The 104410-nt window shown below is 42.7% G+C and overlaps 3 protein-coding genes across 13 annotated transcripts; 2 read left to right on the top strand and 1 right to left on the bottom strand.

Moving 5' to 3' along the window:
• Nucleotides 1-24409: 24409 nt before the first annotated feature.
• Nucleotides 24410-33701, top strand: myclb (MYCL proto-oncogene, bHLH transcription factor b). 2 transcript variants are annotated; one of them, XM_061815033.1, is made up of 3 exons: nucleotides 24410-24657; nucleotides 25763-26440; nucleotides 30674-33701. In XM_061815033.1, exons 2-3 carry the CDS (start codon nucleotides 25837-25839, stop codon nucleotides 31456-31458), a joined length of 1389 nt encoding a protein of 462 aa, XP_061671017.1. In that variant the 5' UTR covers nucleotides 24410-24657; nucleotides 25763-25836; the 3' UTR covers nucleotides 31459-33701. The 2 variants fall into 2 exon arrangements, with proteins under 2 accessions (XP_061671017.1, XP_061671026.1); XM_061815042.1 differs by lacking the exon at nucleotides 24410-24657 and adding an exon at nucleotides 24809-24913.
• Nucleotides 33702-34504: 803 nt separating this feature from the next.
• Nucleotides 34505-79018, top strand: trit1 (tRNA isopentenyltransferase 1). 3 transcript variants are annotated; one of them, XM_061814903.1, is made up of 14 exons: nucleotides 34505-34717; nucleotides 45568-45711; nucleotides 47733-47828; nucleotides 48035-48186; nucleotides 48769-48911; nucleotides 48995-49106; nucleotides 52421-52533; nucleotides 52610-52687; nucleotides 59098-59207; nucleotides 59694-59811; nucleotides 59960-60149; nucleotides 60212-60257; nucleotides 71533-71584; nucleotides 78938-79018. In XM_061814903.1, exons 1-11 carry the CDS (start codon nucleotides 34559-34561, stop codon nucleotides 60139-60141), a joined length of 1407 nt encoding a protein of 468 aa, XP_061670887.1. In that variant the 5' UTR covers nucleotides 34505-34558; the 3' UTR covers nucleotides 60142-60149; nucleotides 60212-60257; nucleotides 71533-71584; nucleotides 78938-79018. The 3 variants fall into 3 exon arrangements, with proteins under 3 accessions (XP_061670887.1, XP_061670896.1, XP_061670905.1); XM_061814912.1 differs by lacking the exon at nucleotides 78938-79018 and having other exon boundaries at nucleotides 71533-71771; XM_061814921.1 differs by lacking the exons at nucleotides 71533-71584; nucleotides 78938-79018 and adding an exon at nucleotides 60408-62192.
• On the bottom strand, nucleotides 72518-87560 carry fam49al (family with sequence similarity 49 member A, like). Of its 8 annotated transcripts, none has more exons than XM_061814965.1 (12): nucleotides 87474-87537; nucleotides 82734-82813; nucleotides 81426-81505; nucleotides 79128-79249; nucleotides 78934-79039; nucleotides 76926-77062; nucleotides 76653-76730; nucleotides 75917-76033; nucleotides 75587-75666; nucleotides 75299-75425; nucleotides 74288-74358; nucleotides 72518-73666 (listed from the first exon to the last, which is right to left on the bottom strand). In XM_061814965.1, exons 3-12 carry the CDS (start codon nucleotides 81496-81498, stop codon nucleotides 73603-73605), a joined length of 975 nt encoding a protein of 324 aa, XP_061670949.1. In that variant the 5' UTR covers nucleotides 81499-81505; nucleotides 82734-82813; nucleotides 87474-87537; the 3' UTR covers nucleotides 72518-73602. The 8 variants fall into 8 exon arrangements, with proteins under 8 accessions (XP_061670949.1, XP_061670945.1, XP_061670956.1 ...); XM_061814961.1 differs by lacking the exon at nucleotides 87474-87537 and adding an exon at nucleotides 86171-86332; XM_061814972.1 differs by lacking the exon at nucleotides 82734-82813 and having other exon boundaries at nucleotides 87474-87560.
• Nucleotides 87561-104410: the final 16850 nt, after the last annotated feature.

Below are 104410 nucleotides of genomic sequence, written 5' to 3'. Positions count from 1 at the left end.
TCATTCACTTGTCAATGCCATTTTACAGTGTGTCGACATTAGGGTAGCAGACTTTTGTAAGACAGCGTGGTTTGGTGAAATACACAACATGCAATTCTGATTACACAGTCAAAAAAAGGCCCACTTAATATCTAAGACTAATCAAATATGTTGCTTCCATGTCCACATTATATCAAGAGCACATCATTACAATCAAAATTCTTACGTGAAGCTCCTCTTTGGCTCTGAGTTCTTGCATGTCACCACAAGGCCCTAAATAAGTGATTGTGGGCAAGCATGTTCAAGTTATTGTTCTCCTGAAATAAAATCGAAATCGAGCCTTGCAGCACGACTTGTGCAATCATGTACATGCTAAGATATTGCCACAGTATTTGTCAACACACACTCTCTTGCTCAATTTTCACCACCATCAGCGAGAAATAAACGACCAAGTGCAACACCTAAAAAAAATTTAATCCCGAGAGACGCTGTCTCTGCGTCATTATCCCTAAAATTAAAAAGAATAGACTACAGCATATCATAGCAATGTACTTGAAACTATATTTCCACATAATCTTCTTCTTTTCCTTTCGACTTGTGCCGTCAGGGGTCGCCACAGCGTGTCATCTTTTTCCATCTGAGCCTATCTCATGCATCCTCCTCTCGAACACCCAATGTCCTCATGTCCTCCCTCACAACATCCATCAACCTTTTCTTTGGTCTTCCTCTCGCTCTTTAGCCTGGCAGCTCCATTCTCAGCACCGTTCTACCAAAAAACTCACTCTCTCGCCTCTGAACATGTCCAAACCATCGGAGTCTGCTCTCTCTAACCTTGTCTCCAAAACATCCAACTTTGGCTGCTCCTAATGAGTTCATTTCTCATCCTACCTGCTCACTCCAAGCGAGAACCTCAGCATCTTCATTTCTGCTACCTCCAATGCGTGCCTCCATCTTTTTAATTGTTCCTCCGCCTGCTCCTCACAATATCATCTGCGAACTTCATGGTCCAAGAGGATTCCAGTCTAACCTCATCTGTCAGCCTGTCCATTACTACCGCAAACAGGAAGGGCTCAGAGCAGATCCCTGATGCAGTCCAACCTCCACCTTAAATTCTTCTGTCACACCTACGGCACATCTCCCCGCTGTTTTGCTGCCCTCATACATGTCCTGTACTATTCTAACATATTTCTCTGCCACACCAGACTTGCGCATGCAGTAGTACCACAGTTCCTCTCTTGGTACTCTGTCATAGGCTTTCGCTAGGTCTATAAAGACAAAATGTAGCTCCTTCTGATCTTCGCTGTACTTTTCCACAAGCATCTTCAAAGCAAATAATGCATCTGTGGTACTCTTTCTATGCTTGAAACCACACTGTTGCTCGCAGATACTTCCTTCCTTCCGCATAATAGTGTCATCTATTCATAGAGATACATCATCTTGATTATTGCGCCGTTGCACAATTTGGAGTAACCAACTATAAGATAGATAGATAGATAGATAGATAGATAGATAGATAGATAGATAGATAGATAGATAGATAGATAGATAGATAGATAGATAGATAGATAGATAGATAGATAGATAGATAGATAGATAGATAGATAGATAGATAGATAGATAGATAGATAGATAGATAGATAGATAGATAGATAGATAGATAGATAGATAGATAGATAGATAATAAATCGCACCGTCAAAAGTTATTCTTATGCAAAGACCAATGGATATGAGTTGTAACGGAGCAGTTTGATCAGTTTGAATTATGATGCTTTGAAAAGTCCAAAAGCATTTGTGCTTCTTTTGACTCCAGCAGAATACCCGCTCAAATTCCCTGATAAGATTCTCTCTCTTTGTATTAATTTTGCAAAAATAATAATCCTACCTGTACTTTTATTCCATACAAGGAAGTGCACTCATGCAGTCAGTTAAAATGCAAATATCGAATGTTTATTTTTTTCCGAAAGGGAACCAGTGAGTCATAAAAATCAAACGTCACTGTATTTTAGTGCACTACTGTGTAACGAAGACAATAGACGCCCACGTTATTTCCCACCTTACTTGACCCATTCAGTTGTAAAGGCACAAGCTGGGTTTAATATTTAAATTGTGCATAATGCCCTGGCTTTGACTTTGAGGAAAGGAAACTGCGGGACACAATTCAGCACCAGTCACCCATGACGGCGGAGAACTTCTTTGGACTCCTCGTGACCGAGGCTGTGTTGTTATATGTGTCGGTGGAATGTAATGTCCACATGTATTTGTTGCCAAACACAGTCCGGGGGCATGCGCGGGGGAAGGGGTCGGGGGCCGTCCCGTAGGCTGTGTGCGTCATGTCCACCAGCTTACATATCGATAGGTGGGATGGAAACTCACAAGGGACGTGACACATACCCGACGAGTCAACGGAGGGGGCGGGGGGGGTGGAATTTGAAGGGGGATAAGAGGGACTACTAGCTTGTCACGTGTCCATATATTTTCCTAGAAAACTATAAATAATCAATTTTCAAAACACCTCACATAATCTAAAAAAAATAAATCCACAGACATAGGACCATTAATCAATTTTGACTTAGAAAAACCCAAACTGGATTCGAGCCCGGTAAGGAAATTGCGTAACCTGAACATTGTTTTGGCAGCCTTTCTAGAAACGTCTGCACACAAGGACACTTTGCTTTGGATTAATAGCTCATCTTGTTGGGACTCAACAAAGGCCGCTCCCTCGAAAAATACACGCACAAAAAAACAACTTTCTGCATGCTTGCATTCTTCATCATGTTTGACTGTACTCATCCATTGCAACATCAAGCACATCATACATGCATACGTATGGGTTAGCCGTTGCTAGGATTTTGCAATGTCACATTTTGAATCAAACTTGGCCATTGTTAAGAAGAAGATGAACCATATTTTGTGTACCCTGAATGATGAAAATAATTCAAGACTCAGAGCTCAACAAGATTGTCATCAAGGTAGGAAAAGCAGTACTCGGTCTTGGCCTCCTCACGAGATGGGAGCTCAGTGAGCAGTAGCTAACAGCAAGGGTAGAAAAAGGGACAAAGTAATTCTTGATCCTCGGTGAAGTATTTTGACAAAAATCTTCCCGTAGACATCATTAAGCCACCAGGTAATTGTTTTAAAATCCACAATATGGATCCTTTGTGCACAAACATAAGCCAGACTCTCTTGTAAAAATACAAGTTGACACTGCAACCGTGTCCAGTCTCTGTCATGACCACCTTCCGCCCCTCTGCAAACAACTCAACACCGCAACGCACACAAACAAATCCCGGGGAAACTGACGTGACCGCTTCAAAGTCCGTATTTTCAGACAGCCTGGTTGACATGGAACTCCACGCTGACCTCTTTGCGACCACACCGGGAACGTTATGTTTACCGAACGAGAAAGGGTACTTCAGTTCAACGGCTGCTTAAGAATCAAAATGCTGCTTTTTGGCTCGTTTATGCTCCTTAGTTAAGCATAATTTGAATTGTGCAAGCGCATCAAAAAAAAAAAGTTCAGACAAGTTGGGATGAACCTCAGGGCAAGATTTTCCTGATCACTGCAGGCGTACAAAATGTTCTCTACAATAAGAAAGGGGATCGGTCATACATGTCTCGAGCAGAATAAACACACCCTATTGGGAACGTATCTTAATATGTGTTTTTACTGTCAACACTGGCTTGCTGTGTGTGTGTCTCCGGATCGCGTCTTGATGGGGCGATGCGGAGATCAGCCCCGGGAGCCTGACTCCTATGCCGCTCTGCGGGAAAAGATCCCGAACAGGAGAGTGGTGAGAAAGAAAGTGTCGTGCAGAGAGCAACTCTACAAACTGTGCTGCTTTGGATTTGCATGCAAGCATGTTAAATTTGAACAATTTAAACAGGGAAGTAAATATTACATTGATTTTGTAAAACAAATCAAGCCCTATATCATCCATCTATCCGTCTTTGCCGCTTATCCTCACAAGGGTCGAGAGAGTGCTGGAGCCTATCCCAGCTGTCAACGGGCTGAACTGATTGCCAGCCAATCGCAGGGCACATGGAGAAAACTAGCCACGCTCACAATCACACCTAGGGGCAATTTAGAGTGTCCAATTAATGTTGCATGTTTTTGGGATGTGGGAGGAAATGCCCGGAGAAAACCCCCACAGGCACAGGGAGAACATGCAAACTCCACACAGGCGGGTCTGGGATTGAACCCCGGGTCCTCAGAACTGTGAGGCCAACACTTTCCAGCTGATCCGCTGTGCCGCCGCACAAGATCACCGATTTGGTTTTTATAACGCGTAAACACTAACGTGTTTGAACTATAATAACGCTTAAAGTCACACTCATTATCCTTGTTCTTTTTTTTTTTATGGAGGCAAAAGTGCTCTGCACCGAGGTCACGCAGTGCGCTCAGGTAATGATTCAACCAAAGCTCATTTCAGGTACTTCGTGACCTTTTTATGTGCAAAAATGTTGGCTGCGGTCTTGCGTTGGATAGCTTGCTCGGTTGCATTGAAGTCTCTTTGATGTGACAAAGGCAACACGTAGACAAGCGCAGCTGGGCCTGCTCTAATCGACCGTGCGTATGGTTCTGCTCTCAGAAGACACTCGGGGTTTATTTACCTTCAGAATGGAAAGAATGACGCGCACGGGACTATGACCGCGTCCACGGTGCCTGTCAATATTTAAAGACAGCGGTGCGTCCGAGACTGGATGGGACAGTCACAATGAACTTGAAGTTGACGGGTTCAATGCCGTTTGACGTGCATTCAATATTTTTGCATCACTATCACATAACACAAAATCTATGCCAACGCAAATACAACGAAACAAAAACGAATTTTTTCATAACTCTGGTTATTTTCCATTCACATGCAGTATTTATTTTTAGTCGCAAACCATTATATGAAATTATCAGCTCTTTTTCTGTCTGGAGATTTCCTCCCTGGTTAATTGCTTTCTATTTCTTCATACCTCGTTATCAATTGACTTGAATAATATAGGTCTCACTTTTTATGAGTAGTGAAGTAATGTTTAGTGTGTCATTAGGTCTTTTATTCAAATTTCAGCTCAAGCCTCACATTCGAAAAACATGCTAGCGTATAGATCTCAATTTGAGTGTGAGTCTGTGCTCTACGGGGTTTAATTCTGGAGTTTGACTTGTATTCTAAGGTTGCGCTGATGCAATTATTCTTGCAAGAAAAGAGAAAATATTGTTATATTATCCATAAGTGTGAATGTGTGACTGTTTGTTTATTTTTTGTCGTCATTTCCCCTGTGATTGACCGGCGACTAGGTGTCAGGTGGGATACCATCCGTGACCCCAATTTGGAAAAGATGGACAAGATGGATGACTGCGTTTGTATCAGTGTGGTATAAACAAGTCTGAAAATAAATTAAATAATTAGAATATTTATTCCAGACTACCTAAAAATGAAATAAAGCGATGATTCCAGAATTACTCAATAAAGCAGCTTTTCATTCTCATTTCTCATTTCAGGTGTTGAACTTTACCAAAAGCAGTTGTGGCAATCCACAATTTATATTTTTTACAATACAATTTTTCCCAATCAGGTGAAAAATCATTATGTAAGAAGGGACTATGAAAAATGTTGCTTAATAGCGTCTCACCCCCCAAAATGCTACCCTTCAATTCATTTTCTTAGCCGGTTGTCCTCACAAGGGTCACGGCAGTGGTGGAGCCTACGGCATCGCACTCACAATCAGTTCAGTTTTTGTTTGATTACTGTATTTGTAAATTGCAGTAATCTCTTCTGTTCTTTTTCAAAATATACTCAGTATATTACTTTATGTAGTGTGTCAGTATCAGTAGAGGGAAACCACGTTTGGGATGTGGTGCTTTTTTTTGTTAATCTGCTGCCATCTATTGGAATGTATGTCACATTACACAATGGGACATGGGACACTGTCTACAAAAGAGAAACATGCATTTTGCTTATACTTTATTAAACTTACAACTTTATTAAAAAAAACATCAAACTTGTTTTTTTATTTTATTGTTTTGTTAATATAATACAAAGCTAACATTTTACATGTCATATGACTTCAATTTACAGTTCTATAGCTATCATTACTTTTACTCTTTGACATCAGTAATCTTTTTTTGCGGTGATAGCACGAAAAAAATGATTTTATTTTTGAAAAACATAAAGGCTTTCTTTATAAAATGTCATGTGCGCGCGCGCGCACGGCTTGGCCAGCAGGGGGCACTTTACCTCTTCAAATCGGTTATCAATTAAAAACTGCTTCTTCAACGCTCCTTCTTGTATAGAAACCCTTTTTTGTCATCCAGTATTTTTACTATTATGTATAACTACTGTTGGACCAAAACAAGAATCCTCATGTTGACATCCCCTGGCAGTCACGGCGGACCTTGACTAGCGTGGGTACGTCACATTCTCCCAGTCAGCACACAGGCAACGGCTTGTACCGAGAAGGAGGCCTTGAGTGAGGTTTTGTTGATGTTGGGATCCTCGTACATGCCAAGGTTGTGAGACTCTGGTATTTTCACACTTGCGTTGAAGCGCTGTAAAACTGTAAACCTACGTGGGTTCACGTTATGTAAACACGTTTTTGCAGTGGATGTTATGAGATTGTGCAGATGAATGTCGTGGCCGATGAGTGCGTGTCATCTATACGATGGATTACAGATGAAAAGTTAAAATGGACAAACCCAATCGTATTATGGAAAATTACATTTTTAATGGCTTGTAGACTGATAATTGGGTGTCTGGAGTGCTCGGCAATCCATCCAGTTAGAAATTAAGCAACCAGGTCAATCAGCTATTATGTGCTTATTTCTGAAAGTTTGTCTGTGAGGTAAAAATGACGCACTAGTGCCCCACTAATTTCCAGCAAGGAGTGAAGACCAGTCAGTCTATAGTTGCGGTATTCGTGCTCGATGATCTGGACATGTGCCACATACATCCAGTATAGCCTCTGAAGTGCTACCTCCACAAGAAAATCATTTTTAATGTATTTAGTCTCCACGGCACGGCACATGGTGACCACGGCAACTGGTTTGTCCATCTTCACAGTCACTCGTGTTGGCGTTCGGGACGAGATGGAATAATGCATGTGACATGCAGGTAATGCTCCTTTAATGAGGCTCATTAGCTGTGTCCAGTGGCCCCCCTCCCTCCCACCCCCAAACCTTTGCTCTCCATCAGCATGTGCACCATGATTACTTCAGGGACCAAAAAACGGAACAGTTTGTCTTTGTCATCATAAACCTTGGCACGCCATGGGGTGGGAAGTATTGAAAGATGTCGGTGCTACCTGTCTGATGGACGGAGTGATTGATCACAAGGGGTGCGGGGGCTTCGCTGGGAGGAGAGTCCAAGGGGGGATCGGATCGGAATGAGGCTGGGAGGGGCAGAGGACGGATCAATCACCGTGCTTTGCCACACTGGGTGCGGCGTCCCTGGTGGATACTTCATCATCAGGCTCGTGCACAACACAGTCACACATGGTGCAACATGTACATGCATGTAGAAACTCACGTGTGTGTGTGTGTGTGTGTGCAGTCGTAAAGCAACCAGAAACGTGGACATAAAAAATGTCAACACGGTCATTTTTTTCCTCATGTGGGATTTCAGCATGAAGGAAATATCCCCAGATTCATGATACTTGAATGCAGTTAAATCTCAAGTCTTGTCGTCATTGTCAGTCACTGTGTCAAGTGAGTATTTAAGCACATGCATCTTAGTCTCATTTTGTACAAAATGTCATACACTGTAATTAGTAGAAAAATTCAAATTTACCAATTTACAGACTTGAAAAAATATATCCTGTGTTATTGTATGAAAAACTCACCTCAATGTTTTTATCTTGGTATCAAGGAAATGTCCTGTATTCAAGTCAGATGAGTTTTTTGTTTTTCAAGACACAAGTAGTGCTTTGTCAACAACTTGTGGTATCTACAGGTGATCACAAACCTTTTTATTGGGAGGTGTCAATCATTTGTGGATCTTTTCTATTTGTGGGAGGGCAGGGTCTCTCTCCCCAGCGAATAGCAGGATTACTGTATTTATGTGGAATACATGTATGTATGTATGTATGTATGTGGCAAAGGCATCAACGTTCTGCACATTAGCATTGCTCATCTGTCTTGGATACCTGCTCCTGATTGGGTCTCATGGGCTAAAAGTCAAAGTACGAGTCCCGGAATTCACCCAAAACAGATGCTTTAACCCAAATTGGCCAACTTCCTGTTTGTTTTCAGGCCTTGAGACTTTCTTCTGCATCCTGTCATAATCAATCCCCCAATATGTGCACCCAGTTTTGCATCCATCGAGGAAACTGATGTTGAGGGGTGGTAATCTTCTTCAAGCTTTTCAGGGCCCACTACTGTTTTGGAATTCCATAAATAGTTTATAGTTTCTTAATTCCCAAGAGATGCTGTCGGCAAATTTAGGAAGCATCCAAAGGCCGCAAAGAGAAAAGGAGGAGCGAGGGGGTGTTCCTGCTCGCTTACAGCATCATCTGTCGATTAGTGGTGAATGACCGTTTTTTTTTTTTTTTTTCTGAAGAGAATTCTGCCGCCTTAAAGTCGACTGTCCCTACAGGCCCAACACATGGAAGCCCCCCCTACCTCAAACCCCCCCTACACTAAAATCCCCTGAGGCCTAGAGATGACAGGCTTTCCCCTCGAGTCTGATCACTTCCCTGCCAACGATCGTGTCTGCTGGTGATATTGTCAATCAATACTTTGTGTTAAAGCTGCTTTTATTGCTTTGAAACTGATACCCCCCCCCCCCAAAAAAAAAAAAAAAAAAGCCCAAACATGCTGACACCCCTTATTGCTTTTAAGATTGGACTGTTTCAGTACTGGCAGTGTTGACCTCCTCCTTCCTCCTCACTATTCAGATGTAACAGGATGCCCCTCATTGATATGCACTTCTTGGTACATTTGTGCATAGTTGCCACGGCATGAGAGCCGACATACACAAAACATGCATACAGTCGTATGCCGGGGCTGGGGGTTTCACTTCTAGAAAAGGCTCAGTGTGCAGTCCTGCGGTTCGAGCCTTTAGGCCTGGAGTAAGCACAAACGGCTACCTTGAAGTTTAGTAATTAACCCTATGGATTGTCACTGGAGGATCTCATTGGACTCCTTATTCGCCACTTTTTCTGACGCTGAACGACAGTTTAGCAAGTTGCCTTTTCTTCTTTTAACTATTTTTGCTCGTCAGCATAGCAGCCAGTGAACAAAAAAAAAATGGGGATAAAAAGAGCAAGTCATCTAAATACTGCATGTACAGTATATCCCCTTTTCACAGAGAACACACAAAGTGCTTCACATAGAATACAGACAGACAGATATAAAATACAAAATACGGCCAATATTTTACAATTATTCAAAAAGAAAAAACAAATAAATCCAACAGATAGAATCATAAATAAATAAGTCCACACAAATAAATTATTAGAAAATAATAACAGAGGAAGACAATAAAACTACTGTGTGTAAAATGCACTTTATTGTGAAACATCCTTTAGTACGAAATGGTAAACTAATTTACATCCCAATTTTATACATCAATCCCTTGTAGCGTTCAATGATTGTTAATCATTTGAATGGCAGGTCGTGTTAATGAGTCATAAAATAAATAGTGTGTTAAAGTCTCCCACAGAACCCCGGGTGCGAACACAGAGTCCAGCCTTACGATTTAATAAGCGTTCTACGAGCAAATGTCAAAATTCAAAAACTGAGCACACACAAAAATCTTTACAGAACAGTACTTATAACAAGATAAGGGGGGAAAAACACTAATAAATAAGATAAGTCAGAGGTCTAATCACGACAAAACATTCATACAGTACACAGTCAAGGCTTTTTTTTCCAAGTTATTTAATTCTTCACTACTTTCCGAAACATTAAAAACAGTGCGTGACATTGCTTGGATGAATAGTTTTGCCATCATAATCAGGGGGTTATACATACAGTAATTATCTATTTTAAATCTTGTGCAACTATTCCATAATTAATGTCATTGTATTCCATCCTATCCTTTTCAGATAGCCATTCTGGATATTCAAAAATGTTTTAATCTTTGTCTTAAGTTTTAGGTGACATGGCTCGGCTACTGCAGGTGTTGTATGTGGAGGGGAGTAGTACATGATAACGGTGCCATTTTAAAAGACGAAAATGTAAAGAACGTGTAGCATGTGATGCTATAAAGGTGTGTGTACTGTATCATGTATTAGTTTTGTTTTACTGCCCAATGCAAGATATCACCTCGTGGGGTCTCAGTGATCCTTAGAAAGGTGAGGAATCAGCCCAGGACTACGTGACAGGACTTGGTCAATGACCTGAAAAGAGCTGGGACCACCCTTTCCAAGGTAACAGGTGGTAAAACGTCCTGGTTTGAAATCATGCATGGCACGGAAGGTTCCCCTGCTTAAACCAGCACGTGTCAAGGTCCATCTTGAGTTTGCCAATGACCATTTGGGTGATAAAGAGGAGTCATGGGAGAACGTTTTGTGGTCAGATGAGACCAAAATTGAACTTTTTAGTCATAATTCCACTAACCGTGTTTGGAGGAGGACAAATGATGAGTTCCATCCCAAGAACACCATCCCTACTGTGAAGCATGGGCGTGGTAGCATCATGTTTTGGGGTGTTTTTCTCCACATGGGACAGGACGACTGCACTGTATTAAGGAGAGGATGACTGCGGTCATGTATTGTGAGGTTTTGGGGAACAACCTCTTTCCCTCAGTCAGAGCATTGAAAATGGGTCGTGCCCGGGTCTTTCAACATGACAATGACCCGAAGCACACAGCCGGGAAAACTAAGGAGTGGCTCCGTAAGAACCATATCAAGGTTCTGGCGTGGCCCAGCCAGTCTCCAGATCTACACCCAATGGAAAATCTTTGGACGGAGCTGAAACTCCGTGTTTCTCAGCAACAGCCCAGAAACCTCTGTCTGATCTAGAGAAGATCTGTGTGGAGGAGTGGCCCAAAATCCCTCCTGCAGTGTGTGCAAATCCGGTGAACAACTACAGGAAACGTTTGACCTCTGTAAGTGCAAACAAAGGTTACTTTACATTGGTTTTCTCAGGTGATCAAATACTTATTTGCAGCTGTATCACACAAATAGATCATTAAAAAAAATCATACATTCTGATTTATGGATTGTTCTTTTTAGATTATCTCTCTCACAGTGAACATGCACCTACGATGAAAATTTCAGACCCCTCCATGATTTCTCAGTGGGAGAACCTGCAATATATATAGCAATATAGCAGGGGGTTCAAATACTTATTTTCTTCACTGTACGTGATAGCAATGCCATTTTAAAAGACGAAAACGCAAAGCAATATGAAGAACGTGTTACATGCGATGCTATAAAGATGTGAGTACTGTACCGTGTATTAGTTTTGTTTTACTGGAAGGAAGGATTCCCAGAATGGCTTGAATTCCTTCCCACGGCGGCCTTCAGCTTGCAGCGTCACAAGGACATTTGGTGAAGACACACCAACAAATCAGCGCATTTGGTAAAGAGTTGCCGTTGTTTGCGTCCAGCATTGTGTCTTCTTCAGCTGGGAGGTGTGACAGAAACCATTTGTGGGCTGTTTGCGTGGCGGAGGGGTGACCCTCGAAACAACCCACATGAATAGATCAACGCAACATGAAAAAGACTTCGCACACGTCTGCCGATTTTATCAGCTGTGACTAATTGCAGGAGGAACCATAAACCGGAGTGCTTCTCTCCAGCCTTCATCCGGCACACACATGGCAACCATTTCTTCTTCTTCCTGTCGCCCCACCCCCCAGCAAATCACACTTCAGACACCTTCATGGTCTCACAGACTCATACAATCATCCACGTAACGCAACATCAGATACGTTCGTGGAAGGCAGAATGGGTGTTAGAGTTCTTCAAATTCCGACTGCCTGCAAAGCCATGAAGGTATCGGAATGTGAATGGATTTGAGGCGGTGGGAAAATTGAGCAAGCGAGCTTGTATTTTGAGGCTTAAGCGTCTCCGAGTTGACAACTGGAAAAAAAATCACCCAGTAACCATCACCTTAGCCATGACTACAAAAATAATCAAAAGTCGTTAAACTCTTGAACCAACCAAACCGAAAATGTTCATAAACCGAGTTGATGTTTGCCACTGAAATTAAGTGAAATGCAATCGATCCGTTCCAGCTCCAGAATGATCTTATATTTACCTTATTTTGAGCTGTGTGTTGTCAAAAATAAATATAATGCAACATATAATTCGGTCAAAACAATTTAGGATGGTGAAATAAAGTGGGATGATCATCACCTGAGGTTCAGTTGCATAAAAAAAAAGGCAGTTTTTCCAATTAGTTAGCGGCTCTTTACAAAAGACGTTGCCAACAACTCCCCTCGTATGCATATTTTGGTGTTTTCAATTACTTGTGGAGTTGCTGTGTGAATGGGGCTTGACATGATGTAGAAGTGTAATGAGCTGTATGAGGCGCCGTGCTTCAAAACACTACAACCTACTGATCTAATTTGTCTCAACCGATTTGTCGCGAGTCACCGTCGAGTGGGAAATCACACCCACGGCGCGCGGCGCTTTCCCGCAGACAATTAGTCCTAATTAGGGAATTGCAGCGAGGCGAGGCGGTCTCTCCAGGTTACTTTCATCTCCTCTCCGTTGGGCCCGCTACTCACTCTTGTTCGCGGCTCCTGACAAATGCCCGTGACAACCGCGCTCGCAGTCTTATCTGCAGTCGCTGCGTTCATTTGAATTACAAACGACTCAAAGCCGCCGCCGCCCAAATGAGGCCGAGCGAAGTCGAGTCGACGCTTGTCGGATGTGCCTAATTGGCGGAGCCGCGGCGAATCATTTATCAGATCCGCTTGCTGCCGCTCGTCGAGGTGGGCCGTGGTATTATTTAAGCGCGCCCGGTTGCGAGAGTGATTGAGATTAGGGTGATAATGTGATACGTGTATCCCTTCCCTCCCAAGCTTGACACCTCTCAAAGTCATCTTCAGTCCGTCCCCTCGTAGATGCCCCCACCTATTTGTCTTCACCATCCAGCCAAGATTTTGGAACGCTCCCTCAGATGTGTGTGTGTGTGTGTCTGTCTGTATCTGTATCCGTGACTGTGTGTGTGTGTGCATGTGCATCAAATCTGCGTCTTTTGCCTCCCCAAGCAACCCACCGGTCTTTCTTTTTAAACCAAAGCCACACTGAGACCAAAAGGAGTCAAAACGTCCTTCAAACGACCTACGGTGGTGTGTTGAGATATGAATTTAATTCTGTGACAAAGTTCGTAAATCAAAACATTTGTATCTGAAATCGTAAAAATCGTACAAAAGACATAGATTGTTAAGAATTATCGTAATTTCCGGCCTACAAGCAGCGACTTTTCTCACACACTTTCAACCCTGCGGTTCATGCGGTGATGCTGCGCTAGCGTTAGTGCCGCGCTAGCATTAGTTAGTTTAATGCTACGTTAGTTTAAACCCTGTGGTTTATGTGGTTTATGCGGTGATGCAGCGCTACCGTTAACGTGGCGCTAGCATTAGTTAGTTTAACACTACGTTAGTTTAACGTAGGGGTCACCAACGTGGTCCTCGCGGACGAATGGTAGCCCGCGAGGACCATATAAGGCGCCCACGATGTATGTTCTAAAAATACCATAGGCCACAAATTGTTACTATTATTTGTCCTTTAAATTCTGAATCTATGTTGCTTACATGAATTAAAATTTTAAAATACCTGTAATGTCATTTCCTACAATAAATTAAAACAAAAATATTTTATGTACGTGTAATGAACCGAGTCTGAAATTTGTAGCCCTTCATATGATTAGTGCTCACGAAGTAGCCCTCAGCCTGAAAAAGGTTGCTGAAAACTGGTTTAAGGTTAGCCAGTGCTACGCTAGCGTTAAACTCTTTCTGTATACAGAGGCTTATAACCAGGTGTGCTCTGTAGGCCGGGAATTACGGTACACAAATTTTGCCACATTTTACGACAAGCGTCCCCGATCGCCACCCCCAACGTGTGTCGTTCTATTCTAATTTAAAACCAGTTATCAGCTCGGAGGGTAGCGGCAAACATTAGCAGTCAACTTATATAAATAAGTGTTGTCAATGTATTAGATTTGATTTGCCTGAACGCCAGAGGCCATAGCAATTGGATTTCTCTCAGCGCCTCAAAGCTTCGTTTGACTCTTAGCAAATTAGCATGCTTAACTAGCAGTGGGAAAAAGTCATTGATTTTTGGCTCATGAGTTTGGGATGGGGGTGGAGGTGTATCTTAAAGTCTTGCCTTCCACTGAACGGTGAAAGTAGTCAACAGAAATGTGAAGTACAAAACCAAGTAGTTATAAGTTTCACATCATTTTAGCATATTTTCACCGTGGCGTCTCCAGAGTTCTGTAAGAGTAAATATGCGATGCCAGCTTTTTGTGCGTGTCACCTTTGCCGGAATGATCTTTATAAACGACAGCCGCATGATTCTCTATCACCTCGTCAAGGTTACATCATTACTGTGTTCAAAAGGCAAGTGAGGACAGTCGACTTTAAGGCGGCAGAATTCTCGAGGTAAAGCGGTGATTATGCATCAAATATTTCATTTCATAACGTGATTCGCTTCTGGTTATACTCTGGTACATCGTGTGCCGAGAGAGACCGGCTGAGGAGTACATTTGGAGCGATCACGTGGCGTCAGGAGACGAAGGTCTGAATATGGATGCGACAAAATAGGTGGGGGGGGATAAAAAAAAAAAAAAAAGCAGACAAAACAGAATTACTGGCTCTTTTTAGATTTGCGGCTTGAAGGCTGGTGAAATCAAGTGATTTGCGCGCCGGTTTTGCTCACCACTAAAACTCCTCTCAGTGGCGGGTCAGCGTGTTCTGGTTGACAAAAGGAACCGTGCCAAAAGAGAGAAAAGAGACAATTAGGTGGAGAATAGGAAACAACTTACTCTCATCTGTTTCATAAAACCCTGCCAGCAATATTTTTAGCTGCACCCTTGATATTAACTTGCATTATTATCTTTATAGGTGTAATTTGTATTCGTATACACTATTTTTATCTGAATATTACCATCCATTTATCCGTTTTCTTTGCCACTTATCCTCACAAGGATGGGAGTGCTGGAGCCTATCCCAGCTGTCAACGGGCAGGAGGCGGGGTACACCCTGAACTGGTTGCCGGCCAATCGCAGGGCATATAGAGACAAACAGTTACACTTACAGTCACACCAAGGGGCAATTTAGAGTGTCCAGTTAATGTTGCATGTTTTTGGGATGTGGGAGGAAACCGGAGTGCCCGGAGAAAACCCCCACAGGCACGGGGATAACATGCACAATCCACACAGGCGGGTCCGGGATTGAACCCGGGACCTCAGAACTATGAAGCCAACACTTTACCAGCTGATCCACCGTGCCGCCTCTGAATATTACCATTTTCCATTATTTTTTCAAATGAATACGTTTTATTTATTGATTGATTTCAGTTCATTTCACAATCAATTCAAGTATAAAGCTAAAAAAAATGAACTACTGTACGGGTATATTAAATGTAAAATAAAGTAAAACTACTCCACCCAATGGATATAGGAATAGATGAACGGCAGTACAGGATGTACATCATTCAGATTCAATTATATGTATTACTAATATCAGATTGAGGAGCCCTTTCTTGTGTCATTGGTAAGTTTTACCTGCTTGTCACCCAAAAAAAAGATGCCCAAAAAAGAGCAAAAAACACCTGCGAGTTGGAGTCCCTATGAAATAAAAGTAAATGCATCATTTAAATTTGACACCACAAAGAAGAGCACATTAGAATGATTATTAAATAAATCAAATAAACCTTCGAAATTGTGAAAAATGAAGCCATTTCCTCCACTTTCAAACGCGTGTTCGCCGAATGGGCTGAAATCACGTCTAGTTCAACAGGCGACTGCCAATCAATTACTACTACAATCTGGAAAAATGCTTACACATAACTACATGAAGTCACAAAAAAAAGCATCCGCGGAATAAATCCCACTGGGTGTTCGCTGGGGTTTTCCCACGCCGCAACAACGAGGCGCTCTAAAGCAGCCACGACAGCCTGAGGCCACAGTCTACAAGTGAGATTTTTATTTTTTTGGGTCTTGGCTCTTCCTCTATTTTGTTTTTCTATGTTGCAGGCGCACTCACCGCCGACAAAAACCTCGACCGTAAAGCCCTGAACACATTGAAAACAATCAGCCCAGCTGCTTGGAACACACAAAAACACTGATAATATCCTAGGCGATGGTTGTGTTACGTAAGACACGGCAAAGCGGCTCGCGCGAGGAGTCGAGCAACTATTGACGTATTCTTGTTTACTCACATTTGCATATAACAGTCGCGTGGCGAGCGTGTGTGCCCACTGCTCGCCTCTCTTGTTGACAGAGACTTTGACGATGCGGCGCGCTCATCGGACGCACTTAACAGTCGCACCTGCACAAACGGTTCCTTCCAAACATCATTGGTGAGAAATCACTCTTAACACACCCCACGGCACACGATAAGCACGCGAGATATTCTTGTAGAGACATCAGGCAGTCACGCCTTTGTATTATTACTTACTTATTATTACTTATTACTATGTAATATTACGAATGAGGCCCCGATTATCATTAGTATGTGCGTGCCCTGCTTAACTTGGTTTGAGTTGAAATTTCCGCTCACAGGTATGGGTGAAAGTTGCATCGATGTACAGTATGAACAAGATATGTACATGTATGTAAAGTGGACACACCCCCGTTTAAATGACAGGTTTGGGGGGTAAAAAAACGAGACCGGCATATATCATTTCAAAAATTTTTATACTACAGATGTGAACTCGAGCCTGTATAACTCAGTTGAAAAAAAGAAACATGTTTTTAGAGAAAGAAAGTAAGAATAAAGACATAATAGGTAAGGTGGTTGGAAAAGTGTGCACACCCTTTTATAATTGACCCCTCCGTACAGGGCACTTAACCACGCCCCCTGAAGTGACGTCACGCCACGTGCGCTGACGTAAGACAAATGGTAAAATTGGCAAATACAATACAATACATTCTGAACTGAGACAGACTCCATGCTTCTGATTTCATTCAAATCAACGATATATTATAGATTCTAAATACAATACATTCTTAACTGAGAGAGACGCCATGCTTCTGATTTTATTCAATCATTCACCGTAGCAATGTTATTCTAGCGGAGAACGTCTCATTCATTTATACGAGACGTGTATTAAAAATCTAATTTAGGGCATATCTTCGTGCAAACACAGTCTGGTTAAGCTTCGGTCGCGAGCCAGCAAGAAATCCATACGTTTGCGCAGTCCGATCATCGCTAAATATCGCTCAACAAAGAATAAGTGTGTCACTCGTTCACACGTAGCAATGTTATGCTAGCGGAGAACGTCGCATTCATTTATACGAGACGTGTATTAAAAATCAAATTTAGGGCATATCTTTGTGCAAACACAGTCTGGTTAAGCTTCGGTCGCAAGCCAGCAAGAAATCAATACGTTTGTGCAGTCCGATCATCGCTAAATATCGCTCAACACAGATCAAGTGTGTCAATCATTCACACGTAGCTATGTTATGCTAGCGAAGAACTGCTAATTCATTTATACGAGACATGTATTGAAAATCAAATATAGGCCATACCTTCATGCAAACATATGTGTTCCGGTTGATATTAGATGGATTTAGTTGATGATGCGGTCTTCCACAAAGTTTGATCCATCCAAGGCATTTTTCGTATTGGGTCTTCGGTTTTGGAAAGGGTACGAATCGAACTCCACCAACTAGCCTTTCAGGATACCTGTCGTCACTATTACAAAGTCCGTGACTACACCTCTTAACCATATTTTTTGTTAAATAACCCAAATACGGGATAAAACGCTAACTAACCCTATACTGGACCATGCAATGTTGTCAGAGAAAATGGCGGGAGCAAAAACGGGCTTTGGTCTATGCAGATCTATGGCCTCTGATTGGTCAGTGACGCGGATTGCGCAATATCCACTGAGGGGTCAATTATATATTATATTATATTATATATTTTATAATTATATTTTAAATATTTATAGTTCTAGTTTCCCCTCACAGGGCCATTATGACTGTGAAACCATAAAAATCTTTAATCGCCTGGAACTTACACGCAAAATTTCTGAAATGGTTTTGGAATGAGAATACAATGCCAATGTGTTTTTCAACCATTGTTCATGTTTGGTTACACACAAATGCTAATAACATCTAAACGTAATCATTTATGATATATGATTAAAATATTTAGAACAGATTGTCACAAAAATCATGGAAGTTGATTTGCCACCACGGACCAGATCTGGGCCCCGGGCCTTGAGTTTCACACCTGGGATTTAAAGCAACCAAATAAAGTTCAGATGTTCAAGTAGGCCTTTTCCAGACATTTTGCATCCATGATGCACAATCCATAGCCCGCAGACTTGTGTAGAGCTTTTGTACCCACTGTATGCACAGTGGCATGCACCGTAGTAGATATGTGTATTGTACTTCTTCATCAACTTTTTATTTTAGGTAATGGTGAATATGTAATTCTTTTTTTTTTTTTTTTGCACTGCATTTAGTCCTCCCTTTGCCTGAAGTTAGCTGGGATAGGCTCCGGCGCTCCCGCGACCTTTGTGAGGATGAGCGACTTGGAAAATGGAACGGAATGCGTGTTTGAAATCAAAACCTCAATCAATCAATGAATTGAATCAGCTCCTAAACTCATCCGAAATGGGACGACGTGTTCAAAAATCCAATCACACCCCATACCTCATGACAGTCGCTTCGGCGGATCGTTCAGAGATAGCCGACAATCACGCCATTGTTGACTTTGATCACAAGAAGATACGCTCAATTTAGGCCCGGTCATCAGGGTGTTCCCTGCTTAAGAGAAAGGGCCAAAAATATGAGAAAGACATAGTTTAAGAATGCTCAATAAAGCCGCCCTGCCAAGTTTGAGTTATGTAATAGCATAGTTTCCTTCAAGTCTGCTCCTGTGAACCTTTATCGTTTCACCTCCCCAATCCATCGCTATGCTACATTCCCTCCTCACATCAATGGAGCCTTTCGTTCACCTCTCCACTTGTCTCCGCGTTCTTCTGAACTTCTCGTGGTTGATTACGCAGCGTGAATCTTGATCGACTCTCTCATCCACATAATTATACCGTTTGCCCTCCTTCTCCCAGCACTCTTTTTTTTTTTTGCTTTCTCCGGTCTTGTTGACACCGTCTTAATCCGGGATTGATTTCTATCCACAATGCAAAAAAAGTCAGATGGATGGGGAGAAGAAGTGAGCAACAGAGGTCAGTCACCCCGCGGCGACATCATTGGCGACGACGAGATTGGCCGGGCTGTCTCGCATGATTCTGCAAGATGGAAAGTTGACATCGATATTCTGCCAAGACCTGAACAAGCTGACGCATAGACGCGGGATCACCGTCTTGTAAACTTTTTTTTTTTTCTCCCGCAATCAGTATTCCGGCGGTAGCCTCCCGTCAATTTTCCGTGCCGCTGATTATAATCAATATTGCCTTTAATTACACGCGGCTGTTGTTCTTGTATTCATGCAAATCATTCATTTTGATTTTCTCCTGGTAATCGAAAACGTCCCCATCACAAATTACTGACAGGTCCATTGTGCAACAGTAATTGCATCGGGAACATTCAAATCTTCATTAGAGTTAGGCTTTCGAGTGACTTTAAAAATGGGTGAAATTGAGGCTCAAGTCTTTCCGACAAGAAAAAAAAAGTCAAAAGGACAATCATTGATTGCCTTTTCACTTTATCATCAAGCACTTAGCATATTTCCACATAAGGCGCAAGAGTATGAACTTACTCATTTTTTACAATTCGTCATTTGTTTGATTTTCTGCTTTAATCAGCGAGCAAAAATTTGAAGGTACAAGCTCCGTATGGTGGCAGTGAACTCAACTTAACTCCCAAACAAGCAACAGTTTGGCAGCAATTCTCCAAAAAGAGAGCCTGACGCTTTTTATTGCCACAGCCTGAAGTTTACCGTCAAACAAACGCAACACAAAGAAAAGTAGACGTGTATCTCAAACAACCTTAGAAATCTATTTAGCTTAATCCAAACAAATATTGCAACATGCAGATTTCACATTTTTATAAATCTTCAAGCAATGGATATTTGAAAAGAAACATTTGAAGCACACATTAATCTTTGCAAAGAATGACTAATATGATGGCTGTCACGGACCAACGGGGCACGGGCGGACCCAAATGCAGGACTCCAAGATGAGGACATGACGTTCAGTGGGTTTTATTATAAACGAAAGTTGTGCACGACAACACAGTCCAAGAAGGCAGGATCCAAAACGCATGAAACAATGTCGGATAACTACGACTCAACTAAAGAGCATAACCAAAAGCGTGACCGGACTATAATGGCGGAGTGGCAGAGTAACCCTGTGTGCGGGAAGGCATACTCAACGAAATGGCAAAAAAATAGTGACAAAACTATCTATATGACTGTAAGACTGCCTTTAGGAAGGCCCGAGCCAAAATTTAATCCCAGATCCTAATGACTCTAAGGCATACAGACTAAACATTATAACGAAGAACAATTTAGCTTTGTTTTTTGTTTTATCGGTGCTGCTTTACTGTACCACTCTATCCAGTATCAATAATTTTTGTCCTGGATGGCTAGAAAATGAAGAGAAATAATCTTGAACTCAATTGGAGGGGTTAGAGGTGATGTCACTATGGATGCGTAGGCGAAAACACAGTCTGGCGAAGATGGATGTAACGAGCATCTGGACTGAAACAGAATCCCTTCTACTGATGAGTGAGTGTATTTGTGGGTATGTGTGTGTGTGTGTTGTGTGTGTGTGTGTGTGTGAGAGAGAGGTCACCGGCATCCAGCGGGTAGCAGCTGTCCCTTTTCCTGCGCGGTCTCCCAGACTACATGTAATGAACCTGTAGTAGGCCAGACATGCTGATGGCTGCCTCCCAGACTAGGTGTCCATTGATCAGCCAAGAAGGTCAGAGTCGGGTGGAGGAGGTCACCTGACATTAAGAAGGACCCTGGAGGAGGAGGAGGAAAGGAGGGAAAGGATTGGACAACCTCTCTCATTTTTTTCCTAGCCATCAGTCTTCTCTCAAGTGCATTGTTGTTGTTTTTTTTTTTTTTTTTTTTTTAGTGCCATAAACATTTGGCCGCAGGGGTTGATTTAATCGCCTGCAAAGGGGACCGACCGGGTGTCGATTTGAACGAGGCATCTGTTCGAAAGGAGGCTTTTATCCATGGAAATGTTGGTATACGCCAGTATCAATATGGTGTGGTGTCAAAAGTGCAGTTCCATTAGGGTTTGAATTCATTATTTAAGCGTTAAGATGTGAGTTGGACAGCTTTGTTTGCAGTTGTTGCTGTTTTCTTTCTCGCATCTTTTCTTAAAATATGTGATCTCTTTCTGGGGAGCGTGGTGAACTTGTGGTTAGCATGTCTGCCTGACGGCTTTGAGGTTGTGAAGTTCGAATGTCAGCTCAGAGTTTCTCGGATTTTCCAGGGGTGCTCTGGCTTCCTCCAAGATCCCAAAAGAATGCATCTCAGACACCGATTGGGTTGGTTTTGTTTCATGGATGAAGCCAAGTGCCATGGAGAGAGGTTAGAAGTTTGTGTTTCTTGCTTTATGGCGCGTATTCGAGTGGCGGCCATTAACTGAGGATATTCAGTAGTTCAATGAGAATGAATGAGTGTGGTAAGGAAGTGAAGAAACGGGTCCGAGCGAGGTGGAACAGTTGGCTGAAGGTGTCTGGTGTTCTATGTTTTTGCTTTTTCTATGGTTTTGCTTGCACACAAAGCAGCTTGGAATGTTGAAAGCCCGGACAGGCCTGGCGTGGTGATACAACATGAAAATGCTGTTAACACAAAAGCCAACGTAGTCTAGCAACAAGGTGTTAGATAGTTGAGCTGCAAGTGGTAAAATAGTCAAAAAGGAAGTAAATAGATACAATCTTGCCTGCCTGTTTCATCAAAACAGATATTTTTAGATGACCTTTTCAGAAAATACTGCTGTTTAGATTGCCGCCATTTACTCTTGATGACTATTTCAAGGGGGAGACGATTAAATGCTTCACAAGAGATAAAAGGGAGGAACAGAAGAGAGGCCGAGGGAGGGAAAGTGCCGCCGACTTGGAAATCGAAAGCTGGTGGAGTCTTTCTCCAGTCAGTTAGTTCGACATCTCCCCTGGGAGACTGAAGATCTAACCCCCGAAAGTCTTTGGGTTTCATGTCAGGTCGAGATCTTTTTGATTTTGGATGACGGCGGGTGGGGGGGTTAAAAGCTCTGGGTGGATGGAAATAGGCGAGAAGAGGAACAGAGAACCAATGACAAGATCTGGGGGGGGGGGGGGGGGTTAAACGGGAAGACCGACGGGGGACGGGATTTCCCTGCCGTCTGCCTCTTGATGAAGTCCAACGGAGAAGTTATAAATGGGATGTTTCGGCGCGCGCCAACGTTCCGTGACTCACTTTGAGGGTTCGTATGGCAAGAAAAACAAGTGTCAGCAGTTGTTAAGTACAGCTGTTGAGAACACACACACGCACACAAACAGACGCATAACTCGGCAGTAGCACAGCAGTCAAGGATCCGTGTTACTACTTATGTGCAGATTGTAAGTAGTATTGCCAACTACGCTACATATGGAAGTTGTTTAGCTATTTATTGAATCTCCTTGATATCCATTTTAGGGCCCATGTACTAGTACACTCTTTATCCTCAATAATAAAACCAATTCAGCGCACTAGTAGAAGACCGTCTTACAAGTCCATTTTTTGCACTAATATTGCCACTTTAATCGACTAGTGCATGGCCCTTAGAAGTGAATGTCAAGAATATTGAATACTGTACATGGTAAAATTCCATTCCGTTTACTGCAGTACAAGTATGCAATTTCACACTCCTAATGCGTCACTACGCACAGCTACTAGGACTTTTCTAACACATCTATGACATATCTGCACACACATCGGTGTGATGAGTAAGGCAAAACCACAGTACTTGATGTGTATTTGGAAAAAAAAATTAAGCAATTGTTTTGCGGGCTGCTGCAAATTAGAAAAAAAAGGTTTCATCATAAAATGTCATTTGATAACGTGTCACACGACAGTGTTTTTGAAAATTAGGGTTTTGGTTTACCCATTCAAGTCAGTGAATTAGCAGACTTTTTGCAATAAATTGTGTTGTTCAACCATCCACTATCAGCAAGTATGATATGGTGTCTAAGGTCACGCCATCACGCTCACATAATTGTTTTTGTGTCCATAATGCACAACACAACATGCCAAACAAATATGTGTTTAGAAAGAAATATTTTGAACATCAATTAATGATCTGGGTAACTTGACGAGCAATTCGGATTACACCACACTTAGTGTGAAAAGGGACATTTTGAAATCATTTGTTTTCTTGTCAAATTGGTGATAGGCCCTGTTCAGTGGTCCTTTTAAACTGTTATGAAAATTGAAGTTGTAAAGGGTGCTTTTTGTTTTACCCTCAGATTGGTTTTGAGATTGAGAAAGAACTTCTGCAAAATTCTGTGGCTTTCATTCAAAAATGTCACCCGATGACAGTCATTTTTTTTTTTTAAATGTCCACATAACTTAATATAGTACAAACCAAGCGGCACGTTGTTTGGTGCATTGGTCTCACATTTCTGCTGACTGGGGTTGAAATCCCGCCCCCCCCCCGTGTGGAGTTTGCATCTTCTCCCCGTGCCTGGGTGGGTTTTCTCCGGGCACTCCGGTTTCCTCACACATTCCAAAAACATGGAACATTAATTGGACACTCTAAATTGCCCCTAGGTGTGATTGTGAGTGCGACTGTTTGTCTCTATGTGTCCTGCGATTGGCTGGCAAACCAGTTCAGCGTGTACCTTGCCTCCTGCTCGTTGACAGCTGGGATAAGCGACCCTCGTGGGAATAAGCGGCAAAAGATAATGGATGGATGGATGGATGGACAGATATTACAAACCAAGCAGCACGGTGGAGCAATTGGTTGGAGTGTTGGCCTCACAGTTCTGAGGACCGGGGTTCAAATCCTGGCCCCCGCCTGTGTGCAGTTTGCATGTTCTCCCGTGCTTGTGTGGGTTTTCTCCGGGCTCTCCGGTTTAGCTCCCACATCCCCAAAACATGAATTAATTGGAAACTCGAATGGGTATTTGTTCCTATGTGATTGTCTGGCAACAAATTCAGGGTGTACCCTGCCTTCTGCTTAATGATAGCTGGTATAGGCGGCGGCACTCCTACAACCCTTGTGAGGATAAGCGGCTCAGAGGTCGGATGGATGGATGGATGGAGTACAAACCAATCTGCACATTCAAAGTGTTGTTTCGTGGGTGTACTGTCGCTTTAAACAGTGGGCGCGGCCTGGCTACTACGACCCGCCCCCTCATGCATAATAGCCAAGCGTCCTTTCCCTTCCTTGGAAATTGCACAGCGCGCTAGTCTGCCAAAGAAAGTGATCGGCGCCGCATCCAGCGCGACTACTGCGGCGAGTTTCCGCACAGGATCTGGTCGCGGAGTGTTTAAAACCCCGGCGGAAGAGGAGAAGAAGCAGCAGCGAGCCGTGTGCGTGCGCCGTGCGACCCTCAGTACTGACGTTATCTGCTTTCCGGAGGATCTATGAAGGAGCACGCAGCTTTTTCAAGGTGCACACCAGGTAAAAAAAAAAAAAAAAAAAAAAAATCAACAAAATTCCAAAGTCGTTCCCACGCTTCTACACGATCGAGCTTTCTGTCCCCCAGCTGCTCACCGGCCCCCGTTTAATTAATTGATAAGAGGAGCGGGCCAGGTCTTGCGGTTCCACGGCTAATTGATCCAACCGCCGTCTAATTTAATCACCTTTCGGACGAACAACCGCTCGCCCTCCGCCCCTCTCCGCTCGCATCTTTGCCACCGCATGCTGCTGTAAAACAGTTGGGTAACGAAACTCTATTGCGAAACTTGAAAGTTCTCGACTAAGGGGAAATACACATTTTTAACTTATCAGTGTTTGGCTAGAGAACGTGCCCCCCTCCCCTCGAGCCTTAATTGCATGGCTTTCTAAATAAATGTTTTTTTTTTTTATGCTCGATAATGGTTTTGATTAGATTTGATGTGGTCAAGGATGACAGAGTCGCCGGTTCACGTTTACCACGAGGGTTCACAAAAGAGCAGACCTTCTTACTCGAGCCAACGTTTCACAATTAAACGTCCCTTTGAATTTTCATGAAATGTTTCTTTTGTTCCTTTGCGCTTTTAGCTTTTCTGACGTCACAACCGCCAATCAACAAGCCCAGACTCGGAGCCACATATCACAGGGGTCCAGCGCTTGATCATAAACACAAGATTCAGTTTTTGTTTATCGAAATATCGATTAGTTTTTAGATTCTCTCGACATTGAGTTATTTTTTCAAATCAATGTTTTACTGATTGACTATTATTTAATTGGTTTTATTGACCAAACAATCGCTGGGGATAAACATTAGGTAATCTTACATGGGAATTAGTTAGACTGCTTCGGGTTCAACTAAAATCTTAATTATGGGTTATTCATACTAAGGCTCCAAATTAATTTCAACTAAACTCCTTATTTCTATACATTTATTATGAGAGGCTGATAAGAGGTTTTGCACAAATCCTGTTCAAAAAATGTATCAAACCGATTTTCGATTATCTGCTCATCGATTGGTTGTCGATTTAGTCATGTAACTGGGCTTGGGTTCCGTCCACAAGATTGGGTTTCAGTCCTGATGCAAAGTGTGCAACTCTGTGTGTCTTTGTAGACTGAGGGAACACAGAGTGAATCCCCGTTCCGGGCATCAGTTCCTCTGCGGTGGCCCGTTATGACAGCTGGGACATGGACCACCTGGACCACTACCAGCACTACTTCTACGATGACCACCACGACCCGGATGAGGACTTCTTCAAGTCCACGGCTCCCAGCGAAGACATCTGGAAAAAGTTTGAGCTCGTACCCACCCCGCCCATGTCCCCTATCCGGGTAGTGGAGGACTTGGGCAGGTTCGGGCTGGTGTGTCCCACACTTGGGGACAAGCTGGAGTGGGTGTCACAGTTTTTGGGGCAGGAGGACGAACAGCAGCAACAGCAACAACAACAGGACCTCCCTTGCAAAGTGTCCCCAACCACTGACTCAATAGGGAACCTGAGCTCCATCATTATCCAGGACTGCATGTGGAGCGGGTTTTCGGCCGGACGGCAGCTCGAGAGGGTGGTGGGGGAGCGCTGCCCCCCCTGCCAGGCTAAGGGACCCCCCGCCGCCACCACCAAAGTGGTCACTGGAACGTCACCGGGGAGGGCGCAAGGTGCACCCGGCGACGCGCTGCCTCTCGGCTGTTTGGTGGCGGATTGCGTGGACCCGGCCGCCGTGCTCACCTTCCCCTCGGGCGGAGCCTGCAAGAAGCAAATCTCCTCTGGGTCAGAGTCCCGCACCAACTCATCAGGTCAGTGTGTACAGCAGCACTCTTTGATAGTATTATCGAATTTCAAGTTACAAGTTGTTGCTTGGTTGATTTTTCTGCTGTTGGTGGGGGGGGTGGCCTTTCACTCAGTTATTTTATGATTCAGTCAAAACAAAACTGCAAAATATAACTCTCAAGGCACATGGAAGGCACTAATGCTTGAACTAACGTGATGACTGCAGTGCCTTCTCACGAGGCCACGCCCCTTAAAGGTTTACAACGCCCTTTGGTTTGAATACTTTTTTTTAAAAGCATTCATTCATGTTGCTTTGTTTTTATGGACAGTACTTCTTTTATATTTAAAACATTTTGGCGGTGCCAGAATCGATTCATGGTGTTTTGATTGATTTGAAGAATCGGTTAAGTTGAAGTACCATTGTAGTATAGAAAGTGTGGAAAATATACATGCGTAATAGGATTCTGTCACTATTTTGAATTGTTTTTCTATGAAAAGTACTAGTGGCATCACTTCTCCCGATCAGTGAGTCGTCATTAGTAAAATATGGTACGAGTTTGTTACGACATTAAGTACACCTTCTCAGTTTCTATTGAAATGGAAGCTTTGTACTTATTTCTTGTGTACTGAACATCAGTGATGAGACTAAGCCGGTACTCCGCTGCGGCTGGAACCAAGAATGCTGCATGTGTGGCACATGACTGCATTGCGTTACCTTGGCGCATGCAACACATGCTCTCAGGGCTGACACGCCCAGTTGAGCATCTGCCGCCTGGACCAGCGCCAGCGCACCAGCTGCTACACCCCCCGCCCCCCTCCACACCTTCCCCGCCACCCTCCAATGTTCCTTCGGTCTGACTTACAACTGCATCCTCTCTCCGCAGTGCTGTCTTGTGTTTGACATGAACTAGATAAGTCGTCGTCGGAGATGTATGCAACTGGGAGGGAAGGCCAGAAAGGGTCTTATTAAAGCTCACGTTAAGGAGACATACATTTATTTTCAGTTTCAAACAATTCCCATGTGTGTTACTAAAGTGTCGGTGACTTGCTTTTGTCAAAATACCCCAAGGATCAAGAATTCTTGCATATTTTCACCGTGTTGTGCGAGCCTCCTGAGTTTAAGCCTGTTTTGAGTGGGTGGTCCTGTCTTGAAAATGAGGCAGTCCACGGTACCCGACTCATTACGAAACCAATCTGGAGTGCAGCTGTCATTGCCATGACAACTGGGGGTAATGCAAGGGGCTTTAGGATGTGTGAGCAATGGTGTTTGGGCTTAAAAATTCCCCAATGATGATACCCTAAGACTGTGGCAAAGCACTACATGAAGCTCTTCAACTTGCTTCAACATAGTTCCTTGGAATCACAATGGCCCAAAGCAATACCTTTGAGTTTTTAAACGCATAACCAAGACAGCACCCCCCGCTCAAAAAAAAAAGTGAATCCACAAGTAGCAAGTGGAATGTGAGGGAATGCTGTAATACTGTATATTATACATTGTTAGCCTTGCTACCCTGAGAACACCCGATCTCATCAGATCTCGGAAGCTAAGCGGGTTTGGGCCCGGTTTATACTTGGATGGGAGACTGCCTGGGAATTCCCCCGGCGAAAATGCAGAGGGGTTGCGTCAGGAAGGCCATCCAGCGTAAAACTGTGCCAAACAAAAATGTGTTCATCTGAGATTACGCGCTGTGGCGACCTCTAACGGAACAAGCTGTAAGGAAAAGAAGTTATATTTTTAGCCCAATATCACATTTTGTTAGTAATCCAGGCAATTATACTATGTGACTAAGGATGAAGATTGAAATAATGAATGTCAATTTAGTTTTCTCCCTCATTGTTAATTCTGGCCCTATTTATAAAATAATAATAAATAATCACCCACCGTCCGCCGTGTGTTGACAATTTTACTGAACAGTTTATCAAGAACAAAATGGAGCTCTGCCTACGTTTCTGCGTTTCTGACATTGCGGTTTGACAGTGGCTCGAAAGGGGCTTGTGATCTTAGCCCGGCATCGCCCCCAAGTCACTGGGAAATGAAAAAATTGTGTGGGAGCGGGATTGTGTAAATCAGTTAGATGAATGCTACGAATGTTGCTCACAGACTCATTTGGAAGGCAGATAAGAGTTGGATTGTTGTTAAATTGCACATTTGGGTTGGGCTAATTTCTGGACTTTTTGTCAGCAAGCAATTTAAAAAGTCAACTTTCCATTCAATGCCCCCCACCCCTTTTTTATTTATTTTATTTATTTATTTATTTTTTTTTTTAATAAATGTTCCCAGGCGCAGACCTACTTTTCCGTTTCCAATCTCTGAACCCATACAACCGGGTTCGGCATGTAGGCGAGCATGTGATGTTGAAATTAGACTGTGGATAATGTCGCGCGGAATGTCACAAAGGAGACTTGTTGCCGCATTCCTCCATTCAACATGCCGCGGCGCCAATTGTGTCAGTGGGGTGGCATCAGTCTCAGCGCCGGCGGGGATAGGAATAGGTCGGCAGGGACGTGGGGAGGGGGGCGATGGAGAGCAGTAATCGGTGAAAATAAAATCTTATATTCCACGTTAGTGTTTTTAGAGTCTTTCTTTCTCCCCTGAGAACTCATGTCCTTTTTTTTGGGGGGGGGGGGGTGTTCTTCCTCAAAAGATTACTGCATCCCAAGCAGTAAAATCCACCGAGGTGCAATTACTTTAAAAGCGCGTTTCAATTTACAAGAGCGGAGAAAATCCCTCCAGATTTTCCTCTTTTACCGGGATTGCCGTCTGTGTAAGCCTTTTTGCGCCGCGTTTAGAACCCCCGTCTCCTGTTCCAGTAAATAAAACAATGGCGCGGGATCTTGTTCGCCATGGAATATTATTGCTGATTTCCACCCGAGCGCCTTTTTAACTTTGTCCAAATGAATGACGATGGGGAATTTCCACTCAGGGACTTGGCCTCAAAGAGTTTGGAGTGAAGATGAGCACTTAAACTCCATTTCTTTAATCCACAATAGTAGGCAAAGAAAAACAATTTTGTTTTTAAAGGGACCGAAGGCTCTCAATGTTCTGAACTTTTGTTTCCTTGCCAGAGTCTTATTGAGCACAACAACCCTGCTGCATGGATGATTTGTACATTAGTGCTATTTTAAAAGGGTATATTCCTATCATTTAATTGGTCTGTAAACATGACAAATAATGACTTTTTCTTTTATTTATATATATATATATATATATATATATATATATATTTTTTTTTTTTTTTGCATTTATGACAGTGACATGTAGTGACAAACAAATGTTTTTATGCTCTTCCACTAGGTGGCAGAATGTTCTAGTAACCTGTGTGCCCACCTTTTGCCATTAAAAAAAATCATAAAACTGAATAATGGTAGCTTTTTGCGCAACTAAACGGGACAAGATTTTATACGAAATGCATTTATAATGAAACCGAGACATAGTTATTACTATATATTGTTTATACTTGTTTTGGCTTGATGTGTTGTGTTGTCTTGCAAAATCCACGGACAATGACTTGCGTGACTACACTTGTAATGGGAATCATTTGTATGTTAAGTCATCTTTCCCCATTGAAATGAATGGAAATGCTATTATTCTGTTCCATCCTCCACCCAAAAAGTTGTCAAATATTTTAACAAGGAATTTAGTGCTTTAGTATTGTACTTTAAAATAGAGAGTAATAAATAGAATGTAAAGTTAGTGTTTCATGGTTTAATGCTTCGATTAAACTCATTGTGCTTCTCTTTCTGGGGGGATAATAGAGTAGTAGTACTGTGACTCAGTAACTGGTGAATTATAAGTTGCGTATCGCAGAGGATAAAGAACTATTGTGATTGTCCGTCTGTTTTGCGCCACTGTTTTTGGTCCAATATTTGCCAAAACTGTGTTAAGGCAACTTTCCATGCAAAGTGTTAGCCTGTTATTGTCCTTTTCCGTTTTTCTCGTCATTGCCATTTTTCTTCAATAATTGTGAATTAGGATAACATCATTTTGTCAGATCACAAATATGTGAAACATACAGAGGTCCAAAACTTGTTTCACAAGAGGCCACTTTGACAAAAACAAGAGAACAAACCACCAAAAAAAATGCTTTCAAACACGGTCTTTGTTATATGAAGTGCTTGTAGTTGAGAGAGGAGGTCTGCCGTCTGTCTCCCTTTATCAGTACATCAAAGAAGTTGTGATCACGGCCTGCATGATCGCATTCGTTCGCTACAAGCGAACTTCAAAGTACGATTTGCCAAACTGTTGCCTGTCCTTCCAGATGATGAGGATGACCAAGACGAGGACGAAGAAGAGATCGACGTGGTGACGGTGGAGCACAAGCAACATCGCAAATCCCGCCGCCTGGTCAACTACCGCAAACCTGCGACCATAACTGTGCGAGCGGACCCCCTGGACCCCTGCATGAAGCGGTTCCACATCTCCATCCATCAGCAGCAGCACAACTACGCAGCCCCGTCGCCCGACACGCTTCTGCCGTCAAAGGAACCGGCGCCGTCCCGCAAGAGAGTCCGCCAGGAGACCTCTGCCGTGGCGCTCCACCAGCTGGGTCAACACTCTCAGTACCACCAACCCCGCCTTGGCTACACCCCCTCCAACATCGACAGCAGACGGTCTCACGCCACCGCGGCCGGGGCCCGTTCTGAGTCACCTGACCTGGGCGACTCGTCCCCCACCTCCCCCGCTTCACCGTCGTCACCCCCCAGCTCCTCCTCGTCGTCGTCCTCGCCGCCCCGCTCCCGCTCCCCGCCGCACCTCTCCAGCCCCCAGTCCTCTGATTGCGAGGACACAGACCGGCGCAAGGCCCACAACTTCCTGGAGCGCAAGCGGCGCAACGACTTGCGCTCGCGCTTCTTGTCGCTGCGGGACGAGATCCCCGGCTTGGCCAACTGCGCCAAGACGCCGAAGGTGGCCATCTTGACGCGGGCCACCGAGTACCTGCGGCAGCTGCACGCCGGCGACCGGCAGAAGGCTCACGAGAAGAAGCAGCTGAAGGCCAAGCAGGCCCAGCTGCTGCAAAGGCTGGCGCAGCTCAAGCAATCTTGAACGCTGGCAGAACTGAAAACTATGAAGGAGAACGGACGCTTGTTTAGAAGCGTTGGAGCTGTGTGGGTGGATTATTATTATTTTTTTTTTTTTTCCCCATTTAACTTTTTTTTTTGTGTTGTTATGTTTTGATTGTGATTTGCACATTTAGCTTCTGAATGCTAGACAAAGGTTTAGTTAGCCAGTGAGGACAGCAAATGTAGGGCTGGGTCCTTGGTTATCTCATTACACTGCTCACGAAAAAGTTAGGGATATCAGGCGTTTGGGTGAAATTTTAGGATGCGCTTTAACATTTAGAGGTGAATTTGAACTTTTCTAAACCTTTTGCAGGCCTGTGTCCAACTCCTTTAATTTATTCAGTAATTGTTCTCTTACAAGGAGCCGATTTGGCTCCGTGAATCAACCAGTACATTTCCAAGAATGTCCATGTGATCCTTTCTGTGACTCCTCCAGTCTCTTGCACTCTCTTTTGCAACCAACAATAAAATAGCTGAACGGCATCCATAAACTAATACATTTCCTGGTGTGTTTAAAATTCCTAAAGGCACCTAAATTGAGCAAGAGTACCAATATTAGGCTTCAGACTGATTCTCAAGAGGGAAGTGGAGACTCGAGGAGTCACAGAAAGGCGGAATGGTCCATCTTTTGACATTTTCATGGAATAAACAACGATTGTGAAAGTGCCATTCAGCCCCGTGTTATTAAAGATGAGCTGTGCAAAAAAAAAAAAAAGTGCTGAAACGTCGAATGAAGAGCAAACTAGCTTTTTATGTGCCTCCTGAAATTTCAACCAAAAACCTAACATTGCTTTTATCCCATGCGAATGAATCAGACATTGAAGTGGTGCATGGGTTGCGGGGGCTCCGTGTGATTACTGTTCTGGACAGAGGGATGGACCCCTCAAACATTTCTGCGCTACTTTGTGCCATTCTCCATAGCCCTCAAACACTTTTTTTTGTTTGTTTTTCATCACTCCCGAAAAATGCCTCTCAGGCTGTAACCATTTGCAGCTCAAGTGCAACTTATTTCAACTGTTTTGTAGCATTAAGAATTTGCTTGATTTTTATTTTGAACCCCCAAACTAGAATCTGTACAAATGTAGAAGTATTGTGCCATGGAAAAAAAGCCAAATGGTGAATGTTGGCTTCAGTATAGCAACCCAAAAAAATCCCCAGCGAATATTGGCTTCAATTTCATTTTTCATTGTCAACTATTTTGGGAAATGAGCCCTTTGTAAATCATCATTATCTTTCTGTCTTATTTTATTTGTAAATGTGTATTATCATCAACCACGGACGCCTCTAGAAGGTTTTCAGTGTTTCCAGGCGATCCCGTTATGTGTACATAGTACCCAATTTCCGCGCAGTCCCTTCAGAACCAAAACCAGAGTTTTGTACATTACTCGCACCTTGGCCCCAATCAATTTGTCTTAAAGCTTACTAATGTTTTTTTTTTTTTTCCAGAGATGACTCAAATGCTATTTTTGTTAATAAAACTAAATAAAACACTTGAGTTGGACTCGGATCGCATGGGACACTTTGTCACACAACAATGCCTCTTTGTTTGTGTTTTCTGTGTCATGGACAAAAAAAAAAAAAGAAAAAACTCATTTAAAGTTTGATACTATATTTTCCTACAGAGCTGTGTTCAGTGTGAACTTTTTTTTTTTTTTTTTTTTTTTTTTGTGGCTGACAGGGGCCTTTCTGGTGGTTGTGCGCATAATGCAGATTCGTCGTATTTGTGTGATTAAAATCCCCCGGACCTGGCGAGCACTGTCTTGGTGGGGAAGGGAAGCCTTTTTATGATTGTATTGTTGCTTTTTTTTTTTGCATGCTCTGTACTCCCCCCAGTCCGGAAGCGACCCATCTTAGAATATCTCAGAGCAGCATGTCCTGTCTTTGCCAGCACTCAGGAATAATAGCTTTGGCGCTTATATCCGCTGTATGTTGCAACCTCAGGAGCCCGCCCCCAGAATCATTGATTCACCATTTTTTTTTTCCCACATCCTTCTGCTCATCAATTTAATATGGACCCCCCCCTCCCCAAGTTACCCTCTGTTTTTGTTTCTCCAAAAGTCTCATCATTTATTTAAATGTTCAATTTGTATCTGTTGCCAGATGTGGTCGTTGCTAATACATTTGCAGTTGATTTTGGAGCCTTGTTTCAGCACTTTTATTTCTGTACCTCATAAGCCTATATGTATAAAGACTTTCAGAAAATCAATAAATTTAATTGACATCATATTCAGACCTGCTTGGCTTATTACCCTCCCACACATCTATATACATATGTAGAACAATGGTGTGAATGAACACGTCCGTCTTATGATCATTTTTGTATTCCATTTATTGAGCTTATAAAGTGGGGGTGGGCAAATGTGATTTTTAAAACTGGATTTGGTCATTTTATGATGAGGGGGACAAAATGTATAATTTTTTTAATACATATTTTTCAATTGCCTTTAATCAGAAATTCAACATTTTATCAGCAGAATAAAAAATAATCCTGTAGTTGTAGATTTTATTCATATTTTTAATTAAGAATACCTGGTACTCAATTCTTCAGATGCATTTTCTCATGCAATATAATAGTACAACAATTTTTTTAATCAAGTTCCCTTATTTACACTTATTTTCTATTTTATTACTCATAATAAATTCCCATTTGACATTCATTTATCTCTTGGAGCAACAAATACAAAAAAAATCGAAGAAATTTTGATTAGACAAATTTACAGCAAAACTGCTACACGAATACAGCAAATATTACAGTACTCTTTTTGATTTAGAATCATTTTCCTCAGCCCTGCCACCATAATGACAGTGCCAATTGCAACAAAGGCATCTTGTAGATAATAAATATAATAAATATGGAATAGAGAAAAAAACGTGACATTTTTATTGTATTGTGACCGTGTATTTAGGAATTTATGAAAAAAAAAGTCAAACAGCATTAAGGCGTCTGCATTCTGCCTCCAAGTGGAAACGCTCTCGGCGTTACCGCGGCAACGGCTGCCTGTTGCGAGGCAACGTAGCCCCGCCTTCTAGGAACGCAGCCCCGCGCATGCGCTGTCGGGGTCGCCTGGCTCGAGAGAGGCATCATGGCGACGTCCACGCGCAGCATGAAGTGTACCTTGGGGAAAGTGATGTCGCCGTCTTTGGTGGTCATTTTAGGAGCTACCGGCACCGGCAAATCAAAGTTGGCCATTGAGATCGGAAAACGACTCCGGGGAGAGATAATCAGCGCCGATTCCATGCAGGTAGGAAGCGTGGCAACGGGCCGAAGGGCGCCATATGATTAGTGACAAGCTGTACTTAAGTTGGGCTATTGAAAAGACAACGAGGCATTAAAAATGACATGTACCCAACCAAACAATTGTTGCTCAGACTGTTGGTTGAATTCCTCCTCCAGTCAATGGTAAAACCTTGAATTGTGCTGCGTAATGGAAGGCAAAATCCGCTCCAACGTCAACGCTTGTCCTGACTACGCTTAAAAACTAATGGGACTTTGAAAATGAATACAGCATTGAGTAGACACTTTTATGGACCTTTTTGACAATGTTAATTAATCATTCTTAACAATATCATAACTATAGTTGGCCATTTTCTGGTTTTTGACCTAAAATATGACGAATCTACGTGAGGTGCCATTTTGATTCCAGGTAGGCGTAGCAGTGGCTTGTTGACACCACCAAAAATATGAACAAAAGGTAAAAGATTGAGCGACTTTAAGGTAGAAGGATCGAAAGCAGAAAAATTACACATGATGAAAAATGTTTGAAATATGAGCACGTTATGACAAGTTTTCAATGTACATAACGTTGAAAGGAAATTTGCCCCCACCAATGTGGCTGCTACACAAGCACGCCGCTTAGGTTGGCTGGTACAGTATCATGGCGTATCTCGTCACATTTTTTTTTTTTTTATGAACAAATGTGCAGTGGCAGCGCAACTGAAGTGATCCAGGTTTTTCAGGATGCAAACTCTCACAATTTTTTTTAAATTAGTTTTTACTTTTTTATTTTGTATCTGTTTTTTTTTTGGGTCACTTAACCATAGTACCATTACATCAATTGGTATGTTCCCATTTATCAGGGCTCTGGGATCATTTTGTAACATTGTTGTGTTTTAATATGTTCCCTTCCATTTACATAATTAATGTAGAAATATGTCACCAAATGTCAAGTGCGATTGAGAGCGGAGCAATGCTTTTTAATTGAGACAGTAATGTTACCATGGTAACGTGAGCATCACAGCGATGGCCTGTGAAAATGAAGGGCACATTCCTCTTAACTGTCAACTCTTTGTCTTTACTTGCTGTAATTTGCAACTCAAACCAGCAGCTCCTGACATTTGGATGGCACCAGCACGTTGACATTTGTGGCAAGTTGAGCCTTAAAAGCTAAAAACACAGCCAAGGGCAGATGGTGGATGGGCACAGTTGGAAAAAGGGAAGCTGAGAATATAACTGTTTTGTTTAATATTTAATCACCAGTCAATTGTCAGACGTTATTTGTGACTGACTGGCTAGGGTGTACTCTGCCTTTAGCCTAAAGTTAGCTGGACAAAGCTCCAGCTCTCCCGCGACCCTTGTGAGTATAAGCAGCTATGGAAAATGCATGGATATTTCCTTAATTCGGGGGGAAATTATACTTTATATTTGATATCTGGGCGGCACGGTGGTTCTGCTGGTAAAGCATCGGCCTCGCAGTTCTGAGGACCTGGCTGCGATCCCGGTCCCGCCTGTGTGGAGCTTCACGTTTTCCTCGTGCCTGTGTGGGTTTCCTCCCACATCCCCAAAACATGCAACATTAATTAGACACTCTAAAATGCCCGTAGGCGTGATTGTGAGTGCGGCTGTTTGTGTCTATGTGGCCTCCGATTGGCTAGCAACCAGTTCAGGGTGTACCCCGCCTCCTGCCCGTTGACTGCCGGGATAGGCTCCAGCCACTCCCTGTGACCCTCATAAGGATAAGTGGCAAAGAAAATGGATGGATGGAATCATTCACACTTCTTCTTTGTCACAATTGGCTTCTTCATTGACAATCGCGCCACGGTTCTTGGGTTCAATAACTCCAGACAGTATATTGCTTGTGCAGCTTCAAAACTATACGTCGTGTGATAGTTTTTTCCGTTTCAGTGCATTGATGTGCAGTTCTCAATTAGTCTGTGTGAAACCAGAAGTCGCTGACGTTTATTTCCTTGTGACGGGTCACTTTAGTCACTTTTTGCCTAATTGTTTGGCCTGCGGTGGGCCGTACTATCTGACCAGTTCAATTGTTTTTCTTTAAGGCAAAGGTGTAGTGCTATCGTGGAAACATTTGGTAGTCTCCCCTAAAACCGCTGCCAATGGCATTGAACGGATTTCAGAGAGGGAAATGTTGTTTCTGTTCTGACATGAAAAAAAGTATCGTGGATGAGCAATACACCTCATGTTTCTGACTTCGCAGAGTCGTCTTTTTCAAGCCATGGTGGCAACAAATGTAGATGTACTTTATAGAAAAAGCACCTGTGTGGACGACCAGAATGGGATCACCAATGTAGGTGCGTGTCTTTGTGTTTGTGTGTGCTGTCTCTATAGATAAGAAGCATCTGCGGCGAGCTCTCCAGCTGTTATCTCCGTTCTCTTTGGTCTGTCCTTTCAGTTTTGTTGTCAAGATGGGTTGTCATGGCAACCGAATCGCGGCCACACACGCAAAAACACGACTGGTTGCACTCTCGTCTGGTTCACGCACGACTCCCATAATTGCCATTAGCCTCATAATCGTGGATATATTTTTAACCCTGCATGACTGCTGTTTTTGTGGTGTCCTTGACAGTGGGATTCACCTGCTATTGAGTTAACTGGGTTACGCTAATAACATCTCTGCCCAGAATATCTCGGAAGACCAGTGGCTCTTGGAGGGGAGAAAAAACAGTGGCCTAGTTAGCGCGCCTCGCTCCACAATCCCCGGCCTTGTTGCCACCCTCCGGTCAGACCGTGCGGCGGCCCGCGAGAAGGCGCAAAAACGCCATGTGGACGTGGCGGGAGAGAGTGAGACTGTTTATGTGCGAACGAGGACTGTGTGCAGGTCCGAGCTGGCCCGTGTTGTCTTTGGGATAGGAAACAGTCTGGGCTTGTTTGGGAGAAAGCGACATTGTGCTGAGCTGGTGCATATTCAGCGTCGCGCTATGCCGACCCGGCGGCTGATAGTGAATGGTAGCTGGGAAGTGCCCATTGTCCCGGATAGAATCGGTTCCCACAGTCCCTAACACTCCTTTTGTGTTCCAATCACCCCCTTCCCCATGCCCCCTCTGCCCACACTTCATTGGAGATGCAGGGAGATATTATTCCCTCATTAAATGAACATGCTATCCATGGCACACACACGCACACAATGTTTGGCTGTACTGTCAACAAACCCCGTCGTTCCCAAAGTGGGGTTCCACAACTCGTACGGTGTCCTTCAGAAGCTTCCAGAAAAATGGAACCTTTATGTTGGGTTTGGTAGGCACGATGGGAAATTGTCATTTTCACAGGCGCACATCAGCTGGTACAGAGGAAGTCGTAGCGGGCCTAAATTAGCTGGTAATTCATCAAACCACACGCAGTCCTCGGATGGAACTAGGTTAACAGTGTGGTACACGAACCGCGCCACTAAATGAGGCCCATTTTTTTTTTTTTGTGTGTGTGTAGTCCACACGAAGACTCGTTCTTGAATGAGGCTGTTTGTTGTTCTGCTCATAAAAAGAGCATCTTTGTTCCTGAGTCAGCGTGGATTCCCAGAAGAAGACCGTAAGAACAAATGGAAAATAAAAATAAAGCGGTATCTTGACTTACGGGTTTAATTCGCTTCATGTCAAATCTCTGCGTGGAAACAAATTGGTACGATGCCGGCAAGTCTGGAGGAAACGGGGAAAAGTCCGTCAAACACAGAATGTCCAAAGTTTATGCTTATTTCATGCTTAAAAAGGCAGATAAACTGCAGTGTCTACCGGAATATCAAGTTTACAATTACAGACAAGGCAAAGACATGCAGTTGCAGTATTTGGTATGTGTGATTTGTTGCCACTTTTGGAGGATGGTACAGTATATCATCATCATATACCTCATGCTTTTTTTTTTTATAGCGCTCGTCTTCATTAGGGGTGCTGCTGAGCTAGAAGCTTTTCCAGTTGACTTTTGTGCGAGAGGCGGAGTACACTCTGGACTGGTTGCTAGTCAATCATTGGGATCAAAGAATCTATGAATAAAAACAATGATGTCAATGGGTCAAACGTGCACAAAGCACCTGGTGGGATTACTCAAGTTTTCACACGCCTACTTAGGGGAAAAAAAAGATGAATTTTCATTCATGACATGCAGTCGTGTGTGATGTGTTAACTAACTACATATTGTTATTTGAAAATCAATGGATTTTCTTGGTAGGGCGCAGTGTGTGTGCGTGTGTGTGTGCGTGTGTGTGTGTGTGTGTGTGTGTGTGTGGCCAGGGTGGCGTCCTTCAGCGGGCACGGGGGGTCAATTGAACAGGTCATGCGTGTGTCTGAGGGCCTATAGGGGGGAGTCATTTCTGGTGGCGCTGATCATTCACTTTATGCATGCTTGGGCGTCAGAGCTGCTGCGTTGCTTTCTATTTGAGCTTAGCGACAAAAGAGGTCTATTTGTCACTGTGGGAATGTGTGAGAAACATGCTGCAGCACAGCCGCCACATGTCATCAGTTTGCTTGCGGAGCGTTAAATTACCACACGGAATGGCCGGCCATGTTGTTTGTTACTGGCCGGAGGTGCTGGCACGCCCACTGACTACTTTTTGGCACATTCAACTCTATGTCCCCAATTCACCCATCCATCCATTTTCTGAGCCACTTATTCTCACGAGTCACGGGAGTGCTGGAGCCTATCCCAGCTGTCTTTGGACAGGAGTACGCCCTGAACTGGTTGCCAGCCTATCAAAGGACACATGGAGACAGACAACAGTCGCACTCGCAATCACACCTAAGGGCAATTTAGATTGTCTAATTAATGCATGTTTTGGGGATATGGGAGGAAACTGGAGTGCCTGGAGAAAAGCCACGCAGGCACGGGGAGAACATGCAAACTCCGCACAGGCAGGGCTGGGATTTGAACCCGAGTCCTCAAAACTGTGATGCCAACGCATTGCGCTGTCCCCTATTCACTATCAGACAAAAGTGAGTCCACCCCTCACATTTTTGAAAATGCCTGATTATATTATGGGAAAACACTAAATAAATAAGAGTTGCTGCAGTGTGTATGAGTCAGAGTGTAGCTTGTATAACTATGTAACTTTTTAATGTCCCCTCAAAATAACTCAAGACTCAGCCATTGTCTCAACAGCTGGCAACAAAAGTGAGTAGATCCCTAAGTGAAAATGGATCAATTGGGTCTAGTTAACCAGTTTCCTCCGTGTGTCATGTGACTTGTTGGTGCCACAAGGTCTTAGCTGTGTTCCCCTTTAGTGTTACCGCTCTGAAACTCCAGCTGATCACTGGGAGTTCAATATGGCACCTTATGGCAAAGAACTCTCCTCGGAACTGATAGAAAGAATTCTTGCCGCACATAAAGATGGACAAGGCTGTAAAATTGGAAACAACCAGAAACTGAGCTGCAGCACGGATTATACTGAGCAGTGATCCATAGTGTGGCATTTTTTGCGGGTAAAGGGTGACTGATGAGACAGACTTTGACTGTGGCATGAAATGGAACGATAGCTAATTAGTTTGCAAACAGAAGGTTTTCCTGTTGGCGGACACAAATAGTGGAGCAACTGGTTGTTTTGAGTGTTTGTATAACGTCGAGGTTATCCTTGCATGCACACCAGCTGCTTATTGACGTATTAAACACATCCTCCAGATCACACTCACTTCTCCCCTCCCTCCACAGTCTACTGTGGACTGTGACCTGTCTGGGATCGTGACGTATATTTTATATCGAAATTGAGACACCCACATCGCATTATTTGATGAATTATTGAAAACACTGGTCTGGTTAATGTCGTTTTCGGTCCCCCACGCTCCCACCCTTTCATTGAGCGGCGGTGGGGGCATGAGGGTGCGGCGGATGCTACTGTATAGTGAGGGAGAAGTGGATGCAGGGCAAGATGGATGGAGGTGGGGGGGGTGGCGGAAGGACAACGGCATGAATGATTTATCAGTCTGGCATTACTGGGCCATTCCCCACAGGGAGTAAGCGAGCGGAGATGGCGGATTAAATTGTTGAAGGGTGGTGCTTTGAGGGAAAAGATGAGAGTGGGGGGGGGGAATAATCATGTACTGTTTGTAGATACAAACGTTACAACCAGAGTGGTCACTGTCTTTTCGTCAAAATGGTCAAATTTAATTAGTTTTCCCCATCACCTCTCAAATTATCTTCACATTCTGAGGTGTGGGTGGAAATAGAAGGAAAACAGCAAAACTCAAAACATTTTTGGGACTTAAAACATCTTTGAACGTCAACACTTTTGAAGCAAGTTTTGGTGTCATTATAAAGCTCTTTCGTAGTCATACATGTATTACAATGGAAGACCCTTGATCGATTATAAATAATGATTGGTCCGCTAATGTAACCAACTGAGCGCTCGACTGCTTTTCATAATTTCGTTTCTCGGGAACATCTGAAAAGGACAAATGTGTTATGTATTAATATTTACTGTAATTATGACTACTAGTGTGCCGTCCAACATTTGTACACATTTGGAATACATTACCATTGTAGGAACTGAATTACATTTTAAACCAACTCCTTGTGCATACCCAGTTTGATGTAGTCAAAGCGGGAGTTGCAGAAAAACACAAAAAGTTGTTCGTCTTTAGTGTTGGTAAATAAATGGGTTCCTTGCAAGTTTTTTGATGATGAAAGCATGAGAAAAAATGTGGCAAAAATGTCTGTCTGCTGACATTTGCACGTCCCCCCTCAGGAGTAAAAAATGCTCTTATTGTAAAGGACAGGAAGCAAGATGGTATCTTTGGGATCATCATTAGCTCACGTTATGAACTCAACCACAGTGCCGCGGAGACCTGCTGGTTTTATCTCTCCTTCCATCCTCTTGTGTTTTTTCATGAATCCCATTTTCAGATCTCAATGAAAGCCCCCCCCCCCCACCCCCACCCCCCTTTCCCTTCTCTGCCTTTTCCCTACACTCTCCTCCATGTGCCAAAGGAACAGCTGTCTCGCGCAGCCCTTACGGCTGGCCGATGCCGGACCACCGCAGGGCCTCCTGAAGTCCAGACACAGAGCTAATTTTCTTATCGCATCCAGCCTTCCGCGTGCATTTAGTGTCCAAGGAGGTCAGCTAATTCTTCATTTAACTGGTATTAAAGGAACCATGCCATTTTTTTTTTTTAACAAGTTGAAGCAGTTCAGGCTTCAGCTCTCGGGTGACCCTTGTGAGGATAAGCCTCTTGGATAATGGATGGATGTAATTTCATACTTTGCAAGTGAATTTGCATCCAAAAACGAGTCATATTTCCTGATTGATATTGTGTGAATGTGGAAAGGGAATCTCTTGTTCTGGGAAAGTACACAGCGTTTCTCGATCCACTCTTAGGGCTTTTTTTTTGTCATTTTTGCTCCTCATCTTCTCCCTGCCAACTTTCTCAGCCTTTTGGAAAAAGAGAATAAAGCTCGAAATGTCCATTCATGCATGCATCCATCCATCCATGCATTCATCCACTCCTCCCATGGCTGACAGTGGTGTCGTGCAGTGAATCGGTTAATAATTTATCAGGTTGGGTAGCTCTGCCCCATCATGCTGCACACTCACTGAAGAACACACACACGCAAACATCACATTGGAAATAAAAAGTCTGGACACCCCTGTTAAAATGCTGCTTTTCTTGTGGTACAAAAAAGTTAGCGCAAGATAAACCATTTCAAAACTATTTCCACCATTAATAGGACCTGTGATGGATGTAATATGGAACAAAATAAATTAAGATAATGTGTGTGCATCGTTTTGGAACTGTGGACATTGCTGTGTTCAGGAGAAACCAGTTACATTTAAACTCGTGTTAAATAGGACTCAGCAACTACCTAGCCCAAATAAAGTTGAGATGCTCTAAGCGGGCAAATATTTTGATTAAAAGATGTGTCACTTCAACATCATTCCTTGATACCAATTACTACTTTGCAGCAGCCAGGGCATTGGCACCATCTTGTGGTACTTAAGGGTGCTACAAAGGGCACAAAAATTGGGAATGTGGATCGATTTAACAGGAAAAAGTGTATATGGCAAAGTGGGAATGAATGGGGCTCACTATGGTCAGTTCTTCCCAAGCAGATGTTATTACACAATTTCTACTCAGTTTTATGAAGTCACTTTTATTGTTATTGGATGGCTGTCTGACCATGTTGCTGAAAAATAATGCAATCAAATACTTAACTTTTTATGAGATGTCCTACCAAAAGGGTAATGAGATTACGTTGCTTTTTGTTTTCAAGCAACAAAAGCCAGATCACAAGTCCCCTGTTAAATAAAATTGGGCTGTGGATGGCAAGCAATTAGAAAAGAGTTATAAAACGAATGGTGATAACAATTGTTGTCTTAGTGTGCACTAAATGAGGCTATATGCAGCAGCGTTGAATGAGCTCCACCCGCAGGCAAAAATCATTTCATTGGCCAGGAAATGCATCTTTAAAAGCAACACTTTGTGTTCCTTTTTGGTGATAAATGAGTGCATCCGAAGCTGTACATATTTGATTATGCGTAACATCTTGAAGAAAAAAAAATGACGTCTTAGTGCCATTCTCATGTCACTTGTGACTAAGCATCTTTGGCGAAGAAGACAGAAAGTGGTCCTAGTGAGCAGTTGTGTAATGTTACATTTAAAACGAAACGCTGTAAGATGAAAAGACTTGAGGCTCCGGCAATGTGATGTCTTCACGTTCTTGTGTGAACTCGGTATTGCGATTCCCATTTATATCCTCTATAAGATTGTCGAAATAAGCCGAGCAAACGGTATCACTGGTTCATTGGCGTCTTCATAGGCAGTGAAAACTTCTGTAATAAATTTTGAATGAGAAGTGAATATATCCATGCCTACTTCTCCCCTTTCCGTCCCTGTTTCTAGAACGCCTCCACAACTAGTAATTACTAATAAACCTGGGTGATTAATCTGTTTTATTAATTAATTGGGTTTTTTTGGGCATTTTTTTTTTTTCTTCCAAGGGAGTGATTTTGTGACGTGCCCTGAGGTGCAGTATGTGCTTCTATACATGCAAACATTTTAAGTTCACCCTGCCTCATCGGTGCAACTCTGAGAAAAATCTGTGAGTGAGTTGCGTAGTATTTTTGCAAAAGACTTACTAGCCTAGATGTTCAGCTCCCTCAACAGTAGACTGTAACAGATGCAGAGAGACTGGAAGAGTCACGGAAAGGTATAGAAGTGGACGTTCTTGGAAGAAAAAAGTAGGAATTTTGCTGTCAAGGGTTTAAAGAAGGTCAAATTGAGTTTATTTCAGAATGCTGCACTTTTGGGTTGTAAATCATTGCAGTTGGTCATTCCCAGATTTTGGAAACATGTCTACGCCACAGGCCTGACATCTCGGTAAGAAAACAGAGGGTCCAAACCACAGCCACATTATGCCCAAGCTCCAAATGCAGCGAAAACTGCTCATCGCGGCTCGTTTTCTTTTCCTGTCTGTTCGTGGGGGGTGTAAATGCTCTGAGTCTCTACCGATGATTCAACTGTTCTTTGTCTGTGCGCTGCTGTAATAGAGCTTACGTTGCATTACACTGTAGTTGAACAAAAACGGAACAATGTAGAGTTGAAAGAGTCGAGCGGATTCTGTGAGGTCCATCAGTTAATCGGTATCAACTCTTTCTTGCTTATTTCATCACTGGGTTCCAGGAAATTGGATAGCATCAATCAGAGCAGAAAGAATGGAACCTCATCGCGGTTAAAGCCAGGTCTCCATGGAAAGAAAACACTCCAGGTTGTGAAAAATTGTGACTTACTTTGACACCCAGCTGTCACATACCTGCAGGGAGCTCCAGCACCCAGCAGCCCTCCCACCTTCCACCTGACTGAGTGATGTAAAACTGAGCGAGGTGGTGTGTTGTGTCACATGTAGAGTGGTTTCACGTGGATTCGCACAGTTCTGTTACGTGCTGGCTTTTATGATTTATTCATCGGTAACAGAAATATAAACCTTTCAATAATTTTGACAGAGTAAAATATGTTGTGTTTTTCACATGCTCAAATATTATTGAAATATATCCCTTTGTAAAACCCATTTTCTATGATTTTGGATTTTCTGCTTATAGAATTTTTATTGTTTTCAAGTCATAAAATATGTCAAATGTTTTTTTTGTATTTGTGGATGCGGTCACAAACATTCGTCAAACAGTTTAATGCAATTCATTTGGCAGCAATTTAAATTTAATTTACCATATCTATTTGCTTATCTGTGTCAAAAATCATCGTGTGAGCTTGTAATGTCACATAACATTTGATCTTAATTTCTTTAGCTATTAAAGGAGCTGTAGTATGCTTTTATTATTTTTTTTGGGGCAATTTAAAACAGTTCCCTAGTCTCCAAAAAAAGTCAGTCAAAATACTCAAGGATCACAAATTATGGGAAGCTGCTAACCTTCTTTTGATGGCCCAACTTAAGTTAGCCTGTTTTGAGGAGGTGGTCCTGTCTCAAGCAAATAAACAACTCCTCACTCAGACTTTGGTTATTGTGACGGTTCAGGATGGAGCTACTTGTCGATCCCTGAGTCTAAAAGAGTATGAACTGCAAAGCCTTTGCAAAAACCTCATAAAAGCATTTATTGTATTTGCTCTCATGGAGGCAATTCGTGTCAATTAAAGTAGCAGACACTACGCTCAACACAAATAGTCCCAAAATAAACAAATTCACCAAACCTTTGAGAATTTGCCGCTTAGTAGTTGCTAAAGCTAGAAACACTGCTTTTGGATTCGACACGACAGTGCTCCAATGTTGCTGCGTGAAAATGCAGTTGAAATTTGTACAAATTTGATTTTTTTTTTTTTTCGTGGATCCCACGCTCAATAACAGCGTCAGTGGCAGTTGACATTCTTATTGACAGATTTCAACTTCCTAGTTGCATAATTCTCTCTCTCTTTTATTTTTCTGACCCTCCTCCAGGTGTATCAGGGTCTTGACATCATTACCAACAAGGTGACAGCCAAGGAGCGCGCCCAGTGTCCCCATCACATGATCAGCTTTGTGGACCCGTTGGTTAGCAACTACACAGTGGTGGAGTTCAGGAACAAAGCTGTCTCTCTAATATCCTTTCCTTCCGTCTTTCCTCCCCGCCGTGCCGCTGCTGCTCCCATCTCAGTCACCTCTTTGATTAATCAGCGGTTCCAAAGAGGGGAGTTCATTCGATTCGTCTCTTATTAATTGGCTGCTTTGTACTTGTACTAAACAGGAAAGGTGTCTTGAGCCGTTCGCACAATGTGCAGGAGCCGGTTGGCGCACAGATGTGAAGGGAGGAGGCCGTAATAGACATGGTATAATTAGAATGGCACACACATTCGCTCTCCACTTACTCACCCACTCACTGATGTGACGAAGGGATGCGGCAGCTCCGAGAATAGCCTCTGAGTGACTCTAACCTGCTGAGAAGAGCAGGGAAATGGCGAAGGGTGTAAATACAGATTACGGGTGGTACAAACAAATGCGCCTGTAATGCGACAAGGAATGAGGAGTGGAGTGGAAAGGAAGGAGGCGGACGTAATGAAAATGTAAAATAAATAAAAACCCATCGCCTTCTATCAAGCCATCAGTCAACAGGCCGTTTCATTCTGCTTCCCTCGATTATCGCTCTCGGGCCCGCAGGGCTGCTCGTTTGTGTGGAGAGAGTTGGCGCAGTGATAATAACGTACACCTATATCTGCTCTGAGGGCTTATTTTAGCTGGGAAGGGTGGGAGAAACCCACAGAGATGAGAGAGAGGAAAGGTGCAGTGATGAGAACTCAAGTGCAGTTTGTTGAGAGGGGACAGATGGAGATAACAGCTAAATTCACATTTGCGTTACCTGGCAGATGTAGGAGTAAAATTGAAACGCTGAAAAACAACAGTAATGTTACGCTTCAACTGTTGGATTAAAAAAACAAAAAGAAACAGGTGGTCCTGCAAACAATTCTGCACTAGGTGAGGAAGCAACGTGACAAGTAGCAAATGCGGCGCAGAAGCAGTGAGCCGAACCATGAACCCAACATAAACCGAGGCGCAACAATAGCAGCACTACATTACATTGCCTGGTGTGAAAGGGAAATGATGAGTGTTAAATGGGACAGGACGGAACAGGACACGGAAGGAGCAATAAACAAAATTCTGTCGCAAATAGAGAGCCCCACCACTCCCCCCAAAAAATAGCATTACATTAAGACTGTGTGATAAGAACTACATGTGGACTGGAAAGGAAGGGGTTAGTTACATCGTGTGAGAAAGGGAAGTGATAAATGACAAATCGGACAGGACGGAACAAGACGGGAGCTGTGAACCAAAGTCCGTCATAAACCGAGCACCCACTATGTTTCCAACAATAGCAACATTACGTCAAAGCAGGGGCTGAAAGGATTAATTGAATAATTTGATTACAAAAAAAAAAAGATTGAAGCAAAATCTCTGCCTCCAAGCTTCACAAGGACCGTTTTTCCGCAAGGACTAATATTACACTGGACGTAAGCACCACTGGGTGTAGAAATAAATTGATGTGATATCGGCAAGTCAGGAGGAAGCGGTCTGTAAACAGAATCTAACCCACCACTGCCAGTTAGAAGTTATTGTAATGCTTCCTTCCACAAATGATCAATGATAAACACAGCCACAAGTACACTTTCAATCTCTTTGCTGAACAAACTGTAACACAAAAAAAATCTGTAATAAGCACATTCATAGATGAACTTGGCTATAACTATTGCTCAACTGGCTCGGTAACGGTCAACTGTGCATTATTAGGATTTCCACAGAGTTTCTTGGCAGTCCCCCATGCTGCAATGTAGAATAAAAGAATGAGGAACCCAAGTGGGGAACAATAATACCAGCTCCTCACATGCACATTACATTATGTTTTGGCGGCGTTATGTAGTATTGAAATACCATATTTATCCATGTAGTTAATTAATCAATGGCGTAGTAGAATGCACTTGTAAAAAAGTAATTGATAAGCCCAAAAATTACAGCAGTTGAAAAAATTGACTGGAAAAGCATTGGTTGTGAGGGAAAGCCCAGTTGGAGAAGTATGACAGGACTGCACAGGACGAGGAGTTCAACTTGTCTTTCCCTTAATGCCAGCTAACATAGATGACATGCATAATCAGAATAAATTACCTGTCATTGTTGGAGGAACAAACTATTACATTGAGTCCCTGCTGTGGCGAGTCCTATTGGATGCTGGGGTGAGTACATTAGATCTTTTGCTTTTGTTTGGCTTTTTATTTATCTTTTGTCTTTTTTATCTTTTCATTTGTTAGCATGCTCTTAAAGTCAACAGGGCTGGTTTTCATACAAGATAGTATGAGTTTTAATTGACTTTTTTTTTTTCTGTCCAATCAAACCGTTTTATGATCCTGTAGTTTTCTGTTTCCCCCATGGTTTATTTCAGAAGAATGATTCAGGGGAAGGTGAAGATGAAGATGTAGACAGGAAGTCAGAACTGGAGAAACTGGGAGGAGCTGAATTACACAAGCGACTGATGGAAGTGGACCCCGAAATGGCTGCCATGTTGCACCCCAACGACAAGCGCAAAATTGCCAGGTAATCCATACAGGTAATGTCAATAGTCCATACTACAATACACTGGAAATATTTTTTATATAGTAACGCAAGAATAAGTCTCCCCGCTCATATATTTTGAGTAAATAAATGTCCCTGGCTACTATTTGCAGAAATATTTAGTACAAAATGGGATAATATGTGCAGTCATCACTACAGATGATGTAGTTTGCACACACACATGCACACGCGGCTCGCGCAATCTTGACGAGTTGCAGTTTGTGCACTCTGCTCTTTTGTGCAATGCAGGTTAGGTTACCCCACTCCTGCTCCATGATGGGAATCGTCTTTTTCTGTGTTACTTATTGAGTGTAGGCAGGCCCCAGAGTCGCTCTAGTAAAAATATTTCTTGCCTGTGTTTATGTTCGTTATTGTAAACACAGTTTTGCATCACACCAAGTCAATCGATGTTGACCCCTCTGTTTTGCATTGCATACAAGGACAGCGGTACAGGTCCAAGGCTTCCTGTGGAATCCAAGGACCTGTGTTGAATCTATTAAAAAAAACAGGAATAAAGCATGTGGTCTTGTATTATTTAGCCTCCCCTCCGCTCTTGCTTCGCAGAAGCCTCCAGATTCATGAAGAAACAGGCGTTCCTCACAGTTCCTGGCTGGAAGAGCAACGAAGCCAGCAGGGAGGCAACGGCCTCGGGGGGCCGCTGAGGTACCCCAACCCTTGCATCTTTTGGCTCCATGCCGACATGGATGGTAGGGGAAGTGAATCAGCGGATCGCTGTCACAGGTTTAGACATGCCCTATTTTACACGTCTCGTTATTTCTTTGTTCTCCAGCTCTAGACAAGCGACTGGATGCTCGCGTCGATCAGATGTTATCAGTCGGATTGATGGAGGAGCTGAGGGAGTTCCATGCTCGCTTCAATCAGCGGAAAGTACAGAATGACAGGTGGGGAAAAAAAATCAATGCTGCTGAAACTCGTTTGGGCGAATAAAAAAAAAAAAAAAAAATGCCTCCAATGTCAAAACAGTTGGGGTTTGTAGACGGGGTGCCGACAAGCCAAAAATATGATTTTCACAGTGACAAAAAAAATACACCAATATGTCACAGCGAAGTAGTACAACTTGTTCCTGGGCTCTAGGTAAGAATAAAATAAATTGCACATGAAGTTAATAGCATTGGTGTCATTGTAACCAGTCCTTATATGCACAGAAATGTTTCTCCTTTCACACACCCTAATATGCTGCGCTAAAAATGCCATTTTACAATGAACACATTGGCTTTCCATTTTGCATTGCATGTGGGTGTAATATTTTTACAATGATTGAAATATTTAAAAAAAAAATGAAATAACCCCCACATTTTTGTTAATTTGAGTTACTTTTTGTTAAAATCTTCTTAAATTCATGCCATAACATGTTCTTACAGAAGATAGTTTTATTGATCCTGCAGACCTGTAAATTTCTTACCAAATTTCATACCAAATCCTTGCAATGGAGGGATTTATTTAACAAGTTGCATACTATTATTTTGTACGAAATCGAAGACAATTTTACTTGCGCACTAAATCCTATATGGCAACTACTGCGTTTGATAAGTTGTTGAGTGGAATCAAGTCGCTGCATCAAATTACAATGCTGACCATTACTTTTGGTTCCAAAGCCAACTAAATGAAGTCAACAAACGGTTTTACAAGTTGGTGAGTGGTGTTCAATGTCGGTGCATCAAGTTCAAGATCACATTCCCATCTCGCTGAAAATTAATGATCCAGCACGGCGGAAGGATCTCTTCTTCTCCTTGAAGCTAGCGCCACAGAAAACTCAGCCAAGCAATTCTCCCATTATTTATACCCTCCTTTCCCCGTCTTGACAGGTCACACTGTACACTGTGCTGTGGCTTCCCAAAAGCCCGAGGTCCAGTTTGGACAAAGGACACAATTGGGGATTGTTGCCAGTGTGTCAGGGTTACAGTCAGTCCAGGCATGCCAGTGCTTGGTGGTTTTCTTTCCCTACATTCTTGTGTGTTGTTTCTCCTGGGAGTCAATGCATGGATGTGACACTTCCCTGGAAGCCGCCTGTTCCTCATCCCATCTATTCAGTCTGCAACCTTCTCTTGTGCCATCGCCCTATCAGCAATATGATCAGCCAAGCACTTTACTCCCCCACCAGCTCCCTCCCCACCTCCCCTCCTGTCTGCGACTCCTTTACCCTCATGACTCCATCCCCCGACGGGCTTCTACCACCAGACATCAAGGTCAAATCGCTCTTCCCTGTCCTCCGTCATTCCTTTTCACCCTCTGTAGAATCGGCATTTCCTGTGCCGTGTCGCTATTCTCGGATTTCTGTCTCGGGCCTGCACAGCCACCCATTTATTCTACCGATTTGCCTGTTGCGAGTATCGCAGGGTGCCAATCGAAATTTATTTTTCCAGCGACTGTTTCCTCAGCGTAGAAATTGGGTTACACTGCTATTTTTGTACTTCAATATGAGGTCAGGTCGCTCGACACGGATCTGTGGACATTCATCGCAAAGGTACAGAGTGAGCTCACGCAGACACTTCTCAAATTAGGGACGATTTGACCAAATCGTTCTGAGCGTTGTCTGGCGAGGACAAGCTGATGGTTTCTGCCCGCCACCGGTGGGTCACCGCGCCACCGTCGCTCCCTGTTTTAATGTCACGGTGTCCCCCAAAGGACCTCGCTTATTCTCATACTGATGTTCTCCGCTCAAGGAGGGGTAAAAAAAAAATTGAGACGGTGAAGATGGGAAGGTGAAATTATGGCTGTCTAGAAAGGTCGACGTGGTATCTTTATTACTTCCATCAAGGGGGTTCAGTTGTCATCACTGTGTATTCGTCGTCTGTTTTATGTCCAACTTTCTAACCTCGATTTTGAAGCTATTTTAAATAACTGCATATTTATTCAAGGATATGAGTTAGTGAGTCATAATGATGGTCAAATTGTATTCAATTTTATAAGGGATTAGAAGAATAAAGTCATAAAATTGTGAGCATGATGTCATTGAAAATCATGTCTGTCTTTGTTTGATGGTCATGCATATTTTTAATAACACACACACACACACCACACACACACACACACACACACACACACACACACACATCAATACTTGTATTAGATGTAAATCTACATCCAGGCAGTCCGGATTCCTCTCACTTTCCAAAAGTAAGCATTTTAGATTAATCTTCTTCTTTTTCTTTCGGCTTGTCCCGTTAGGGGTCCCCACTTCGTGTCATCTTTTTTTCATCTTAGCCTATCTCGTGCATTCTTCTCTCTAACACCCACTGTCCTCATCTCCTCCCTCACAACATCCATCAACCTTTTCTTTTGTCTTCCTTTCGCTCTTTTGCCTGGTAGCTCCATCCTCAGCACCCTTCTACAAATACAATCACTCTCTCGCTTCTGAACATGTCCAAGCCATCGAAGTCTGCCCTCTCTAACCCTGTCTCCAAAACATCCAACTTTGGCGGTCCCTCTAATGAGCTCATTTCGAATCCTATCCAGCCTGTTCACAGGTTAATAAGAATTGAAATTGTCCAAAGATGTAATTGTGGGAATGGTTGTCTTTTTTTATACTGTGCGATTTACTGACAACTAGTCCAGCCTGCCTCTCACACAAAGTCACCCTGAAAACACTCCAGTTTACCCAAGAAACCAAATGGCATTAAGTCCGAGATTAACATTGATTTTCACAGGTGTTCAAATACTTATTTGCAGCAGTAACATAGAAATAAATTATTAAAACCTCATACATTGTGACTTCTGGATTTTTTTTTTTTTGATTGTCTCTCGCAATTTTACATGTACCTGAGAAAAAAATTTCAGACCCCTCCATGATTTCAAAATGGGAGAACTGTTCAAATACTTATTTTCTTCACTACATGGTTCCCCTCTAATGTTGTGGACTTTGGAGATTTTGGACTGGAAAAGTCAATCTTCAGTCTTACAGGGCTAAAATTGGGTATTTTTACACCGCGTCAGAAACCGAAACGTTGAGCGAAGAATCATCCCAATAGACTGCCTGAAATTTCAATTTAGCATGGTGGGTGGGTGGAGGGGGGGGGTAATTTGCCCCCACGGTGCTTGTCAAACTTCATCAAATCGGGTTGTAATTTTTTTTTTTTTTTCAGAACATTCTCCTCTCATGGCTTTAGCGAAATCCTAATGATTGAACTCATTTATTTTGTAGGTTAAAATTGTTTCGCCTTCTCTGCTTTTTCCTCATGCGTGCTCTTTCTCACAGTCAGAGCTACCAACACGGAATATTCCAGTCGATTGGTTTCAAAGAGTTCCATGACTACCTGACGGCTCCCGAAAGCAGCACCCAGCAGGAAAGAGACGCACTCCGAAGCAAAGGTCCGCGATTTTCAGTCAGGTTCATTTGAGAACGCTCCTCCATTTTCAGCACATAACAGCCTTCATCGCTTTTTAGGTGTCGAAGCTTTGAAAGTGGCCACGAGGCGCTACGCTCGCAAGCAGAATAAATGGGTCCGTAATCGCTTCCTTAAACGTAAGTTCTCTTCTTAAATGTCAGGAGTGCCTTGAAAAGCGCTTTCTAAGTGGTATGCATGATCACGCGTATGTGAAGAGAACAGATGCTTAGCGCTCTCTTCAACGAGATTTACACATAAACCTTCTCAGCCTGCAGAACTGTCATTTTTCCAAAGGAGTGTACTTGTGTATTCATTTGTACTTTATTAGTGCTTCAAAGTTTGCGGTAATGTCGCACACACTCCGAGGGTTAATTTACAAGCAGTTTTTAGTCGTATTTGGTGATGGATTAGATCCTGTTTGCTTTTGTACCCTGAAGCTGCTTAATAAAATACCCATTCATATTTTTTTTTTGCAAATCATGTTTGTTTAGTCGAGTGCTGGGACAAATTTCAATATTTACACAATATAAAAGTAGTTGAGCTGAGGCTATTTCTCTTAAGTGTAGTTTAAAAATTGTTTTAATTATTTTGATTTTAATATATCAATAACGTGTGATTTATAGGCGACACGGTGGAGCAGCCGTAGAATGTTGGCCTCACAGTTCTGAGGACTGGGGTTCAAATCCCGGCCCCACCTGTGTGGAGTTTGCATGTTCTCCCCCATGCCTGCGTGGGTTTTCTCACTGGCACTCCGATTTCCTCTTTACACTTTATTGACTATTAACGGGCTTCCCAACTTGAAATATTAGACTAAAATGCTTTTATAAATAAATATTTGAGCTACCCTTTTCAAAAGCAAGCCGTTGTGACTTTAGCCAGGTAGTGATGTCGATAAAAAGTAAAAAATAAATAAATGCCACCCCCACAGTAATTTGCCTTAGCCAGGACTGTCCCCCTTTCAAAACTAATTTCTCATTTCAAATTTTTCTTTTGAGGGTGGGTGTGTGCTGACTGGGTAGGGCTTTCAAAATGGGTCTGTGGTTTGGGGAAAGCCTAAGAATGGCGTTCCAGCTTTCAAATCCATCCCTGCAGGTTGAACTTTTCAGCGCCTTTTTTCCCCGGCACCAGGTCCCTCGTGGCATCAAATCCACAGAAACCGGTTTGAGCGGTTGGTTACCTGCCACAGTCAGCGACACTAAAGACTGGATAAACGCACGCGCTTCGTCCAAAACCAACTTGGGGTTTTGGCATGCCTGCTCATTCCCCATCCTTATCCTCCCGCGGCCATAGACTGTAGTTGTATTCTTCAAGCGAGCATATGTAAAGCATCTGTGAATTCTTGAGGGCCAAGGTGGGAACCTGGGTGCTCCCGTGTGCCACTGCCGGCATACCCTGAAGTAACCCAGCCGCCTAATCCTGTTAGAACCAAATGGTTTAAGCCACGTCAAACCCTCAGACTCCAACCCCCCCCCATTTCTCACTCCCTCTCTCCTTCTGTACACACCATCTGGTCTCCGCCACATGCCTATGACATCCCTACGTAATCCGTCTGAAGTCCTCGGCGCTTTCGCAACGAACACGCGTTGCTCTTTGTGGCAGGGCGGTCCACAAATCCTTTGCGGGAACCACTTGCGACCCGGTCAGCCAGCGGATAAGATCGACTTTCTGCATTTCATCGTAGTAAATCCTTCACTTGCACGATGGAAGTTAAAATCTGATATGTGACCACCGGTCTAGCTTGATCGAGTCAGAACCAGATCTCTCGTCCTTTTGCCTTTTTTGGAAAAGCACGTTTTCTGTCCGTGATCTCAAACCTCAACATATCGGGTCCCGAGTAAAACATTTCCATGACAAACTTATTGGGGGAACCAGAAAAAGTTGACACATTTTTCCGCGATTGGTTTAGGTAATGTCTGAACAAGAATGATAACTATACAGTTTACGCATCTACAGATGTTCCTTTAAAGAACACAGTGTGTGATTTTTTTTTTTTTTTGGGAATTAGAAGTAGCTATCTAACCCTACCTATTTTTTCACCCCATGCTGCCATCCTCATTGAACTGTGCATGTTTTAAGGGGGCGGTCCGATCAAATGTAACTCAGCTCACTGCTCACTGCGCCACCTCCAAGTGGTGCCATTGGAGAGGAGGACTTTTGCGATGAGGCAAGCCGTTTGACAAAGCATGTCCCAAAATTTTCATTTGGAAAAAAAGCATTGATCGTATTTTCCATCTTAGAGGCACCACTTCATCTTCGGGCACCAGACTTAGATTTGGAAAAAAAGTGTAGCTCATCTCTGTATGTGACACATGCGGCAAACACATTGACAAACATCCCACAAACGCAAGTGTACATGCGTCGAACACTCTCCACAACTTCCACGGGGAACCCAGGCTAAATGCCATATGAAGGTTATTTAATTGAGATGCAACATTTCGAAATAAGTGCTTGACAATTACTAGACAACATTCCAATTTCCTCGATCTGACTACAAATTTTAACCTTGGTTTTGGCCTGATTTGCTTCAATGCTGACTTTCCAGATCGGTGACTTTTCAGAAATATTTTGTTTTGGTACGACAAAACTCCTTATGAGTATTGTATGACATAATCCACAATCAGAAGTTCGGTCCTACGAAATTCCTACAACGGAAGAATAAAAGTTTAGCATTTTTTAGTTTTCCTTTTTTAAAAAGATATCTTCTGTGTAGTCTGGTGTATTATCGAACCGTCCGATAGTTAGTAGAACATTTATCGTCAACCAATTACATTGCCTTTCGCAACAGATCCTCATCTCTCTTGGTCGGTGTAATTAAGTGAAATTTGAATCGTGAACCACGGATATGCGTTGGATTACTTAGCTTGGTTGTGTAATTTCACACTTGATGGGTGGAGCAGGCTCTCCAGAGACCCAAGTGTTTGTATACAGCATGCATATAAAAATTCAGCTTTATATGTTACTATCTGTCCCTTTTAATAGTTAGTCAAATTGTCACCTGCTGTTTCCCCCACCTCGATTGTTAAATTCTTACTCTGATTGCTGACCTCTTTTCGCTTTACACACATCCACACACACACACACACACACACACACACACCGTCTGAGCAGGCTAATCTCTTCAAGCATTACGAAGCTGCCGGGAATTTGCCCTGACCACACAGACTCGGGCAGCAGGGTCAGCAGCAGGGGGCTTACGCGGGCCAACCTGAGCGTGTACAGACTAGTGGGTCAAAGGCAAGTGAAGATGACAAAAACGCCTGAGAGCGGGTTACACAAGGTGCCACAAAATGCATGTAAATAAACTGAAATATACACACACTGACACACAGAGGCACACGCGTGAAAGGTACAAGTTTAACCTACTTTTGAAGTTCAGCCCTTTGTTGAGGTGAGTGAGCAATCGGACGCCTCAATGGCATCTTGATTATTCAGTTACACAATAAGCAGGTCAACCAGCTCAAATGAAATACATTTTTATGGCTCTTGTCCACATTATATGTGCTGTATGTACGGCTCTTGAGTGTGTGGCACATTAAATTAGTTGACTTAATTTTCTGCAATGAATGTTGAGGATTTTGAGGTGAGTTTATTAGATTCTAGCTTTGAATGCGGGAACGTGACGTGAGGGGAGTTTGTTTTATTTAATTTTTTTAATTTCAATCCCCGACAGGCTTGCGTGACCACGCTTTGACGGTGTCACACCACCCAGGTGTATTTTGACGGGCGTGGGTGGCGGCATGTGGGGGCTTGTAAGCATTAACACGGGTGTCAGTATCTTTTCTATTAAAAAAAAAAAAAACATTGCATAAAGGGAGACAAGAGTCACATGGACAGCTGTGTGGACGGCAAGCTTGGGTGTAAGATGTTGGGGCGGCGCGGGGTGGGGGGTGTAAGATGATTCAGTGCTGGCAACAGGTGTGCACCGCATGTTTATACCCTTGAATCTTGCATGTACACATACGTTTTCTGCGGAGGTCAAGCTCAGATGTTGGTATGGAAACCAGATGAGCATCGTAGTATATACATGTTCACTACCAATCAAATGTTTTGAGACAGTTCACTCAATTCAGTAACATGAGTTTTTTTTCGTTTTTTTTTTGTACATAAGGCATGAGGAACCTCTTTCGCATCAGGGACCATTTTAGTTTTGATAATGGGGAAATTCATATTTAGAACCCAACTAACCTTGGTTGCTGTCTCCACACTACTGAGTTCCATTTTAGTTATGTACTTGAATTAAAATGGATTTTAATCCTACTGTTATAGGGAAAATTGATGAACACTTGTGTGCACTTATATTATACCAGTGAAATTTGTTACCCGAAACATAAATTGATTCTGATCCATGAACTGATTTGTTCCGTAATATGTTGGGAAGTCAGCAAAAATATTTTGTTTTTCAAAGTCAAAGCCGACGTTTGCAAATGTCTTATTTCGATCAAGCACAGTATAGTTCTGAGGAGGACTATTTAAATTAAAAAATATTTACTGCTTAAAAGCACAGATTACAAAGATTTGGATAATTTCAAATCAAGCAATGTCTCTAAACAATCAATGGTAAAAATAGTAATCATCCATATATTATTCAATTAATTGTTGCACCATTAATTACCACTAAAGCCCATTCATTGCCCCCGACTACATTGGTATTGTCAGAGTACTGCTGTAAATATGATGATGCTCTTTTTTTTTTCTTTTAACATTTGTAACCTTAGTGAAGGTGTAGAATCATTCATTTTTCAACGTGGTATTGAATTTATTTTCCATCTCACATCACAAAGATAAACAAGGGACAAAAAGTGGAAGAGGAACAACAGGAGGGAAAGAGGAAGGCAGTTGTGAATGGAGGCATGTGTTGTTCTGCAATACGGATGACGGCCAGCGAGGCGCAGCTGACCGTGTTGTGTTTTTTTTTTTTTTTTTTTTTTTTACACACTCGCACTGCAAACACAACTCGACAAATGAGTGCTGACGCGCTCAGCGGCAACAGGTGGACGACTGATTCAAGACGGGCAAGCAGCTGCATGGCGTCGCCCGTCTTACTTTCTTCTTTTACTGTTTGTTGATTTTTTTTTATCAGCACCATTCAGAGTTAAATGTCACCATTGCCCAAACTACGCCGAGTCCCTTATTCACCCAGCCTGCCGCCTTGCCCATTGTAGTATTTTATGCACCCGCTATGGGAGAGGCTTTTCACAGGTATGCCAGATGACGCTCAACGCTGCCGCCACCTGGCTCTTGTTGTGGCTTCAACAACCAAAACAAGGTTGCTCTTTATGTACAGTATACAGTGACCGCACCAATGTAACCTGAAGCTGTGATTAACAGCTGCAGTGGGTCAGCGCCTACTGTGCGGCTGTATAAACAGATGCATTATTTAAAGACATCGATCTTGCCCATTTAGCCCTTTGTCAGCCGAGCTATTGTACAAATAAATCATGTTGAAGTAACTGACTGACTGTCGGGTAAACTAAAATGCAAATCGAACATGAATCCTCATTTTTATGTAGATGGGAAGTTACACAATACTTGAGCATTTTCTTCCAATTACAAGTGTCGCTCATCAATTAGTAGCTGAAAGTTACTTTAAAGCAACAATAGAGTGAAAGCCCCCCCCCCCCCCGGTCCAGCATCCACGCCTCTCTGCTGTATGGCAGATTTTTAAGTTTTCCCTGTGAGTTGGTGTTGTGTTGATAGTAAGGACTTGTTTCAAGCCAGACTGTTTTTAACATGCACTTCATTGTGTGGGTGTGGAATGGATTAGGCCGTAATCAAGTTGGCTCTTACGAGTTAATTCATTTTCCGGAGTGTGTGCGCTGTCACTTAATTAACTTATTAAATACAAGCGTCTCCTTCTTCCGCCTTTATATTTTGCAGTGAACCGACTATATCTTGCTCGGAGGTGCTGGGTGTTCACCGCTTAAAGGTCACCTTCACTGCAAGCTTTCTGCTCCATCCATCCATCCCTCCCCCCGGTGCATCTGCATGTCTTCAGTCAATACAGGGCAGCGTTCGTGAAGGCAACCAGACAAGCAGCGCAGGGATTCGGTGGTGCTGTTTAGCGCTCTTTCCCGGCCCAGCCCAGCCCAGCCCTGAGACTTGCTGACCGACGCAGAATGGTCACACGGGGGTGGAACTGCTGGAGAATGAGTGAAAGACTTGAGGGGGGGGGGAGCGGAGTGCTGGTGGTGGAGGAGACATTATCGAGCCGGTGTGAGTCAGCAGGTTGGCAGAGCTTGAGGGCGCGGCGCCGACAACATCCCTGCTGCCGGAAAATGTTGCCAATAATGTGGCCGATCCATATCAGCCGCCTTGAAACACCTCTCTCATTACCTAATGGGTGTCAAATAATCTGCGTGTGATATTCGTGGCGCATCAATATGATCAAACACACGACGGCTCTTAGAGGGATCAAAGTGGCGCTTTTCTTTTTATGACATGCAATTGGAGGTTTCTGCAAGCGGCATGAATCACCTTGGCCACAAATGGCCTTGTCGTGTGCAGAAAGGCATGCTAAATTGACCCACGTGTGCGTTTTTGCGGGTAGGACCCGGAGACAACGTGCCCGCAGTGTACGGCCTGGATGTGACGGATGTGGCGAGGTGGGAGGAGACCGTGCTGAACCCTGCACTGCAGATACTGGACAGTCTCCGCAAGGTGTGGCCTTCTTTTCTTCTCGTCTCAATTGGCAACACATCACGGCTCTCTTTGTTGCACTTGGACTTCCTTTCTGAGATAGAAGTATCGTTTTTAACTTCCGCTGGCGTCCTTTAACACTTTTTCTTTTTTTTCCGGTTCTTCTTTTCTCATCAGTATTGTCTTGTCTAAGTATTGCAGAAGTACTGCACAGTGATACCATTTATTTTTACCCCATGTACACAGTTAAAACATTTAAACTTAACTCATTGATTGCTGTGGATGTTGACATTTGTCACCTGGAATCCAACAGTCGACTGCCACCGAAGAATATGCAATATACACATTCAACTGGAGCAATAAAGTGTCAGCATCACTCACAGCACATATTAATGATTTATTTTACCATCAAAAGCCTTTTCTCAGGGGAGAAATTACTGTTGATGAAAATTGCATCTTTTTTTTTTTTTGTACATCCTAAATTGACCTGTGTGTATTTTTAATCAGGGTGAGGAGCCCTCGATTCCACCAATCAGAGTCCAGGGAGGGGAGTTAAGGAACAAACGCAGCCGGCATAACTGCGACCTGTGTGACAAGGTGATCATCGGCGACCTGGAATGGGCCGGTGAGTCACGTACACCCGAATTAGATAATGAGCCACACGTGCTAGATTATATCCACTCGAATCCATGATGACCGTTATGAATTTTTAATCGCGCCAGGCCACATTTGTTTTGTGACGTCAGCGTCACGTGCGGCTCTCTGCCCCGCAGCTCACCTCAAGTCCAAGAAGCATCACTTCCACGCCGCAAAGAAGCGCAAGTCCGACGTCGCGAGCAACGAAGGGGATCCGTTGAGCGCTTTGCATCCTGCCCCGGGTGCCGAAACGCAGACGAGCGCCAAAACTCAGACGAACTGTTCGGAATCCGAACAAGGCACCCACCCAGCACACTAATGAAGCAGGTCGACACGCTGTCAGAGAAAGTATTTGGTTGGACTTCGACCTCATTTTAATTTTTTTTCAGATGGCAACACATTTCTTTGGTGCTGGCCTGCGAGGTGCTGCATTTGGTAGGATTTTTTTGGATTACACAGTTTATAATATATACAGAGTTTTGGTTCAATCTGAGCATGGACTATTTTTTTCATCTCAATTTTGTAGAAAAGTGAACTAAAAATAACACTATTCGTACATAAGTATTGGACGTTTGGACTTTACAGTTCCAGGAAGTGTGGAGAAATGGAGGAAGCAGTTTTTTTTTTTTGCAGTCAGTCTTGAGTTTTGGCACAAAGGCCAACACAAGCTTCGATTTTTTTTTTTTTTTCTTTTCTGGAAAATATTTTTCGTCAGAATCACTCCAAAGGACATATTTCACGATATGGACCTAAATATTTGGACCTTTGGATACAAGACCTACGTAGTGAGACTAGAAGAAAATGGTGTTGGAAGCACTAGGTCTTCTCTTGACAACAAGCTTTATTTTTCTCCTTAAAATTGGACAAAGGATTTTTTTTTTTTTTTGGGGATACTGCACAGTATGCTATAAGAAAAGTTGAAGATTGAAATGATAGAGATCCACTTAGTGTGACAGAGAGGCAAAAACTGAAAACAAAGCACAGCGTGACAGACCGTGTTAAAAACTGAAAACGATCATGACTCACAAAAAAAAAGTAAAAAAGGAAGCATATTGAGAGAACTGAACCTTTGGCAAAAGAGTTGCGAGCTCTTGTGTCACAAATTCTTTATTGTCACATCTTGCACCCGAGTCATATACACGACGTTTTACACCAATCAATAAAGTTACTTTGTTCAACAACTTCCTTTACAGAAGCAATTACCCCTTGTAGCACTTTTACGCCTCTTTTGTGCAAAAACCCCCTTCCTTGACAGCGGCCTTTGTCTTTATGCGGAAGTGAGCGGAGTTGTGACACTCAAGTAGTCGGTCCAGTCTGCGAGGTGTGAGTGTTTTCCCAGCAGCGATCGCAGCTTCTTTGTTGATCCAGCGGCTTACACAATACCTGGCATCCGCCCGGAGAGGCCCTCTTTTTGCTGCCTCCGTTCCCTCTTGCCACCTTTGGGCTCTCACCTCCCCCTTCATGTGGATTCCTTGCTCGCACCTTGACCGCATGACAACATTTCCGAACGGTGTCGTATTTGTAAATAAGCACGTGTGCCCCACTTGGACAAACTGGGTCAGGCCTCAAGCTTGGACTTAGCAGTATAGACAGTATAGCAGAATAGACTGTTGTACTGCACCAGTCCAACTATGGTCTTAATAGCGAGCAGGGAGACGTTTAATGCAGATGAAATGAGAAATTGTAAATTCATCTGAATGTTATGTACATTATGTACTCGTGTATACTTCCTTCTCATGTGTACTGGCCACATACCAAAAATAGTCTTCGTAGTGTGATTGAAGACTCAAAATTGCACAAAGCATTACTGTATTTTCCGCACCATAAGACGCACCTAAAAGCCTGTATGATTTTCTCGACAGTGTGCCTTATAATCTGGTGCGCCTTATATATGGATCACTATTGAGCCTTTGGTGCAGCTCCATCTAATGGATGCACAACGTAACCCCAGCCTCTACTGTAGCGTCTATTCAATGCGCCTCATAATGCGGTGCGCCTTATATATGGGAAAAGTTTTAAAATAGGCCATTTGTTGGAGGTGCGCCTTATAATGCAGTGCAGAGAATACGGTTCTTATTTCGCGTAGCCCGCGTTGACAATTTGGCTGAACATTTCAGTGTAAGCCATCGCTTGAACTTGGTTGATATTCATTTACTTGGTTGTGTAATTTCACACTTGTTGGATGGTTGAGCACTCCAGAGAAGTGAAAGGATTACGGCCTTGGTGGAGGTAACAACGGTCCCCATGTGACTTACCTTCTTATGTGGATGAGCCTGTTTTCCTTACTCCTATTTGATGCTTTTTATCTATTGTATAAAAAAAACGTAGAAGCTGTTTTGTTTTCTCCCTCCGTCCTTGTCCCCCGCCTCTTCTGTCATCTCTGCATTCTTCGTACATCGTGTTCCCATTTGGGAGGCTCAGAATTCATCCAGTCATGTGATGTGCTGTTAATTCCTTATTTGAAGGACTAGTGAATGTGTATCCTGTCAGCTGGTTGGTTGTGACACCTTCAGGCGTTTACAAAAAAAAAAGAGAAACGGCTGCGGTAATTCATTGACACAAGGCTTGACCTGAACATGCCCCCGCAGGAGAGGGGGGGGGGGTAGAAAAAGTTACGCAGCATGCTAGGTCACAAGGCCAATTAGTGATTTGCACAGCCCGATGCAGTGAATCTACTCTCTCAACTTAAATAACCTCTCTCATTAACACTCACAAGCCGACTTATGCAAGACAAAAAATTTAAATCAAGGCAGCCACTACAACTAGTTTAAATAATCTCTTACGTTGACTCTTTCCGCTAATCTGCCAACACGGCTAACTTCATCTAAATGTCGGTGTGATTGTGAGCGTGGAGGCTTGTTTGTTTCTTTGTGGCCTGCAATTGGCCGGCAACCAGTTCAGGGTTTACCCTCTGGCAATCCCGCAACCCTTGTGAGGATAAGCGGCTCGGGCGATAGATGGACGGATATTACTACATTGTACATTAATGGCAATTGTGCGGTGCTCAATGAAGCCTTAACCATACGTAACCGCTCTCGTGCACAGGTGTCAAACTTAAGGCCCCCGGACCAGATCCGGCCCGCCGCATGATTTTATGTGGCCCGCTTCGGCAAATCATGTGTATCAACTTCCATGTTTTTTTTTTTTCAAATCTGTACCAAAATTTCAACTTGTCCTATCATAAATGATAACCTTGAGGATATTACGAGCATTTTTGTGTTACCAAACAACAATAGTTGGGAAAACCCATTACCCTTGATTTCTGATTTCAAAACTAGTTCACAAATCTCATGTGTAAATATAATGAAGCGGTTAAGGATTTTAGTGGTTTCACAGCTATAACGGCCCTCTGAGGGAAACCGCAAGTACAATGTGGCCCGCGACAAAAATGATTTTGACACCCCTGCCACTAGTGGGTGGGTGAGTAGGTTGCGGGAACTGCGGCATGTAGAACACTTTTCGTATGCAGTATTGCCCACATTTTAAATCTTTAAAAAAAAAAAAAAAAAATCACCTACGATTAAGGTCATTAATCATGGCAGCCAATTTTACGATCACTGATTAATTTTGCAGTCTTGCTCTCGGGCATATATTCTTTATCCTCTGCAAAACACCACCAACGGCTGCAATATATTTGAGACAATCTTCTGTGTTATGTAAATTATTTATAGTAATATACAGCACAGAAGTATGAGCAGCACAATGCTCATTGAATTGCAGTGGACCCCAGGGGATATGGAGGGACTGAGTTTGATCGAGACTCGTGACAATCTGCAAATAATTGACGCTCCTTATATTTTTAACACCAATAAGCGAGAGATCTTGTTGAAAAAAAATGCAAATCAGATTTTCCTCCAATAGAATCTACACTCCAAAACACGAATATGCACAAACGTAGTATTTTCCTACTAAAAACACATTGCAAAATTGACCAGATTCAGATAAATGTTTTTTTTCCATTATGGAAGATGACTGAAAATGAACACATTTAGATGCAAGTGTTTTGCATTATGAGCGTGATTTTGCGGATGGAACATGTGAAACTCTGGAGTCGAGGTTCCACTATAAGTGAGGCCCAGCGTGAGGGAGCTGCCTGGGTGACGTGTTATGTAACTCCAGGCTGTATCTTATAGATGCTTATTACGCGTCTGGTCTGTTTGGCCTGGATTTTCGGCTCGCGCGTCTGGCTTCTCGCGACGGTCAACATACATCGCGGATATGAGCCCGTGGCGTAAACAAATGTGATTATTAAACAGATCATACACGCGTTATACCCCTAGATGGGTACATTGTATTTTTCCATGTTATAGCTGCACCATTTTTGAATAGATTTTCACACAGTCGTAGAAAAACTAGTTTATCCAAAACAGGTAAAAAAAAAAAAAAAAAAAAAAGCGATGTATAAAAGAATTCTCGCTTGACCACAGAGTGGCTACACACCCTCTCCGCTCCATCTAGTAGCTCGTCATCCAGTGACTGAGCGTCCAGGTAATTTGAAGTTAATCCTAATCTCTAATCCCATCGCACTAAATGCTCTCTGCCATCTGGCCCTGGCGAGACGAGGAAACGCGCTGACATGCACCTTAGAACTGACGGGCGTCGCGCGAGGGGCTAATTGCGGAGCCGCTATTCATCGTCTCCGTTGACATGTCCACCGACAATAAAAATGATGATTTTTAATGCTAATACAGATAAACTTTTAAGGGTGGCTGGGGGCTCTATGTGGGTGTGCTTTTTGGGTTGTGAATAGGTGTGGTTTTGCTTTTGCGTGTGTGTGTGTGTGTGTGTTTTGGTTATGCGTATTTTGCAGTACAGTATGTATGCGTTGTGTGTTTTTCTGATGTATGTATGTGTATTTTGCTGTTTGTCTTACTTTATGGTGTGATTATTTTTTTTACGTGTTTTTCAGTTTTGTGAATGTGGTTTTGGTTGTGGTTGAGTGTGTTTGTGGTTGAGCATGTATGTGGGTGAGTGTTTTTGGTTGGTGTTTTTTTTTTTGTTTGCACGTTTTGTTTTGTGTATGCATGTGCATTTGTTTGTGTGTAGTTTGTGCTTAGCCTATACTAACCATTTGTGTTTGACGTTCTCTCATTTCCAGCCTTTTAAAACATTTATGTGTGTGTGTTTTGCAGTGTTATCAGGAAAACAATCCGGAAGTTGCATAACTGCGCGGGAAACAACACTCATAGGTGTGACTTACTCCGTTTTGTGTATGCGCTTCCTTCACTGCAGGCATTAATGGGTTGCACACACACACCGATGTCTTTAAAATGTCCTGAAGTGTGACATACAGTCTGCATCCAAGTGCAGGTTTTCATTTATTGATGTGCACGCGCGTTAGTTAGCGAGAGTGCTGCATGAACTCATTAAACCTCATTCATGCCGACGCGTGCGCACACGCTCACATGCACACGCACACTCGCTTTCTCCATCGCAATAACAGATAAAAGTGTCATGACCGTGAGGAGAAGAAATGTGATTAGAGGAGGGAAGTCATTAAGTTTCATAGGTGCAGCGGACGCATGGTTGCTTGTCGTCTCTCTGTGGTTGGCTCCCAGCAGCCTCCTGGTCTCTGCTGCATATTTCCTCTTTGCTTATGTAATAGGGGGCCGCTTGGTACTTTTTTCCTCCCTCTTCTCCCTGAGCATAACATGCCTTCCTGTGTTTTTTCCAGCTACCCAATGAACTGTTTTCCCAAGGCATACACAGACACACTCGCTGTCTCTCTCTCATTTTTCTTTGTTTCCTCTATCACACCTTAAATAGGATCTATGGTGTGTGTGTGTGTGTGTGTGTTTGCTTGTGTCTGCAAGTGAGACAAAAGAGGCAGAATGTCTGGCTTTCCTCCTTTGTCGCGGGTGGGCGGCTGCCGGCTCTTTTTCCCGCCAGTGCGGCGTTTTGTGGGATTTTTTTTTTTTCCTCTTCTTTTTTTTTTATCGGGCGGGGCGGCAACAAAGAGCCACAGCTTTCCCGCCTGATATGCAAATGCAGTCGGAGTGGGCGGGGCAGGGCCCCTCCCCTTCTGCACAGTTTAACGCATTCGCTGCCAGACACATCTAAGACGAGAGTATATAATTTTATTGTTCAGGTTAGAGATTTAAACCCCTATACTGCAGTAGTAATGCACTGGAAGGGCATTTGAAAGGTCAAGAGTCATCCCCATAAATATTCTAAAATAGATATTGAAATGAAAAATACATATGACATTATTCACTTGAATGTCTACACGAAAAAATAAATATGAGCGAAGAGCGCTTCACCCATGCGTAAAGTTGCGGAAGTCTCATTCGACATCCAAGTGGTCGCCATATTGGCTCCATTTACTGTCTGTGATGTCACCACAGACACTCGCCATTGAAAACACGCTGTAGCCTCTACTCTGGGAGACGAACACTCGAAGGATAGAACATCTCACAATCAAGTGAAGTATCCAGGTTATATTATCCTATTGTTTGGAGCCTTATTTAGATGATATGCGGATCACTTCTAACTAACAACAGACTCGCCGACGGTATGACAGTCTGCTGCGCAGTCAGCCGCGAGCGATCACAACGCCGCGGTTTAGGTGCGACGACCCGATCACGGCTTCGGCCGGGATGGCACCGTGGTGGCTCATCGCGGCACAGAGCCGGGCCGCTTTACGGTGTTGTCGTTGCTCACGGCCATTGTCGACAGCGATAATTGGTGGTGTTGTTCATCGCTGACGGCGGCGGCTATGATCAACGCTGCCGGCAATGGCGCACTCAGCCGCGTGACTGGCAGAGGCAGCTTCGGCCGGGGTGGCTCATTTTCGGCGCTGAGCCGGGCTGCTTTACAGCGTTGTCGTTGCACGCAGCTGAGTGCGCCATTGCCAGCAGCGTTGTTCATATCCGCGCTGTCCGCGAGCCCGACGCACCAGTTTCCATTTAGCACCCCTGTCATACGTATGCGGATCTTTTGTTACTTTATGAGAGACGGATTACGTGATCCGCCCCAAACTATTATTATTATTATTTTTTTTTTTTAGTAGCTGCATACACAACTAGCTGTCATGTGGAACCAATGTAGCTCTCGTCCTTTGCACCCGTGCAATCCATTTTTCACGACGAATCGGGTCTCTTGGAAACTTATGAAGGGTAAATTCATCCTCCCGTGTGTTTGAACAATATCCAGCAATGGAATAAGCCGGCATTTTGGCTACACGAAGGAACAACGAGCTACCGTCACGGAGGTACAACTAATACAAAGAAACGAGTCCACTTCAGCGCGCTACTGCCTCCAACGTCACTTCCTGCTTCTTGTCGAAAACAAATCCCTCGAGAGGATTTTCATGGCGGGAGTTACAAAAAGCCATATACGTCAAAATCATGTTTTGTGGTGGAGAAAACAGATGGGTCCATACCGGCTGCCGTTTTTTTCATTAATAACATACTAAAAATCATCCATTTGATGACACTTGACGTTTAAGTGTTATCAGTTTAAAGGAGACATGCAATTTTTTTTCCCCCTCAAAATACAACAATTCCTCGTAAAAGCGAAGATTGTATTTTCACTCTTGGAGGCTGTACTTCAGGCCACACTGTTCTCTCCAATAAATTCAAATAGTGTTTCAGAAATTGTGATATGACTCTTACTTGAAAATGATGGATCGTAACCCGGTTAGCTGCAATATGCGTCTACGACATTCCTTACCATGCCAAATGGTGGCTAGCGGCTACTAATTAGCCCAAAGTGTGACATCAAAGGTGAACGGCAGTACAGGCAGTAAAAGTGTCAGTTTTCACTTGTGTATAGATATCACTGTGTAATTGCCTCAAGGTATGTTTTATTCATCCAGGCAATCATGCACCGCGCTGAGACGCCCGCGCTTTCTTCATAATGTTATTAGAATATAGTCAAGAGTCTTGCAGCCCGCGCAATCGATATTTGTAGGAGAAAGGGTCTAATACCCGAGGGGGCGTGTTAGAGAATCAATAGGACGTTGTGCAACTCGGGTGGATTGGATCAAATATCACACCTGTTGTCGGTCATTGTGTGACCGTATGAGTTAAGCGTATGGGCAATGGCGGCGTTTTCATTGTACGGGCGTAAGTGGGGTTCCGCAGTCTCCATGCGGCTCAGCTTGTCGGAGCACGCGCCTTCGCATAATGCCGTCCTTTGTCGGAAACCAGGGTGACCAGAAAGTGCGCGCGCGTGCGTGCCCGGACAGCTGCGACCGGTCTCCAGGGCGGCTGCTGTTACGACGCCGCTTGCGCAACACACCTCAACACACGTGGAAGCTATGCCATGCCATGCGTCCAGGCGCAAAAACACAACTGGCAAATCGGTAAAAAGAGGCGTTTGTCATGTTGGAGGTTTTATTTAACTGGAGAGGAGAGCAACATATTAGGTACAGCTCTACTTGCCCCCTTTATTGAATGTGTAGATCTATAGAATCTGTTGTTGGCCACTGCTTACAGTCAGAACGCACACACATACACACACACTACTCATTTACTGATGTCACACCTCACCCCATATAAGAAGCTACAATATGTGTTTAAAAAGTTTAAAGATGCCATTCCATCAAGTATATTTTTTTCATAATCTTTGCTGTTCTGTTCTCCATTATGCTAGATAATTTGGGCTGAAAATGCCCAGGATGGCCTTTTTCAAACTATTCTAGTTTTACACCTGGCAATTGAGGCTGTTTCCTTGTAAATATTTTTTACTGTACTGTAAATAAGCATTCCTCTGATTTGATCTGGATGTGTTATTCTAAATTAAAATGTGCAAAATTGCCCCTCAGCGTTCATCGCGATGGCATGTTTGGATCTTTCGGTCTGAGATCCTGCTGTCTTTGAGAAGTGCAATTCATCCACCTGTCTAAGCGTTTTCGATGCCGCTTATCTTGGTTAGGGTCTTGGGGGGCCGGACCCTATCCCAAATGACTTTGGGCGCAAGGCGGACTACACCCTGGACTGGTCACCAGCAACCATCAACCAGGAATCCAAGAACAATTCACTAACTTATTAGTATTTAGGCCACAAACGTGCGGAAATCAGATCCAGTCGTTTTGCGAGATTGATTTCCTTTTGCATTCTGTCAATTTTTAACCAGTCTAATTTTCTTATGCATGTGGGAAGAGTATAACTTGAAAATTATGTTTTCTGTATTCTCAGGCAGGATCGATTACTAGTTTGCTAGATAAGCCCCATTAATGAAAAAAACAATTTCCACAGTCCCCCAGTTAATCTCAGGGAATCTTTCTTTTGAATGAAAGTATGGAATTATCTAATGACAATCATGGTCATCATGTGATGATTCAGACATTCAAGAAACTTACTGTCAGGTATTAGGAGAGGAGCCGCGAAAAGCAGGTATTTCAAACTGCCGATTTGTCAAATCTCGGTACCAAAGAACTATGTTGAAGTGAGTTGAAGAGCTTTATTTTGACTAAAGATGTGCTTTCCACCACCGTGTGATATCTGAAGACAATTTTGAACCCTTTTCGGGAAGTGCAGATTTTTGCAAATAGTCGTGGGCCACTGTATGCCTTCGCCGTCATCACCTGACCTTAACCCTGTTGAGAACTTTTGAATCATTCCTTAAAAGGACGCTCGATGAATGGATGGGAGTACGCATCCGCACAGCATCTCAAAAAGGAAATTCATTCGATTGCAGAAGTGCTTCAAATGTCGTTCGGTGACAGGCGGGAAAGGGACTCTCCCCGAGGGAAAACCACGATGGACTGTTGATCAAATTAGGTGGTTCGCTCCTCCTCGCCGTGCTCGAACCAAACCAAAAGAACGCTGCAGCAGCATGGCTTCCGGGTTAAAGTTGGACTTTTTGGAATATTTCAAAATAATACTGTGCTGCAAGATTTTAACTGCTTTAATTGTCTTTTTTTGTCTTGGCCAATCAGCTTTTGTTGAGCTTTCTTGGCATTTGTTGGGCAGGTGACAGGACGATGAACCCAAAAAAAAAAAAAAAAAAGAGATTTTGTCAATAAGTTGAAAACACTTCATTACTAATGAGGCACAGGCTAAGATAGGATAAAATATTGTCTTTGTATTTTCTCACCGACACTATATCAGTGTGAAATATTGATTATTTGAATGCTGATGATGACAATTTTGACCTTTTAATGTGATGCCAATCAGTATTCTCCTTCACAACTGCCAATGAAAAGTGATATGTTAAGCATCGGTCAGCTGAGATGTCATAAAATATTAATCGTACAACATACGGTGATGAAAGAGAAATAAAATAACCTACATTATTATTCCAAAAATGCACTTGGGCTGAGGTGGTTCCCCCCCACAATGTTTTGTTTACTATTACATTCTCTCCACTTCTCTTTATCTTTGCATATTTTTAACTTCGCATATTGTTGCATTCATTTTTCATTTTTAAACTGCACTTTCACTTGACTTATATTGTAACACCGTAATATTTTACCTTATTCCCAAAACGCATTTATCTGTAGTCACTGGGAAATTCTGTCTTGCCTTAAACTCCACTTTGTGTCTTATTACTAAAATACTAAAATATGGTGTAATACGCGGATCCTCTTTAGCGTTACTTCTGAATTGATGTAAGTCGAGCAACTGAGTGTCTGGAATCTTTTTCCAAAGTCTTTTGCTTCCCTCTAGTGGCAAAAATTATATAATCTTACTTATTTTAGTAATTTGAAATTTATTTTGAGCAAATGTGTTCATGTTTTTGTTCATAATTACAATGAGTTATTGTAATTGAATTTCCCTTGTGGGGTTAAAACTACCCCGTGACCCTTGTGAGGATAAGTGGCTTGGGTAACGGAATGGTGGATGGATTAAAATTAAGATAATACAGTCATTTATAAGCCCAATATATCAAGTAAAATAAGCAGTTATAAGAAAATATCATGGGAAAGTTAAAAAAACAATAATAATATGGTATGTGTCAAAGCCAAAGTATATCAAAACTTGTAAATGTATCAATGAAATTTACATAATTTTTAATGCATTCAAAATCTGTTTTTAAATATTGGGATCAAAATCAAATGGGAACTCATATAAAGCAGCATTATAATCCCCAAAAATGTGAATGTATAATCTTTTTCTTACTGCAGTAGGTTATAGTAACAAACTCCAGCAACGGGTGAATGTAATAAATGACAAGTTTATTGTTGCACAAAATGTACAAAATAACAAGCAAATGGACAGCCACCACCCCCCTCCCCCCGTACCCCCCTCACACACATATCTGCACACGCACTTTTTTCACCCTTCCCCTTCCGGATCAATTGCGATGATGAAAGCTGATTTCCAGAAAGAAAGAGGGGAGAAAAAATAAAATCCCTACGACTACGCCAAGTCCGGACGGTCCGCTTCGGCGGACGGATGGTCAACGTGAGAGAGACGACACAATTCACCCATTTCAGTATCACCGGACAGTTCAAAATGAATAAAAACACCTTATTTACACCCTTTCACTCGGACCTCGTATAACATGCCATCTACTTTATACAAGCGATGCTTGTGCGCATACTTCCTGTATTGGGGGGAAAAAAAACAATAATTTAAGATGAAATTAATATAGACTAAAAGCCTATAAAACATCCAACACACAGCACTGCTTGAAATAATTATTTAACTCATTTGCCCCCCTCAATTTTCATTCAAATATGACTTATAGGCTGACTTTAAGATGGAATGAAAAGAAAAATGTTTGAATTGAAAATGTACTTTTTTTTTTTTTTTTCCTGTAGCCGTCGATGCCTGCTGTGACATTTGATGAAGCGCATCTGCTCTTCGAAACCGGTGAGCGTAAATGATTTAATGATAAATAATGACTTAAACCCTCCTGTTCTGTTGCGGGTCCAATTTTTATCGGTGTGATGAGGTCTTTCAGAAAAATCTGAATCACATTGGTTACGATTTCAATAATTGTGAGCGATAGCAAGTGTGATTATTTTCGTTTTTTTCGTTTGTTTCCAGCACTTTTGGATAATTTAGTATTAGCATTTTAGACGATACGACCTTTCAGAGGTCAATCGTCAAACTTTTGTTTGAAATTGCTTATATGTAGGGAAGTTCATAATGAGAGACAAGTAATGATTTTTTTTTTTTTTTATGACACTTTTGGCTAATTCATGTAAAAGGTGAAACTGACCCAGGACCATGATTGACATTGTAATCCATAAAATGTAAATTATTAAAATTTGATTCAACTTGTTAGAAATGAAGTTCATAAAATAGACACGATGTTTATTGGGGTTTTGTCTGTTTCTGATGTTTTTGGGATAATTTAACATTTTGACCCCGAAATTTGATCTAGTCAAATTATTTATATTACCATCTCTGAGTGGCTAATCAATAAACATTCATTTTTAGGAGGGGAGTTGATATTGAAGGGCGGCATGGTGGTTCGGCTGGTAAAGCGTTGGCTTCACAGTTCTGAGGACCCAGGTTCGATCCCGGCCCCGCCTGTGTTCCCGTGCCTGCGTGGGTTTTCTCCGGGCACTTCGGTTTCCTCCCACATTCCAAAAACGTGCAACATTAATTGGACACTCTAAATTGCCCCTAGGTATGATTGTGAGTGCGGCTGTTTGTCTCGATTGACCTTGCGATTGGCTGGCAACCAGTTCAGGGTGTACCCCGCCTCCTCCCCGTTGACTGTTGGGATAGGCTCCAGCACTCCCCGCGACCTTCATGAGGATAAGCGGCAAAGAAAACAGATGGATGGAGTTAATATTGAAATTGAAGCGGCATTTTATTGGTATTCTTGAGATAGTTTCTGACACTTCTGGGTAATTCAATATGTCCCTTGGTCAAATTGACCCAAGAACATTATTGTAATCTTTGAGAGGTAAATGATTAAACTTTGATTAAAATTATTGTAGTGAAGTTAATATTGCAATCTAAACGATGTTTTGGGAGAGGTTTTATTTTTGCTGTTTTTGATACTTTTGGATAATTCAACATGTCAAATATGATTTTTGTGGGGCTTGACCCCTTTGAATAGTTCCAAACGCCCCGGGGTCAAATGATTGCTGTCCCTGAGAACCGAACAGAACAAGGGGGTTAATAAAGCAGGTGACGCACGTCTTCCTCGCAATTTTTCCCGAAAAAGCAAGGCTTTAAAAAGAAAACTAGGACTTTTGGGGTGGGGAGAAAAAAAAAAGTGGCAAAGTGCTGAGCTGGATGGCGAGTAAAGCACAGTGATAGCGAAAAGCACATCAGCACCCCTGGAGAGAAAGACCCAACTACAGTTGTTCAAGTAAAGGCCCGCAACATGAAGGAATGGATTGAAAGGAAGGAATGACCTCATCCTTCCACTGCTCTGATCGTCAACACTCCAAATGTTGGAAAGCAATTCTCCGGAGGGCGTCCATCACATTGCTCCGCGGTGCATTTATGACGTCAGCCCAGTGAAGGAACAAAAAAAAAAAAAAAAAAAAAAAAGTTGGGTGTGCAAAAATGACCTGTCAAGACTACTGCAGGAATTAAGTGTCAGCTTAGCATCGATTCGCACCTAAATTGGCAATAAAAGCGGCCTCTCTTGTCATTAATTCTACTTCTTTTTCATCTGCGGCTTGTTTTTAAATATATCTTTTCTGGCTTTTGTATCTCTATTTTCTTACTTTACAAAACAAGAGACAGAATGGTGGACAGCTGACAATAAATAGAATTCTTTTTTTTCCTCGTCGCGTTATTATTATTCTGGTCATCCGGAGTTGTTTGTCGTAAACAAATGGGCCCTTTCGTTGGCGTTTTGCACTCCTTTTTTTCTTCCTTTCTTTCTTTTTGCAGTGCACGCCCCTCCGCGGCTCTCTCGCTCACTGCAGCAGCGCCCGAATCTGTTTGGAGGTGCTGTCGTCATTTAAATGTCGTGTCGTATACCTGAGAGGCGCACAAAGAAACAGATCATTCACAGGATTTAATAAGTTTGGAACAAAAAAAATCTGTATCAAATGCAACAAAAATGAATAATTATCTACCAGACAAAAAGAAATCAAAATTTTAATAAGATGAATTATACAACTACTATAATAAATGATGTCCAGCTAACTGCAGTTTAGCTTCTGTAGAAAATCCTAACAAATTCTCAAAGAACTGTACATAAATGTCTGTATATTCTACTTAATAATAATAACCAAAATACAGTGTGGTTTCTATAGCATATCATACTTAATATAAAGATAATGGACTTCAGTCCTACTAAATAAAAAAAAATAGTAAAATGATAAAATCCAATTATATAATAAATTGTAATTTCACACTTAACTCTTAAAAACACATTTTACTAAATTCGCAAATAGTCTTATGAATCTTGCTACATTCTCCAGCCATTTTAGTTTAATTAATTGATAGATTTTTAAATTAATTTTTAAACAGATAAACACAGGGATAAACACTGCTACCTTATTTATCAGTATTCCCCTCCCCCCACCCCCACTTCCCCCCAAAAAAACATGCTGTATAAACTGTCTTCCAAAACACAATACACATTGAGACACACACCTCAGTGCATTGAGAAGTCCTTCCACACTGTTGGAGGGTTGCTCTTTCAGGACCTTGATGCAGCCCTTCATCTGTGTGGGGGGGTTGGGGGGGGGGGACAAGGACAAGACAGCCACTTAAGGAAAGGTCAGCAGTAATTCTTCCGATCCGCATCACTGCCGGCGGCAGCCCAAACAATGACACGGCTTTCGGGCTTGAAAAGAGACCCGTTCGATTGTTGTGTCAAAACTCATGATGAAACCTGAAGAGTACAAGTACTCCGGGGGGCGAGCGTAGAACTCCAAAATAAACATCCACTCTTTATTAATCATTATTTGGGTTTTACATACAGTACATTCACTGCCTAATGCGAGGCAACAACAAGTAGCTCTGTAAAAATGGATTAAAGTAGATATTGCTTTTTATAGATTTTTTTTTTTACTTGTAATCTGTCTATTTAATATACAGTAATTAGCTATCTTGCTTAGTAACTAATTACAAACGATTTTATTTTATTTCCAACAAAATTCAATGACTTAGAACGGTGACATGAAAAGGTTTTTTTCTTTTTTTGATTAAAATAAAAACAGCTTGACATAAAAATCATCATATTTTGAAGAAAAGAGTATTGGAATATAAACATCTCTGTATTCAAACTTTCCTTGTTTGGCCTAAAGTAATGAGCGGTATCATGGCACAAAGGAACTAAATTGAAGTGAGTTGATGCCCTTCATATCGGCAAAAATGTCACTTTGCCCCCATCTTGTGGCATCTTTCGGAAATTATAAACCTTTTAGTGGAGGTTTAGTTTTCCGCCATTTTGAGTTATCCCCCCCCCCCCCATTTCATATTTTAACATTTGGCAATATATATTTTTTTTAGTTGATTAGAAATATACGATGTACTTAATAATACAGTACAAGCTATTGTTTACCGTTTGATGTCTATTATAATGAATTCTGTGTTTAGTAAATGAGTGCACGCTTTGAGAGTGTTGTGTTAAGAAAGAATAAATCAATAAGTAAGACCCACGTCGATTTTGGAGGTCTTGGCGAAGGCCCCGACTGGGTGGACGTGGTCGTAGAGGATGATGACGCCCACCATCACCCTCATGCAAAACAACATGGTGTCCGTGTTGGTGAACCGGCAGCGGTACTCCCTGAAAAATGTACACCATTAATTAGTCCGTTGCAGATAGGGGGGGGGCAAAAACTAACAAGGATATTAAATAAGTGCCCCGAAAAAACTTGCTGTGTTTTAGGAAGCTTTTGTGTCTCAGTAGGAAAGACTTGAGGTACAGGGAAAAAAAGAAGTACTCACGGGGTCTCAAGCATGACACGACACACGCAGGCCATGGTACTCAGACAATCTGTGGTATCCTCGATGGGTAAGGTCTTGTTCTGGAGAACGCAAAGTTCAACATTTAGACTTAAAGGGCCACTGTCATGAAATGCATGATTTTTAGTATGTTATTATTGAAAAAACGGCAGCTGACATGGAACCTTGGGTTTTTTTTTTTCCACCACAAAACATGATTATGATGTATACAGCCAGACTGTTTGTCTAAATTTTGTCAATTTTTATCTGAAATATGCAAAAAATTTATTTTGGGCCACAAATGTAAAATATTGAGGAGAAGTCATTCGGCACCTCTGAGACGAACTTGGTGGTGGCGTTGCTCAGGGTCTTCAGCATGGGCGTGGCCTCGGCGTAGAACAGCGACATCCGGTTGGCCATCTCGTTGTTGACCTCGTTTTCCGCTTCCAGCTGCGACAAGTTTGCCATCGCGTGAAAGGGTGAGTAGACGTTGCAGATATTTACGGAATATTCGACAAAATATCAGCAAAATAGGAGGATGCCAAAGTTCACCTAATTACAGTTCCTCTTTTGTGTGAAACCCTATTCAATAAAAGACATTTTCAATATTCACTTTGGAAAAAAAAAACAGAAATAGCAAAATTGCAACTTTTAAAAATAGAATCAGTTTCTGATATAACTTTAATAACCCTAGATTGATGAATACTTTAATTTTTTTAAACTATTAAATAAATACAAAACAAGATAATCCTCATTTTAAAAATAATTAACACCAAATGATTATCAACTAAATTCCACAAATACAATTCATGTGAATAGCTCCACTAAATTCTACAAAAAATATTAAAAATGCTACCATATTGAAATTAAATGTTTAATAATAACTCATCATGGTCATACTAAAATCTAAAAATCTAGATTGAAAAAAATGGATCCAATTACATTCTTAATTTAAATGAATAAAAAGCCTACTGTCTATAAATGTTTATGATTGTTTTTAAAAAAATATGTAAATGGGAGGTGGGGGCAATTAATTTCAGCAATATACTGAACAAGGCCCCTTCTTTACCTGCTGGTTGTTCAGCCTGTTCCTACTAATGGTCCTCCTGTAGTAGCTGAAGTCGTTCTGAATGGCTGGATTTGTCATCTGGACACACACAGACAACAAATCTTTATTCCAGAATATTAAATGATGATGATTTGAGGGTTAAGTGCTTCTGGGGCTTTTCATAGCAGTCCCTCCGTGTGTTTTATTTCTTTTTAAGATTGCATGGGTGGCACTTAAGCCGTAGGGTGCCCAACCCCTTTACTAGCCACAAAAAAAGACGTTGAAACTTCTCACTTTGAGTTCATCAAAACTGAGCGTAAAATGCAGAATCTCTGCAAACTGCTTGGCCAGGGCCTGCTCTCGTTCCAGGTGCTGCATGGGGGCGTAGGGGGGGCTCGTCAGGGCCTCCAGCAGACTGCGCAGGGCGTTCTCTGCAAAAAAGAAAAAAAAAAGTAAATCATGTTCAGAAATTGATGTAAGAATATCGTAAAGACGTTAATCTCCGTCTGTGCAACCAGGTGCAATACACTCCAATCTTGCCATGAAGTGTCTGTCTCAGACTGTGAGTCAGAGTTACATTTTATATTTTGGTAGGTTGCATAGTTAACGGCTGTTGGTCTTGATGTGCCCTGCGATTGCCTAGCAACCAGTTCAGGGTGTACCCCGCCTCCTGCCCGTTGACAGCTGGGACAGGCTCCAGCACTCCCTGCGAGCCTTGTGAGGATAAGCGGCTCAGAAAATGGATGGATACTTAACGTAGTAGCGCAAACAAAATAAGTAGGTAGGCAGGTACCTGTCAAAGTGATAGAAACTAATTAGTCAAAACGATGGAGGTAACTAAGTGGCTAACTAGCTAGATAGGTAGCTATGTTGCATAGCTTACCTATGTAGGTAGGTAGGTAGGTAGTTAGCTAGATACTGTCAGGAGCAAAGCTGGACCATAGCCAAGAGGGGCGAGGCCTGCCATCTCTGATACCTGTCGCGGGTCACAGCTGTGTCACATGAGGCACTGTGATTAGACAATGTATTTAAGTTGGAATTTTGTCACTGGTTTTTGCCAGTTTGTTGACTATGCTTTCCCGCATCCAAGGTTATTCCGCCACTGCACCATTATAGCCCAGTCACCCTTTTGGTTAAGCTCTTTAGTTGACTCATAGTTATCGGACATTGTTTCTTGTGTTTTAGTTCCTGCCTTCTTGGACTGTGTTGTCGTGCACAGCTTTAGTTTATCATAAAACCCACTGAAGATCATGTCCTCGTCTTGGAGTCCTGCATTTGGGTAGGATGGTAGGCTTTGGTAGTCCAAAAGATATTAACTCTTTGTATAGGTAAGTCGCTCTGGAGGTAGATACAGTAGCTATCATTAGGTGTTAGGTAAAGTAAGTAACTAGCTAGCTAGGTAGCGAGATGTTTGGGATCTTGAATTTGAGGTGTATTTCTTGCTCTGTTCCTCGCGTCTTACGAAATGAGTTGCTACTCGCTTATTGGTGTCCCAGAAATCCAGAACTATTGAACCTTTGTAATGGGCTTGCTGCCTCCAAGGTCCTGAGAGGCTGTCTGTGTGGCTCATACACACACAAAAAACAAAAAAAAAAAAAAAAAAAAAAAAAAAAAGAATCAAAGGGTCCCACCCGGTCCTCTCCATTAAAAATGGATAGGGGCCTTCTATAAATACAGACTGAAGTGTTTCTTCTAAAGGGCCATCTCCCTCCTCCAATTTCCATCGGCAATGATCGCTGAGGCTAAAAAAAAGTGACTGGTTGGACAAGAGATGTGCTACCTCTTTGTTTACTGGAGACTCACTGGGAAAGTAGATCCTGTCGATGCGTGATGGAATAAGGTTGAGCTAATTAGCTTAGCAGCTTGGGAGGTACATTGGTACCTAGGTTGGTAGTACCTTACTACCAAGGCAGAGGGCTAGAGTGGATTAATTTGTCCTGCGAAGGACACCAACCATACGGAATCATGCATGGAAACATTAGCGCCAACACTGTTGCTTGAATAATTGGTGAGCGTTGGGGCAATACAGTGGGAACAGGACGTTCTGTGTTCGTCGTGTTATTAGTGGGCAGAGCAGAGGAGGCAGGTGGGCAGGCTAACTGCTTCCCTCTGCTCGCTCGCTGACACGGTTACTGTAGCAACGGGAGCCTCAAACTATGAGTGAGAGTGCCAGAGAAAGGGTGAGAGCGTGTCTGTGTTTGGTCACATTAAATGCATTTTCCTTGCGTGAGCATTTATCTTTTGAAAAAATGTTTTTTTTTTTTAAATGCATACATGACACCAAATGTCTTTTTCCACTCACCCAGGCGCAGTGAGAATTCATAGAACCGCTTCAGTTTGGCCACAAGTGGGCACACTGCGTTCCAGGCCTTCTCCTGCAGAGCCAGGTCACCTGGGTTCTGAATGGCCTACAGGTAGATGTCAGGCACGTGTTACACTTCCACGCTTTTGTCGTTCACCCGCACTGAGCCCGCTTTGTCGTCGGTCGGCAATTACTTCTCGTATCTCCTGCCCGGCCCCGTTATAGGACTGCAGCTCGGCCAGGATCCCGTGGGCCTCCTCCAGCACGGCGCTGACCTGGTTCCACACGGCCGTCTCTGCCTCGGTGGGCTGGGCGTCTGAGACGAGATGAAGGAAAGGAAGGAGCGAGGGAGGAAAGGAGGATGGGGAGGAAGCGAATGTGTGAAGTAAGGAGTGGGACGGGAGAAGTAAAAACATGTTTTTTCAATCGAAAAAGATGTAAGGGTGATATCCCCTAAAGAACCAGATAAAAGCCTTATTTGTCAAGACTTCTTAGCATTCATACATATGGTGTATAAAAACACAATTAGTACAGTATTAGAAATCCAATTATCATGCTCAGTCGTTCTGCTGTGAGAGGGAATTATTTCCTTTGTGTAACCAATGCAATGAATGAAAACAATTCATTAGTTATCGTGGTAGTCCACTTTGAAAGCTTAAAAGAGAACAAATTACATCTGCGCTACTAAAGCTGTCCTTCTTTTGTAATATTTTATGAATCAATTACATGTGAAATAGTTTCTTCTTGCACCTGTTTAAAAAAAAAAAAAAAAGTTAGCCGTCAGATTTTATTTTTGTTTTTATGAGAGAGAAAAGTGTAATTTTTATTTGTTGCATTATTTGATTTATTATTTTACTATGTGAGTATATCGACTTTTTTTTTAATTTAAAAAATATGTATTTCCATCCATCCATTATCTACCGTATTTCCATCCATCCATTATCTACCACTTTTCCCAGTCTGGTCGCAGGGGAAGTAGCTTCAGCAGGGATACCCAGACTTCCCTATGTATTTGTTACACATACAGTATTTGGCATCATAATCTGCAAGAAAAACGTTAATTGAAAAATTAATCATTATGTAATTATAATTGTTTTGTATTTATTTAAAACAAATGTTTTTAATTAGGTTACTACGACTACACTATAATAAGCTTTAATACCTTTTAAAAAGAGATTTTAGTTCTCTCCTAATTTTGGGGGAATGTTTGACATGAAAAAAAAAAAAGATGTGTTCCTTTTTAAATTAATTTCGATTTTCCAATCTGGGTTGATCATATTTTCAATTATGTGATTCCCAGTTGTGGTAGGAGCAGCTTGAGTCAGTGTCTGCCAACAATCTATGCAGTGTTTTGTTTGTCATATACACTGACGTATTTTGCCTTGCTTTTTCAAAGCAAGAATTATGATGCCCTTAATGGTAAAGTTGCCCGCGCCCCCTCCCCACGCTCACATAATTTTTTTTTCTTGGTTTTGAGTTAAGGTGAAGATAATACTTTTTTTTCACGTGAGCAGCACTCAAGCCGTCAACTCCAGCTTTATTCTCATCGTGTTCCCATGTGTGCGCACAGCGGTTGGGGAGTAAACATTTGAGGGAAACGCATCTGACAATGGAGGAGGCCTCTTGAGTCATCCCGCTGTTTGTTTTCGCGCCTTCCCAGCGCTATCTGTGTCGCGTGTGACTCAGGTGAATAAACGGGGGTAACCCATTTATTTCTTGCACCCCGCGGCTTTCCCCTCCCCTGAGGAATCCTAATATTTGCTCATAATACACAACAATGTCACTGTTTTAACTGACTCATGAAAGTGATGCTGCTATTTTGTCAGAGTCTTATGGTACACCTTAAAATTGCAGTTATGTATGTGCCTTGTGATTGGTTTTGTTCACTTTGCATAAATATTAGGGGCTTGTTCTCTTTGAAGTGATTGTAAATTTTGACTCCGTTTTGAAATGGACATTGTTTTTGGGAAGTTGAGTTGAAAGGGGAACCCGACAAAGAAAAATGGGGAAAAGGAGGACAGAAGTGGTTTCATTTGCCCACATCTTTCTCACTTTCTGTTATCCCGCTCACACACATTAGTTAGCACAGCACAGATTAGACACACACACACGCAGATGAGGAGGTGGGAGGATGCTGACGGACTCTCTTATGTTAAGCCAACGGCATCCCAGAGCAAGACAAACCCACACAGGACTGCCATTCGCTGCTCTTGTGCAGCCTCATTGTTGTCTTGCCGTGACGGTATTGTGCATCTGTCAACTTTTGTGACATTTAGAACGAAATTTAAAAAAAAAAAAAAAAAAGAAAACTGAAAGATTTGCAAATGTCAATCCTGGGTGGGAAAGAAAGGAGTGGTTTGAAGGCAGTGATGGTCAGCTCATTTGGATGCATGATGTGGGGGGAATAAATAAATAAAAAAAGGCGACAGAGTAAAAAGCGATCCAAATTAAAAAAAAAAACAAAGCAAAACATAAGAAGCGGATGGTCTCACGTTCAAAGTCAAGGAAAACTATTGGGCCATGCTCAAGTTCGGCGCAAGCCAGCACTTTCAGGAGGTTTCCCATGAGCCCCCTGGAACAGAAAGAGGGGAGACATCTGTGGGTGATGAGGGGATGGGTGTCGGGGCGGTGTGCGCGCTTGTGCACGTGTGTGTATGTGCATGTGTGTGTGTGTGTGTGTGTGTGTGTTTGGGAGCGGGATGAGTGAGCTGTTGGGATGGCATGGTGGGCGCATGGCAACATAGACACACAACTTCTTTAATCCCACTCACATTTGCGTATCGCTTGCTTTATATATATTTGCACCTGTGTTTATTTATTTATTGGGTCTATAATTCATCTATTTACCCATTAGAATTTGGGGGGGGTTACAACATTAGCAAAATAACATAATTGCAATGAAAACCATAGAGGTATTCATTAGTTACCAGTCAATTATTTTAGTGCATTTATTAGTTGGGATGGGCGAGTACTGATGCCAAGTAACGGCCTTATTTCAAGGTTTGTTTCTTTGTGCATGGGTCACTCAGTATGTCAAAATCTTTAGCCAAAAAAAAAAAATCTTAAATATATACAGTACTATATATTAAGAGTTAGTAAAAATTGTGTAAAATAAAACAGTTAAATGGGTAAATCACTCACTGAATGTTTACCCACCATTACTGTAATACCTTGGGGAAAAAAACAGACGTATATACAGTACGGTCAATAGAAGAAAATGAAAAAAATACATCTTTTTTAATTTAATAAAATAATCCTCAACTTAACGGGAGTGTTAACTAAACCCACTTAGGTTTATTTCTTTGGTATACCAAAAATGCGGCAATTGGCATTTTCATCCATTACAAATCATAATAAAAACATCCCGATGTTTATTTTTTTTAAGTCATTATTTAAAAAAAACAATATACATTTTACAAATATGTTTCAGCTGTATTTTTTTTCCCAACTTTAGAAGGGGTCCATTTGACCCGCAATTTAAGAGTAGTATTCCTAATGTCCATCCGAACTGTCAAGTCAAAACGTGTTCCATGGTTCTTGGTGTGGGTTTCATCAGATTGAGCGGGTGTACCTAATATAGTGAGTGGGACTAGAGAGGGTCTTGTAACAACAAACAACACCCACAACAACACTCCATTACACCATCAGCAACCCGGTAAAGTGCCTCCACCCTGCAGCTTCCCACAGTACACCTCTACTCCACATAAACACACACACACTACACACACACATACAGTACAGTGTAAACACACCCACATGCACTCACGTCCCAAGCATGCGCACACACACCTCTTACTTACTTTCAAAGTCCAGGAAAAAATGAGGACAGTTCTCTAAATCCTTGCCAAGGACCTTAATGAGGTTCCCCATGGCTCGTGACCTGGACGGGAGGAAACAGCAAACAAAACAAAAAAAAAATGCACACAATGCGCCAAAACCCGCCAGAAAATATAAAAATCACATCCTTGATTTCCAATCGTTTGTCTCTGGAAAAGGCCATAAATGATGTTGAGTTTGTGCCTAATAGTCCTATTTGCTTCGAGGGGGGGGGGGAAATCCAGCAGTGAATCATTTAGCTCGCTCGCCGGGAGCTTTTAATCCGTTTACATGGCTATAGTAACCTAATAAGAGTCTGCTATGCACACTCTTGTCTCCCCCTCTAATGCTCCTCACTGTACATCAGTCTATAGATATTTCATAACAAGCACCGCACACTTAATACCCTGCGGCGATGTGCTAATGCTTTGTTCTGAGCCAATATTATCAAGGGTTTGCAAGGCGTAATGGACCAGCAGACTGAGACAGAAAATTAGGTACAAATACACAGTGGAATGAGACCCCTTGCAAGAAATGTTACATATTTTGCCAGTATGAAGACAGTAATACACGGGCTATATTGTTGCATATAGTCTGGGCTTGGACGGAGTCTCGGTTTTCAGTCTTTCATCACACCACAAGAAACCACTGGATACTATGTTGCTCATCGCTTCACTAAAGGGGTGGGAGAAGTTGCTAAAGTGACAACACCCTAGCTCTTCCAAATCAAATGAAATGCCCTCACAAATTCTATTTTTACAAAGATAGTATTTAACTGGACTCAACTTTTGTAACACAGCTTTGTTTTATAGCACAAACAACGGCAGCTCCAACAAAGTTCTATAGCCAAATAAAACTCTAACATAGTTTCAAAAAACAATAGTCCAAAACTGTAAAAACAAATCACTAAAGCAAGTCTCATGCTGAGCTGCGTGTTAAGCAATAAAAATGGGTTTCAGGGTACGTTTAAAAAATGGACAGCAAGAGGGTTTGTCCAACAGTAGCAGCAAATACACAGAAAAAAAGCAGAGCCCTAAAATTGAACCCCGTGGAACCCTGTAACACAACACAGGAGAGCAGGACTCAAAAATAATAGTAGTATCTTAAAAAATAAAAAGGACCTTTGATGGAAAATTGACTTTTTCTTGGTACGGTGCACAAATACTTGAGTCTTTTGGAGTGCCTGCCCACCCGTCAAGTATGATATTGAACAGCAGAGTAAAAAGTTAAATTAACTAGTGGTGGCTTCGCATCGAATGAGTGTCCGAGTCTCCAGAAGCTCTTTAATTAAATATCATATGCATGTGTTCCAGTATCTCATGGATGGACAGTAAAGAATTACACATCAGCTGTCACGCTCTGATGCAAACTGTAGTGTGGACCCATTGAGGAAATGAAACAGGTCTGGTTCTGTTTAAAGGAAAAGCGGAAAAAAAGAGCCGGGGATGCAAGTTGCCTTGACACTGACATTTAACTGGAACTGTTGATTCACTGCTTTTTTGTTTTTGTTTTTTTTTAGTGAGTTGCAAGCCACAAAACTTTTCACCAAGCTATGGCATGGTCCTCAAACACTTGAAAATCAACACCATGCTTAAATTTCGTGATCATTATTAACTACCGGGGTGATAGTTTACTGTAGTAAATTTGAAGTTTAAGCCAGTATAACATAATCTACTGTTTGAAAAAATGAATTCAGAGATTCTTTCGCATACCAATCAAGGGAGCCTGGGACAACACTTTTAGAATCAGTGATCTAATTAAGCGATTATTAAGCCCTAGAAGGTGTAACTAATGTTTGGGCAATTGCACATAACATGCGGCAGAACAAAAATCCAGGCTGGTATGAACAATTATGAGACGCCACAGCGGGGGCAGAAGCACTTGACAACGCAGCACTTGGAGGACAATGACGAGCAAGAGGAAAGAATTGAGTTACACAGTCGGTTGCTGACGCCGACTGAAGCGCGTTCGTATCGTATCGCGTTGAACTCCGACCGGCCACGTGCGCTGTGCGTCCGCTTCTGTTGGGTCGCGTCAGCGGGACGAGCTGAGCTGTAACTGGCTGAAACGCTCTTGCTTCACTTTCAATGCACTCTTAGGTAATCACTGTGGTGGTCTTGTGACTGGCTGCCTGCGTCGACCTCATGAATACATGAATAATCTATTTGTCCCCCCAACGTCACGGGGTCATGGCTTAGATCAGGTGTACACCTGAACAGTCTAAAGACGACTACTCGGATTGAATGTTTGAATTTACTAATGCGAGTTTTAATGCCTGCTTGATATATATATATATATATAATATATATATTAAAGTCTTATTGCAATGTAACTAAGAAGCTACATTTTGGATACTGTATTCATATTGGATTGATACTGTAAGTGGTTCTACATGGGGATTGATGGAGGGATGGATGGATTATGTGTAAAGAATGATGGGGGGGGAAAATGACTGAAGATGGGTAAAAGGTGCGATGCATAATCGCGATAATGGGTGATTGATAATCGCTTCAGGGTGAGGTATGACTGGTAAAATAATAAGAATGGATTATGGGTAAAGGATAAACTTTGATTTGTAAAAGATAATGGATGAAAAAATGTAATGTGACGGTAAAAAACTAAAGTATGACAGGTAAACAATAACGGATAATGGACAAAGGATATATTAGGATGGATAGATGATGGGTCACTGCTATATCACATAAGTATGATCGTAAAAGACAATGAATTATTACCACAGAATACAGTATAGTGTGATGATAAAATGTAATTGAAAGAATTATGTACTGTGGTAAAAATGATGGGTAAGTAATAAATTATGATCAAATATATAGTGAATAATAAGTGAAAAACAAAGAAGGGTAGAATAAAAGGCTAAACCCTAAGTATGACAAGGAAGGGGTGATGAGTAAAGAATGAAATATAGTATGTAAAAGAAAGTATGATGGTCAAACATTACCAATATATGTATTTTTGCAGTAGTAGTATTATATTCAAGCCTCATTTAGCTTTACATGTGATGGTCATAATATTTTTAGACGGCTCTCGGTATGACGCAATGCACCCCAGCAAGCTACCCACACAATATTATTCGCAATAAATGAGGTACCTCTATGACAAACAGCCAAAATTAAAAAGCCACATTGTTATGCAAGACTCCCTAATGTAGTGGCCAGCGAACGCACACCGACAGAGCAGCAGTATGCGGTCCAGGCTGAGAGCAGTGCTCGGCCTACGGTTGCCAGGTAACTGTTGGCCTGGTGATATGGTCCGTTCGCCTCGCAGCGAAGGATGCCGGAGGAAGGAGGGGGGGGGGGGGGGTCTCCGGCATGCTCATGCTCACACACTCCACACGCTTACTTATCTGATAACAGCCATTTTTAATATTTGCATCCTAAACACAAGCACAAAAGCCGCTTACCCTGTTCCTTTTTTTGTTGTTGTTGTCCCTTTTAAGATGTCGCCTCTTCTTCACTGGGATCCTTTTAAGTCTCTCCTGCGTGTTTTATACCGCGGAATTGGGGTCTCTCGTTGGCATTAGTTTGTCACTCTCGTATTACTCAACATTAATAACGTCCTGGCTTGTTTCGCTTTGCGTCTCTGTTTGTCTCCTTCCACTTCACACTTCTCCTTTTCAGACATCTATTTAGAGATGTGGCTTTTCTCTGCTGCCCCCACCATGTTTACTCGTGAAAACAGAAGCTCGTGGGACACAAAGATCCTATGCACAAATACAGGGAACCCCCGTTTATCATTGGGGATACGTTCCAGACCTAGCCACATTACGCGAAAACCACCAATCACCAGTATGCTGTAAACTACACGCATAAAATGTATATAAAATACTGTACATTTCATCATTTTTTGTGAGTTGGCATCAGCGAGTCTGTGCGTGAGTGTCTGAGTGTGAGCTGTGGCCTACAGCAGCTCTTGTGCATGTGTACTTATTGTGTTTTGGTGTTCTACTATTTCCTGGATGTGAGGGCATTACAAGTGGGCCTCTAATAATGAAACATAATATAGCGGGGAAACAATATTTATATCTTTTTTTCTGCATTTCATTCTTAAGTAAACACTTCTCTTTTTAGCTGACGTCCCCCCCCAAAAAAAACTTTCAGCTCGACTTCTCTATTTCAACACCCCTCTTGTTCGCATGTTGTCAATACGCATCTCCATCAAGTTGCTTTTTTCATCTCACTGGTGGGCCCGGAGGTGCGAAAGCAATCCGAGTGGCGGAATGGAAATCGTCGTCCGTAATGTGCGCGACGTGAAGGTCAGGGGGCGTGCGGTGTGTAAATGCGTTTGCGGGGCCGCGTTGGCTTCCGCGGCGGCCCTCATCTGCAGTCTGCTGAGAGAAAGCGGTCCTTCAGACGGCAAATGGGTTCCCACATGGCGGCTGAAAAGCGAAAAGCCGGGCCCCAGACAGGAAGCCAAGCGGCAAAAGCCACGCTCCCGGCCTCCTTTCAGCTCTCCCTGAAAGATCCCTCCTGTCACTGCCTCGGGGGCTGCATTGCAAACCAGTTCTGCTCGCCAACATGGCCACCGAGTCTAACCTCGAATCTCCATGCGAGTCTCTCGCTACCTCGAAAAGATCTGAATCTGCATATGCATCCCTTCTGTACACATTCTCCATAAATTAGCCATTTTATTGTTTCTTATTGCCCTCGCTATATGTTCTGTGTCTTTTTTTTTTCTACTTCTCCGCCCTTGTGTTTGCTTTTTACCTTTCGTTTGCGTCGTCTCCCGCAGAACACTTAACTGCATCAACCAGGGCTCGTCGGCTCAACGCGACGGTCCGAGCGTCCGCAGCCAGCACCTGACGACGACAGCAACATGAACGGATGAGGAGGGAGTTTGACGTCACGGATGTACACAGTCATTTAGAGAGGGCAGGAGGAGGTGCAAGAGGATACAGAAAAACTGAATTCACCTTCTACTAAATTGTAAAGTGTCCCTTTCTATTGCTATATTGCATGTTGATTGTTCTTTTTCTTCGGCTTGTCCCATTAGGGGTCGCCACTGCGTGTCATCTTTTTCCATCTAAGCCTATCTCGTGCATCTTCCTTTCTAGCACCCACTGTTCTCATGTACTCCCTCACAACATCCATCCACGTTTTCTTTGGTCTTCCTCGAGCTCTTTGGCCTGGCAGCTCCATCCTCAGCACCCTTCTACCAACATACTCACTCTCTCGCCTCTGGACATGTCCAAACCATCGGAGTCTGCTCTCTCTAACCTTATCTCCAAAACATCCAACTTTGGCTGTCCCTCTAATGAGCTCATTTGTAACCCTATCCAATCACTCCGACCGAGAACCTCAGCATCTTCATTTCTGCTACCTCCAGTTCTGCTTCCTGTTTCTTTAGTGCCACCGTCTCTAATCCGTCCACCATGACCGGCCTCGCCACTGTTTTATAGACTTTGCCCTTCATCCTAGCGGAGACTCCTCTGTCACATAGAACACCAGACACCTTCCGCCAACTGTTCCACCCCGCTTGAACCCGTTTCTTAACTTCCTTATCACACTCTCTATTGCTCTGGATTGTTGACCCCATGTATTTGAAGTCATCCACCCTCGCCATCTCTTCTCCCTGGAGCTTCACTCATCCTCCTCCGCCCCTCTCTTTCAAGCACATATGCTATTTTACTTCAGCTAATCTTCATTCCTCTGCTTTCCAGTGCGTACCTCCATTTTTCTAATAGTTCCTCCGCATGCTCCCTGCTTTCACTGCAGATAACAATATCATCTGCGAACATCATGGTCCAAGAGGATTCCAGTCTCACCCCATCTGTCAGCCCATCTATTACTACCGCAAACAGGAAGGAGCTCAGTGTGGATCCCTGATGCAGTCCCACCTCCACCTTAAATTCTTCTGACACACCTACGATGTACATGTTCTGTACTATTCTTACTTATTTCTCCACCACACCAGACTTGCGCATTCAGTACCACAGTTCAGTGCACATTTTTACTGTTACTAGATATTGCATTAGGTACAACTGCACAATCTAAGGACAGATAGTGTAAGTTGTGTATGAAAACTGCGTTGATAATTGAGAAAGTATGATAGAATGACAATAGATGGATGGGTGGACAGTGGATGGATGATGGGTAAAGGGGGGATATAGGAAGTGACAGAGGATAGAAGGAAGGATGGATGATAAGAAAATGATGGTAGGCAGAGAGGATGGCTGTATGATAGTTATGATTGCAGATGATAGCTAAAGTGATCGTTGGTTGATAAATGGTAAGGCATGATTGATAAGATTGATGAGTGAATAATAATGGGTACACTATAAGGGATAAAGTATGATGCTTTGAGAATGACTGAATGAGACTTAAGCATGAAGTACGGTGGGTAAATTATGATGGGTTCAAGAATCAACTATGAGGGGTTAAAGATGATAAAGGATGAAAAAGTGATAAATTGGCGAATGCACTGCAAAAACTCAAACTCTTACTGAGAATACTTATCTTTTTTCTCGTCAAAAGTAATTGAAATAAAACCCATCACATTAAAAGTAACTATTTTCATTTGTTTCAGGTGAATTTGTACTTGAGTAGGAAAAAAGGCAGTGTGTGAGGGGAAAAAAAAGAACTTAGATGTTTACTGCTTTGTTTCTCCTTCGAGTAAACCTCCTAATGCGTATTGATCTGTCCTGCAAGCTAAAGGCTAAAAGCCTAAAGGTCAAATATTGCATAGGAGACAATGGCGGAGACTCGAGATGAACGGGGGGGCGGGGGGGGGGGGGGTTGTTGTACTTTTGAGGAAATGTAAGGTGAAGTGCATGTTGTTTGCCCTCTGTTCCTTCGCATATTGCACAAAAATATAACTAAACAACAACAGTGAAAAGCCCACACAAACGCGTAGCCGTGAATGCATCTAATGAAACGAAAGGAGCGGCTGTTGTCACAAATATTAATGTCCTCCCGTCACGTCAAATTGAGAGCAGACATCTAATCTAATTGGACTCAAACCGCTCCGGGGGTCCGGCTGCGCATTTTGATGGATTCCTATTTTCAATTGTGCTCATTAATGCACTTCAAGCACATTGATTAAAGTTTCTCTTAACTCTGATGGAGTTCGCTTGTCTTATCAGTTTGGAAAGTAGGACGAGCATGTGAGAGAAAAGACCGCAAGGAGGTCTGAGTCGGCCAAAAAAGAAAATACTCGGTGTAAATAGCACGTTAGCGGGTGTTGGTTGAAGAAAAGAGGAAAGATGGATTATTTTACATTGTGCTTCACTGAGATGTCATTTTTCCACATGAATACAAAAGGAATGGGTGGGGGGGGGGATCAACTGAGACTCTATCCAGCCCCCTTTGACATATAAAGAATGTGCTGTCTTTCAAAGCTTTCTATGCATTCATGCCTGTGCTACTCTTTCATGTATTGACTCGCAAATGTTTCCGATAGAGGAATTATTACAAGACTAATTCACTTAGAATGCACTTGTATTTTATGCAAGTATTAATATTTTAATGCCATCATTTCTGCTCTCATTCCGAGACAATAACTAGAGTGTAAAGAACATAGAACAAGAAAAATCAATTTTAAACAGATGGGATTTTAGACATGATTTGTCTCAAGGCCAAAGCTACAATACAAAAAAAAAAATCTTTCAACAGTTTCTTAGACTAGACTACGTATAGAACAGTATTAACTGATCCTAATTGAATTGAAATGTGTCGTAGGTGTGTCAGAAGAATTTAAGGTGGAGGTGGGACTGCATCAGGGATCCACCCTGATCCTCTTCCTGTTTGCGGTAGGAATGGATAGGCTGACAGATGAGGTTAGACTGGAATCCCCTTGGACTATGATGTTCGCAGATGATATTGTGATCTGCAATGAAAGCGAGGAGGAGGTGGAGGAACAATTAGAAAGATGGAGGTACGCACTGGAAAGCAGAGGAATGAAGATTAGCCGAAATAAAACAGAATATATGTGCATGAATGAGAGGAGGAAGAGTGAAGCTCCAGGGAGAAAAGATGGCGAGGGTGGATGACTTCAAATACTTAGGGTCAACAATACAGAGCATTGGAGAGCATAGTAAGGAAGTGAAAAAACGGGTCCAAGCAGGGTAGAACAGTTGGAGGAAGATGACTGGTGTTCTATAAAGAAGAGGTTGATGGATGTTGTGAGGGAGGACATGAGGACAGCGGGTGTTAGAGAGGAAGATGCACGAGATAGCCTTAGATGGAAAAAGATGACACACTGTGGCGACCCCTAATTCGGACAAGCCGAAAGGAAAAGACCAAGAACTGATCCCAATTCAGATTGTTATTGCTGATTAGCTGGAACACATTTTTGAAAAATGACAAAGTCACACTGCAAAAAAAAAAGCACTTCTAGTTCAAACGCAGTACTGTACCTAAAGTCTGTTAAAAATGGGACATGAGTCACGTTGCGAGACACGACCATAAGAGCAGCAGAAAAACAGAAGCCTCAGGGCAAGTTGATTTTAGGTTAGAACTAAATTCAATTCCAAGCACATATCAAGCAATATTCTTTTTGATTTGAAGATGGACAGAATGCGTGCTGGTTAGCAGGATTGTTTAAAAGGAGAAAAAAAATCTTTCCATGGTCGATTGATGTTCGGTTTGTGTTAGACTGGCAGATATGGCAGGTTATAACAATATTAAATTAAATTTAATTGCAAGACAACTTAGTAGAATTCTGAGGGAAAAAAAGGAATAGAAGGATGGATGCATTCCCAGGAAATAACTACAGTGTGGACTTGAATGCACTGCAGAAATACTCAAAATATAAATGTTAAAAAAAAATGTTTGCACAGCCATAAAAGTACTTATTTTTGGAAGCAGATTTTGCATATCCCAATCAGTATTTTTATGGGGCGCTGTTTAGCTGGAGTACCACAGCCGAAAATGACAAATTTAGCATTTAAGTCATGCTGCAAGGCACGTTTTTTACGTGGAAACGGTCTTTTTCATCGTCTGGCATTTCAAGTTGTTTTGGTGGATCCATTGTGAAATCGTTATGAAAGGATCACCTGACTGTGCTGTAGACAGTCGTTTCAGTTCCCATTCAATGACAGCGCGGTTGTCCCTGATATTAACTGGAAACCAGTTCAGTGCAGCGCGCCCCGCACTCATCACAAAGTCGGCTCGCCTGCACCTCCCCCGCCGCCCTGACCAGGATAAGATGGATAGAAAATGGATGGACGGGTTATCATGGTGTACTCTTTAGTTGGAGCCGTTCTCCGTAGGGTTAAACTGAATACCTGAGGACAGTCACAAATGACAAATGTAGCGTGAAAGTCGCTCCGTCGAGAACAACTGAATGGGCGGACCTCTGACCCGCGCCTGACCTAGAATCTATATACAGCTCGAGGTGTCCGAGTCATACATCAGCTCGCGTGGCCCCGGAGGAGCCGTAGTGAGGGTTTAGTCCGATGGGAGTGGCAGCGTGACATAAGTAGACAGAGGTGGCGAAAGTACTCACATTCTGTACTCAAGTAGATAGATAGAAGATAGAAATTTATGTAAACGAGGAAGACTGGCAAAATAAAAGTACTAATTCCTGGACCCAAAAGCATTGGAACAGTGACAGTACATCTTTTTGGGGGGGAGGGGGGGGGTGATATGTTGATGTTCTTGCTATTTTTATGATTTTTGTTTTTTCGCTTCCTCATTGTCTGATGCCAAATGCCTCCACTAAGTCAACACTCCCTGGCTCACGCAAGGCTAATTAGTCAGGATGCGCGTCCGTTCGTGTGCGCAGAAAGTGGAGGGGCGAATACACCGAACGCGCACCCCTGTCGATCTGGCACGCTTACACACAGGGAAACACAAACGACGACGCACAACAATTACACGGATAGAGCAGATGGTGCAAAAAAGATACTCCTAATGATGTGTAAATGGGTGTTAAAGTGATCTTTTGCCGTGTGGAATGGTTTGACCCTGAACTTCACCAACTAGACGCTTGATCTGGTGCTATTATAAGATTGTGGTGTGGCTATTTGTAGCTTTCTGGCTTTCTGCTCGTGTAGCTTGCTTCCAATTGGCTTCACCTCGCCTCCAAATTGGGGTAATTGATCTCGCGCAGGACCACGAGATGGATATTTGGGCAACGGGTCAAAAATTGATCCCATTGACAAATAAATTGACTGCGATTCTGTTGGAAGTCCTCAGAGGAAACGTAGGCGGTACTTTGATCGCACTTGTTTTCTTGTGGTGAAATGGAGATTATCTGGGAACGGGTTTTTAGGTGATCTTTTCTTTATGGCTTTTTACAGTTTACAGGCGTGTCTGAAAGCTCTTATCATGTCCAACATAGCACACCACACATATAACCGTCTCCACTCTTGAACCAGAAGTCTGGGGGAGTATCAAGATCGGCTTGTAGGCATTGCAGTGCTAAAGAGTAATTGTAGTACTGTATGTATAGTAGTATACAGAAGAAGCTAGGCTAACTGTTAGCTCATTTGGAAGAGCCATTGCAGTTACAGATTTTCTCCTTTTTCATTTTTATTGGGGTAAATGTAAAAGGATGAGCATTTAGCGCTGTTAATGCTTTTAATTTGAGAGGGTTTCTACTTTGTGATTGCTGACATTCATGCTAGCTTCTCAGAATTTTTAGTCGGAGGTGACACTGACCAACTTTTGAGAATGACTGCTTTGGTTATTATGACTGGCGTAATGTATTTGAGACCAATCTCCAAAGAAGAAATGCCGAAGGAAGATGTAGACTGCTATATGTCGAAGGAAGATGTAGACTGCTATATGTTAGCTTCTGGCGCTAGCTGGTATATGTATGTTTGCCACCACCATTTTCTTGCTCGGATTCAACTTTCAGATCTCTCCCTCAATTTTTTATGATTCCACGGGACTCCCAGCCGGTATTGATCAACTTTTCGTAAACAAAAGGACTTCAATTCGGTTCATCTGTCGTGGCTTTGAGTTCAGACGGAAACCTCTACGTTAGCGATCACCAGTTAGCTGACATATTGTTCGCCTAATAGCAAAATCGCCTCATTCATTTTAACTTCATCTTAACAAATCCATAGAAAATACAAATGTGCTTGCAAGACATTTTTTCCTCATTTTCCAACAATTTTCTCATATAACTTTCAACAATGCTATTAGGCTAACAATGTGCTTGTCAGCTGTGATCAGGGTAGTAATGCAAACTTGTCTCTTTTTTTTTTTTTTATTGCGCTTTCTAAACCAAGCTGTGCATTATGAATAATCTCCTGGTATTTAAAGCCTCCCTCGATTTTGATGGTCCATTCCGACCACCTCCCTGCATCTTCCGTCGGACCACCATGCGTCCCGGTAATTTGATCATCTTCCCTCACAGGGATTTATCCCCGATTCCCGACACTGCTGGGTTCAATTACACCATCAGGCAGTCAAGAAGGCTCATATGTCAATTTCTAATATTATTTCTACCCGGCCTACAATAATACGCCCTGTGATCCTGCCCCTGAACGGCAAGGAGCACAAAAGGCGCATCATAAGCGCGACTGCAGTGACAGATGTTCTTGATACGCGGGTCGACCCGTCAACTAGATTAGGAGGGATTAGATCCGACACAAATTGAAGGAATTTGAGGAATTCCGCACCGATGAACATATGGGAGTTGCATTTTAATCACATTCTTCCCACAGATGTGCCAATAATAGAACTATAAAATTGTGGCACACAATGACTCAGCTTTGAGTTTCTCTTGGCTAAAAGTCTCTCCCCCCCCCCCCCCCCCGTGTCCATTCGGGTGTCAAAATGTTTTGACGCAGAAGTGTTCACGCGTGAGCGAGACCACCGTTTTCTGCGAACATCTCTTCTCCGCCTCGCGGCTGCAAATTCAGCAATGTTGCGTTCACTGAAGGCTGGAGGAAGTAATTATACATGCACTGTACATCTCACCGTGGACTGTTTTCACAGTAACAATTCTCCTGAGCATTTCAGTAGGATTTCGTCCAAAATGTAATTGGTACAGTCTCCCCCTATATGCAAGTGTCAGTACACCTTGATTGATAGAACCACATCCAACTCCCCTAATACTGTATTTCAATCAATTCCGATCTCAACCACGGTGTATTGTACTGCTCTCTATTTACTTTCCACCACTGCAAAAGTGATGCAGTGCTCAAGATTGCAGCAGACAAAAACCCACACGCGTCTCTCTTTTCTTTACATTGCCTGCCTCCCTCTATTGATCACTGGAAAGCTATTTGAGCTTTTACTTGAAATCTTTGATACGCACCTTAAGGTCCTGTGTTAGAATGGCTGTGTCTTACTAGTACATTTTTCCCACTACTAGACACTTTTAACCTACTAGTTCACAATTAAATCTTACTAGTAAACTTCTGTGCTGTAGTAGTAACAATACTATGACAAATTAATGGAAATTAGTCATACACTGGAACCAGCTCAGGGTGTGCCCCACCTTCTGCCCGTTGACAGCTGGGATAGGCTCCAGCACTCCCCATGACCCTTGTGAGGATAAGCGGTGAAGAAACTGGATGGCTGGAAGGATGGTCACACACTATTACCCTACTAATAAGTCATATAATATATACAATGCCCTATTGGATTGATTTTTTTTTTTTCACATTTTTCCGTTTTAAATGTTTGAAATGTGTTTTCTTGTATGTTTTTAAATGCTTTTAATTATGTAAAGCACATTGAGTTGGCTTATCTATAAAATGTGTAAAAAAAAATGTGCTTTTCTTAGTAACATATTTTACTAGTATGCCAAACTACCATCCATCCATTTTCTTAGCTGCTTATCCTCACAAGTATTGCGGGGAGTGCCGGAGCCTATCCCAGCTGTCAACGGGCAGGAGGTGGGGGTTACACCCTGAACTGGTTGCAAGTCAATCGCAGGGCACATCGAGACAGAGACAAACCTAGGGGTGTCCATTTCATGTTGCATGTTTTTGGGGTGTGGGGGGAAACCCGAGTGCCCGGAGAAAACCCAAGCTGGCACAAGGGAGAACATACAAACTCCATACAGGCAGGTCTGGAATTGAACCCTCGACCTCAGAACTGTGAGGCCAACGCTTTCCAGCTGAGCCACTGTGCCACCCTATGCCAAACTTGTGTGACTAAATATCACCCAGTGAATTTTTCTTTTCTAGTGACAAACTAGTGTGCTCTAGTCATTCCACTACTGCACAGATTTACTAAATGTGAAAAAAAAATAACTAAATAGCATACTAGTACATGAAAATCAAGGATTCTTCACTAGTTGGACAACTTCGTCATACAAGCAGGACAACTAGATGTTTTCGAGTAAGGAGAAACTGCATACTAGTTCACAACTGTGTGTTACTCATGCTGCTTGCGCCATAAAATTCTATTAACTAACATTGAGCGCTTCAATAGTGGTACTAGCGCAGATGTAAGATAAGATAACCCTTATTAGTCCCGCGGTGGGGAAACTTGCAATTCCTCCTAGTGTGGAGCAGTTTTGCCTCCAGCGTAATATGTAGTTCTCCTACTAGTATGCCAACATTTTCCCGCCAGTGTGCAAAAATGTCATACGTTAGTGGCAAGAAATTGTCTTACTAGGGAGGACAGTTGAGATAGGTAGCAAGGATATCGAATAAATAATTCCCAGCCTCTTGACACGTAATAACTGGTGGTCCATCTGTAATGTGATCAAGACTAAACGCTGCAAGATCGCCACGACGCCGCCATTGTCCCCATCAGAACTGCATTGCAATAGATGATGCAAGAAGGAAAAGCACACCCCCCCCAGCACCCCCGAATCGTCTGTTCCGCCTCGTCGAGCCCGATAAAGCTGACACACATGCGTGGCCCCGTTAATGCAGTACTATGCATCGTGTGGACAAAGGGGGTGAAAAAAAAAAAAAATCTAAATTTGTGACTGTACATGTGGTGGAAAATTGCAGTTTGCGTGGAACGAAGCTCTAGTATGATGGACAAGAAGTGTATGGAAAGTCTCTTTTGAGCCTTTTTTCCCAATATCCTTGCTGTCCATCTTAAGCTTCGTTTACTAGTACACTTTGTCCTCGCTAATAAGACAAGTCAGTGTGCTTGTACAATGACTGTCTGACTAGTAATATTACTGTATGACATTTCTGTCCATTAATAGTACAAAATTTGGCATAGTAGTTGAGAAACAAAAATGATAGTAGTGTGGCAAAACTGTGCACTACTTGACATCTGTGCACTACTAGTACTACTAGTGAAGCACACGATATTAGCAAATACAATTTTATAATGTCACAAATAGTGCTGGTAACATAGAATTGTCAACTAGAGCACAGTTTTGCCTCAGTAGTAACTACTAGTATGCCAACGTTGTCCTTCTCGTGACGACAAAGAGCATACCAGTACATGGATGTCAAGGATAATGTCAACTCTCGATTGTAAAAATCACAAAATAAATAAAACAATGAATAATAGCTTGTACGGATTTATGTTGCCTTTTAAGCATTTATTGATTTTAGTAGTCAGTCATTCTACTAGTTGCCTGAATTGTCTTACGAGTGAGGACAAAGAGCACACTAGTATCTTCGGTCCCAAGTACCAGAAATAAATAAATGCTGAGACGGCTTTTCATAGCGGGCTGTCTCTCCATATATTTGAAGAGCGAGAGAGCGCAAGAGAGAGATGGAGAAAGAGGCAGGGTGACGTTTCTATGGGCGCTCGGAAAAGATTCGGGGGGCGAGGGAATCTTGCATCACCGCCACCAGCGAGCCAATCGGACGGCTCGGTTCCGACATTCAAAGGGAGTGTCCTAGCAACAGCGCAGTAAATACCGTACCTTGAAAGGAAAAGAAAACTATCCACATATACACATTATCTTTTTAGGTTGATGTCGCCGCTTACTAAAACAATATTTGATGTTCATCCTTCATGTCGACAGTGATGGAATGCTCTAGGGGCAAAAAAAAAAAAAAAAAGCCCACCTCGGATTGGTTGTCATGGTAACCATAGTAACAGGAACTGAGAATGGACTTGTTCACATGGATGGTTGAGAATATATGTACTGACGCGTTTTCCTATGTTGACGTCAGAACGTGGTAGTTGAGCGCTTTTTTTTTTTTTTTTTCGCAATCCAGTCCATCATCATCGGTCGCCTCTCGCGTCGCACACCCATTCTTTAACGTTTTTCGGGACCTCATTCATCCCTCCAATTGCTCCATTCAGATTTTCCTCCCTCCTAAGCCACCTTGTTTTCCGCGCACCCCTCTTCATTAGCCGTGCTTTTGTTTTTTTTAAGATCGTGTGGATGGGGGCATCTCACAGCTACAAAAAATAAAATAAAATTAGAAAAAGGGCACTTTTTTTTGTGCTTTGCATTGTGCAAACTCGCACAGTCCATCAATGTGATTTATGACGCGTGTGATGGTTCTAGGTCACATATGTATCACGGGTGCGCTGATCCATCTATCGCTGGAAAGATACACCCATTAACGCACATTAGCATCCGCTGCTCGCTGATGGATTTTAGTCGGAGGAGGAATACCGTCGATCCTCACGCCACTTTTTGGCCCGAGCGCCGCAGTGAAAAGAGGTCTGACATCGTCAGGCCACGCGAGCTTCCTCCTCGACCCCAAACGCACACCCTCCCACCTTCAAATGAGTCAGTAGACGCTAACCTACATCCCTCATCGCATCGCGGCAAAAGACTCCGCTGGCTTACCGGCTGTGCAGGATGGATGCGCCTTTCCCTTTTTCCTTTCCCTCGAGGTGACACCGAGATACGGGATGCGAGGGAACAAAAGAGGAGGAGGGACAAAAGGGCAAATAAAAAGCGGCGTGAGGATGAAGTGGAGGGAGGATGACGGGAAAAGAGGGTTACGAGGGAGGGGGGGAGAAAAGAAGAAGTCCCTTCGGCTTTTTCCCTGCGTCTCGCTCAGAGGAGGCTTCTTTCTCCTTGTGGATCGGCTGTGGGGGCTGTGGATTGAAAGCGGAGGAGCACGCACTGCCTCATGCCACTCGGCCCTCCCCTCCTCTGCCTCCCTGCACTAAAGACAGCAGCTGTTGGGCTAGGAGAAATAGAGCGCCATGCCCCCCCCCCACTCCCCCATCGCACCCCTTCTCCTCCCACCTCACAAAAGACCCCTCACCGTACACACATCCTCACAACACCTCACTTTTTTTTTTTTTTTACTCCACTCCTGGCAAAACTGCTTTTATTAACTTCTTTAATAGCGGTGGTTGTCAACCTGCGATTTTTTTCAGGGGGGGGGTTGTACGTTTTGCAAATTACAAGGGGGAGCTACGTGTTCTACAAAAAACAAAGCAGAGGTTTTAGCCCTAAAAAGATACATTTAATTTATGTCATCCAATGTAATGTCACCCCAATGTGAAAATACATTTGTTTGTAATATATCTTCCTTAATGTGCTGCCCTGAAACTATTATGTATTTCATTTATTTATATTTAATCAGGGCAAAAGTCACATTAAATAAATACATATATGTATATATATATGCCTTCCATTGTGAAACTTTGACTTCACGACCCCACTGTATCTTGGGAAAAAAAAAGTGATTTTGTTCTCATCAGCTTACTAAAAGAAAACTTCTTCCCTGGACCCAAAGGGTCCGCAAACGGCTCGCTTTACAGCATTGTTTCGGACTTCTTGTGCGCAAGTGATTCACGATGATTCAGGAATGTATTTTTGCACACTGTGTGGGTGACTGCGAGCGATCACCCCGGGAAAGTCACATCGCCGGGCACGCGCTGACGAGTTTTGTGTTGTCGGGGGGCTATAAATTCTCCAAAAATGACATTTATAAAGCAGTGCAGCACAAAGTCTTTCACTGTTTAAAGGAGTACAGTTAGTATACTAAAGAGGAGACATAGAAAGGTGCTCTTGATGAACTCTATATTCCAGCCAGCCATTTTCTTTGCCGCTTATCCTCACGAGGGTCACGGGGAGTGCTGGTGCCTATCCCGGCTGTAAATAGGCAGGAGGTGGGTTACACCCTGATCTGGTCGCCAGCCAATCGCAGGGAACATCGAGACAAACAGCCCGACTCACAATCACACCTCGGGGCAATTTAAAGTATCCAATTAATGTTGCATGTTTTTGGGATGTGGGAGGAAACCGGAGTGCCTGGAGAAAATAGTGGAATTTTTTTTGGGTTGAGATGGGACTATTCTTACAGTTGAGTATTTCCTTGAAAATATGACAATTCCTGAGTAGAAGTACAAGCCCTGGAATTTCCCTAAAATGCTCTCCTTGAAACTTTCTGTTCAATTTCAGGCACGGTTCCTTGAGACTTTCTCCTTTGCCTGAGTGAATTTCGGGGAAGGCTCATGTTGTTTACATCGAGACGCGAGATGTTAGTTTTCTTCTTCGGTGAGTTTTTGGGAATTTCAAGGCACCACAGTATGCACACAGTTAAATGAAAAGTGAAAGCGAGAGTAAACCTTCCTCTTTTGACTACTGCTTTCCCGTTGCAAAAAAAAAAATCCCAGGGAAAAACCAAAACAAAACAATATTGAGGGGTGGACGTGGCTGTTACCTCAACATTGTAATAGGAGTATTCACATAATTAGCCTGTGCATGACGACATGTGCTAAATCCAAAAATTCTCTGTGAAAAAAAAATCATTTGTGATCAGTTTTGTATGTCATTGTAATCACGTCATGAGTCAGCTCAGTTCCCCAAACTTTTTCAGTGCGGACTCAAATTACAAGTGAAACCTTGTGAGGATAATCGGCTCGGTAAATAAATGGATATTATTTCACGTGAGTGACCTTACTATATAAGGTCACAAACAACTGTGGCGATATGTTACCATTATTAAAAAGGCCCACCAAAGCTTAGAACTCTCAACGAGGAAGTTTGGGTCCACTTGTAACTCTATCCACACTGGACCAGATGTTGCCTTTAAAGCACATTTATGGCAGGCGCACAGGTGGGGGAGGAATTTTTTGGTTGTGTGTGAAAAAAAGCTGACCCGAAACCTTTACCCCATCCACATCCGACCAACTGTGGAGAACAAATCCATCCGTTCAGTTCGCACCGCACCGCACCGTGAAAGCCAATCTGGACCCATGATGGTCACATGACTCCTGAGATGGCAAGAATACTACAACTCTAAGTAGAAGTACAGATGTGTGTCATAAAAGTGGAAGTACTATGCTGATTAACTAGTGTACTTAAATAAATGTAAAGAATACAGATATGAATGTACTTCACTACAAAAGAATATATATATTTTTTTTTTACTGTACATGCAAAACACTTAAATTCATATTCACATTTGGGCATTCGCAAACTTATTACTCGTCATTGTTTTTTGATTCAGGCAATCTTGGGGGAAGATCTAATGAATTGAGGAGCTTTATTTCAAGAATAATAGTGCTTTTCCACCATGTTGTGGCGTATTGGTGTCAAGAAACTATGTTGAAGTGAATTGAGGCGTTAAGACAAAAGTTGTGCTTTGCCACTAAATTGGCATCTAAAGGGACTTTACTCGAAATGGTTTGCTATTAGTGGGGGATAGGGACTGAAATACAAATATATGTGATACAAATATATATATCTATACGTGTATGTTTTTCTGCGCATAAAACAAAGTTTCCCTCTTTTATTAACTTACATGCTTCACATAAAAGATCAAACAAAATCACCTTACATGTCAGATGTTGAAGAGCTACCGAGCACGGCTTAACTTTTAGGTTATGTTCCCATAACTGGTAATGTTGTAAACTGAGTAACAATATGAAATTAATTCATGATAACAACTCACAAAAGTACACTTTAGTGCTTTTTTTGTTTATTCCAGATACATGAGAAGTTTTTGAATGACAGAAGCTGGTGGTTTTTACGCTGGTGTAAGATGTATGGATGCCTGAAAAATGTACTTAATGATAGTAACGTGTTGTATGTTAAGTTATTTGTTTTATTTTTTTGAGACCAAACTAAATTTGTGCATCTAAGGATACACCATAAGTGACATTTGCATGAGATTAGAGAGGAAGTTTGCCCCCAGAGATGCTGTGTATCGTCACAGCTCGGCACATGCATAATTATGCAATAATAATACTCCGCAATTTGCTAATTCAAGGTCCCTATTTGCCCACAGCTCTGCATAAATGCGTCGGAAAATATTTTTAATGAGCACCATTGATCATAGATGACGAAATGCCCTCAGCAACAAAGACACTGGCATGAGATTAACCTGAAATATTAATAGTGGAGTGTTATTGCCATACAGCGCAAGGTGGAGCACTTTGGATTATTCATACTTTCTGTGTGTGTGGGGGGTTTTTTTTTCTTCTTTTTAGGCCAATTGTCCCTTTCTGTTTGATGTTGCATGAGTGGACCGACTATGTGACGTGCGTGTTTGGTTTCTGCGAATGCAGGATGAAATAAAGAAAAAAAAGGTAAGAAAAATACACATTTTTTGGTGGTGGGGGGGAAAAAAAAACAATGCTTCGTTCAAACTATATGTGAGGAGTAGTTCGTTTCTATTCATGACAATTCAGCACAGGGTAGGACCGACTCTTTACAGCTCAAGGCTCAAATCATTTTAAAATATAGATGAAAATACCGGGTCGGTTTATTGTATCTCTTCTTTTGTTAACTTAACATTACTTATGGAAGCCCTGTTGTGCCAACTCACCAGAACCCCCTCACCCCCACCCTTACCGTCAAAGTCTGACGGAAAGGTGAGGGAGACAGTGGACAGTTGGAGCCGGGATTCAAACCGGCAACCCACAAGCCACAGATGCCAATTACTACTACGACGACCACACAAAAATAAAAATGTCCCCGATGAGGTTTATGCAGTCAAAGGTCTTTACAGGACAAAACGTCTAAAGGGTGGGCTGATTCCATCACAACTAAAGTCCAGTCTCCCCCCCCAAACTCACACACACATGACCCTCACTGGCACCTGGTGAGTTGCAGACACCCTGACATCCCATCAAAAAGAAAAAAAAAAAAAGATCCGGCTGAGCAACTGTTTATTTTTAGTGGCTGACTCGGAAGGTAAATGTAGCTTTGTCACACAGAGCCTCACATTCACCTTCCCTCCTCGTGTCCTTCCTCCATCACCTCCTCCTCCACTTTGTACCTATTTCTGTCCTCCTCTTTGGAGTCATTGATAGAAGTGAGTACCCCACCCACCACCTGTGCCCCTACACGCTTCCATCAGCTCTCCATCCGGGTCGTCACTGTCTCCATGGTCTCCGTGGACCCCCGCGGCGCTCACGCACTTAGTATGCTCTGCCTGGGCTCTCGCCTTATAAGGACAAAATGTATTGAAAGAGAGAGAGAGAGAGAGAGAGAGAGAGTGGTTAGGTTGGGGCGGGGGCGTCTTACTAGGCAGGTGGGGGTTGGAGGGGGTGCACAGGCTCTGATAGGGATGCTTTTGGGGTAGGGGAGGCGGGATGAAGACTGCTAGAGAGACAGAAGTCTGATGGAGCTCCAGATTGAGTCTTCAGAGTCCAGGAGTGAATGGAAAGCTATTTCGGCATTTATTGGATCCTCTTGATATTCATCTTAAAGGTCCGCTGCCGTTCCTATAAACATTCTTAATTAGATATTGTTATGAAAAATACATATAACATTATTCACGTCAATGTCTATACGAAAAAATAAACATGAGTGGAGAGCGCGTCATCCATGCGCAAAGTTGCGGAAGTCCCATTCGACATTCAAGTGGTCGCATCTTCTGTCCGTGACGTCACACTGGGACATTCGCTATTGGAAACACGCTGTGCCACCTACTATGGGATATGAACAGCAGAAATATTCGGATTTTTCCAACCCCCCCCCCCCCCTTCTGCCATGGAAGCTCTTTTCGAAGAAGAGAACATCTCACAACCGAGTGAAGTGACCGGTGCAATATTAACCTATCGTTTTGGACCACATTTAGATGATATGCGGATCACGGTCAAACCACATGCAGCCAAACCACCTCCCCGCCCGATCCACCTCCGCGGCGGTGATGAACAACGGCGCCCGCGGCCACGAGCGACGACAACGAGCCACCTCTGCGGCACTTGTCCGCCGATTACGGCTTCAGCTGGTTTGCCACATCGACACATTTAGCACCCCTGACTCAGGGATTACGTCCCTCCCCAATTATTACTTTTTTTTTAGTAGCTGTATACACACCTACCTGTCATTTGGAACCCACGAAGCTCTCGTCCTTTGCACCCGTGGAATCCATTTTTCACGACGAACCGGGTCTTTTGGAAAAGTATGAGGAGCGAATCCATCCTCCCGAGTGTTTGAGCAATAGCCAGCAATACAACGAGCCGACATTTTGGCTAACACCAAGGAACAATGAGCTACTTTCCAGCGGGTAAAACTAGTAGAAACATACGAGCGCGCCTGAATGCGCTACTGCCCTGTACGTCACTTCCTAACCCTTTTGTGGTGGAAAAAAAAACCAGATGGGCCCATACCGGCTGATGTTTTTTTTATTAATAACATACTAAAAATTATGCATTTCATGGCAGTTGACCTTTAAAGGTCCATCCATGTACTAGTATGCTCCTTGTCCTCACTAATACAGACAACTGTGTCTTACTACAGTAATAATGTTTTTCTTCCACTAATGTTGTGTTTCAACAACACAAATATACTCATAATCCATAACATGTCCCTCTTATTTTTTCCAGCCAATATTAAACTTTTTTTAACCACTGACATGACACGTTCAGACGTCTTATGAGCAACGCGGATTTAG

This window comes from Syngnathoides biaculeatus, chromosome 1 (assembly GCF_019802595.1).
Source record: "Syngnathoides biaculeatus isolate LvHL_M chromosome 1, ASM1980259v1, whole genome shotgun sequence".
In the NCBI taxonomy this organism is placed as follows: Eukaryota; Metazoa; Chordata; class Actinopteri; order Syngnathiformes; family Syngnathidae; genus Syngnathoides; species Syngnathoides biaculeatus.
The sequence above is the reverse complement of the archived record's forward strand: the minus strand, read 5'-3'. Positions and strand labels throughout refer to the sequence as shown.

What these genes read in the sequence shown, in the direction of transcription:
- fam49al (XM_061814934.1), bottom strand. Translation starts at nt 79,349, where the DNA reads ATGTTTTTACTTCTCCCGTCCCACTCCTTACTTCACACATTCGCTTCC. An exon ending in ACAGGCTGAACAACCAGCAG is followed by an intron (nt 76,034 to 76,652) that starts GTAAAGAAGGGG and finishes AACTTGTCGCAG; the next exon opens with CTGGAAGCGGAAAACGAGGT. An exon ending in CCAAGACCTCCAAAATCGAC is followed by an intron (nt 74,359 to 75,298) that starts GTGGGTCTTACT and finishes CCCCCCACACAG; the next exon opens with ATGAAGGGCTGCATCAAGGT.
- trit1 (XM_061814903.1), top strand. Translation starts at nt 34,559, where the DNA reads ATGGCGACGTCCACGCGCAGCATGAAGTGTACCTTGGGGAAAGTGATG. An exon ending in AGACGCACTCCGAAGCAAAG is followed by an intron (nt 52,534 to 52,609) that starts GTCCGCGATTTT and finishes ATCGCTTTTTAG; the next exon opens with GTGTCGAAGCTTTGAAAGTG. An exon ending in TACTGGACAGTCTCCGCAAG is followed by an intron (nt 59,208 to 59,693) that starts GTGTGGCCTTCT and finishes ATTTTTAATCAG; the next exon opens with GGTGAGGAGCCCTCGATTCC.
- myclb (XM_061815033.1), top strand. Translation starts at nt 25,837, where the DNA reads ATGGACCACCTGGACCACTACCAGCACTACTTCTACGATGACCACCAC. An exon ending in GTCCCGCACCAACTCATCAG is followed by an intron (nt 26,441 to 30,673) that starts GTCAGTGTGTAC and finishes CTGTCCTTCCAG; the next exon opens with ATGATGAGGATGACCAAGAC.